The 133,612-nt window shown below is 36.5% G+C and overlaps 6 protein-coding genes and 2 pseudogenes across 6 annotated transcripts in view; 4 read left to right on the plus strand and 4 right to left on the minus strand.

The window, feature by feature from the left end:
* Positions 1-24,902: 24,902 nt before the first annotated feature.
* LOC115953609 lies at positions 24,903-30,383 on the minus strand (annotated as a pseudogene).
* Positions 30,384-31,883: 1,500 nt separating this feature from the next.
* On the minus strand, positions 31,884-37,616 carry LOC115952365 (beta-fructofuranosidase, insoluble isoenzyme 1-like). The gene is made up of 7 exons (XM_031069521.1): positions 37,365-37,616; positions 34,514-34,522; positions 33,534-34,390; positions 33,250-33,408; positions 32,690-32,931; positions 32,485-32,575; positions 31,884-32,261 (listed from the first exon to the last, which is right to left on the minus strand). Exons 1-7 carry the CDS (start codon positions 37,552-37,554, stop codon positions 32,082-32,084), a joined length of 1,728 nt encoding a protein of 575 aa, XP_030925381.1. The 5' UTR covers positions 37,555-37,616; the 3' UTR covers positions 31,884-32,081.
* A 25,818-nt stretch (positions 37,617-63,434) lies between these two features.
* LOC115952016 lies at positions 63,435-81,976 on the minus strand (annotated as a pseudogene).
* A 940-nt stretch (positions 81,977-82,916) lies between these two features.
* Positions 82,917-85,362, plus strand: LOC115952337 (transmembrane 9 superfamily member 4-like). The gene is made up of 3 exons (XM_031069496.1): positions 82,917-83,067; positions 83,169-83,626; positions 84,966-85,362. Exons 1-3 carry the CDS (start codon positions 82,972-82,974, stop codon positions 85,234-85,236), a joined length of 825 nt encoding a protein of 274 aa, XP_030925356.1. The 5' UTR covers positions 82,917-82,971; the 3' UTR covers positions 85,237-85,362.
* Positions 85,363-87,009: 1,647 nt separating this feature from the next.
* On the minus strand, positions 87,010-94,953 carry LOC115953446 (kinesin-like protein KIN-5C). The gene is made up of 23 exons (XM_031071089.1): positions 94,710-94,953; positions 94,482-94,611; positions 93,575-93,733; positions 93,115-93,464; positions 92,889-93,027; positions 92,670-92,767; positions 92,418-92,574; positions 92,111-92,180; positions 91,913-91,989; positions 91,479-91,532; positions 91,307-91,387; positions 91,115-91,226; positions 90,951-91,037; positions 90,690-90,865; positions 90,366-90,527; positions 90,099-90,206; positions 89,536-89,694; positions 89,375-89,458; positions 89,070-89,275; positions 88,883-88,984; positions 88,556-88,665; positions 87,766-87,917; positions 87,010-87,546 (listed from the first exon to the last, which is right to left on the minus strand). The coding sequence occupies exons 1-23, from the start codon at positions 94,766-94,768 to the stop codon at positions 87,349-87,351; spliced, it is 3,030 nt and encodes a 1,009-aa protein (XP_030926949.1). The 5' UTR covers positions 94,769-94,953; the 3' UTR covers positions 87,010-87,348.
* Positions 94,954-108,213: 13,260 nt separating this feature from the next.
* On the plus strand, positions 108,214-109,886 carry LOC115952017. The gene is made up of 3 exons (XM_031069117.1): positions 108,214-108,579; positions 108,759-108,927; positions 109,636-109,886. Exons 1-3 carry the CDS (start codon positions 108,214-108,216, stop codon positions 109,884-109,886), a joined length of 786 nt encoding a protein of 261 aa, XP_030924977.1.
* A 3,342-nt stretch (positions 109,887-113,228) lies between these two features.
* LOC115951339 (eukaryotic translation initiation factor 2 subunit beta-like) lies at positions 113,229-121,198 on the plus strand. The gene is made up of 10 exons (XM_031068548.1): positions 113,229-113,441; positions 116,808-116,869; positions 117,331-117,439; positions 117,547-117,602; positions 117,701-117,755; positions 117,847-117,938; positions 119,035-119,180; positions 119,670-119,812; positions 120,334-120,419; positions 120,914-121,198. Exons 2-10 carry the CDS (start codon positions 116,813-116,815, stop codon positions 120,989-120,991), a joined length of 822 nt encoding a protein of 273 aa, XP_030924408.1. The 5' UTR covers positions 113,229-113,441; positions 116,808-116,812; the 3' UTR covers positions 120,992-121,198.
* A 5,654-nt stretch (positions 121,199-126,852) lies between these two features.
* Positions 126,853-133,612, plus strand: part of LOC115953503 — a 16,335-nt gene continuing 9,575 nt past the window's right edge. The window contains exon 1 of the mRNA XM_031071189.1: positions 126,853-127,724. Coding sequence (XP_030927049.1) covers positions 126,900-127,724 — 825 coding nt within the window. The 5' untranslated portion in view covers positions 126,853-126,899. The remainder of the gene's footprint in view (positions 127,725-133,612) is intronic.

A 133,612-nucleotide genomic window follows, 5' to 3' on the forward strand; every position in this document is an offset into this window, starting at 1 on the left:
ATTGACAAAAATGCAAGAAATATAAGACTTGATTTCAATTCCTAAGCTAAAAACCAAAAAAAGAGAAAAAAGGATTAAATTCAGCCCCAATAAATCAATCAACAAAATTTTGACACCATTATTTACTTTCCTTCCTTTCCTAGCAACCAAACAGAGTTTATTAAAAAAAATAGAGATAAAAGAAAACCCTTTTACCGAGTGGTGGTCTCTCTTTGAAACAAGCCCAAATCGGCAAGGCTGGCTCATCACAACCACCACCTCCGATGGTGGCTTCTTCTCTCCTTCGACCAAACTCTCTTTCTTTCTCTCTCAATCTCATATCCCTCCATGGATCAAACCTGAAAAACCTTAACTAAATTAAAACACCTTTCACAAATGAACATAAACCCACCATTTGAATAAAGTATATATATAAATATATGAAACTTAGAAGGCCAAATGCACACAAGACCCAACGAAACTATTCTCAAGTTAAAACTCCATAGCACAAAGGTAATTGTACAAATCTGAAATCATTTTCTCACCCAAATTGAAAAAATGCCAAACACATCCAATATATGCCCAATAGAGCAAAAACTATAAACACACAACAATTTGATCAATTGATGGGAGGAGAGGAGGGCTTACCAGCGGTGATGGGTGGAGAGAGAATGCGATAGATCGATAGCGGAACACTTCAGACAAGCTGGGCGATAAGCACAAGACACCCTTATTTTCTCAAGCTTTTTTGAAAACAAGAAACGACAGACATCAAATTCTCAATTAAACACCCGATTCTCTCCAAACCCCAATCCTTACTCTCTCTAATCTGGGTCTACAAAGGTGCGAGTGTTTGGGGGTCGGGATCTCAGATGGTGAGACGCTGTTTTTTCTTTGTGGGTCTGGGTATGCGGGAAACGGCGACGACGAGATTGAGGGAGAGGTAGAGAGCAAGCATGGATGTTGAGAGAGTGGTGGAGGCGCAGTCGGGGTTGAGAGAGTGGAGCGTTAGGGAAAGTGACGAAGAGAGCTCGGAGGTATTGGGATTTGAGAGAGAGGAGAGAGAGTTTTTACGAAATTGAAAAATGGGAAGCTGAAATGAAATCTTAAATGGGCACACCGATTGCCAACGTGTTCTGGTGAGGTGTCAAAATAAGGAGCCATTAGATTAAATGGATGGCTGGGATTAGAGGTATTGCACAGGATTTTTTTTTTTTTTTTGAGAATCCCCCAATCCGGGGAACATGGGATGTGAATCCTAAGATTAGGTACTTTTTCCTACTATGCATGTATCTGCCCACAAGAATAAAGTGGAAGGGAATTCAGACTTTTGGTTGCTCTCTAGCTCCTTTCCTTTATAAGAGCATCCTAGTAAAGTTGAGTCAATTTAGCAATCAACACTCTCAAAATAAAAAGACACATTTTATGTTGGTTGGCTTGCGGGAAAAAAAAAAAACATTAATATTTCTTGCAATTTCGAATAATTACATTAAAAAAAACTTTGATTCATGAACACAAACCCCAAATGAAAAAAAAAAAAAAAAACTCTCTCAAAATGCATTGCACAATGAAGGAGGTAAACTCAAAAAAATTTGAATATCAGCTATAATGAGCTGCCGCAGATAGCAGCTCATTGTAACTTAAAACATTGATGTTGCCCAAGGAATGTTTACTGTTTTGGGAGGTAAGTGAAGATGAATGATAATCTTTTGACTTGAATTAAAGTATAAACTTTTGACTTGAAGTCATAGTTGAATTTCATTGTCGTTGAAAAAAATAACATCGGTTTTTATAATGCAATAATGTGGTTGAATTTTATTACAGATATGAAGACCTAATTGTAATCAAGATCCATACACTTGCCATAAAAATTAATGCCACATGAAATGCTTATACATTGTTTGCTTCTAAGGCCACCAGATGAGTCATATAATAACTGAGACGGTATCTCATGCGTCGGACATATGAGACTTATGTCTCACTAACATGTGGATCTCATACTGCTGGGCACATGAGACTTATGTCTCACAAACATGTGAACCCCATACATAAGTGCAAATCAAATACAATACTACAAATTTGATTAAATAGAGATTAAAATCCCCTTTTATTCTACCAAATTCAATATTCCCATATGCGCAATCTTATGGGTGCAATTCTTTGCATGGAATAATATGGATTTCTAATTTTGTATCTTAATTTTCTCTATCAAAGACTTGGTATCTATGCCCTTGCTATAAAAGTTCTCGATGAATTCTTGCCTAGTGAAATTTAGAAAAATAGCTGGCTTTTCGAGTGATAGCACTTCTAGCAAAGGTCCATGGTATCCATCTCCTTTCCATTTGGCTAAGTTGAAAAATATGACAATTGAAATTCGTGCTTCCTTAGATGAATTAGCCAGTACTCGATGTTGTACACTTTTGTACTCTCCATTAGAGATTATCTAGAAATAAAATGTCAAAACGATAATATTGAAATTAAGAATTGACATATATGAGCAAATGTTACTAAATGTTAAATAAATTGAAGATAATAGACAGTAGAAGCATGAAAGAATAATAAAAGAGAGAACAAAGAAAATTATGTGGTTTGGGAATTACATCTTTGATATATGAGTAAAGTACAAATTAATCTAGGCGAAAACACCATTTTGGTCCTTACATTTTGGATTCATGGTCAATTTGGTCCTTACATTTTAGAAACAGTCAATTTGGTCCTTGTTATTTTGAACTTGCTATCAATTTAATCCATACCATTAACTCATTAACGAAAAATGCTTACGTGGCACACGGCGTGCATAGTTAGCGCACTTAACACCTACATGGCTATTAAATTAATAATAAAAAAATTATTTATCATTTAAAAATGCAATGATGGCATTAACTAAAAAAAAAATCCACATCAGACCAAAAAAAAGGACGAGTCCCTTTTTGTTCTTGCTCTTTCTTGGCAGCCAAACACAACAACCTAGAAAGACAAAAATCAACCCAGAAAATTCCTAATAACCAAATCCATGTCAACGAAGGCATTATCGAAATTAATCTTTTTCCTCTTGAGAAACTTCTCGAGAGAGAATGGTGGCGGTGGTTGCTATTTGTTGGGGTTGAATCCAATGGCTCAAAAACTCTACAGTTTGATTGGGCCACGTTGTGTACTTGTTTGGGTTGAATCCAAGAAAGCCAAGGAGCATAAAGCCATCAAGCCTTATGCTTTTAGAAGACCACCTTCTCACCCTTCTAAGGAAGAGGCATTGTTGTATAGTATTGTGTAAATATTTACTTGAATCCAAGTTTTATCAAATTTTGAGACAGATTTATGTGTGTTGTTTTGTGTTAATATTGCAGATGGTTAAGGAGGAGAAGATTAGTTCGAGTTAGTATGCAAACGCCAAGTTCATTTTCTTGAAACAAAATTTGGTTATTGTGAATTTTCTGGATTGAGTTTGGATTTTGTGTATTTGGGTTTCTATATTTGGGTGCCAAGAAAAACTGGGAAATTTTTTAAAATCATCCGTTCAAAAAATTATTTTTTCTGCTTTGGATTTTTTGTTTACTGCTAACATGGAATTTTTTAAATGATAAATAATTTTATTATTATTATTTTTAGTAGCCACATAGGCGTTAAGTGTGCCAACTGTGCATGCCATGTGCTACGTGAGCATTTTCTGTTAATGAGTTAATGATAGGAACCAAATTACCTATGAGTTCAAAATAATAAGGACCAAATTGACTGCTATTAAAACGTAGGAACCAAATGGACCGTGACTTCAAAATGTAGGAATCAAATAGTGTGATGAGGCTAGTATAAAAAAAAATGACTCATTGCCCACGCAAAGTGCGTTCAATGATACTAGTATATATACTAGCCTCTAAGCACAAGTGTTGCGCATGCTTAGAGGCTCTTTTATTTTTTTGAGTAAAGCTTAATAATTTACATCTATTATAATTTTAAATATATATTTTTTGTGACTTAATTAAAAAAGATTTACTTGGATTGTGCTGTATCATTTTCAGACACCGTCGAGAGTTAGATGGGTTGAATTTGTAATATGACTTCAAGTTTTATAGAAGGAATTATTGATTTATGTAATTGTTTGTTAAAAGTGAATCATTTTGTCTTAACTCTCAAGACAACTATGGTATAGTTTTAAAAATCGAACCGTACTAGCCTATTCAATCGGGAATCAGACCCTAATTCAGTCAGGTAAAAATCGTAAAAATAGCATTTCAATGTTAATAACCTCCGTTTCAACCGGTAAAAATGGGGAACCAAATCTTTTATCTTTTTTTCCAATTCTTTGACCAGTCCAGTTTTTAAAACCATTGAATCTTATTCATTTGCCTGGTAACTAACTTGCAAGTGAAAAATGCCAGTCCTCATGCAATCTCACTCACTTGATTGGTAACTAACTAGAATTCAATTCCTTCCCTCCCATTAAAGTTTGAATGCCCTCTCTATCTTTAGTCACTAAGATTGGTTTGAAACTACAACAACATTCCAATTTGTGTCAAGAAGTCTGAAATTTGTCAACTGAATTCTAGTCATTGTTATTTATTTAGTCTTTTAATTTTTCCTTCTTCTATGGTGCTTACAGATTGTATTTGGACTAGAATTTTTATTTTAAATCCCCATCCCCTAACTAAGAGCATTTTACGAAAACTATTGGCTCTACGGTTATAAGGACTTTAGTGATTATTTGAAGGCTTCTTAATTGTTTGTCTTGTCTCCATCCCATTTCCTCCATATCCATTAAGGCTGTTTTTTTGTTTTGGATTACAAGGAAGCAGTTATCATAAAGTTGAAGGTTGTCATATCTATAAAATAATAAAAAAAAAAAATTATGCATTGTAAATAATAATAATAATTGTAGTCAATTTTTTTTTCTTCCTTTTATAATATATAATTGTAAATAAATTGTCTAAGATCAAATCATATATTATTCTTAATACATTTCCCATGCATTGCATGAGTTAGCGAATAGTTAATATAAAAACAAAACCCAACCCAAAAAACAAAACAAAACAAAACCTTAAATAAAAAAGTGCCTATAGTGGCATTTATTAAATTCTGCTATAGGTCTTTCTTTTTCTTTTTTCTTTTTTATAAGTTCTTATTAAAAAAAAAACTGAAATAAGAAGTGCCTATAGTGGCGTTTGTTAAATGTTGCTATAGGACCCTTAATTTTTTTATAGGGCTGGGCTATAGTAGCATTTTACAAATGCCACTATAGGCCCATGTAAGACAATGACCTATAGTGTTGTTTATTAAACGTTGCTACAGGTCCTTTTTTTCTTCTTATAGTCCTTATTAAAATAAAATAAAAAAAACCAACCCAAAAAACAAAAAAAAAGTGCCTATAGTGGCGTTTGCTAAACGCTACTATAGGACACTTCAATTTTTTTTAGGACTGGGCTATAGCAGTGTGTTTATTAAATGCTACTATAGGTCTTCTTTAATTTTTTTTTTTTTTTAAATCCTTATTAAAATTAACCAAAAAAAAAAAAAAAAAAACTCAACAAAAAAAAATCCAAAATAAAAAGTGTCTCTAGTGGTGTTTGTTAAACGCTGCTATAGGGCCCTCAATTTTTTTTATAAGGTTGGGCTATAGTAGTGTTTTACAAATGCCAATATAGGCCCTTTTAAGACCAAAACCTATAGTGGCGTTTATAAAACACCACTATAGGTTCTTTTATTTATTTATTTGGTATTTTTTTTTTGAAAAACCTATAGCTACGTTTTACAAACACCACTATAGTGGTGTTTATGAAACGCTGCTATAGGTCATTTTTAAATTTTTTCCGGTAATTTTTTAAAGACCTATAACAACATTTCACAAACACCACTATAGGACCCCCTGAACGTGGCTATAGATGTGTCTATAGCAGAGTTTTTAGAAAACGCCACCAAAAAAAAAAAAAAACGCTGCTATAGACAGCCTTTTTTTGTAGTGTCAACAACTTGTCTTACCACTCATGGCCAATGAGGTTCGATAAAATTGCACCACCCAAAGTTAGCATGGCTAACAATATTTGCTACCAGCAAATTGTTTCCAAGCAAGTTCTCAAAATTTATAAAAATGAAATATGGAGACTAGATTCCTTTTTGTTTACTCAAAAAAATCTTAGGAATTCAGCTCAAAAACCTTTAGGCATTTCAAAAACAATGCAAATAATAAACAACTTGCTAACATGAGTATAGTACAAAAGCACAATAATTTTCACCACAACTATTTAAAGAACTTATAATAGCATTGCAACATAGAAAAATGCTAAACAAATTCCAAGCCATTACAATCAACCAAGTTTAACACACAAGATAGTTCCTCACCTAAACTACCCAAAAGAAACAACCTTGCATGGATTGCTAAAATAAAACTTAATGCTCTAACTCAGATCATGATAATCTCCTAACTTCAAAAGTCTACAAAATCATAACCTGATACCATAATTGTCACACCCTAAACTCAAAAAGGTTCAAAGCATGAGAAACGAAACCTTCATGAGAAACTACATTTTTTTCCTGCTTACATAGCAACTATTTTTTTACCGTGATTAGATTTTAAAATAATGGCAACATAAAAAAATAATTGAATCAATAATAAAAAGAAAATAATTGATTCATAACATCGAAACCCTAGAATAATAAAAAGACTTTGAATCATTGATTCTATCAAACCCTAGAATGAAAAAAAAGTCTTGGAATCATTGATTCCATCTAACCCTAGAATAATGAAAAGAGTGTAGAGAAAAAGAACATACCCAAGAGTGTGAAGAGAGTAGAGAAAAAGAACTTACCCAAGAGTGTGAGAGAGCAGAGAGTACAGAGAAGAAGCAGCAATTAACCTCGACACTAATGAGAGAGAGAGAGAGAGAGAGAGAGAGAGAGTTAGGATCAAAGAAACTAAATTCTTGATATGTGCATAAACCCTAATTAATTAGTATAAATAAAAATTGAAACTTCACGTACCTGAAAAGATTTATGATCTTATTGCTATTTCAAAATTTTGGGAGTTAGGGTTTGGGTTGGATTCAGACATGCAATGACTGAAATAGAGAGAGAATGGAACGTGTTTGGACAAAAGGATTGCTTGCTTGCTTAGTACTGGTACCCAATGAGGGTTTTAATACTTTTTTTTTTAGTTTTTATTACAAGTTTTGGTTTGAGGAATTAATTTTTTTTTTTTAGTGCAGAAATAAAAATAAAAATTAAGACATCAATATTAATTTCTAAATTATTTGTATTTTTTTTCTTTTAAAAAAATAAAAAAATACTAAAGTTGAATTTTGCATTATCCTATTGGAAAATAAAGTCATATTAATTATAGGAATTTATTGAGACATTTTTTTTTTGAATTTTCAGTTTCCTTAATTCCTTATCTCATGTACACTAGATAAAAAAGAATTTTTAAAAAATGTGCCTCATCGCACAAGCAAAGCACATGTGACAAGGCTAGTAGATAGTATAGATAGTTTATAAAATTACTAATACAGAAGTTTTTTTCATTTTTCTTAATTTTAAATTAAAAACTAAGTTCAAGTCAGTTCTGAATATCCATGGATACAAAATCCAGGTTACAATTAGGTATGGGTGCTAATAGGGTATTAGGATCTATATTCATTGGTAAAATTTTTTGAAACCCAGTCAATGCCCATCCTTACTCACGATTACCATTCAAAAATAAATTGTGTAGTATTACACACAACAAGACATGAAAAAATAATCCGAGATTCATTGACTTGACCCAAACCCAAAGGAAAATACTCGATTAAACCCGATTCTTTTGACCCAACGTAAAAACAGGTTGATTAGTGACCCGACCATTTTTATGGGTCAACTTGGCTTGACATGACTAACCCAAGACTCGACCTGACCTTTTCTTTTCTTTTTTTAAATTTCAGTAAAAACAAAATTTAAAACATTATCGATTTAATTGTTTGTTGTAAGCTTTACAGTGCACAAATCAAACTCAATTGACGAATATAACTACATGCAAACGAATTGAAAGGTGAATGATTGAGACATTCTCTTGCTTGAATAACTTGATAAGTAAAGATTTTTGAAAATATATTTTTGAAATTATGGACATTTATGAGAAGTATCCATAAGTGTGAAAAGAGTAAAGCTAAAATATATTAATGAAATTGACATAAATGATAGATGCTTAGGCTTATTTTTTAACAATCCATGGTCAAAATATACGGCTTTTCAAAACAAAAGATGATATGTTTTCAAACAAATGAAAAGAATAAACTTTAGAGATAAGTTAAAATAAGATGAACTTGAGGGGGAAAGAAGGCTAATTTTTTTTTTTTTTTTTTTTTATAATAAATTTGGGTGTTTTACTTTTGTTCGAATAAAAAAGGAATAAAAAAGGCTCAATTTTAGGGAATAAAAAGATGAATGTAAAGGGAAAAAAAAATCCTAAATTTTAGGAGTTCTCTTTTTGAATTCAAAATGAAATTTATTAATTGACATTTGTGACCCTATTTCTAAAAGAAATTACCATTCGTTAATGAGGGTATTTTTGAACCACATAAAAGTTCAGTTCAAAGAAAAGAATCCTTTTATATATAGTATAAATATATATTCACATGAATCCGATTTGATCGTTATGAGACCAAGAATATTACTCAACTTTTACCCTCTAAACATAATTATTGACTCCTCCCTATAGAAGTCAACCATATAAATAGCCCATATTTATGTAAAAGCTATTATCAGACCTACAAGATGCGTGAGGATAAATAATTATTTTGTATAATAATATAATGTATAATTTTTTCTCTAAAATTTTTTGAAGATAATTTCTTCCACCTTAAAATTAAACAATTTCTATTCGATCTAATTAAGTCTATTTTTGGTTCAATGTGGTCCACTTGGTCAATTTCAATCCCTTCAATCCATTTTAGATTAATTGGGCCTTAAATTGATTCTTTTTGTAGGTTTTGTTTTCAAGTTTAGCTCAAAAATTCTTTTTTTTTCCTTAATTTTTGGGTTGAAAATATGAAATTTTATTATATTTGGGCTAAACTCTATAATTTTGAGTTAAAAAATACAAAGAAAATAGACATTAGAAATTATAAATATAAGCCCCAAAAATGCAATAAAAATGATAAATATTCAAAAGTCTCATTTAGTCCACATTGGTTTTATTCGGTCCATTTTGTCCTCTTCAATCTATACAGTCCTAATCGGTCCATTCGGTCCTATTTAGTCCATTCTATCCACTAAAGTTCTATTCATTCCATTGGGTCTTATTCAGTCCACATTGGCTCTATTTGGTCCATATTGGTCCTATTTTGTCCACATTGGTTCTATTCAGTCAATTCTATCCATTTCAGTCCTATTCAGTCCACATTAGTCCTATTTGGTCCAGTTTTTCCATTTCAGTCCAATTGGGTCCCATTCAGTCTATTCTGTCCACTTCAGTCCTATCCAGTCCATTCGTTCTTATTCGGTCCACCTTGTTCCTATTCGGTCCATTTGGTCCTATTCTATCCATTTGGTCCACTTTGTTCCATTTGATCCAATTCGGTCCATTCAAACTACTTCAGTCCATTTTGGTCCACTTTTGTGCAATTACATAATGGGAAAGGACATATTTGGGCTGAAAGCACCTAATCTAAATCTAAATTTATTAAAAATATATAAATCTCATACTTATAATATCTAAAAACTTAAATATAGCATTTATTGTTACTATGCTTTTGTTGAGTTATATTAACATAGCTTTTTAGTCTACTTCGGTAATGCTAAATTTAAGTGAAAGTCTTTCTAAACATAAAGGTTATGAATATACAAGGGTAATCTTTAGGACAGTTATTCATTTGTTTTAATGTCGTTAATTTTAAATGAACAGCATGAGGATGATTATATATTTAAGCAAAATAAATAAATAAATACATATATGTATGTATGTATGTATAATTTTTATTTAAATAAATTATTCAAATTATTCATTCTCTTAAAAAATATTATCATAATTTTAAGGGCGGGTTTTGGTTTTTAAGTCCAAAAGTTGAATGGATTAAGGTCTAAAAAGCCCAATATAATAAATTTGTAGAGAGTGTGTTAAAAAGTTAGGCTTCAACGAAGTGGACAACGACCTCAATGGACTAAAGATGGTAAGACAGCAAGGAAAAACAATGAATGGACAAATACGGTGTACAGAAATTCTTCCTCGGCAACATCCGAGGAGAGTAGTTCTTGAATATATTTCTCTTAGATTTGATTACAGTTGTTGTTCTTAATGCTACAGTGTTTTCTCTACAAATTTTCCGTGCCTCTATCCCTGAGGGTCTCTTACATTATATAACTCCTTTTAGATAATCTTGACCCTCCATTTGTTGATCATTCAGGCCACTACTTGAGTGCTTATCCCATCAGACACCTTCCCAAGCCCCTGGTGAGTAGAGGCAGCCAAGGCAGCACAGTTCAAGGGTCTTCTCTACATAAATGCAGTCAAGAGGTTTGGTGAGATACATTAAATGTGGTGGCAGCTACCATCCCTCCAGTCATGTCAGGGCTAACCCCCTCCCCAAAGCTCTTTCTCCACTGTATGACCTCCTCTGGTAACATGTCACTGACGTGGCCTTACTGTCCGAGCATGTGGCCTCCTTGGCATGATAATGGGCTCCTCGGCCATGGATACGACACGCGACACAGGTACTTTATTTAAATTCTTATGCCCCACAATAGCCTCACAAAACTCCAGTTTTTTCCTCTTATTCGAGGAGAAAAATGGGTTTTGACTTTGGAATATTGATTCCACACGTTTCTTTGATTTCCACACATGAAAGCATCACTTCACGTGTCCTGTAACTGTTCTGGCGCTTCGGAGTCTGCAATGTCTCATTAAATGCTCTAGGCAGTGCCTTGTTTCCCACATCCTACGGTGGGGTGGAGATCTCACGGCTGGCGTTTCTCCTCAAATTTTGAGCGGGATAACACCCACCCAATTCTGCCCCCTATATAAGGCACTTGGGGGAATCATTTTCCCCACTTTACAAATCTTCGAGCTCTCCAGACTTTCCAAACTTTCAAACCTTCAGGACTTTCCAAATTTCTGAGTCTTCAAGATCTTTCAAATTTTTTAAACCTTTAAGAAGTTCTGGAAGCAACTCTTATGCTTATTCTTGTAAGTTCTTTCTTTGTTAGATTCTTTTCTCCTCGGCCAGTCTCTTCGACCTTTGGTTCTTTATTTCATTTCCTTGAAAACTTCTTTCACTTCACCTTAGTCTGTTTAAATGGGTACATTCGCTCACTTCGTAGATTCTCCCGCCGGTATGGAGGGTTTTAGGGCCAAATACCACATTCCCCAGGGAGTTTCCCTGCAGTTATATACTCCGGGTCAGTGGCTTACCCATAGGAATGAAGGGGAGGTCATCATTCCCAGAATTGCCTTTATAGAAGGAGGAATGACGCTTCCCATGGGTAGAGTAACAAGAGACTTCTTAATCGCCCATAGGCTATGTCCCCATTAATGCGCACCCAACCTCTTTAGGGTTTTGGGTAGCGTGGATGCTCTCAACAAGCAAATGGGGTTGAACCTTACCTGGCACGATGTAGTTTGGATGTACGAGTGCCACCTACTGGCAAACTCAGGCTACTACCTTAAGTTTAGGTCTTTAGTGGTTAGGCTTGTCTCATGTCTTCCCAAGTCCAATAAGGGCATGAAGGATGACTACTTGATCACCTCTGGCGAATGGCACGACAGTCTTCACAGCCCAACCTGGGAGGGAGAGCCAGGTGGGGTACCCTAGGTTTAGGTCCTTTAATACTGGCGCTAGTTCCTTAGTTTTTGCTGCTCTTTCCTTACCTTTAATATTTCGTTTCTTTCTGATGGTGGGTTTCATTTTTCTGACCGAGGTTTTGCTCCTCGGTTTTTTTTTGCAGATAAAAGGCACGTAGCGGCCAACCTTAACTTCATCAGCGTTGCAAACCTCAACAAAGTACTAAGGTCAGAGGTATTTGTGAGCGAGGACAAATAGTTAAGAGCCGTCTATCTCATCCTCGACTTCCAGCCCTTATCTGACAATTCCAGGATGTGGGCCATGCAATTAGGGTAAGTGATCTTTGGTTGGCGCGGATAGATGTCTTGGTGCCTGGGTTCCTTACCCAAGAAGATATTGTGCAAGTTGACTTGCTTGCTCGCCAATGTCCCCGTGAAATGGCGGTTCTAAGAAAAGAAACTGCTTCCTCGCAACTATCACTCAAGACCGAGATAAACCAGTTCCATCTCGAGGACGAGAGAGAGAGGAGCAAGGAGAATCGGTGGTTCAAGTCTCAGACTTAGAAGACAAGCCCGACAGATTTTCAGGTGTTCGCACCTTTAGTCTTGTCATCGCACGCCTATACAACGGCTCTGAGGAAGAAGAAGAAATGGCCCTGAACAGGAAAAAAGGCCTGAAGGAACTCCTCACCGAAAGGAATAAGGGGTCGGCATTTAAGGGCGCCCCAGGGTCCTAGCCCTTTCCTACTCTTCCCCTTCCCCCTTCTCCTCTTGTAGGTAACCTGCTCCTCATGCCCAACTTGAAAAAGAAAAGGAAGGAGAAGGAAGGAGCCAAGGAGGGGGAAGTGGTCCCTAAAAGGAGCCCAAGCAGTAGAAGATGGCCAAAGACAAAAGGCGGGCCTCCTTAGTTGAGAGTAAGGAGGCCGAGCACTCGGCCGACGTGCGCCATCCAACTTGGAACCCCCGGTTGGAGGTGGATGGCGCAGTGGTACCCTAGAATTCCTCTATCAGGAAGTTCCAAAAAGATTACGCCCATTACGTGGTTGAGGCTCTGAAGCGGCCTCTCCTGCTGCTCAAGGATATGGACACCTTGAAGAACATGAGACAGTAGGATCTCTTTATGTCCCTGAAGAGGGACTTAGCCTTGGTGAGTTTCTCAACTTAGTCCCACTGATCTCGTGTTTGTCTTTTTATCTACTTATCTCATGGAGTGTTTTTGTTGTCTTTACGCAGGCCATCTAGGAGGTTTTCACTATCGAGGAGTGGGTGAAGGACGCCCACAACGAGGTGAGGCTCACGGATAACATCCGCGCGGAGGCCAGCAAGTCCCTTGCCGTCGTCGAGGGCAAGAACAAGGAGCTAGCTTTGAGGCTAGCCATAGCGGACAGGGACCAAAGGAGCGCGGAGGCTAGTCTTTGGAGCACCAAGGTGTAAGTGGAGGAGCAGTGCCAGAGGCTCCACTACACCGAGATAAAGCTGGCCACAGCCAAGCAGCAAGTGTTGGAGCTGAAGACAGAGCTGTCCAAGGCCAATAAGGCTACCCGGGTGGCCCAGGCAATTGCTGACACTGCAAGGCAGAAGTTTTATGACCTTGGAATGTAGGAAACCAAGGCTTGGCTGATTGAAAAGTTGGCTGGGGTCTGTAGGCAGTATTGCCTCAAGGTCTGGATTGAGGCCCTTAATGTGGCTGGAGCTCCTACGGACTCAAAGTGGAGGAAAGCCGAGAACGTCTTCTATCCCGAGAACCTCTGACAAGTCCCTGAGGCAGCTTCTGAGGAAGTCGTACTTGCTCCCATTGCGACTGAGCAACCTTTTCACACCAAAGCCCTTCTTCCCCTTCCCAAGGCCACCAAAGAGCTCAATAAGGTTGGTGACCAAGGTAGGGGGTGAAGGTGGCCAAAGGTAAGGAGGCTGGCTAGAGCAGAGCCCGGCTAGAGGACAAAGGCAAGGGCAAGGAAGCTGCCTTCAAGGCAAAGGAGTCTGAGCTGGCCAAGCCTCAGGCCGTGTCCAAGGAGAAGAAGGTCGTTAATCCTCCCGTTCCTCCACCGGCCAGCAAAAAAGACCCTCCCCCAACGAAGGCTTAGCTCGGGATTTTTCTTTCTTCCTTTGTATTTTTAGCTTAGGATCTTTCTTTCTTTCTTTGTACTCTTTTTTTTTTTCTTTTGTTAGGGCAATCTGCCCCAGTCCATAATGTACTTTTCCTTTTGTTGAATGAAAATATATTACCTTTTGCCTTTGTGGAATTTTTGTTTTTCTTGCAATGTTTATCTCTGGTTGGCTGTAATCATTTTTTTTTTTTTTTTTTGCTGAGATTTTTAGATTGAGGGTGCTTTCAAGGGTGAACACCCATGCTTTAGCAAAAGTGAGTAGTAATAATATGTTTTTAGCTTAAATAAATTAAATCTACGTAAACGATGAGAAAGAAAAAAAAGAAATGACTATGTGCTGGTATTGAAAACTGTGTAATCAACATGGAGGCTTAAGTCTTTAGAGATCATCAAAATGCTTAGTAGGAAAAGGGATAAACAAGTGTTAATTTATCCAAGGAGTGTGATCCGAGGAACCAGACATAGCCCAGGTTCTGCTTAATATTTAGACAAGTAATAGAGAGTGTTAATTTACCCAAGACGTGTGGTTTAAGGAGCCAGGCATAACCATGGTTTTGTTTAACACATACAGAAATAATCAAGAATATTAATTTATATAAGGTATGTGGTCCGAGGAGCCAGGCATAACCAAGGTTCTGTTTAATATTCACACAAGTAGTAGAGAGTGTTAATTTACCCAAGGCATGTGGTCTGAAAAGCCAGGCATAACCAAGGTTCTATTTAACACTTAGAGAAATAAATGAAAAGTGTTAATTTACCCAAGGCATGTGGCCCGAGGAGCTAGGCATAACCAAGATTCTGTTTAACATTTAGAGAATTAACGTGAAGTATTAATTTATCCAAGGCATGTGATTCGAGGAGCGAGGAGCCAGGCATGACCAATGTTCTGTTTAATACTTACACAAGTAGTCAAAAATATTAATTTACCCAAGGTATGTGGTCGGAGAAACCAGACATGACCAATGTTCTGTTTAATATTCACATAGGTAGTTAATGCAACACATAAGGTTATAACTGAAAACTTGGCAGAGCTGCCTTTTATTAATAATAGTACCTTCGCAGGTTATTTACATTCCAAAGTCGTGGTACAACTTTTTCGTCTAGATCCTCTAGCTAGTATGCACTTATGCTTGCTACTGAGGTGATACGGTATAACCCTTTCCCAATTGGGCTTTAACTTTCCCCATGCTGGGTTTTTTGCAGTTCCCACAACCTTTCTCAATACCAATTCCCTAGGGGCTAATGATCTTAACTTTACACTTGAATCATACCCCTGTTTGAGCTTCTACTGATAGTATGATAATTGAACCATGGCATTCTCTCTCCGTTCTTTGACTAGGTCCAGGCTCTTTTCTAGTAGGTGGTCGTTGCTGTCTGGAGTGAATGAGCTAGTTCTCAGCGTTGGGAATATAGTCTCCAAAGGAATCACAGTCTCGGCCCCATAAGTCATTGAAAAGGGTGTCTCCCCTATCGACCTACGAAGGGTAGTCCGATATGTACAGAGGACATGTGGAAGCTCATCCACCCATTTGCCCTTTGCATCATCCAACCTCTTCTTGAGTCCGTTCAATATAACTTTATTGACAGCCTCGGTCTGCCCATTTCCCTAGGGGTAAGCTGGAATGGAATACCTATTTGTGATACCCATTTCACAGCAGTACCTTCTGAAAGCCTTGCTATCAAACTGAAGTCCGTTGTACGAGATGAGGAAACCAAGTGACAATGTTCTTCCACACAAACCTTTTGGCATCCACATCCCTGATGTTTGCCAGTGGCTCAGCTTCAACTCATTTGGTAAAGTAATCAGTACCGACCAAAAGCCACCTCCTGTTTCCTGTTACTTTGGGGAAAGGCCCCCATAATGTCCAAGCCCCACTAAGCAAAAGGCCATGGGCTAGACAGAGGGTTAAGGACACCCTCTGGCTGATGGATGTTAGGATCAAACCTCTAACATTGGTCACACTTCTTCACGTACTCTTGTGCCTCTCTTTGCATATTAAGCCACCAATATCCCTAAGTAAGGGCCCGGTGAGATAAGGATCTGCCTCCTTTATGGCTCCCACAAATTCCTTCATGCAACTCCTCTAGGAGTAGCTCCACTGCTTTGGGATGGATGCACATCAAATATGGCCCTAAAAAAGAGTGCTTGTACAGCTTTTGGTTTTTGGACAGCCAAAATTGAGGAGCCTTTCTTTGCACTTTGTTAGCCTCCCATCTTATTCAGCCATTGAAAGTATGGCTCATGCTTAATTTTCTCCAGGATTTGGTGTACTAGCTTTCGGAACACAATACTGACTACCTAAGTAGTAGTGGACCCTGAATGCCCTGCAAAATCTCTCCGATGCCAGTTGTTATTGTACCTATTCGACTTAAAATCCCTTCTATCCTGAGGAACCACCTTAGCTTTCCCCTTTCCCTATTGCTGGTCCTCCTGGACTTGCTTATACTCATCAATGCGGTCCATGAGCCGATGCATACTCCTAATGGGTTTCCTAGTCAAATATTTTCTTAGGTCGTGCTCAACGAGCAAGCCAACCTTGAAAGTCCTTATAGCTACGTCATCAAAATCCCCATCTATCTCGTTGAACGTCTCCTAGTATCTATCGGAGTACATTTTCAAGGTCTCCCCCTCCCACATTGCCATGGACAGCAAAGAGTCCAAAGGCCGAGGAACCTTACTGCAAGTCACAAAATGAGCCCCAAAGGCCTTGGTGAGCTCCTTAAAGGAGCTAATAGAATCTTCTCTCAGACCGTCGAACCATCTCATCGCCACGAACCCCAAACTAGATGGGAACACTTTGCACATCAAGACTTCATTTCGGGAGTGGACGACCATTCTCTGGTTGAAATGGCTGACATGCTCCACCAGGTCCGTTCTGCCATTATACATGGTGAATGTTGGCTAAGTAAAACGCTGGGGAAGCTTTCCCCCTTCAATTCTACGCGCAAATGGTGATTTGAAGATCTGGTCATAGCATCATTGCCCAAACTTTTGTGAGGTGGACTCTTACTCCTCCGTTTATAGTGACGGTCCTCATTATACAAAAAAGGGGTCCTGGACCTGGGCCTGTAGCTGCCATCTCCTTCATCATCAGAAGAAGGGTTAGAATCCGAAGGAGTCCCTCTTTGTCGCTCGCGGCATAGCCTCCTGCAAAGACGATTAATCTCCAACTACAAGCTTCTGGTATTCTCCTCGTGGGAGATGTGACTCCTGCCTCGAGACTGGCTCCTGCTGGTATGCGTGGTGTGCACATTAACCTTATGGTCCCTCCTCCGCTCAAGGTTGAGGAACTGATCCTGTCGTTGGGAACTACTAGACTCCTCCTGGTCTTGCCCTGATCCTGCCATGGTTGGATGTCGAACTCACTAAAGCTCAAGCCTTCCCCACAGACGGTGTCAATTGGAGGGGGCGGGCTTTGGTTCTTAAGTCCAAAAGTTGAATGGATTAAGGCCCAAAGAGCCCAATATAATAAATTTGTAGAGAGTGGGCTAAAAAACTAGGCTTCAACGAAGTGGACAACAACCTCAATGGACTAAAGATGGTAAGAGAACAAGGAAAAAAAATGAATGGACAAACACGGTGCACATAAATTCTTCCTCGGCAACATCCGAGGAGAGTAGTTCTTGAATATATTTCTCTTACAATTGATTACAGTTGCTGTTTTTAATGCTATAGTGTTTTCTCTACAGATTTTCCGCGCCTCTATCCCTGGAGGGTCTATTACATTATATAGCTCCTTTTAGATAATCTTAGCCCTCCATCTGTTGATTGTGCAAGCCACTACTTGAGTGCTTATCCCATCAGACACCTTCCCAAGTCCCTAGTGAGTTAGGGCAGTCAAGGCGGCACTGTTTAGGGGGTTTTCTCCACATAAATGCAGCCAGGAGGTTTGGTGAGATACATTAAATGTGATGGCAGCCACCATCCCTCTAGTCATGTTAGGGCTAGCCCCCTCCCTGAAACTCTTTCTCCACTGTATGACCTCCTTTGGTAATGTGCCACTGACGTGGCCTTATTGTCCGAGTGTGTGGCCTCCTCGACACAATAATGGGCTCCTCGGCCATGTGGCACATGTACTTTATTTAAATTCTTGTACCTCACAATAATAATCAAAACTCATATCAAACTTATACTGAATATGTATAATTTATTCTCTAAATTTTATTGTAGAGAGAGACTATTTGTAATGTGGAACTAAAAAATACAACACCATAATGTATAAACCCAAAATAAAGTTTTAAAAATTAAAATGACTCATCAATGTAAAGTAGAGTTGTAAGAAAGAATAAAAAGTAAAGGGAAAGAGAATAACCACTTTTTCAAGAGAGAATGTGAGAAAGAATAATAAGAAATTTATAGAAAATAATATAAGAAGAAAAAAAAAAGTAAAAATAAAAAATATTGTAATAAACACCAAATTATCCAAGTTATGTCATGTAATAAAACAACATTATATTTTTATATACTATCTTTATAATACAATATGATAACATCTATGAAATCAAATGAGAATAAAGTTTTCTCTCTTTGCTGAGAAGTTAGAAAGTAGAATCTACATTATCATCTTAGGAATGATACTTTGCTCCCTCTAATAACAAGGTTATTAGTAGGGCTTGTGGTCCTTTTTCATTGGGGTGGGGAAACACTTTTACTTTTTATACAGAAACTTTCTTTTTCCAACAATCCATTTGTGCCCAAACAAGTGTATTGTGTCTCCTAATTCTGAACCATGGACAAAGTCCTGAAAGATTGGAAGAAACTCTCCCTAACTACAACTGAAGATGTGAAACTCAATCTCAAGAAGTCGAAGCACTTTACCAATTAGGAATATGTACTTGTAGCAAAATTTATGATAAGAAGAGCACTCAATATTGAAGCTGTGGGAAGAACTTTCAAGCCATTGTGGAGGGCACGAAAAGATTTCAAGATCAGAGAGGCTGGTGATCATATTCTCCTCTTTGTGTTTGAACTAAAGACTGATGCGTAACGAGTATTAGCAACAGAGCCATGGTCATTTGATAAACATGTGGTCATTTTCCAGCGTTATGATTTTTCGATTCCTGCCAAACAGCTGGGGTTCACAAAATTAACTTTTTGGGTCCAATTGCATGGATTGCCAATGAGCATGCTCGATCTCGAGGTAGGAATGGAAATTGGAGAAACCATATGTACTGTAATTCCATCGGAACATAAACGCTGAAAATTCATTTGGGTTGCCTTTAAGTATGAAAAACTACCAAATTTCTGCTACTGGTGTGGTAGAGTCTCCCATGCAGACAAGGAATGCGAGATTTGGCTAGCCAGCAAAGGTAAACTCACACAGGAAAAGCAGGAGTATGGAGCTTGGCTTTGCGCTCTACCTCATAACCTGGTGAAGATATCAGTCACTACGGTCTCAGGCATAGGAGATGGTTTTGGACAATCTTCACCGGTGAATTCTACCTCAACAGACCCCTAATCTCAACCAAAAACGATGGAAGTCCAAAACGCCGGTGATAATTCAATGCAGGCCGATGACATTAATGAGGTCAGAGCTGTCATTTCAAAATTTGTAACTCCAAGGTCCTTGGATATAATGGCTAATGATGCGGATAGTAATTACAAAGGCCAAAACTCCACAATCCCGAAATTCTCGGAATTAAATGGGCAAGAAGTAACTGCAGGTGATACAAACTCTGAGGTGATTCACTCAATCTTAGAGGTCCAAACTTCCCAAAACAAGTCCAAGGAATTTGAAGCACAATTAAATGCTATTGATTCGGATTTAAAGAAATTTGACACCAACAATAATTACACCTCAGCAACGGATACCATCCCAATTACTACAGATCTTAATGAAGATATTTCCGAAAATAATTTTGACAGTTTACAAGGCAAATCACACACGGATCAGCAAGGCACACGTACATGGAAAAACCTGGCACGTGACCCCAATCATTCAGAGTCTCATATGCAAACTGTATATTTGGGGAAAAGAAATTGAGAAAGGGAGGAAACTATACCCACACAACCAACAAAAAAAATTCAGGTCACTACAGAATATGGCAAAGAAGAATCAATGGTGGAGGCTGCGATGCAACCCCGCCATCACAAATGAGTCTCATATTTTGGAACTGTCGTGGGCTTGGGAACCTACGTACAGGGAAGGAGCTGGAAGTAGTGGTTCAAGCAAAAGATCCCTCCGCCGTGTTCTTAGCCGAAACTTGGGCAAATGAAGCAAGGCTAAAGGAAATCAAACACAACTTGGATTTTGAAAATTTGTTTTTTGTAGAGGGAACCAACAGAGGGGGAGGTTTAGCATTATATTGGCGAAATTCAATTGATCTGAAAGTAGAGACTTTCTCCAAATACCACATTGATGCAATAATAAATAAAGGGAAGGCAAATGCATGGAGGATGACCGGCTTCTATGGGGAGCCAATGACAGAGGAGAACTGAATCATGGAGTATGCTTCACCAATTGAACAGTAGATTCAGCTTGCCATGGCTGTGCGCAAGAGATTTCAACGAACTATTACAAAGCTCCGAGAAATTAGGGGGAAACAATAGAAGCCAAAATCAAATGCAACTTTTCCGAGATGTAGTTAATGAATGCGGATTCATTGATCTTGGATATGTTGGACCACAATACACTTGGCAAAAACACTTTGCGGATGGACCCTCGATATGGGAGAGGCTGGATCGTGGTTTTGCTAACAATGAATGGCTACTGAATTTTGCAGGTACCAAAGTCCACCATCTTTCCTCAAATACATCTGATCATAGACCTCTGTGGATTGTACCAGAGGGTTTGGAGTTTCACCCTCACCCTACAACCAAACCTTTCGAGTTCGAAGAGATGTGGCTGTCCGACCCGGGGTGTGCTAAAATTGTAGAAGTTGTATGGTCCAACACACACAATTATGACCCAGTTGTGGAGGTGATGAGAAAAATAGCCAAGTCTGGAAAGGAATTACACAGATGGAACAGGGAGCATTTTGGAAACGTAAGAAAGGAACTAGAAAAAAAGACGGTAGTCTTGAAAAAAGACGGTAGCCTTGAAGAAAGCCGAGGAAGTTGCAATGAGGACAGGTGTGAATTTCGAAGTGAGGACGTTGAAACAAGAAATCATAGACCTGATGGACAAGGAAAATAGGATGTGGTTCCAGCGGGCAAAGGTCTTGTGGGCTTCAAACGGAGACAAAAACTCAAAATTCTTTTATTGTCGTGCAACACAGCGAAAGCGGAAAAATTCTATCTTAAAAATTCGAGACACGTCAGGCTAGTGAAGGAAAAATCTGAATGAAGTCAATCACTGCTTGGTCGAATACTTTTAGAAGCTCTTTACCTCCACCAACAATTTGAACCCACATGAAGCTGTCAATTCTATCAATACCATTATCAGTGAAGATATGAGGTCCCAACTCTCAGCAACGTTCACAACTGGTGAAGTTCAAACAGCACTAAAACAGATGGCCCCCCCTAAAAGCCCCAAGTCCAAATGGTATGCCCCCTCTCTTTTACCAAAAATTTTGGAATTTAACTGGTAATGATGTAATTGAATTAGTTCTGAAATTCCTCAATTCTGCCTCATTGCCTAAACAACTAAATCACACTTTCATAACCCTTATTCCTAAAAAAAAGAACCCTGAATGTGCATCTGACTTTAGACCCATAAGTTTGTGAAATGTCCTATATAAATTTTTTTTCTAAAGTTCTGGCAAATAGATTAAAAAAGATCCTACCAAAAATTATTACGGAACACCAAAGTGCTTTCACGAAAAGTCGCTTAATTTCTGATAATATCTTGGTAGCCTTTGAATCTTTCCACAGTATGCAGAAACACAAAGGAAAAGAGAATTTTATGGCTATAAAGCTCGACATGAGCAAAGTTTATGATAGAGTTGAATGGCCGTACCTCAAAGCAGTAATGGTGAAAATGGGTTTTGATGAAAAATGGATCAATCTTATCATGTTATGTATTACAACTGTTTCTTACTCAGTTCTTGTCAATGGGGAGCCCAAAGGCATGATCCATCCAACCAAGGATATCAGACAAGGCGATCCATTATCTCCCTTTCTCTTCCTATTATGTACTAAAGGCTTGAATGGCCTAATTAATAATGCAGCGGACAAGGGAGACATTAAGGGTTATTCCTTATGTAGAAATGGCCCTAGCTTGACTCACGTCCTTTTTGCAGATGACAACTTATTGTTTTGCAGGGCTACTATATAGGAGTGCCAAAAAATCCTTGATATCTTGGATACCTATGCAAAATGTTCAGGCCAACAAATAAACAAAAGCAAAACTACAATCTTTTTCAGCAAGTGCACTATAGAAGAGATAAGAAATCATATCAAGATTGCCTTGGGGGTACCGGAGATTAAGCAATATGAGCAATATCTGGGGCTGCCATCCCTAGTTGGAAAGAACAAGAAAGCCAGCTTTAACTACATTAAGGAGAGGCTATGGAAGAAAATTCAGGGGTGGAAAGAGAAATTGTTGTCACAAGCAGGAAGAGAAATATTAATTAAAGTGGTAGTCCAAGCCATTCCAACATATACAATGAGTTGCTTCAAATTGCCGGTGGGTCTATGTACGGAGATTGAAAGCCTTATTAGAAAGTTTTGGGGGGGACAAAAGGGAGACCGGCAAAAAGTCCATTAGGTCAAATGGGAAACACTTTGCAAACCCAAATCTGTTGGTGGTATGGGGTTCAAAGACTTAGCTCTTTTCAACGACGTGTTATTAGCCAAACAAGCTTGGAGACTAGTGCATCATAAAGAGTCCTTGTTCTACGGTATCTTCAAAGCAAAGTTCTTTCCTCATTGCTCTATAATGGAAGCCTCAGATACCACATTAGGCTCTTATGCTTGGAGCAGCATACTAAAGGGTTGGGATGTATTAATGAGAGCTGCAAGGTGGAGGGTGGGTTATGGAGAATCGATTGGAGTTTGGAATGATGCTTGGCTGCCCTCCTTGGAATATCCAAGAGTGTTATTAAATCCGGTGACAAGCTTTGAGGATATGAAAGTTAATGATCTTATAGACCCGGTTTCAAAGCAATGGGATGAAGATTTATTGCAAGGATTATTTAGCTCTCAAGAGGTCGAATTGATAATGAGTATACCTTTATGTTGCACCTATTCTGAGGACAAGCTGATATGGCCATACACATCATCAGGTAACTACACTGTAAAGTCTGGTTATAATTTTCTTGCAGTAGTAGAAACGGGCCAAACCACCACAGCCTATCCGAGACAAGATGGAGGGATTTGGAAGCTTGTTTGGAGCCTCTCGGTTCCAAATAAGGTGAAGAATTTCTTATGGCGAGTCTGCAAAGAAGCACTGCCAGTGAAGATAAATTTGAGTTGAGGAAAAATCATTGAGGAGGACACATGTGACCATTGTAAATCAAGTGCAAAAAGTGAATTCCATGCACTGTGGGAATGCTCAGCACTCATAACAATTTGGAACTCAGTCCCAGAGCTACAGCTTCAACATGATCAAAATGTACACACGGTTTCAGAACTCATCAAACTCACTCATAAAGAAGGAAAAGACGTCAATCTACTTGCCATGATCCTTTGGACAGTGTGGTTTCACTGGAACAAACTTAGAACCACAAATGAAGAATACCCAGTCAGTCAAGTCTCCACGAATGCAAAGCAAGCACTCACCAAGTATCACCAAGCAAACCAGGTCACAACGCTCCAATCTACTGTTTGCACTCGCCCTAGGGTCAAATAGAGCCCACCCCCTGCAGAAAACTTCAAGGTGAACTTTGACGAAACCACATTCAAAGAGATACATAAAGCTGGACTTGGTGTCGTGATCCAGAACTCCCTAGGACAACCAATTGCTTCCTTATCAAAATTGGTGAATCTACCATACTCATCTGATATTGTTGAAGTAATGGCTACATCTTGAGCCATTTACTTTGCTCAGGAAATTGGCTTAAATTCCTTTATCCTTGAAGGCGATTCTAAAGCTATAATTAAGTGCCTTAGAAGTGACGACGACTCCTTTTCTCCTTTTGGTCATATCCTAGTAGCAGTTAAAGCAACCACAAAGACCAGCTATTGTATTTCATTTTCCCATATTCGTAGACTTGGTAACTCTGTTGCTTACAACCTAACTAAACATGCAAGACATGTTAGAGGTTTTTGGTATGGATGGAGGATGTTCCTCCACACCTTCAAGCTGTACTTTCAACCGATAATGGCTAGTTTTCTTTTTAATAAAAGTTACTGATGTTCTTTCTCCAAAAAAAAAATGAGAATAAAAAAAATATAACAACTTAAAAACACAAAACTTAATCACATCAACACAAAGTAGAGTTCCAAATAATACAAAATTCATCAACCTAAAGTAGAGATGCAAGAAAAAATATATAAACAAATCCACCAAAAGTGGAGAGAGAGAGAGAGAGAGAGAGAGAGAGAGAGAGAGAGAAAACCTTTTGTGTGTAGGAGAACTATGTACAAAATGAGGAATAGAATTGTAAATTTGCAGTAAGACGAGGGGAATAAGAAAAGCAATAAAATAAAGAAAGATAAAGGGATAAAGGAAAAATGATATTAAAGCAAATAGTAGTGGGAAGATGAAAAGGTAAAAGAAATGGGAAAAATTGGAGAAAGTATACTAATAAGTTGGGAAATTAATAAGAAAAAAATTAAAAATAAGAGAGAGATTTTTGAAAATGGGTGGATGATATGGCTGTTGATGTAGCTCAATAGAAGAGCAGCAATAATAAATGCTATACTTCAACGTTTAGTTTAGTTATAAATATAGATGTTTATAAAAAATGATTTTGATTAGTATCACGGTAACAACATACCCTCCAAAAAAAGAAAAAAACCAACAACATAAATTAAGAATAAGTACATTAATAAATTTATTACACACCAAAGGTTTTGGCACATTACTTACATAAACAACATCTGGCATCGATCTGCAATATTAAATTAATTGCAATGTCCAACCATAACATGTGATAATGCTTATTTCAATGGCTTCTACCATGATTATTTAAATACTACTTGCTGATTAGATTTTCAGCATATTGGACTTAATTAAGAAACTACTAGTTATTCTCTCCTTTCAGTTCACTTGAGGACTATTCATGCTCCATGCATTGAGATTCTCTATGGTAACACTCTCTGTCCCGTTGTTAAATGCATATAAGTGAGCGTTATTGAAGACTGCAAGTGTAGGATAAACCCTTGATAAGATGCATGTTTTTCCTCCAGCTCCGAAACTTTCCACAACGGAATGATCAATCTGTAGCACATTTACAACTCAAACATTCAAAGAGAGAGAGAGAGAAACAAAGATTTTAATTAACCCTTATCATGTTTATGAGAGGGCTTACCAAACTCCTTAGAGAAAGCTTCCTGTCCGTTAAATCCACATTTACAAAGCCTGCAAATGATGGTTTATATAGTCCATCCATCAAAGAGGAACTATATATACACGAAAACAAAAACAAAAAAAAAAAAAACAAATAGAAACCATGTCAAAAGGGTAAAATATTTATTTTATACATTAAATATATGTATAATCTTTCTTACAATATATAGATCCCACAATTGTGTCAAGTCTATATACTATGAGGGGAGAATGTATATATCTACATACTAAAAAGCAGCTTAAACCATTAATCACACAAACCTTCTAGCATCAGAGCACATGAGAACTACGTGCTTCTTTGGAGCTTTGAAAAGTCTAAAGAAGACAGGAGTGTATTCCTCTAGATGACTTGAAGCTAATGTCAACAACCCAAATGGCCCAACCCCACCTTGAACTTTTGAACCCTTTAGGCCACAGAGATCTTGTGACCCAACTAGCATCAAATTCCTCAGCGTTGTCCAAACTCTTCGGCAACAAGAAGGTAACCTCAACATCGACCTGTGGAAACATCAATAACAATAATCACTATAAATGAATTGTGTTTGACGCTTAATGAAGTAATCAATTTGTACCATAATAATGTAATGATTTTGTCATCATATTATAAACAAAAAATGCGAATGACACAATTTTTTCACAATCTTCACCACAACTTGTTATGGTGACAAATTATGAAGCAACAATAGTGCAATTACTTTTATTATAGATCAATCACAATTGATTAAATCAATAATTATGAAAAAAAGTCATGATAAAATTTGTGTCACTAAACTTGTCTGAGCAAAAATACAATGTAAGTAACAAACCTGTGCAGCAGTTATTCCTTTAATTTCAACATGTTCTCCCTTTTTGATCTGTTGATTGTTTATATGAACTTTATTTCCTCTAAGAGTTTCTAATTCTTCGACAGACCATTGTAACACTTGTTTCCCACTATTGTCAAGCCACACTATCCTCGGAATGGCCTGCAACAATTCCAGTAAAATATCAATTTTGTAAGTAAAAATTGGGCCTATCAACAACAAAGTCTTAATCCCGAATCCCAAAATAGAATCAAGTTACTAAAATTCTACATTATTATTACCTGAATTCCGGCCCATCCTTTTTCAACATCATTTTTAATTGAGTCGGACTCATTAGCCCAACCCGACAAAATCCTTCTCTTCTTCCCAGCATCAAAGAATGACTTTGAGGCATAAAATTTTCCATAATCATATCGCAGACCATCCCAACCATCAACCGAAGTGTTATCTGGTACATACCTATCTATTTGTGTATGGTATTTTCCAACAGTGTAGTAATCATACCTAGTAACATCAAGGCTCACCTTGAAAACATGCTTTAAATTTGGCCCAACCAAAGAAGTGTCCAACCCATTTTTACCAGACAATGACACGATAAAAATCTGGGCATTCCCACATACCAGTCTTAGCTTTTGAATGTAGAGGATGCTTGGCCTTGACCCAATTCACAAAATCCTTACTCTTATACAAATGGGCTATGCCTCTATTTTTCCTTCTGCTACCCACTACAATCCTCCAATGCCCATCTTTTCCAAACCAAGCTGTTGTTGGGTCACGGAAAGCACTTCCATTGACAATCTCATCAGCTACCACTATTGGGTTGTTCTTGTTGGGCTTAACCCATTCACGGAGATATGGATCAGAGTAGTTTTTTGGGATTGCATAGTTGTGGACTTGTTGATTTTGGGTGTCAATGCCAGTGTAAAGGATAATGGGCTTGTTGCCTGGGAGAATAGTGGCTGAACCAGACCAACACCCATTTTTATTAAAGGGCTTAGTGGGATAAATGATAGGTTCAAGTGCTTCCCAGTTGATCAAGTCCTTTGATACAGAATGGGCCCAAACAATATTGCCCCACACTGCTCCTTTTGGGTTGTATTGGTAGAAGAAATGGTAGAGTCCATTGAAATACATAGGTCCTGTTTGCATTTATATGAGAAAACCACATGAAGCAAGAAAAAAGTTAAGGAGAATACAAATCATTTAAAATGTGAGAAAAGAAAGTTCCTTTGCAAAAACTCACCATTTGGATCTGTTGTTGGTTCATTGTTATGCGCATTTGAACACCCAAGAAAGGGAAAAGACGGGAAGTCAGTGAGTGTGATTAATTATAGTACTTAAAAAACAATTAACAACAGATTTAAGGATAAACACTTGTGTTAATAACCAGGAAAATTGTTGGTAACTAGCAAATTAACAAAACATCAATGTCATGTGTAGAGTCTGCATTGCAATCTGAGTTGGGATTGTGTCTAGTGCATAGATGCATTGGACCCAAGCCATGTCATTGCAATCTATGCACAAAATAAAAAATAAGTATCCATTTAAGAGAAAGCATATGCTATGTAATACTCAATCCAACATTTAAAAATTTTATTTCATTGGTGCACTATATTTTAAATAAAAAAAAATTATCATATTCTAAAACTATCCTCTTAGTATAAACTCAAAAAAAAAAAAAAAAAATGAGTATTAACACCTCAAATAAAATAAATAGTAAGATTTGAAGTTAAAATTTCTATGGTATTGAATTTTTTTAAGTAAAATATATTTTGGAATATATATCAGAATGTAAAGTAGGACAAACAAAAATTTTAAGTTTTTTCGTAATGAAATAAATTGTTCAGATTTTATCGTATCATAAACATTTATACAAAAAATTAATGACACTACTTTATAAGATATGAAAAATTTGAAAGCTTTGTTTAATCATGATTTGAAACCGTTTATAACAAAAAAAAAAATTATAACCAATCTTGAAAATAATTTTTAACATTTTTAAAATACTAACATGGCATTTTTTAAATGTCAAATAAATATTTTTAATATTATTATAATGGTCACGTCAGCTTCATGTCTGGCAGCGGTGCAATTTGTCTGACATGTAGGTTATTTCCATTAGTGAGGTAGGGACTGAAATAAAAAACTATTTTTTAGTTTTGTGGACCAAATAGGAAGAGAAAAATACAGACCAAAATAAAAATTGGCCAAAAATAGAGGGATCAAAATGATATATTTTTTCTTTTATAACAAAAATTTTTTTATAAATAATCTTGAAAATAATTTTTAGTGTTTTTTGAACATTTTTAAAGTTGGTACCAAACAAGTTGTATTGTCTAAGGACTCTAGATTTTTTCCCATAAGCATTAGTATTATAGGGTGTAAAACTCCCCAAATTGCTATTTTAGATCCACACACCCCCTAAAACCACAATTACTCGGTTGGCTAGTGCTAAAATAATTTAGCAACTATGAACAATAGCTTCTTAAAAATATAGGAATTACTGTAGCTTGATGGTAAAACTAAAATATCATATTTTATTTTTGGGTAGAAGAGAGAGATGGGAGGGAAGAGAAAGAAATAGATTTTTTTAAAATATTATTTGGTAGTGTAGTTTATATTTTTTTTATTAGGTTGTATGTAAAAATAAAAAATCAGATGTTTAGTATGTTGTAAAGTGAGTTACTAAAATAGATAAAGTAGCTTTTTAGAGTGTAAATTTTTTTTTATAAAATGAATGCTTTAAAAGAAAGAAAAACTAAAAACAATTGTTTGATTTCATATTATGTCTCACATGCTAAAATGGAAAGGAATTACTGTAGCTTGATGGTAAAACTAAAATATCATATTTTATTGTTGGGTAGAAGAGAGAGATGGGAGGGAAGAGAAAGAAATAGATTTTTATTATTATTATTTGATAGTGTAGTTTATATTATTTTATTAGGTTGTATGTAAAAATAAAAAATGAGATGTTTAGTATGTTTTAAAGTGAGTTGTTAAAACAAATACAGTAGTTTTTTAGAGTGTAAAATAAATATATATTTTTTTCAAAACTGAATGCCCTTAAAGAAAGAAAAACTAAAAACAAAAACTTCGATTTCATATTATGTATCATGTGTTAATTTTGAGAAGGACAGGGTACACCTAAAATTTTGATAGGATTCTCATCTCCATCATCAATAACCACTCAAAAGTCAAAAGAGCACTGAGCTTGCACGAATAATAGATGTGATATTATGTAGTACACATAAGGGAGAGGGAAATGAGTTTTAACACAAAGACATATCACAAGTACTCTACTCAAAAGTTATAATAACTTTTAGGAGAGGATGTGACAAGTTATACTACACACAATACACTCTCTTAAGCAATATGAGACAAATACCCATTCTTTTTTTTCATTTTCTTTTTGAGAAACAAAAATACACACACAAGGGAAAGGGAAATGAGTTTTAACACAAAGGTATACCATAACTTTACTCAAAAGTCATTATATTTAGGTCAAATTTTCTAAAACACCCTTATTAATGAAATTATATTTATACTTTTTGTGGATCTAGCTTAACATCTTTTTTACCTTTTTACAGCAAGTGGAAGAGTATGTAGCTTAACATTTTATTACGTTAAATTTAAAAAAAAAAAAATTAATAATGAATATATTCTTCAAAATTAATAACTTCATAAACATTAAAAAAGGGAAAAAAAATGATAAAATCTTCTGTGAAAGAAAAGAAAGAAGAAAATTAAATAGAAAGAGAAAAAGGCAAAACTTAACATGAAAAAGATGATGATATCGATCACAACAGTAAACAGCTATGGGTTGAAATTGATAAATCAATACTTGGTCTATTTAATGTGTAAAATAGAGCTCGGCAAATCAACTATCAATTGATATAATAGGCACCAAAGGAGAGAGACAGCAACATTTTTTTTTTCTTTTCCCTTGAGAGGTTTCTAATAGGTTTTTAACAAATTTTTAAATAAAAACTATTACCATAAGTAAAGAAATAAATATCAGTTATTTCTTGTTTTAAAAATCAATTGAATAATTATTATATTACAGTATTTTTGTATCAAAAGTACATACTCTTATCATATTCCAAAAGCGGCAGTATTCCAAAAATTGCATGATGAAAACATAGCGAAAGTTTTATAGTTTCTTTCGAAAATATGAAAAGAAGTTACCGTTCATCCAGTGCTTAGGAGGTTGAAAGTGGAACCTAGTTCTGTGAATTTGTTTCACTTCCACAGCACTAAGAGACTGAAACTCTGGGTAAACCTTGTGAGACGCCTTGACTACAACATTGTTGCATTCCAAGCAAAGAGAGCAAAGAAAGAATAAAACAGAAAGAAACTTGGAAATATCCATTATCAAAGAAGAACAGAAGAAAGAATAAGAATTGTGTGAGTAGAAAGAGGCTAGCGAAGAGTTCTATATATAGATTATAGAGGGCTAGAGAGAGAAGGCGATGCATGGTAGATGTAGAAAATAACAAGGATTTTTTTATTTTTTGTGGATCCCAAGAAGGATTGGTTTTTGGCTAAGGAGTTTTATCTTGTTTTCCGTGCCAAAAACAAAAATACAATCGTAGTAGAAGATAGTAATAATATTGTATATATAGTTATATACATTAATACGTTGTAATAATGGTATTTAAATTTGGAGAATATTATTTTATAAAGTAAAAATTTAAGTTTTGGAATTTTCTAAGTGAAATTTGAAATTCAGTATTTTCGATCGGTCGAAACTTTTGCTCAATTAATCAAAATTATGAAGAAAATAATCCTGAAATCACTTGATGGTTCGATCACTATTCAATTCCTATTCGATTGATCAAAAAGAACATTCGATCGATGCTCAATTCCTCTCAACTGATCAAAACTTGAAAAATTGAATTTTCTGTAGAATTTTCTAGTAACTGTTCTGAACGTTTGAAAATGTTTCAAGCATTGTGAACGGTTTTATGAAACATTTTAACTCTCCATAGATGTCTTTTGGTGAAAAAAAAACCCTATGGCTATAAATAGAGACTTATGTTCACTTGAAAAATAACACAAAAAACACAACAACTTTGTTATATCCTGTGGTCATTCTCCAAAATTGCTATCTGTAAAACCTAACAACTTGGTTGTATCCTAGGGACAAGTTTGCGATAACCCTTTAGTAACAATTGTGCCTCCAAGTTATTGTCTAAGGAATTAAAATCATATTGTGCCTTCAAGTTATCTATTTTTTGTTTGTCTTTTGTGTTAACATTGTTCTTCCATTATTACTTTCTGTATTATCCCCAACAAATAATAATAAGGATAAATTTTGGTTTAAACATATTTAGAGTTAACTTTTCTACCCACTACATGACAAAGTGTATGTTTAGATTAGTTGTTTTAAAAAGTGTTTTTTTTAAACATTGCGATATAGGTGAGCATTTGGATAGAGTTGATCTCAAATTTTTGTTTTGGTTGTAAATTACCAAAGGGTTTAATTTGTTTCACACAATTTTATACACACTCACAAAAACAATTGAAATAGTGACTTAAAATCACGATCTCCAATTATAAACACTACTTGTTGCCAAAAAGGATACAACTATATTGTTAGGCTTCTTTTGTCATCTTCTAAGACATAATAATAATATTTTTTATTTAATAGTGTAATGGCTTCTTATAAATAATAAGGTACACTCACATTCTTTTTTTTTTTTTAATAGAAGGGTAAAATTTTATTGAGGAAAATTACGAGTGTAATAGGACGGGCATCGCAACAAAATAACAATTAAATGATTCGTATAAAATCTAGCTGACCACATTAAGCCTCCTAATGGAGAAAATTGTACAATGAAGAGATGGAACCCATTGTACCATGACAAACTTATATCATGTGAATCATGTGCATTAATTAAACACCAAAGGTTCTGCCATAGTAGTATATTACATAAATAAACATCATCATGCATCTACAATGTTAATTGGAATTCCCAACTATCATCAACGAGAAAATTCTTATTCAATTGGCTTCTACTGATTTTTTTTTTCAGCATAATTAAGAAACTACTAGTTCTTCTCTCTTTCAGTTAATTTGAGGTCTCTTCATGCTCCATGCACTGAGACTCTCTATGGTAATACTCTCTTTCCCGTAATTAAATGCGAACAAGTGAGCATCATTGAGGCTTGTGAATGTAGGATAAACCCTTGATGTGATGCATGTTTTTCCTCCAGCTCCGAAACTTTCCACAACAGAATGATCAATCTGCAGTAGAACATTTACAACTCAATCATTTAGAGAGAAAAACAAAGATTTAACCCTTACCATGTTTAGACTAAATAACACACCCTTAAAGTTCTAGATTGTTTTCATTTTAGTTCATAAAGTTTGATTGTGTATTCGGAATGTTCATTTTTACAAAATTAAAGGATCAAAAATGAAAACTACTTAAGGTTGAATTTATTCTTATGTCTATGAGAGGGCTTACCAAACTCCTAAGAGAGAGCTTCCTATCTGTTAAATCCACATCTACAAAGCCTGCAAATGATGGTTTATATAGTCCACTCCTCACAGAGGAACTATATACAAGCAAACATATAGAAACCAAGTCAAAAAGGGTGACAAGAGGAGATGCAAAAAATTACTATACTACTCTAAAAGGCAGCTAAATTAACCAATAATCACACAATTACCTTCTTGCATCAGAGCACATGAGAACTACATGTTTCTGTGGAGCTTTGAAAATTCTAAAAAAGACAGGAGTATATTCCTTTAGATTTTCTGAAGCTAATGTGAACAACCCAAATGGCCCAACCCCGCCTTCAACTTTTAAGCCCTTTAGAGCACAGACATCTTGTGCATTTACCCAGCTAGGATCAAATTGCTCGGCGCTGTCCAAGCTCGACGGCAACAAGAAGGTAACATCAACATCAGCCTGTAAAAACATCAATTACAATGATCACTAAAATGAATCGTGTTCAGTGTTGATTGAAAGGAATTGATTTGTACCATAATAATGTAATGATTTGCTTGTAAAAGAAAAATGCCGACTGTTTTTTTTACAATCTTATCCAAAACTTATTAAGGTGATAAATTATGAAGCAACATCAGTACTATATGGTTCAATCAATAATATCACTTTTATAATATATCGATCACAATAAGTTAAATCAACCGATGTAAAAATAAATAAATAATAAATAAAAATAAAAAAGACGAGAGAAAAATATTGTGTCACATTTAAGTAGCAAACCTGGATAGCAGTTATTCCTTTAATTTCAATTTTCTCTCCCATTTTGAGCTTTTGATTTTTTATTTGAACTTTATCTCCTCTAAGAGTTTCTAATTCTTCGATAGGCCATTGTATCAATTGTTTCCCACTACTGTCAAGCCACAACTCCCTTGGAATAGTCTGAAACAATTCCAATAAAACATCACATTTGTAAGTAACTTGTTAGCAACTGTTTATATATATAAGTATTTGTCACAACAACAACATAATCTTAATCCCAAAATAATATAAAATATTAGTGTTACCTGAATTCCGGCCCATCCTTTTGCAACATCATGTTTAGCTGTGTCGGATTCATTGGCCCAACCCCACAAAATCCTTCGGTTCTTGTCAACATCAAAGAATGTCTTTGAGGCATAAAAGTTTCCATAGTCATATCTCAGCCCACTCCAACCATCTACTGAAGTATTATCAGGTACATACCTATCTATACCTTGATGATATTGTCCAACAGTGTAGTACTCATACCTTGTAAGGTCAAGGCTCACCTTCAAAACATACTTTATATCTGGCCCATCAAAGGAAGTGTCTACTCCATTTTTACCATTCAATGAAACTGGGAAAAAATCTGGGCATTCCCACATACCTGTTTTATCTTTTGAATGTAGAGGGTGTTTGGCTTTAACCCAATGCACAAAATCCCTACTCCTGTACAAGTATGCTATGCCTCTATGTTTCCTTTTGCTACCCACTACAATTCTCCAAAGCCCATCTTTTCCATACCAAGCTGTTGTTGGGTCACGGAAAGCACTTGCATTGACACTTCTACCAGGATCAACTATGGGGTTGTCTTTGGGCTTAACCCATTCACGGAGATATGGATCAGAGTAGTTTTTTGGGATAGCATAGTTTTGGACTTGGCGATTTTTGGGGTCAATTCCAGTGTAAAGAATAACAGGCTTGTTGCCTGGGAGAATTGTGGCTGACCCAGACCAACACCCATTTATATCAAAGTGATCAGTGGGATAGATGGCAGGCTCAAGTGGCTCCCAGTTGATCAAGTCCTTTGATACTGAATGGGCCCAAACAATGTTGCCCCACACTGCACCTTTTGGGTTGTATTGATAGAACAGATGGTAGAGTCCATTGTAATACATAGGCCCTGTTTGCATTCAAATGAAAAACACATAAAGCCAAGAAAAAAAAGAAGAAGTTAAAAGGGGGTGAATAAGAATACAATGATTTATAGGATATGAAAGAAGAAAGTTCATTAGCAAAGACTCACCATTAGGATCTGTTGTTGGTTCATTGTTATGCGAATTTGAACACCCAAGAAAAAGAAAAGAAGTCAGTGACTGTGAGTAATTATAATACTTAATAAGCAATTAGAGACAGAGTTAAGGGTAAAACACTTGTTAATGACCAGAAAAAAGTTATTGGTAACTAGCAGATTAACAGGACATCAATGTCATGGAGAATATGAATTTTAATCTTTCACAAAATAACAATTAAGTTTCCACAATTATTGAAATCTACATAAACAAAATTTTCAGAATCAGTTGTGGATCTATGTGATAATAAATAACTATTTATTACCTTATCATTTGTTAAAAAATGTTGAATAGGTAACAATCTGATTAGATAAAAATCTTCAGTACCTAACACAATCTGACCATTTATTGTATCTTAATCATGGTTAATGCATTCTTTTTGGCCACCATAGCAGCAAAGTGATTAGAATGTTCATGTAGAGAGCACTGTACCAATATTACCCGTAAACAATTATATTAACATGCATTCAGACAAAGGAAGAATATTGCCTTTCGAATTCGAGCTAAGGCCACAAATTGTGTCAAAACTTATAAAGGTTTCCACTAGCTTATAGATGGGATAAATTATACCCAAGTGTGCCCCAACCAAACCAAACCAAAGAGAATATAATAGTACCAACTAATGTTGAATAGGTACAATACAACAACAAAATAACAAAGTGACCCAGACCATTAAATGTTATGGAACAGTCCAAAATGAAAAGGAATCAATAAAATAACATCTGCGGGTCCAATGAAGCCACTTTATTAAAAGGGTCCAGTTAATGTGTACCATAAGGGTACATATTAAACCATCTATTTAGGAAACATTTTCTCGAAAATTGAAAAATTTGTCAATACCTTTTCAATTCTCGAGAAAAAATTTTCTAAAAATGAAAATTATTATATACTCTTAGGGCACACATTAGTAAAATCCTTATTAAAAATATAGAATGACATTGGAATGTGCTTCATCCTTCAAGAACGTACATGAGGAAGGGTAGGTTTGAACTAAAAACTTAAATTCTCTGAAGGAAGGGAACTACTTTGAACCATAAGGTTATTCACAAATGCAATGCATGTTAAATTTTTCCTCCAAAATATGTTCTGAAATTTTAAAAAACTGTACATAAAAGGTAAAAACTAAAAATTTAACAAGAAAATTGGTCTCAATCACATTCTAAATTAGAGAAACATATAAATATCTTCATTCCATATTCGTATATAAATTCAAATGTTTCAATCAAAACTTTTATATATAAATTCAAAATTTTCAGTCAAAAAATTTTATATAAATTCAAATGTTTCTATCAAAAACTTCTAAAAATAGTAGGTTATATTCCAAAGAGTAAAAAGCAATGTCAGAGGCACAAAATTTCATAACTTTTTTTATATACAACTCATTGAGTCAATAAAACTAATTAAAATTCACTACTAACATTATTTTTATTGTATACCTATCAAAACCTCTCAACTCAATTTAGAAAAAAAAAAATTTGTAAAATTTATTGTGTAATTAAGTAGAGACTTGTGTTGTATTCCAAACGTTGCTTGATATAAATATAAAACCAATTCAAAAAATTCTAGACTAATCCAATGTAATATAAGCATAAACACATAGGCATTAGCAGGGGTGGAACTACCCTTGGACACTAAATTTTTTAAAAAAAAATATTATTATATATATGTATATTAATTTTAGCAATTTTATTCTATAAAATTACATTTTATTTTCCTTTAACAATATCATTGATTCTTTTAAGAATAAGGCTATATTCACAAACTTTTTTATAACATTTTTACAAACCTTTCTGGTAGCAAATTCTTATTAGTTCCTATATAGGTACACCACTCACATCATTTTTTTAGTTACTAGTAACCCCTTATTACATAAGTAATTTATAAAAAAAACTTGCAGTTCTAGCATTTTCCTCATTTTAGTGACCATAAAAAAATTTATAGATCTAATATCTAAAACAAAATATACAAGGCCCCCCCCCACAAAAAAAAAAAAAAAAAAAAGCACAGCAACAAAAATTACTAGTAAAACTTAAAACAAAATTAAGCTCAATTAACTAATTTTATCCAAAATAAATAATCCTGCCCTTTAGAAAATTCTAAACAAAAATAATTTTGTTCTTACCTACAAAAGTAAGAGAATCAAAAATCACTGCACACAACAACCAACAGTAAAATTGCCCCCCTAACTCAAAGTTCTGACTCTGTCCCTGGGCATTAGCCCAATGTAATATAAGCATAAACATTGATGAAACGACATATAAAAAAGCAGGACCCCTTGACTTCTCAAAAATACTTTCCCTCTTATATTTTGGGTTTAAAAAATGAATTTAAATGATCTAATTATTCTTATACCACAATAGCATGCATATTCTAGAAATATATAAGTAAATCTTGTTAATAAAATTCTTTTTAATTTTTTAGAAAATTAGAGATACTGTTAGGAAAAAAAAAAAAAAAGGTTAAATGTGGTTTGTTATAGGTAAGAAAATAGCATTGTTTAAATTATGTTACAAATATGTGTATAAAGGTTATTCTTTGGATTTAATTTTTTTTGTATATATTTATTTTGACCCTTAAAGAAATTTTCTGGCTTGCCATTCCAGCACAATTATACAAACGTAAGACAAACAAAGGGGTAAAACAAAACAAAACCATTCTTCTGGAATTCAGAAACTGAAACACTTGGCATGCAAACAAAGAAACCGAGATAGAAAAGAAAAAGGAATCGAAAGTTGAAACCATAAACAAAAAACCATAGCAAAAGCTTTGTACTTTCTTTCTAGAATATGAAAAGAGAGTACATACCGTTAATCCAGTGCTTAGGAGGCTGAAAGTGGTACCCAGTTCTCTGAATTAGATTCAGAGTCTCAATACTTTGACTCGTTTTCTCAGAATGCAGAGACTGAAACTCTGGATAAACCTTGTGCGATGCTTGGACAGCAACACAAAGAGAGAAAAGGAATAGCAAAACTGGAAGAAACTTCGCCATGTCCATTATCAAAGGAAACAGAGAGAATAGAGACGCTTGGAAAGGTCACTAACTATATATATACATTAGATAGAAGAGAGAGAAAGAGAGAGATAAGGCGGTGGTAGATGTTGAAAATAACAAGGATTGGTTTTGGATTATTGTTGGGATAAGCACTTTTAATTAGCCTAGCGGTTTATTTTTATCCTAGTACTACTAGGAAAAAACTTCTTCTCCTGTTTATGTGGGATTTTTATCTTGTTGGTTTTCCACGTACCAAAAACAAAAAAAAAAACTACAATTATAGTTGCAGTAGAAAACTAGATTTTTTTTTTTTATAGATCTAAAATATTTTCATAATAAAATTCAAAATAAGAGTCTGTTTAGGGATTTTAATTTGAATCCACCATTGAAATTAATTTCTTATCCACCAATAACAGTAACAAGTAACAACTTGTCACCACTGAAAATATTGTAGACATAGTATTTCTTCAAAAATAATAATATAAACAATTTATCAAAAAAATAAGATAAATGTTACGTTTACAACATTTTTACAATATTTTCATAACAAATCTTAAATGGTAAGTTATTACTAATTCTAATATAAACTTAATACTAAAATTACTTTTTTTTTTTATTCATAACCGTTAAAAATAATTTACTATTTATGATCATTGTGTACGTTATATTTCTCACAATAAAATAATAATAGTGAAAACTTTTCTAATAAAATATTAGTGACAACTAGTGCAAGACTATAAAAAAGTCACGAAATAATGAGGATTTTTTTAAGGTAAAATCTAAAATGAAGAGAAAACTATTTTGATTTGTGGGATTTACTATCTTCGTGATTATCGAGGAAATATTATTACGGACTTGATCTGTATTATTATAAGATTTAACGTTGACGTATTCAAGGTCAGAGTCAAAAGACAGATATCATAATTCATATACACGTTTAACCAAAAAATAAAAAATCATATACACGTAGAATTGGGTACAATTATTATCTTGTGTTTATAATTTATCTGCTGGCAGCCTAGGACTTTTTCAAGATAAGCATATTGGATTATCTTTTTATAATTTGACAAGAAAAAAAATTTAGTTATAAAATTGGATGTAGTCTAAAGTTACAACCTTATTCAATATCTTTTTATTAGAGATAGAATTTTGACAAATCCACCATTGGATTACATTTTTTTCTTATATCTTCCATGCTTGTAAAATTTCTAAAAAATTAAAGATCAATAGATATGTCATTAACAAATTGTTTAAATTGCAAGTTTTTATAATTTAAAATTATGTATAAAATATAATCTTATAAATTATATAGTAAATAATATCCGATTGACACAAAATTTGACATGTGTCTTAAGAGCATAGAAAACATATAATTCAATGGTTAGATTTTTGAAATATATAGTGTGGAAGGACTTTCGTCTCGGCCTCTAATCAGGTATTATTCGCTTTGGGATGGGCAAGGATCGACCTACGTCCCACCCGCACGAATTTGCTCAATCTCACATCGGGGAGAGACACCTTCCACCCTTGCCTTATAAGCCTTTGGCCTAAGGAAGGATGTACCGTAGTGTGTGATCAAATTCGTGCCAAAGGCTTATAAGGCAAGGGTGGGAGGCGTCTCTCTCCGATGTGGGGTTGAGCAAATTCGTGTGGGTGGAACGTAAGTCGATCATTGCCCATCTCAAAGCGAACAATACCTGATTGGGGGCTGAGACGAAAGTCCTCCCACATATAGTAATGTTAATTTTTGTAGCTAAACTTTGTAGCTACGGTGCAATATCTTATACCCGATATTGATTTGGATATTTAAACCCTAAAATGTCTTGAAAATATCAAGATATATGTGCTAATCAAAGTACAAGATTCTTAACGATATATGCTTTCTCAAAAAAAAAAAAAGTTCTTAGTAGTATATGAGATTTTTATTTAAGCCCACTATTGATATCTTTTTTTTATTCACAAATAACAATTTGACACCTAGAATTTATTGTAAAAATAATGTAAGTATAGCATTACTAGTGAATAATAGTAGTTATTAATATTTAATTGAAATTTATTATGTTTGTACTTATATATAAAACTATCTCTTCTACTGTTTAATGAATATATAATGTGATTTCAGAAATAATAAGCTATAACAAACCAAAAAAAAACCACATAATTAACTACTTTAATTAAAAAACTTACGATACAAACCTAACATGTGTGAAGTCCAGAACCAACATTTGATATTATGTTAAGCATAGACTACAGTACTTGCTTGACACATATATTCAATCGATGTAGGATTCCCAAACTGAGACTAGCATTTAATGCACCATTTGGTTTTGATCAATAGGAAAAACTGGTACAAAGCTAGGCATGCAAGGGCAAGAATTAAAGTATGAGCCCTAGGGGCGTTTGGATTGAGTTTTTTGATAACTCAATTCTCAGTTTCCATAACTCATAACTCAAAAATGGTGGGACCCATAACAAAAAGGTTGTTTGGTCAAACGATAACTCTGTTTCCATAACTCTGTTTCCATCACTCAATTCTCTGATTTTTGAGTTATGAGTTATGGAAACTGAAAACAACAAAAGGCTGTTTTCAGTTTCCATAACTCATAACTCAATGGCATTTCCGTAAATAAACACACATGAGGGACCCACAGCCGCAACTTTTGACCACCTTTTGACTTTTTTCTTTTTTTTTTTTTTCTGGGTTGGCGTTGGCTTTTTTTTTTTTTTTGGTTGGCATTGGCTGTCTCTTTTTTTCTTTTTTTTTCTGGGTTGGCGTTGGCCTTTTTTTTTTTTTTTTTTCCTGGGTTGGTGTTGGCTTTTTTTTTTTTTTTTTTTTTTTAAGTACCTAGACTCACCAAACTTAGGTGAAAAAAAAAAAAAAAAAAAAAAAAAAAAAACCCAGACCGAACAGCTAACCCAGGAGGGGAAAAAAAAAAAAAAAAAAAAAAAGAAAAAAAAAAAAAAACACTGTACCGTGACAGGTGTGGGCCCTCCAAATAGTGTGAAAAATAGTGAGTGATGAAAACTGAGTGATGAAGGCAAACGGATGTGAAAAATTGAGTGATGAGTGATGGAAATTGAGTGACGAAAATTCCTTACCCAAACAGACCCCTAATCTTTTTGTTATAATGAGACATATATGAGACATGACTACATAGGTCGACTAGTCCAAGGCTTTTGCAATCGGTGCCACACAACACAATTGTGAAATTGAATGACAAGTCAGATGATGTTGGGTAAGGTAGTTTCAAGTTCGTATTTTTTTTACCACATTTCAAGACTTACACGGAAAAAATTCATCACACGAACAAAGACAGGACTGAGGAGTAATTGTACGTAGTAATAGATTTCAGTGATTTTACCATGCACTATGTCTATGGATCAGTGAAACTATTTTCAATTAATGGCTATGATGGCAGTAGGGGTGGCAAAATCAACCCAAACCCATTTGTCCATTCAAACCCACCCACTTAAATGAGACCTAAACCCACCCAATTATTAATTGGGTTAAATGGGTATTAACCCAATTGACCCAATTATGATCCAACTATCATTTCTACAAATCACCCAACTCTAAAATGCCCCAAAACCACTAAAATTACCAAAATACCCCCTCAACCTAAAAAATGACCAAAACAACACATAAACCTAAAAATGACCAAAATACCCCTAAAACCTAAAAAATGACCAAAATACCCCCAAAAAATAAATAAGACCAAAATAACCTCAAAACCTAAAAAATGACCAAAATACCCCCCCGAAACCCAAAAAATGACCAAAATACCCCCGAACCCCAAAAAATGACCAAAATACCCCCGAACCCCAAAAAATGACCAAAATACCATTAAAACCTAAAAATTACAAAAATACCCCCAAAACCCAAAAAATGACCAAATTACCCCCCAAAACCTAAAAAATTACCAAAAATACCCCCAAAACCTAAAAATGACCAAATACCCCCCAAAACCTAAAAATTACCAAAAATACCCCCAAAACCTAAAAAATACCAAAATACCCCTGAAACCCAAAAAATGACCAAAATACCCCCGACACCCAAAAAATTACCAAAATACCCCCGAAACTTAAAAATTACCAAAATACCCCTGAAATCCAAAAAAATTACCAAAATACCCCCGAAACCTAAAAATTACCAAAATACTTTTGAAACCTAAGCAAAATAACCCCAAAGCCTAAAAAATGAACAAAATACCCTCGAAACCTAAAAAATGACAAAAATACCCTCGAAACCTAAAAAATGGCCAAAATAACCCCGAAGCCTAAAAATTGATCAAAATAATCTAGAAACCTAAAAATGACCAAAATACCCCCTAAAATTGTAAAACGACCAAAATACCCCCTAAACCTAAAAAATTACCAGAATACCCATGAAACCTAAAAAATTACTAAAATACCCTCAAACCACTAAAGTGACGAAAATACCCCTAAACCTTTGAAATGATCCAAATAAACCCAAAACCTCTAAAATGGTCACAAACAACCTGAAACCTCTAAAATTACCAAAAATACCCTGAAACCCCTAAAACGACCAAAATACCTCTAAATCTTTAAAAACGATCAAAATACCCCTTAAAATATCTAAAATGACCAACATACCACTAATCCTATAAGAAGAACAAAATACACCCGAAGCCTCTAAAAATACCAAAATAGGGGTTTGGGGTATTTTGGATGTTTCGAGGGTATTTTCGTTAAATTAAAGGTTCTAAGAGTATTTCAGTCATTTTTTAGGTTTTGAGGGAATGTCACTAATTTTTTAGGTTTTAGGGGTGTTTCGTTAACTTTTAGATTTTGGGGCCATTTTTTGTAATTTTCTAGGTTTTGGAGGTCGTTTAATAACTTTTTAGGTTGTGGGGATATTTCAATCATTCTTTAAGTTTCCGAGTCATCTTAGTCATTTTTAGGTTTAGGGGGTATTTTGATCATTTTTTTTTATTTTTAGGGAGTATTTTGGTCATTTTTTTTAGTTTTAGTTGGGATTTGGGTAATTTTTTAGGTTTAGGGTGTATTTTTATCGACTTATAGGTTTAATGGGCATTTTTTGTCATTTTATATGTTTCGGGGTATTTTGGTCATTTTTTAGGTTTCGAGGATATTTTGGTCATTTTAAGGTTTAAGGGTTATTTTGGTCATATTTAGGTTTCAGGGGTACTTTAGTCATATTTTAGGTTTCAGGGGGTATTTCAGTTAATTTTTGGGTTTCGAGGGTATTTCGATCATTTTTTAGGATTCAAGGGTATTTTGATCATTTTTTGGTTTCTAGGTTATTTTGGTCAATTTGAAGGCTTCGGGCTTATTTTGGTCATTTTTAAGGTTTCGGGGGTATTTTGGTCATTTTTAGGTTTTGGCATTATTTTGGTTAATTTTTAGGCTTTGAGATTATTTTGGTAATTTTTTAGGTTTCAGGGGTATTTTGGTCATTTTTTGGGTTTTGGGGGTATTTTGGTCATTTTTAGGTTTCGAGGGTATTTGGGTCATTTTTTGGATTTTAGCGGTATTTTGATCATTTTTTATGTTTCAAGGGGTATTTTGGTAATTTTTTGGTTTTGGGTGTATTTTGGTAATTTTTTGGTTTCGGGCGTAATTTGGTCATTTTATGGATTTTGGAGGTATTTTGGTAATTTTTAGGTTTTAGGGATATTTTGGTCAGTTTTTGGATTCCTGGGGGTATTTGGTCATTTTGTAGGTTTTGTGATTATTTTGGTAATTTTTAGGTTTCAAGGGTATTTTGGTAATTTTTTAAGTTTTGGGGGTATTTTGGTAATTTTTTGGGTTTCGGGGATATTTTGGTCATTTTCTAGGTTTCGGGAGTATTTTGGTCATTTTTTGTGTTTCGGGGGTATTTTGGTAATTTTTAGGTTGCGGAGGTATTTTAGTAATTTTTTAAGTTTCAGGGGTATTTTGGTCATTTTTGGGTTTCTTGGATATTTTGGTCATTTTTAGGTTTTGGGGGTATTTTTGTAATTTTTGGGTTTTGGGGTATTTTGGTCACTTTTTGAAGATTTTAGAGTACTTGGTCATTTTCACTTTAGTTACATTTTGGTAATTTTGATAATTGGGTAATTGGGTGGGTTGGGGTTTACCCATAATAATTGGGTTGCGTTAGATTTGGGTTAAAAACAATTAGTTAAATAGGTTTTAATGGGTAAATGGGTTTTATATACCCAACCCAATTATGCCCACCCTAAACCCACCCAAACCCGCCCATTTGCTATCTTTAAATGGCAGTGAAGAAGGTCATAAATGACACTTCTGCAAAGTTCAGTTTTAACCAATTTACCATATATGCAATACACTAAAATAATTTAAATAAATCTATTGCATCAAATATTAATACAATAACATTGGTATAGTAGTAGTATTAGACATAAGATCACATCTACAAGTTAAAAGTCATTGCAATAGTAACTTAAAAGTTGTAAATTATTATATTAATAATAAGTAGTTGCAATAACTTAAATTAAAGAAGATCAAAGATTAATTGCTATGTCATCAATCAAATATTTAAATTTCAAATTTTTGTAGTCTAAAATTATACATAAAAAATAATTTTATGGATTGAATAGTAAATAACATCCGATTGGCATGAAATTAGACATGTGTTTTAAGAACGTAAAGAACATACAATTCAACGGTTAGATTTTCAAAATATATAGTCATGTTAATTTGTTTAGTGAGAGTTGTAGTCTTAGGCTACAACTAAGTTTATAGTCAAAACTTTGTCCTTCAACTTTAGTTCTCTTAAGTCTTAAGAATATATTAGGCCATTATAAACAAAAATAAAAATCCAAGAAAAATTTTATTTAACTAAAATTTTGAAGGAGATATAGATTGTAGTATTGATAATGAAATTATCATGCAACGATTTCAAAATAAGAAAACTTTGTAAAAACAAATTGTAAGATTTTATGCATTTGCATTTTTTTTTTTTTGTCAATATATGAAATTATCTTTTTATTAGATTTTTTATAATTTAAATTTTTTAATAACCATCCTAGAAAAAATTTCTGGAGCTACCACTATTACCTAACACTAGAAATAAATGTGTAATTAAACAGCCTACCACATGCTATATTTTAGACAAAATCATCCACATGACAATACTACAAAATCATATTTTGTATTAGACAAAATCATCCACTTTGTATATATTGATGAGACAATACTACAAAATCATCCATTTTGTATATATTGAAGAGACAAGTATTGATGTAACAATACGGTCTATCTCTTATTCCAGCTGAGTTTAGTACCATCATTACCTGCTCTATAGTTAAATGTACTAGTAAAAAATTAATGTTATACATATACTAATTTGAAAAACATTACATCATGAAATTTCCTATTTCTTGCATTAATTTGTTTGCATTGAGAAGAATGTCGTAGTGAGACTTAAAATGTCCAATCTTGGTTGCTTTCTTAGGGTGTGTTTGGATACCGCTTATTTTGTTGAAACTAAAAAATTATTACTGAACGTACTGTAGATAAAGGTAAAAATTAATTGAAATAGTATAGTGGAACCATGAATAATGCCAAAAAGTGCAGTGGGACCTATAAATAGTAGCAAAAATAAGTTGAATAGTGAAATAATTTTAATTTTTAATCCTAACCCAAACGCACACTTTGCCCAAAGACCACATATGTAATATGTTAGAAATACTGAATCATTATATTGTATTTCACTAATCAAAGAATATACATCAGTGTCTTTATATAGGAGACATATGTGTGCGGTACAAGTAAAGTGTAGTACAAGTACAAATGTGCTATACAAGTAACCTAGTTGGGCCTAAAGCCCATAACATAATATACGTTAACAGCCCCCCTCAAACTCAAGGTGCATGTGAGACCAACTTGAGGTTGCCAACCAAATCACGAATGCGTTCCTTGGTGAAGATATCTGCAAGTTGATCTTTGGAGGAGACGGAGAAAAGCTTAAGGGCACCATGGACAAGATGATAACGAATAAAATGACAATCAATCTCGATGTGTTTAGTTCGTTCATGGAAGACATCATTGTGAGTAATATGAATGGCACTCTGGTTGTCACAATAAAGGGGAGTAGCAAAGGAGGTGGACACACCCAAATCCTTAAGAAGCCATCGTAGCCAAAGGAATTCAGATGTGGTATCAGCAAGGGCACGATATTCTACTTCAGTATTAGAGCGGGCCACAAAAGTATGTTTTCTACTTCGCCAAGAAATCAAAGAAGAACCAATGAGAAAGCAATAACCTGTAGTGGACCTGCGATCAGTGGGATCTCCTGCCCAATCAGCATCAGAGAATGCACGGAGTACAAGAGGAGACTGAGCTGAGTAGAAAAGACCATGGAAGAGGGTGCCCTTCAGGTATCGAAGAATGCGCAGAACAGAAGCATAATGAGTTGATCGTGGAGCAGACAGATACTGGCTCACCTGATGAACAGCATAGGAGATGTCTGGACGAGTAACTGTGAGATAAACTAGGCTGCCAACCAATCGTCTGTAAAGAGAAGGATTAGACAATGGTTCCCCCCCCCCCCTCGAGGGTGTCAGATGTGCATTAAGTTCAACTGGAGTGTCAACAGTCTTGCTGTCAGTGAGTCCAACTCGAGACAAAAGGTCAGAAGCATACTTGGTTTAAGTAATATAAAGACCATCTGTGAAATTAGTAATTTCAAGACCCAAGAAATAGCTGAGATGTTCAAGATCTTTCATCTCAAACTGCTGACTGAGAAAATCCTTGAGTTCTTGAATGCCACTGAGGTCATCTCCAGTTATGATCATATCATCCACATATAGAAGAAGCAAAATGGTGCCTTTATCAGTACAACGAAGAAATAAAACAGAATCATACGGACTAGCAGTGTAACCCAAGTGAAAGATAGTGGAGCTGAACTTGGCAAACCAAGCTCGTGGGGCTTGTTTAAGACCATAAAGTGCATGTTAAAGATGACAAATCTTGTTTGATTCAACAAAGAGACTAGGAGGAGGTTGCATATAGACTTCTTCACTCAGATCCCTATTAAGGAAAGCATTTTTAACATTCATCTGAAAAAGACTCCATTTACTAGCAGCAGCAACAGCTAAGAGGGTACAAACAGATGAGATACGAGCAACTAAAGCAAAGGTCTCTTCATAATCAATCCCATACTCTTGTGTAAAACCTTTTGCAACAAGACGAGCCTTGTAGCACTCAACGGACCCATCAGAGCAAGTCTTGATCTTATAGATCCACTTACAACCAACCACAGACTGTCCAGGTGGGAGAGTAACCAGATCCCAAGTATGGTTTTTGGTTAATACATCAAGTTCCTCTTTCATTGCAATCTACCATAAAGGGTCAGTAGAGGCCTCACGATAGGTTTGAGGCTCGTGAAGTGTAGCAAGGACAGTATAATAATGATAGTCAAGTAAATGTGTAGGAATGGATCTTACCCGGGTTGAGTGGCGAGGTGGAATGTCTTGTGGAGGATCTTCAGGCAGAGCAAGAGCAGGGGACCCAGGCTCAAGGTGGGGTAGCTCGTCATCAACTTGTTCATCTTCAACCTGTCTAGGAGAAGCATCAAAAATATCTGAAGAGAAGTCCAAAGGAGGATCAAAAGTATTTGTAGAAGGAACAAGAGACTCATTTGGAAAGATTTCTAAAACAGAGGAGTTAGTTAAGGAAGAACGAAAGTGAGAGAGTTCAACAAACAATCGGTGTTCCCAAAAGACAATATTACGAGAAACACGAAGACGATGAGAGACAGGATCATAACACCTATACCCTTTTTGAGTTTCGCCATAACTAAGGAAACAACAAAGTCTAGATCGAGGCTCAAGTTTGTTGTGCTCATTAAACTGAAGAAGAACGAAACAAGCAGATCCAAAGGAGCGAAGGTAATGATAGTCAGGGGGTAACCCAAAGAGACACTCATACGAAGTCTGATTATGGATGATAGTGCTTGGAATGCGATTAATCGCATGAACAGCATGAAGAGCAGCTTCACCCCAAAATGGGGCAAGAACTTTGGCAGAAAGAAGAAGAGTACGAACAGTGTCAAGAATATGACGAAGTTTTCTTTCGACTTGACCATTTTGCTGAGAGGTACCTAGGCAAGTTAGATGATGTACAGTGTCATAGGAATGTAACAGAGCTTGAAACGCATATTGAGTATATTCAAGAGCATTATCAGATCGAAAAGTTTTGATACGTTTGGAGAATTGTGTTTCAACCATTTTTGCAAAGTTACTGTATATTGGTAAAATTTCAGAACGAGATTTTATAGGAAATATCCAACTATAAGGAGAATAATCATCAATAAAAATAACAAAATATCGAGATCTACCAATACTAGCAACAGGGGAAGGTCCCCAAACATCAGAATGAATTAACTCAAAAATACTATTAGAAATGGATTCACTGTTATTAAAAGGCAAAGCTGGCTATTTTCCTAACTGACATGAAGTATAATCGAAATTGTCTTTGAATACAGAACCCAACAGACCCTTAGAAGCTAACTGTTGTACCCGAGAAGATGGTGCATAACCAAGACGAGAATGCCAAAGTGCGAGAAAAGGTAAGGAAGAAACTGCAGCAGCAACAGAAACAAGAGCAACAGGTAGAAGATGAAGATTGTCCACGGGAAACATACGCCCAACTCTAGGACCGGTCCCAAGCTCCTGCCCCGTCCTCGGATCCTACACAATACACCCAGAATAGTCAAAAATAAGGCGATAACCTAGTTCAGCTAATTGTCCCACAGAGCACAAATTATAGGATAGGTCAGGTACATGGAAGACTCCAGGAACAGAGAGGTTGGAGGTTGAAACAAAACCTAGACTATTCCCATGCATGGTGGAACCATCAGTTATATGAATATTTAGAGGATGTGGTGCAAGGTCAAGTTTGGAGAATAAGGACGAGTGAGGTGTCATGTGATTACAGCAGTCAGAATCAAAAAGCCAAGTTTGAGACTTACCAGGTAGAACAGATAGAGCAGTGGAAAGAGATGCATTACCAACCATACGAACAACCTGAGCTATGATCTCCTGTAGTTCAGTAGGGGAGAGGTTGATAGTGGATCCAGAAGACTGGGACTCAGCTGAGATGAAAGCCATTGGCGGAGTAGGCTCAGTATTAACAACAGTAGCAGTAGATTTGTTGCGACGGTAACAAGTCTCAATGGTGTGGCCAGGACGCTTGCAATAGTTGCAGAACTTTTTGTTGGTCTGCTTGTGACGATTGCTAGAGCCAGAGGAATCACCTGATTGCTGAGGTTGCTCTATGAGTGGAGCAGAAGGAGTAATAGCCAAAACATTGAGTTTATTTTGGGCTTAAAGGGTTGCAAGACGAGCTTCTTCTCTAACCAACTCGTTCACAGCAGTATCAAGAGAAGGAGCAGGACTGTGATTCAGAAGCTAACCTCGAATGGGCTCAAAGTCCTTGTGAAGTGACATCAAGAATTCATAGAGGCGAAATTCATCTCTAATGGAAGCATATTGCTGAGCATCCTTTGAGCATGCCCAAGTTGGATCAAAAAGGTCAATTTGGTCCCAAATGAAGCGAAGCTAATCATAATAATCATTGATGGATTGCCCTGGTTCTTGTCTGAGTTGATGCAATTCAACCACTAACTGATATTTCATGGATCCGTGAGTAGTGGAGTATCTTTTGGCCAACATATCCCATGCAGATTTTGCATCATCAAAGCTGCCTAACAGATTGGAAATGGAGGGAATGGAAGTGTTCCGAATCCATGTGAGGATCATGTGGTTGTGACTATCCCATTCAATCATGCGACCAAGAAAGGCAGTATCTTCTTCACTTGCTCCCTTGACAGGAATAGTGATTGCACAAGTACAATAATGCCAAAGCATGCGACCCTTAAGAAAACTGCGCATAGCTTAAGACCAAAATAAGTAATTTTTATTCCCCTCCAATACAGTATTGATGGGGCGAGGAACAAAAATATCCTTTTTATCCATTTAGAGACACAATATACAAAAACAAACTGCAAAAATGAAATCTACGCGAAAAACTGAGTAAGGAGAACCTGGATCGCAAAAGTCAACCCTGGAGAAAAGTCAACGACCAACGGCCAGGTCAAAGTCAACGGTCAAACCTGAAAAGTCAACAGTCAACCCCCAGAGTCAAAAGATGACGTCAGCGGCTGACGCAAGCAAGTGACATCAGCAACGGCGCAACGAGGGCTGACGTCAGCGAGAGTGGTTAAGGCGCGTGAGGGCGCGTGAGGCGCGTGATCAGCGGAACTGAAACTTTGAACTACGCGTGGTGGCACGTGCAGTCTCCGATGGCGTCGAGGCTTCCACGAGTGTGTAGATCGGCGCAAGACGATCTCAGTGGTACCTTCACAAACGTAATCGGAGCAAGATTTGCAGCGGTAATGCAAAGGGCAATGGTTTGTGCAGTGTGAAACTCCTTAACGACGGCGGCTGCAAGTCCAGAACCCAAGGACGACGGCTGGATGACGTTGGAGGTTCAACGGCAAGAGGCTGCAGCGGCTGTTGTGATGGTGGAAGCATTGTTGAAAAGGAAGTCACACTAATAAAGACAAGACTGCTAAGAAAAGGTCAGAGCAGTGGCTTTGATACCATGTTAGAAATACTGAATCATTATATTGTCTTTCACTAATCAAAGAATATACATCAATGCCTTTATATAGGAGGCATATGTGTGCGGTACAAGTAAAGTGTAGTACAAATACAAATGTGCTGTACAAGTAACCTAGTTGGGCCTAAAGCCCATAACATAATATATGTTAACATAATAAAATCAATGTTGAAGTGTCTGTGTCCTGTTCATATGCAGGTTTTGTTGCTCAATTTCATGGAATATCTTTAAACACTTTGCCTCTATATGGTGGAAATTTGGGTGTGATGTTTGATATATAATGTCGTTTAATTGTACTTTTGCCACATCCTTATTAGCAAGAATCAATTAAGTTATTTTCTATTATACATTTATGCTAAAAGAAAAATGTTGTGATAAAACTTTGCAAGCAAAAATGCTACAGTCAACACTTTTGTTTCATACTACTATGCATGTTACGTTCTTTCACATTGCTAGCACAAGGGGGTTCATGACTGATAACTAACTACTTTATTTGATCCGAAGGTGATTTCATTCTAATTTGAGTTGAAAAACTACATAGAATATGTACAGCAAGATTTACCATATATTGACATTATGATTCGCAAAGCTCTTATATATGACACTTGACTCTTATCTTATGGTCCTACTCCTACTCTTCCTATATTTATGTGGCTCTACCATAAAGGATCGCATCGTTCGTTCTTATTTTCTAATTGTTATTAAAAATAAAAATGTACCAAAAGTAGAAGTACAAATTGCAATATATATATAATTTCAAGTTACTTGAAACAACATCTACATTTTTTTTCCCTAAAAAATTGACAAGGACAAATTCCACGGCCAAAATGGGCATTTGCCCCTTTCACCAAAACTTTTCAGCAAGCCCATGTTCTGAAACTATCTAGCAAAATGCCCATGTTTTAAACTCGATTTTTAGAAAATCGAGTTATGTGAAATCAAACTTAAAAAAAAAAAAACATGGAACTCGAGTTCCATGTAAAATTTCTCATATTACTCAATTTTCGTCAAATCGAGTTTTTCTTTGAAACTCGATTTTCTAAAAATCAAGTTTCAAAACAGGGGTATTTTGCTACATCTTTTGGGCGAAAGGGACAAATGCCCATTTTGGCCCAAATTCCACACTTGATCTTAACCAAAAGGTCAAGAAATTTATTCTAAATAGATTTGAGAGAGAGATTTAACCAAAAACAAAACAGTAACACCAAACTAAAAGGGAGAGGAAAGAAGAAAGAAAATTTGGGGAGGTGGGGGGGGGGGGGGGTGAAAGGGGAGGAAGAGGTGTTGGAATAGGAATTCACTAACAAAGAAGCATACCAAACAAAACCAACTTAAACATGCTCAAACAAAGGTATCTTTTTTTAATATTTAGTGAATTAGAACCCAGCTTCCCCTACTCATCAGCAAAAAGTATGGAAGAGACATTGAACTAGTTTGGTTCCTCAATTATTCCTTGTATTATAATACCCATAAGGACAAAAAGGGTACACCAAGCTCATACCACATTCAGCAAAATAATCTTTAATAAAATATGAGAACTGTAGCTCAAAAGTTGGACCTGAATAGATTTTTTTTTTTTTTTTGAGAAGGAACCTGAATAGAGTAGGTTGCTTATAGTTCCAAATACTACTCAAAAGTCATGATGAATGCATATTACATAAATGACAAAATTCATGATAAATGCATATTACTTAAATGCCCTATGTCAATTAGATGATGATTTTCAATACATAACCTGGGGCAACTTTGCAGAAAAATCAATAATCTCAAATCAGTAAATTTCACTTATTACAAGACCAACTGATCTAATCCAAAAACAGTGTTAAAATTGGTTGAAAAACAGCCACTCTAGCTTTGCTTCAATGGTGCAAAAGATAGCAGATCCAATGTTAAATACTTAATGCAAGACCAACTGATCTTCATGACAGTGGCTACATCATTCTTGAATAATTAAGTGCCCAGAATGGCTACACCGATATCAGAGCTGAAAACCATTGTGGCAGTTGACACTGTTCTGCAATTGGCACAAACAATGCAGAATTGCTGTCCCTTGCCAATGTGAAGCAAGATTTCCTTGGAAGTAACAAGCCCCTTGGGAATATAAACAAGTCTCCATCCTTTTGGTTTGTTACCACAATAACAACAACCAAACCTTAATCACAATTTTTTGGGTTCTACTATGGATACATCCTTTGGTTTGTTACTGTATCATATATTATTTGTGTTCACAAACTTTACTTGAAGGGTTCTGGCAATAAAAAATAGCAGTGCAAGCATGGATTAAAGTATGAGTTTTTGAATTGAGAGGGAAGTCTATCACTTAATGCCGGTTAATGGTGGTCCACAGTGCACACCCAAGTGAAAGTAACCTTCAGAGGAGAGGAGAAGCTAAATGGCCTTTTAAGACTTAAGACCAACATTGCAGCCAAATAAAAGATTACTTCTGGTCTTCTTACAAACAAGAGCTGGACTTGACCTACTCTAGAATATTTTTGGCTTGATAATCTTTTAAGGGTTACATATACTTTTGGATCCCCTAGCTTCTAGAGGGTTCAATTTGGTCGCTGTGTTTTTTTTTTTTTTTTTTTTAATTGAATTCTTTGATTTTTTTTTTAACAATGAAATCCAATTGCTAGACAAGAGTCCAATTGAGATCATGAGATTTTCCCAGTTAGAACTTTTTTCTGATGTAGCAAATTCACCAGTCAATGTGATATAACGGAAGGCCGACATGGAAATGCATTTGTAGGAAAAAATGCCGTGTGTTGCGATCTAGTGTCATGTCAGCCTCTCGCTAATGGATTGACTAGTAAGTGAGCCACATCATGTAGGAAAGTTTTGTGACCTCCAACGGTCTCCAATGAAGAAATTAAAAAATAGGGTCCAAAAGCATATATTTGAACCACCTTTTCCCAGTAATTTATATTTTCAATAAAACAAGAATAGCATCGCAAGCCATGTCAAGAGAACAGTTCAATTGATCTAAGACAAAACTAATCAAGATAAATTGATCTTTGATCACAGACTTATTTTGAATCATATAACTGATTTGAATTACTCTCATCAAGCTCAGTAGTCAGCTAATCACTAGATGTGTGGAGCAGCAGAGAAGACCATAAGGATAGGTCCTCATATGACTTCTGCCTCTGAATACAATACAAGTGAATCAGTATTATCTGTCTAAATTATGATGTGAAGTGATGAAGTGCAAATTCGTCAGTCAGAGACAGCAGATGGAACAGACCTTTAGCCCGGGTGATAGTGTCCTCAAAGTGGTCACCGGTGTGGTGCCTACCACAAAGTCTCCAATGCCAAAGTAAATAAGAATAATAATGCAATATCATAGAGTGAGAAATATATCTGAAGAAAAATATTCAAGTACCTTTTGTTGGTGATGTGGGAGCCTTATATATAGGTTCCCTTGGATTCTGACCGTTGTGGTTAATAATGGGATGTTAATGCCCTTCTCGGTAATGCCTCCTACTTAATATGGGGGTCTTAATGTGCTTTCAATGGTCTGCATGGCTGTTATTGTAACCGTCTGAGGTGTTATTGGTGGCATTGAATGGGCCTAATTCCTTCGTCAGTGACGGAGGCATTTCTTTCAGTTCATCCATGGGGGTGATTTCATCTGTAACGTTATGTTCGTCTGTAGTTGATTTCGTCAATCCCATCAGCTGCCTCCGGATATCGTGGTCGTCTTGACATGTCATGACAATCATGGAAGGTGAAGAGTTTTTTTTTTTTTTTTTAGACCTGTAGGCTACTCTTTTTGGGACTTCGTGCCGCATTAAATGCGTAGTGGCGGCTCTTCATAGGAAGCGGCCACGTGGCGCTTTTGTTTGGTGGGGTTAATGCTCTGTTTTGTGGGACTATTAGGCTTCCCGCTGGTTTTTCAATCGTTTTTGAGCCTTGATTTAAAACTTCTCCTCTTCTAGTTTCCTTTACTTTTCAGAAAACAAAACAAAAACTTCCAAACACTGTTCTGAGCGATTTTTTCGAACCTTCATTTTGCCAATCTTCTCAAAACCAGTGTGCTGCGCCTTGGTGCTTCGCCGTTTGTTGAGGTATGTTTTTACCTTTTCCTTCTATCTTACTGTAATATAGCTTCTGATTCTCTTTTTCTTTTCTTCTTTTGCTTTTGTTGGTCTTTGATTTTCTTGGGGATTCAGCTTGTGTTGTCTCCCTTTGCCCCTTTTTCTGTATTTCCATGGTTAATAGTTCTGAGGTTAGGATAGCTTGCCCATCAATTTCCTTTCTTTTTGCGCGCCTAGGAGGGTCTTTAGGTGTTTTCCCACATTTAGAGAATTTTGTTTTTGAGGGCAATTGTCTGAGTGTTGTTTTGGGCGACTTGCTGCCTTTGCTTCGCCAATCGCTTAGTTGGTTCGAGGGTCTAGTGAGAGGGAGAGAGGTGATGTTTGAGGTTAGGTCTAGCGACCTCGAGACTGGGTTATCGTCTAATGGCGACCCAGTGGAAGGAGATACAGCCGTCTCTGTCCCTCGAGAGGTTAGGGCTTTTTATGCCCTCGGGGAGGTGGGTGGTTTGGATGCCAACACTGTGAGTAGATTCAAGGATAGGTTTCAGTTTCCAGAGCGGGTTCGTGTTCATCGACCTAACGACGAGGATAGGGCCTGTCACTTTTTTCCAGGTGAGGTATGTTTTTACGAGTCGGCCTTCACCTGCGAGCTTAGGCTCCCCGTCCACCCGTTCCTGATGGAACTCCTGGCCCATTTTGGTATTGCTCCCCAGCAATTTATGCCCAACTCGTGGAGAATTGTGGTCAACTGTATGCAAATATGGTTGGCTTCCAACGGAGACATGATTAAGGTAGGTGAACTCACCTACCTATACCGTTTGAAAGAGTCGAAGGAGTATGGATACTATAAGTTAGTCCCTTGGGAGAGAAGAACAAGGATTGTCAAGGGTTTACCTTCGTCCTTTAGATATTAAAAATCGCAATTTTTCTGTGTCCGGGGATGATTTCGAGACTCAATCCAGCAGGGATTAGGGCAATATCCCGAGGTTGCTTCGTCAGTGGGAAACCTCGACTTTAGGTGCGTCAGTATTTCTCCCCATCGTTTCAGTTTTGCCGCTTTTGATGTTTATTATCACTAACTCCTTTATCTTCTATTTGGCACAGTTAAGAGACGGCCTAAGCTTAAGAGCGGGCATAAGAAGCATATTGAAACCGCGATAGGATACGCAGAGATGATTGAAAGTTGGGACGATCTGGTTGATCCCCGGACCCTTGCCTTCTACAACCTTGGACCTGACCCGTCCTCTTACGTTCTTCGTAACATCGGTATTGAAGGGAAAAAAAGTAAGTATTGTCGTCGTCAGTGTTGACTCTTCTCATGTACACTTTGGGTTTTCTGTTAAGTGTTTTTTTTCTCTTGTAGAAATGACGACTAAGTTCAACAAGGATATGTACGCGAAGATGAGGTCCAAGAAGGATGAGCCATTGTCAAACATAGGGAAAAAGGCAATGCGCGTAACCAAGAAGGGCCCTTCCGTCACTCCCCTTGGCTCCGTCACTCCCATAGTTTTTGTTACTGAGACGACGAGGACGGCTTCTCCAGCCACGTCGGTAGAGGAGATCCCTACCCCAGGTTCCAAAAGGCCACGCGTGACTGGTAAGGAGAAGGAGAAGGTTGATTCCCGGTCGTCCACTATATGGGATGACGAGAGACTGGCAGTGGACAAGGCTCATGAGGTCGTGACTGCAGCAGACTGGAGGACCCTCTCTGACATGCCTCTTAACGAGGTTGCGTCTGGTCACGTCCACAGGCTCGTTCAGGTATGGTGTAAACCCTCCCTCTTTTTTTCTTTTTTTTTTTTACTGACGACTTAAAAACTTCTTTCCAGGTGTTGGGGGAGAGTTTTCACATCACCTCTGAGTATTTTACTCAGGAGCCTAAAGTGGCATCCTTAACATCTAGGATGGAGGCCTTGGAGAGGGAGAATTCTGAGCTGAAGAAGAATTTGATCATTTCAATGGACGAGACTACCTCTTTAAAGGCAAAGGTCAAGACCCTAGATGACGACCTCAGAGTTGAGCGCAAATTGACTCTGGAGAAGGACGAGCAGCTCCTTTCTGCCAAGGAAAAACTTAAAACAATTGCTGCCAGATCAGTTGAGGCCTTCCAGACAACTGACGAGTACAACACAGTACTTTTTAGTTGGTACTTCAAAGGCTTCGAGCTTCTCAGGAGATATCTGGTCAAGCATCCTACTGGGGTCGACATGGAGAGTCTGGACCTGGAGGAGGTTGATAAAGAGATGGCGACAGACGAAGCTGCTCAATCCTCTGTTCCAGAAGGTGATGCCCCTGAGACTGCTACTGACACCCCGGCCGGTGAAAATTCTAATGCTAATACCTGACCTGGTTACTTAGAAAAAAAATTTTATTTTTGTGGATGCCCGTCATGTTTTGGGCCCTTTTTTTTTATTGTAAATCTAATTTCAGAACAATTACTTGTTATCCCGTTTTGAAGACAATGTTTGTGGCCCAACGTTTATGAGTCTTTTTTGGGTATAACGATAATGGTAATTGCCCTTGGTTTTTGGGCTTTTAATTAATTTGCTACACGCTTACTTGTTCATCAAATGTTTGAGTTGTTTTACATTTTTCCATATCTTGTACTTTAGCATGGACCTTTAGCTGCGATCTTTCCCTTCCATTCGTCATTGATTTACTGCTTAGTCTGCAACTCACCATCCTTCAAAGGGGCTTGAGCACGGCCTAAGTTTTGTTTTGATTTGTTGCAAGGTTCTTGTCCCTTTTTCTTTCTTCTTCTTCTTCTTCTTTTTTTTTTTTTTTTTTTTTTTTTTGCTTGGATTCGTCGGTACTTGCGCCCATTAAAGGATTATGCCTGCGTCAGTGGCTTACATCCGTCAAGGCGGAGTCTTGTTGCTTGATTTATACCCATTTAAGGGGTTTGGTTAGATTTATGAATTCATCAGTAACTTACATCCGTTAAGGCATAATCTTGTTACTTAGCCTTTTGCCTTACACCCTTTTCAGGAGATTTCGTTATACCTGTGGCTTCATTAGTAACTTACATCCGTCAAGGCGGAATCTTGTTACTTGGCCTTTTGACGTACACCCTTTCAAGGGATTTCGTCATGCTTGTGGCTTCGCTAGTAACTTACATCCGTCAAGGCAGAATCTTGTTACTTAGCCATTCTGTGGCCTACAACCGTTTGAAGGATCGTCAGTAACTTACATCCGTCAAGACGGAATCTTGCTACTTAGTCATTGTATACCTGCTTACACAAAGATATTAGATGAATAATTCTTTTATATATTTCAAGAATGAATATATTCGTTTGTTACATCTATTGGTGGTACTTTTTTAAGTGCTCAATGTTCCATAGTCAAGGGAGTCTTATTCCGTCCATAGTTTTCAGGTGGTAACTGCCTTGTCTTGAGTAGTGAACGACTCGGTAAGGTCCTTCCCATGTGGGACCCAGCTTTCCTTGGGTAGGGTCTTTAGTTGCTGTGGTGATCTTACGCAAGACGAGGTCACCAATGTCCAGTCGTCTGAGTTTAACCCTCTTATTGTAGTATTCGGCCATCTTCAGCTGGTACTTTGTCATCTTGCTGGAGACTTTGTCTCTTACTTCATCCAGACAGTCCAGGTTGAGTCGCAATTCGTCATCATTGCACTCTTCGCTGAACGTCTCTCGTCTGATGCTTATTACTCCTACTTCGACCGGGATTACTGCTTCAATGCCATAGGTAAGCCTGAAGGGGGTCTCTCATGTTGGGGTTCTCACCGTGGTTCTGTAAGCCCATAGGACATTAGGTAATTCTTCTGGCCAGGCACCCTTCACGTCGTCCAGCTTGGCTTTGATAATCTTGAGCAACGTTCGATTCGTCACTTCCGTCTGTCCATTTGCCTGGGGATGCCCTGGGGACGAGAACTGATTCCTAATTCCAAGGTTTGAACAGAAGTCTCTAAAACCTTGGCTGTCAAACTGCCTCCCGTTATCTGATATAATCGTCAAGGGAATCCCAAACCTGCAGATTATATTCTTCCACACAAAGCTCCGAATTCTTGCCTCAGTGATTGTTGCTAGAGCCTCTGCCTCAACCCATTTTGTGAAGTAATCAATAGCAACTAGTAGAAATTTCACCTGACCTTTACCTTGGGGTAGTGGGCCAACGATGTCGATTCTCCATTGTGCGAATGGCCACGGGAGGCTATCGTCGTCAGTCTCTCTGCTGGAAGCCGTTGTACATTCCCGTGTTGCTGGCACTTGTCGCATTTCTTGACGATTTCAACAGCGTCCGCCTGCATAGTTGGCCAGAAATAACCTGTTCGTATTACCTTGTTTACCAGGGACCTGGGGCTGGCGTGGTCGCCGCAAACTCCTCTATGGATTTCTTCCAGTATGTATCTAGCTTCTTCTTCGTCGACACACTTCAAGTAAGGCATGGAGAAGCCTCTCTTGTATAAGGCGTCATTGAGGATTGTGAACCTGGCCGCCCTCTTCTTGATCTTTTTAGCTTCTTCTGTATTCTGAGGGAGGTGCCCGTCCTAGAGGAAAGACATTATCGGTGTCATCCAGCTGTTTGCGCTCTGGATGGCAAACGTTGGGACCTCTTCAATGCTGGGGTGTTTTTGGACTTTCATCGCCAAGTCCATGCTAATCTCTCCTTTTTCTGACGATGCTAGCTTCGAGACTTCATCTGCCCCCATATTCTGACTTCTTGGGATCTGTACGAACTCCACTGTATCGAACTCATGAGTCAGATGTCTCGTCAACCTGAGGTATTTCTGCATCCTCTCTTCCTTTGCTTCGTACTCCCCCCTAATCTGCCCGATCACTAGCTTTGAATCATTTTGGACTAACAGGTTTTTAGCTCCAAGCTCCTTTCCAAGCCTCAATCCCGTCAGTATCCCTTCATATTCAGCTTCGTTGTTGGTAGCCGAAAATTTCAGTTGGACTCCATACTTAAGCATCTCTCTATCGGGGGTGGTTATGACGACCCCTACTCCCTCTCTCCTTTAGGCTAACGAACCATCAGTTTGTATCGTTCATCGCTAATCTTCGTCAGTGAGGTTGTCTTAATCCAGAAAGGTGAACTCTGCAACGAAGTCCGCCAAAGCTTGTGCCTTGATTACTGTTCTGGGATGGTACTTAATGTCAAATTGGCTAAGTTCAATCGCCCACTGGACCATTCTTCCGGCTGCCTCAGGTTTGTTCATCGATTTCTTGATCGGTTGGTCCGTCATCACAAGGATGGGATTTGCCTGGAAGTATTGCCTTAGCTTGCGCGAGGCTACTATTAATGCAAACGCGATTTTTTCAATTCGCGGATACCTAGACTCAGCCCCTTGGAAGGCTTGGCTGACGTGGTAAACTGAGAGCTGCTTCTTACCTTCTTCTCTAATCAAGGCCGTACTCACTGCTGAAGCTGACACTGCCAGGTATAAGTATAAATCTTCCCCTTCTTTGGACAGGCTTAAGAGGGGTGGACTACTCAGGTAACGCTTTAGTTCTTGGAACGTTGCTTCACATTCGTCAGTGGCGAAAGCCTGCTTCAAGGTCTTGAAAAAGGGTAGGCACTTGTCCGTAGCTCTGGAGACGAACTTGTTTAAAGCTGCTATCCTTCCTGTGAGCTTCTGGACTTCCTTGACGGTTCTGGACGATGCCATGTTGATTATGGCTTGCACTTTCTTTGAGTTTGCTTCTATTCCTCTTTGGGACACCATGAATCCCAGGAATTTCCCTGAAACTACCCCAAAAACACACTTACTAGGATTCAGCCTCATCTGGTATTTTTTAAGGGTGGCAAACGTCTCCTTCAGGTCGTCCAGATGTGTGAGCTCTTCCTTACTCTTGACGAGCATATCGTCCACGTATACTTCCATGTTCCTGCCAATCTGTTGATTGAACATTTTGTTTACCAGCCTCTGATACGTAGCTCCAACATTCTTTAATCCAAAAGGCATTACCTTGTAACAATAGAGTCCTTGACTCGTGATGAAAGCAATCTTCTCCTGGTCTTCCTTAGCCATCATTATCTGGTTATATCCCGAGAAAACATCCATAAATGTCAATAACTTGTGCCCGGCTGTAGAGTCCACGAGCTGGTCTATTCTCGATAGAGGGAAGCTGTCCTTCGGGCATGCCTTGTTCAGGTCTGTGAAGTCTACACACATCCTCCATTTTCCATTTGCTTTCTTCACTAGGACGACATTTGCGAGCCATTCAGGATAGTACACTTCTCGGATGAACCCTGCCGTCAAGAGTTTGGTAACTTCATCTGCTACTGCTTGATCTCGTTCTGGGGCGAAGACTCTTCGTCTTTGCTGGACGGGTTTCCACTTCAGGTTCAGATTCAACTTATGCTAGATGACTTCTGGAACTATGCCTGGCATGTCCTCGTGGCTCCATGCGAAGACATCTAGATTTTCTTTAAGGAATTGGATGAGTCTTGTTCTCATCTCCGGGCTTAGCGTCTTCCCTATCTTCGTCGTCTTATTCACTTCTCCTTCAGCCAATTCCACTGTTTTCAGGGCTTCCATTTTGTCTTCTTCCTTCTCTTCAATCATCCACGTGTGGTTCTCCTTTGCAGCCAGGACGGCATGATAACATTCTCTGGCCAGGACTTGATCTCCTTTTACTTCGCCGACACCATTATCTGTTGGGAATTTCACCTTCAAACAGTAGGTGGACGTGGCCGCTTTCCATTTGTTGAGCGTGGGCCTCCCAATGATGACATTGTAGGATGAGGGACAGTCCACCACTAGGAAGTCTAACTGACGGGTCAACTACACCGGGTAGGTCCCTACTGTCACTGTCAACGTCACTATGCCCCTAGGGTATACCCTGTCTCCGCTGAAGCTGACGAGGGGAGAGTCAAATGGGCGCAGTCTTCTTGGATCTAGCTTCAGCTGTTGGAAGGCACGGAGGTAGATGATGTCTACAGAGCTACCGTTGTCCACGAGGATCTTCTTGGTATTGAATCCCTCTATATTCAGCATTATGACCAAAGGATCATTGTGGGGCTGCTTCACTCCCCTGGCGTCCCCTTCATTGAAGGACATGTCCCAGTCTGTTCGTTGTTGCTTAGACAGAGGTATCGTGTGGACACTATTTACCTACCTCTGGTATGCTTTCTTAAGGGATTTAAATGATCCTCCTAAGAATGGCCCTCCTGTAATCGTCTTTATCTCCCCGATCACATCCTGCGAAGGTTGGGACGGGCGGTCGTCATCCCGGGAAGAAGACCTATGCTGGTTCTTATTACCGTCCCTGAACTTACTATATTCTCCCTTCTTCACATATTTCTATAATTTCCCTTTCCGTATCAACTCCTCTATTTGCTCCTTTATGTCCCTACAATCTTCTGTGTTGTGGCCGTGATTTTTGTGGAATCGGCAGTACTTGTTCTTATCACGGACGTTAGGGGATGAGTGTAATGGTCTTGGCCATTTGAGGTAGTGCTCGTCCTTAATCTGCGTTAAAATTTTGTCAACAGGCATAATCAGAGGAGTAAATCTTACCGTCCGAGGACCTTTATCATCTTTTCTCCTATTCCCGTCATTATTCCGACGATCTGGGCGTTCCCTCTTTTGACCCCTACAATCGTCTTCCTTCTTTGCCTTGTCTCCTGGCTTCTCTACATCCTTTATGGCTGCTAAAGCATCTTCAGCATTCATGTAGTTCTATGCCTTCAGGAGCATTTTTGCCATTGTCTTTGGTGGATTCTTTGCGAAGGAGGTCACGAGATCTCTAGATCTCAGTCCCGCTTTGAAGGTCGTCAGCTGCACCTTGTCATCAGTTTCGTCCACCTCCAGAGTCTCCCAAGTAAAGCGTTTCACGTATGACCTCAGAGTTTCCTTCTCTCCCTGTCTAATGGTGAGTAAGTAGTCCGCTGGCCTCTTTGGACGCTGCCCCCCTATGAAGTGACACAAGAAGGCATTGCTTAACTGCTCGAAGTTGTCCACAGACGAAGTCGGCAACTTTGTGAACCATTCCCTTGCAGCTCCTTTGAGAGTGGTGGGAAAGGAACGACACAGTATCTCGTCAGGTGACTATTGAAGACCTAGAGTCGTCTTGAAGGTATTAAGGTGATCCTGAGGGTCTCTGAGTTCGTCGAACAGCTCAAGTTAAGGTAAACGAAACTTCGACGGTACAGGGCATTCAAGCACAACTGAGGTGAAAGTTGAATCCGTGGCCCTTACCATTCTGCTTACGCTTCGATCTGTCTTCTCTTTAATGGCATTTCTCAGTTCGTCCATCTCCTTCCTCATTTCTCAAAGGAGATCTGAATTCTGCTCATCCGGAGTAGTTAACCTTTAATGGATACTCCTCCTATGGCTATCCTTTTCTCCCTCCATGTTATCTCTGGACCAGTTCTCTTCCTGTTGAGCCTGTTGGACCTGTTGAAGCCGTAACTTCATTTCTTGATTTTGCTTGGTGAGTTCTTCAATGGTGGCCGCAAAAGCTTGAACTTGCTGGGCCAAGGCTGCGGAATTTGGATTGGGTTCATCTGAATGTAGAGGTTTGATGGAAACTACGTTCTCAAATATGAATCTGAAAATGTCATTCCCACAGACGGCGCCAAACTGATGAAGTGCAAATTCATCAGTCAGAGACAGCAGATGGAACAGACCTTTAGCCCGGGTGATAGTGTCCTCAAAGTGGTCACCGGTGTGGTGTCTGCCACAAAGTCTCCGATGCCAAAGTCAATAAGAAGAATAATACAATATCACAGAGGGAGAAATATATCTGAAGAAAAATATTCAAGTACCTTTTGTTGGTGATGTGGGAGCCTTATATATAGGTTCCCTTGGATTCTGACCGTTGTGGTTAATAATGGGATGTTAATGCCCTTCTTAGTAACGCCTCCTGCTTAATATGGGGGTCTTAATGTGCTTTCAACGGTCTGCATGGCTGTTGTTGTAACCGTCTGAGGTGTTATTGGTGGCATTGAATGGGCCTGATTCCTTCTTCGTCAGTGACGGAGGCATTTCTTTCAGTTCGTCCATGGGGGTGATTTCATCTGTAACATTATGTTCATCTGTAGTTGATTTCGTCAGTCCCATCATGAAGCTAACACAGAATCAACAAGTGATATTTTTACTGCAAGTCCCTGATGGCTTCTAAAGCATTAGGTTATAGTTCACAAATAAGTGGTGGACAATCTCATTCCATAAATTTGAGATTAAATGAATCAACTAACTATACAATGCATGCTTTGGCTGTATATGGCAAGAGAGGAAAACTAAGATTACCAGTATCAATAAGCCAACTACCAATAATCCCCGCATGAGCACACCCCCTCCTTGAAGTGGTGAAACCGATTGGAATCTCGGACAGTGATATCCCTCTTTTTAATGGCTGACACCAACTTAATGAATGTGTGGCAGTCACCACAAACCCTAAGATTTTTTGAATCCTAATTGGAGCTCCCTTAGATGTTGCAATAAGGCCAAATGCAATTGCCAACTTCTCACTATGTGTGTACAAAATTCCTAGCTTAACTTCCTCGTCAACATCATGCAACACAAAATTTGTATCGGGGTCATAACCAGCCAACTCCAACTTCTTCCTCAAACTTTTCAGCATGCCATAGATCTCCTTTGACCAAGCATGAGTCTTATCACCAACAATGAATTGATAAATTTTTTCATCCACATCAATCCGAGTCCAACAAGGAAACTTTTTTTAATCTCCTTTGCATCATCAGATCCCTGATCTTTGCCACATCTTTCCACTTACCTGCTTTTGAATGAATTTTTGAAAGCAATACATAGTGCCCTGGGTTCTGAGGCTGGAGCTCAAGAAGTGATTTTGCAACCTTTTTCAGCCAGGTCTATACGCCCATGGATTCTACATGCCCCTAGCAAAGCACCCAAAGCCCTTCATGTCACGCCCCAAACCCGATACCCGGATTTGTGACCATGACCGGCATGCTAATATCAAGTTTAAACCTGATATTAACAAGAACCAACTTAACTTTTACAAAACTTTTCCAAAAGCTTCTCTTTTTATTTTCAGAACAATTTTGTTGTTTCTTTACTTCTTGATATCACTTTTCACTTGAAAGTCAGAGCATCTATACTGTACTCAAAATATAACTTAAACCACCAATCATTTAATTTCCACACTTTTACATAATACATAGCTTGATACTTTAAGGTATACACAACTTTCATTTGATCCTAAGATACACAATAACTATAAAGCTAAACGTCAGAATGCTAATTTAGGATCTATACATATCAAACTAAAACCAGCTCCTTTCAAAACTCGACTAAGGCTCCCTCTGCTCCAAAATAAAACCTGCTAACTGAAAGAGTGGAAGGGGTGAGCTACACAGCTCAGTAAAGGTAAGATATATGAGAATTTAATAAGGATGCATGTAAATCAAATCATTTCATTCTATGCATAATCAAATAGGAGAACAGCTTTCCATGCATAGTATTTTATACTATTCAGAATAATAACTTATACGCTTTTCATAGGAAAATAATTGTTCTCCCTTTTCTTATCAGCTTGATATTACCAAAACCTTTCGGATTAAACTTCTATCATTTTCTACAAAGTCACCACATACATTCTCATTACAAAATAATCATTTTAACGTAAATCAATTTTTCGGCAACTTTGTATTAAACTAGAAACATCTTGATCCAATAAGAAAACCTTTCTTTATAAACCTCTTCTCATAGAATACTATAACTTTCATGATCAGAAAACTTAACGTTTCATAAAAACAGATATCTGATACTTTTAAACATAAACTTGTACTTTTATCAGAAACTTTACTTTTATAGCGTAACAGAACTTCAGAAACTTTTATCTTTAATGAACAGCTTTTCTTTTCATTAGAAACTTCTTCTTGCCATGAGAGCTTTCACTTTTCACAATGCATTTAAACAAAATAATTCTCTCATGATTAATAACATAACATAGCTGTTCATAACATATTGGTTAGTCCATGTCTGATAAGCTGTACAGAGAAGGCCTCATCACATTTGGAAAACCTCATGTGCATGATATTGTCCCCTTTGAGAGGCCTGATGGCACATCTCCTCCAGGTTTCGTTCCTCCCCGCCGTCCGTACACATTGGGGAGAAGGCCTTAGTCAGATTAGAGTTACGGGCAACCCCATTTCCTCTACTTTAAATGGCCTAGAGTTACGGGCAGCCGCATTTCCTCTACTTTAAATGGCCAAACAGATAACATATTTCCATGGAAAGCCAATAATTAACCCCTACTGGCTGAGTTCAAATTATCAGAGGACATAACCCGAAAACATTTCATACTTTACATCATATTGAAATTTCTTCTTTTGCATAACATTTCATAATCATAGCACTTCCATTCTTTTCATTAACATCATGTTCGTGAAATCAATAATAGCATCAATATGCTTAAATCATATACATAAGTTTTTCGAAAGCTCACGAACATATCATTGTCAGAATAATGATTACATGCCATATCTCTAATCAAAAACATTTTAATGCATAACATACTTTAAAATAACCTCATGACTTACCAAATGCTCATATAACTTATCCCTTACCTGAAAGCAGAGGAACCGAGAGCCTAAAGTCGAAGGAGCTCAGATTTGGATACTGATAACACCTAAACCATAATTCAAAACTTATTACTATCCATAATTCCTTATCATAAACTTCACATTCATCTCAAAGCCTATCTCTTAGAATCAAGGAAGTCCTAATCCCACCTCAACGAGGTTCCCACAAACAAAATACATTCATTAACAACAAGTACAAAATCCTAGAGAAACCAACATTCTTATATTAATCCCATATCTCTAAAAGAGCCAACTTTGTTTCAAAAGGTGCTTTAAGGTCAGGGCAATAATGTATGCATAAATATAAAATCTTTTAAGCATGATCATGTAACTATATACATTCATATGATAGCATACAACACGTCAGGCAAAACAGCTTCATACATACAACCGTCTCATGGTTTAGAACCCCTTCCTTTGAGTAATAAGCCTCAAAAAAAGTTATAAAAAATTAATCTATGATCGAGACATACTAAAAGACAAGCATATTAAATTATAGCTCAAAACATTCACCCTAACTTGATAATTAAATCCACAAATTTAGACATGTCCCTTACTACTCACTGTTCTGTTCCAGCAGCATAGGCTCCATTTGTAAAATACAAACGGGCTGCTCAAACACATCCAATTGTCATGAAAATTTACAGAACTACTCTCCTGTATGTTCAGTATATACTATAAAAATTTTGGAGTCAAAACATAAACCCATGATTTATTAAAAATCACGCAAGACAGCATACTCAAATCTGTCCTGTCAGAAATTCATGCAACTTATAAATTAAACCATTATTTTTATGTTAATCAAAATTCTGTGAGACCACTTCCATAACAACCATAATTGTCTTAGGTTTCATAGGAATTATCCCAAGCATTCAAATTCACTATATACAATTTAATACATAATTTTCTTGTAGTAAACATCAAATCTGTCACAGAGACAGCTTCAGTACATAATCTTACAAAATCATCAACAAATAGCAATAGGTCTTAATTTAATTTGGGTATTTTTATACCTTAGTATACATATTAAAATACCCTAATAAGCATTCAACTGATCAAAATATCATCAAACCTTCAATCACTAAAACAGAATCATAATTCAGCCTATAAAATCAGGATAGAAGATAAAGAAATAGAAATAAACAAATGAAGGTTTGATTACTTACCCACAAACTCGGAAGCTGAAATTTTAGTGTTAACCCTTTAATTTATTCTTTAGAGAGGAATATATTGTGTTGGTGAGAAAGGGAGGGCTGCCGTGTAGAAGCAACAGAAGAAGAGAGAAAGAAGAACAAAGAAAGAGGAAAAGGAGTAGAGAGAGAGGGGCTGGACTTCTGATCTGATGCAGCCAAGAAAAAGAAAGAAAAGTGTGATGACTTTTGGGGCAGAAAAAATCAGATAAGAGAAGTGGAAATTGGGGTGGATACGTGTATGGCTAGAAAAATCCCACCCACTTTTTATCTTTCTTGCATTCACACAACTTTCTTGCATTCACACTCATATATATATATATATATATATAATCTTTGCATTCACACTTACTTTTCTACCAAAATAATATCACTTTGCATATATATATATATATGTAAGGACGCGATTCATGACGGACCGTAACAGTGTCGGGTTCGCACGTGAAAAGGCCCCTAACAATATCATTTGTAGAGCGTGGATTTGAAAGGCTAGGCCCTGGTTGACAGGCGGTGGGTTTTCGCGGTGTTCGTGCGAGCTTAAGTTTCCCTACACCCCTGGAGTCTTTCTCCTGGAGGTGGGCTGGGAGGCTCTGGTTTCTGGCCATTTTTCCCAACCCCCCTTTTAGGTTACTTCTTTTTCCTTTTATATTCGCCTGCGTTCATTGTCCTTCGTCCACGTATAGGGTCAATCTTTCCAAAATTGATACTTGTCCCATCAGTCTATCCCCCAAAGTCGTTGGGGATGGTTGTAAAAGCCAAAGAATGCGGCTCTGTCAGGTTCAGAGCATTAAATGGCAATAATAGCAGCTTTCCCTGGATATTTTAGATCTTTTGTCCTGGTTTCGGTCCTATACCGTTTCTGCCCTCCTTTCAGGGGGGGAACTTTGGGTCTGCCGAGGACTGAGCCGTCCTCGGCGATGTCCATAGGCTATTTGGTCGAGTTTTTGGGCCATAGCCCTCCTCGGCTTGGGCCTTCGGATTTTCCCCAGGTAGATGGGCCCGGCCCGTAAATCGTTTGGGCCCCACAATAGCCCCTCAAAACCCGGCTGTCCAACCTCTTGGTTGGAAAGGGGGGTTTTGGTAATGCCAAACCTCTCCTGTGGCCCAATCTATTCGGCCTATTAAACATGCTGGCGGTTCCTCATATGCCCAAGAGATTCACCGGTCTACGAGATAGTTTTTAATTTCGCGCTTGAGGCGTTCTTATCGCTTGGGATATCCAAAACGCGCTTTGAATAATCACTATTTACGAGACTACTTTAATTCGACGGTTTATTTTGATGGGATGGAGAAGCGGAACCGGCGTGTTTGGGTTTGCTGATTCCTTTGGAGATCTGAACCTATTAAATGCCCTCCGCTCCGCCCTCTGTATAAGTAGGACAGGAGGAGGTGATTGTTTTTACCAAAAATCCATTTTCATCCTCCTGCGACTCTGGAATACTTAGCCTCCCTTAAGATTCGGTTTACTCGCTAGTTTATACACTTAATCGTAAAATACTTTACCATAACAACAAGGGATGCAAAAGCCCCACCCCTCCCAAAAACGCCACGTTCCGATAAAACTTATCATGGCTCGATCGGGACAAGGATGGCGAAGACTCAAAATCAACCTCATCCTTCTTTCAGTCAAAATCCGAAGCAGGGACTCGTCACGTCAAACTTTCGACGTGACTGAGTCGAGAACACCCAAGATCGTTACCATCCGGCTCCTCACAAGCGTACCTAATATGGCACCGGCGTGTTAGGAGTCAGGGTGGAGGCAGGGGCTAAGTGCTTCTGCTTCTCCCTCTTTTGCTCCTTGGTGCCCTCCCCCTCCCTCTTCTTATTGTCTTCCTAGCACCAGTTCCGCCCTGGTGCTGTTTCTTTTCTATCTTTTGTTCCTCTTTTTGTCTCTTCATCTCTCTCTCTTCTTCTCCTCCTTCTTTACTCATGTCCTCCATTTTCTTTATTCATCCCCTTCATCTTCGTCATTGATTTCTTCCTTACTATTTCCTTCTTCTTCATTCATTTTCTTTTTTAAAGTGAGTTCCTCTCTCAGTATGAGCAGCAATAAGGCGGAGATTGGAGAAACTTTGAAGACGAGTTTAAAAGACGCTTGACAGTTTACTTTTCTGTACTACAGATGTAATGGTTGCTTAGGCAGTTCACATTTTGTATAGGCTCGTTTGAGCCCCTTTTTGTATGTTGTAGCAATTTTTCATATTAATAAAGATTGTTATCTACCTTATTTCGCATATTATGTCTTTACGTTTTCATAAATTTGCAAGCACTGCTCGGCACAATGATATAGCATCTAAATCAATGACGACTGAAACCAAAAGACTTGATAAAAAAAAAAGACGTCGCCATAACTTTAATAGAAATGCTTGGCCTAACAGGCCGATCAATGAAGAGTAATACTTACCCAATGTCAGCCGAGGTGAAAAACGAAGGCTTGATGTCATGTAAGGAATAACTATTTGAAGATATAGCACCCACCAAATGAGTGGCCTTCTTATATGACTAAGCGCTGGGGCGTTCCACTCCCTTCCTTACACCTTTATTGGCCTTAACATTTTATGGCGTTTAAGCCGTGGATGAAGCGACCTGGCATTTTTACCAAGTAACCTTTCTTATGGGATTCAAACCTTTTCTTATCCAGGTATTTGGTTTTCCCATAGGCTTGAGTCCGAGGACCATACAAGGCCTTGGTTCTGTCCAATAACTTGTAATTTTTATAATTTTTCGTGCTTGGCTTCCCCATAGGCTTGAGTCCGAGGACCATACAAGGCCTTGGTTCTGCCCAAAAACTTGTAATTTTTATAATAGGCTTGAGTCCGAGGACCATACAAGGCCTTGGTTCTGCCCAAAAACTTGTAATTTTTATAATTTTTCGTACTTGGTTTCCCCATAGGCTTGAGTCCGAGGACCATACAAGGCCTTGGTTCTGTCCCTGGGCCCATATGCCGAACGGGCCTGGGCCGCGAATTTACTGGGCCCACAAATTAAGAGGTGTTTCCATAACTTCTGATCACACGGTACCTTTTGGCGTCCCAGTGTTCGAGGTGCACCTTCTCGAGACTCCTTTAACCTCAGGGTTGCAGACGACGTTGGAAGTCGAGCCAGAGACGTTTTGTCTGTAGCGTTCCTTGGGACGCTGCGCGAATTAAATGCCACCACCTTATCTTTTAACATAAATAGGAGAGAAAGTTGCTCTATCCACACACAAATCCTTCAGATTCCTCCCTTAGTTCATCATGCTTGAGGCAGGGCTTGGGAAAAAGGAGCTCCCTCCGCCACAAAGGCGTCATGTCCCTCCGAGACTCAGAGTAGGGAGGTACGGGCCAAGGAGGTGCAAGTTCAAGGGAGCATTCCATTTCGTCATAGGGGAGAGGGTCTTTTTCCCTCTTTTAGTCAAAATCCGAAGCAGGTTCTGGTCATGCCAGTTTTTCGGTATGTCCAGAGAAAGAATTTCCACCATCAGCACTGTCTGCCTTGTAACAGGCAAATTCCTGCGGGGGCTTCCCAACTTCCGGCTCCCTGCGCCTTTTCTGTAGATGGTGTTAGCCTGAGGTCAGGTTCTTTGGCTGCCTGAGTTATGGGCATGCAGAAGTGTCGAGGAATAGTTTCCTTAGACAACGACTTGGCGCAGTAGCCAACCTCTCGTCTGAGCTGTCCCCACGGCTTTCTCTCCACTCGCCTGTATTTCCCTTTACTTATGTAGTCAGCTTTAGTGTAAGCTTGTTTCAGCCTTTCATTGTACACTGTACTGTTCCTTTGTCTTAATAGAACATGAGTCCATTTCTCTATACATATCTTTCTTCTCCGTAACAACTACTGTATGCATGAATATTAAATGCAAGCTTGCTCTTAAGGATATTCCGAGCAGAAAAAATGCTTTAATACAGGTTCTTACTAATTCAAACTCACAAATATTATCAACTATAACAATGATAACTCTCAATAAATTAAATTCTTGGGACTAACCGGGATAAGCGCTGAGTACTACGCGACGCATGCTAGACCAATGTCCGAGAACGATAATCTCTAAATAATTCGTCTGAAAGGGTAGCTAAGTAGCGAGGGACTTTGATTGTGTTTTTGGGTAATGAATTGCGTCGTACCGGATCAACCCCTTTGACACTAGGGACTTGAGGGCAGATTGTGGAATCTATGCATTCAAGGTACTAACCCATTTGTGAACTAGGAGTCCTCTTCGGATGGATTTTGAGGTTTACGTGCCATAGTTGGTTCCACATCCAGGTAGTTGGTTTTCCCATAGGCTTGAGTCCGAGGACTATGCAATGCCTTGGTTCTGTCCAAAACCTAGTTTTCATTACATCCAGGTAGTTGGTTTCCCCTGAGGCTTGGGTCCGAGGACCATGCAATGCCTTAGTTCTGTCCAAAACCTAGTTTTCCGCATCCAGGTAGTTGGTTTCCCCTGAGGCTTGGGTCCGAGGACCATGCAATGCCTTGGTTCTGTCCAAAACCTAGTTTTCCCCATCCAGGTAGTTGGTTTCCCCTGAGGCTTGGGTCCAAGGACCATGCAATGCCTTGGTTCTGTCCAAAACCTAGTTTTCCACATCCAGGTAGTTGGTTTCCCCTGAGGCTTGGGTCCGAGGACCATATGCAATGCCTTCTTCCAAAACCTAAGTTTTTTTCCGCATCCAGGTAAGTTTTGGTTTCCTGAGGCTTGGGGTCCGAGGACCAGATGAATGCCTTAGTTTCTGTACAAAACCTAGTTTTTCCACATCCAGGTAGTTGGTTTCCCCTGAGGCTTTGGGTCCGTGGACCATGCAATGCCTTGTCTGTCCAAACCTAGTTTTCCACTCCAGGTAGTTTTGGTTTCCCACTGAGGCTTGGGTCCGAGGACCATGCAATGCCTTGATTCTGTCCAAACCTAGTTTTCACATCCAGGTAAGTGGTTTCCCCTGAGGCTTGGGCCGTGGACCATGCAATGCTGGTCTGTCGCAAAACCTAGTTTTCACACAGGTAGTTTGGTTTCCCCTGCAGGGCTTGGGTTCCGAGATCCATACAATGCCCTGGTTCTGTCCAAAACCTAGTTTTCCATCATCTAGGTAGTTGGTTTCCCCATAGGCTTGTGTCCGAGGACTTTGCAATGCCCTGGTTCTGTCCAAAAACCTAGTTTTCATTACATCCAGGTAGTTGGTTTCCCCTGAGGCTTGGGTCCGAGGACCATGCAATGCCTTGGTTCTGTCCAAAACCTAGTTTTCCACATCCAGGTAGTTGGTTTCCCCAGAGGCTTGAGTCCGGTGGACCATGCAATGCCTTGGTTCTGTCCAAAAACCTAGTTTTCATTACATCCAGGTAGTTGGTTTCCCCTGAGGCTTTGGGTCCGTGGACCAATGCAAATGCTTGGTTCTGTCCAAAACCTAGTTTTCCACATCCAGGTAGTTGGTTTCCCCTGAGGCTTGGGTCCGAGGACCATGCAATGCCTTGGTTCTGTCCAAAACCTAGTTTTCTCTTTGTGTGGGATCTTGGCTTTAGGGGAGTTAGCTCCTCAGCCAAGCCCCTAGAGTTTATCCATACGGTTAACGCTACCAAGTGCCTAGTTTGCTCTTTACAGGGGACCTTGGCTTTAAGGGAGTTAGCTCCTCAACCCAGCCCCTAGTCAAGAAACGGAGTCCCTAACAGAACTTTATACTAGAACTCTATAACCAACGGTTAGATATAACGAAGAAACTCTATCGACCCACTTCCTATACCAACACACAAGCCTTCCCACAGACGGCGCCAATTGTAAGGACGCGATTCGTGACGGACCGTAACAGTGTCGGGTTCGCACGTGAAAAGGCCCCTAACAATATCATTTGTAGAGCGTGGGTTTGAAAGGCTAGGCCCTGGTTGACAGGCGGTGGGTTTTCGCGGTGTTCGTGCGAGCTTAAGTTTCCCTACACCCCTGGAGTCTTTCTCCTGGAGGTGGGCTGGGAGGCTCTGGTTTCTGGCCATTTTTCCCAACCCCCCTTTTAGGTTACTTCTTTTTCCTTTTATATTCGCCTGCGTTCATTGTCCTTCGTCCACGTATAGGGTCAATCTTTCCAAAATTGATACTTGTCCCATCAGCCTATCCCCCAAAGTCGTTGGGGATGGTTGTAAAAGCCAAAGAATGCGGCTCTGTCAGGTTCAAAGCATTAAATGGCAATAATAGCAGCTTTCCCTGGATATTTTAGATCTTTTGTCCTGGTTTCGGTCCTATACCGTTTCTGCCCTCCTTTCAGGGGGGGAACTTTGGGTCTGCCGAGGACTGAGCCGTCCTCGGCGATGTCCATAGGCTATTTGGTCGAGTTTTTGGGCCATAGCCCTCCTCGGCTTGGGCCTTCGGATTTTCCCCAGGTAGATGGGCCCGGCCCGTAAATCGTTTGGGCCCCACAATATATATATATATCTCACAACTTAACCACCTAATATAGTTTTGTACATGCTCAATATATTTTTATAATACAAATAGTCATTTCAATTATTTATAATCTTTACAAATTCTTATTCAATGACATTATAAAATAATGTGTTCATTAAATACTTTGTAAGTAAGTGGCTTAAAATATTAATCATACTTAACCACTTAAACATATAGTTTAATTATAAAAATTGGATCGGGGTGTTACACTTCATGTTTCTTAACTGTCATATTTTCAATCAGTTTCAGGGCCTCATCAACTCTCCCAGCACGGCCCAAGAGATCAACCATACAAGTATAATGTTTCACATCCGGTCTCACAGCATAATCCTCTATCATCAACGAGAATAATTGAAGACCCTCTTCAACCAAACCTGCATGACTACAAGCATATAATAGTGAAACAAAAGTGATCCTATTTGAAAATATCCCACTGCCCAACATCATAGGAAATAAAGAGCTTTCCATGGGCACTCCATGAAATAACATTCTTTTCTTGCATTCTATCAAAGATTTCCTTGCAGAATCAAAATTCCCACACTTAGCATACATATCAACCAGTGCCCAAGATGACATCCAAGGAAAACTTATTCCTACATATATAGTCATGAATAACTCTAGCCTCATGAATAGCCCCTAATTTTGCACAAGCATGAACAACAGTCACCACAGCAACTTTATCTAGTACTAGCCTTTGAGCACGCACTCACGTGCATGCTCAGAGGCTCTTTTATTATAATTTAGGATTACTACATTTTCCAATCACAAAAAAAACCTAGGGGTGTGATGAGTGTCATGTGTGGAGAAATAATTTTTCATCACAGTAATTTTTCATCACAAAAAAATCTAGGGGTGTGATTGGAAAATTATTTCCCCACACATGACACTCATCACAACCCTAGAGTTTTTTTTGTAATTGGAAAATGTAGTAATCCCAAATTATAATAAATGCTCTAAATTAACTCTTACCCAAAAAATAGATGAGTCTCTAAGCACGCACTTGAGCGCGTGCTCAGAGGTTATAGATAAAGCTTAATTGGTTTTTTAGGCAATGGGTTATTGAATTCTGATGGCAAATTTGTGTTTTTGGTTATGTTGGTACTAAACATAGGCTCATGTGTATTTCACGTTTTCCTCTTCTTCTTTTTTCTTTTTTTATTTAAATCTCTTCCATATTTTGGAAAAAAAAGACTCCTACAATAAAACTACTACTATAATTTCTCTATCCATATCCTTATATTTAGGCACTAACATATCTGATTTTGAAAGAAAATAAAATGCTAAATTTTAGGGAAATTTAAAAGATTAAGGTGAGGAATTGGTGTGACCCTATCCTTATTTATTTAAAAGTTTATCAAAAAAAGGAAAACTACATGTTTAAAAATATCCCATGTTCTATCTATGTACTATTTTAAAAAAATCCCACTTTCTATCCCACGTTAAACATCTCAAGTTTTCCTTCTTCTTCTTCTTTTTTTTTTTTTTACCTTTTTGGTGTTGTTGATGTTGTTGTTTTTTTTCAAATTTTATGTATGACGGTTATCATTTTTTGTCTATTCCTAAAATGTAGTTTTTTTAATCCTAAAATTTAGTCATTTACTATACATCCATAACATAAGTAAATAAAAGCTTAAATTGAAAATTTTATGGCAAGAGATACACGTTAATTGTATAAAAGAAATATTGTTTCTATTACAAAAGAAATTTTTTTACAACAATTTCTTAGATAGCAACCACTTTATGTGAGGTTTAATACATATAATAATTCTTGTAAAGTCTCTCACCCAAACTTATCTAATATTCCATTCCAATGACTCCTCAATACAATCCAAAAAATTTGTGCGTACGTGAACCTGAGAGAGACAAAAGAATTAGGGTTAAAGCAAGTATTTTTTTTTTTTTAATTTAATTAACAAACCAACGTTAGCGTGCATGTTATTAAAGATAATAGCTTAAGTTTGTTAGAGTTTGTGTTTGTTTTAAATTTTGATGAGATCATTTTTCCTGAAAATCCTATTAAAATTATTCGAAATAAAGATACATACCTAACTCCCATCGGCGGCGCCATGTATAGTTCAGGGGGTTCAAATGAACCCCCTGAGCTAGCAAATTTTTTAAAAAAATATATATAATATATTTTGTTTTTTTATTTGACCCTCTTAAATAAAAATTTGAACACTCTGACCCTAAATTTTTTTAGAACCTACTTGAAATAAGTTTAATTATGATCATCTTAACAAAATTTTGATCCTTTTAAATACAAAAAAAATGCCTAACAACAATCTAATTTTATCTAAAATCTGGAAAAAATAGTAAGCCCAACAACAAAGTAAAAATTTTTTTTTTCATCTAAAATCATTTTAAAAAGCCCATTTAGATCTTAATAATTTTGAAATAAAGTAATGGAAAATTCATAGTTTACATTCTACTATCATTCTAAACAAATATGTATAATATTGTATAGTTTTTGCAAATGTATGTAGTATAATTATTTATAATATAAATCTAACATTGATAGTACAATGTAAACATATAATCGTCATAAACTAATAAATAAAAGTATTTTAAGTAGTAATAATTAAAATTCACTTAACAACAACAATTAACATGTGGGCTGTGAGAAAAGTACGAAACTTCATCAAAAAAGAAAATAAGTATGAAATATTGGTGAATTGATCAAATTGTGTATTCTCACCTTTTAATAGAAAACTGAAAAGTGAAAATACTTGGGACCATCACAACACATATTAATATAGAAAAACTTAATAAAAGAGGTAAAAAAAGGTTAAATGCAAAGTTAGAGCGCCACTTGACAAGACCATATACACTCCCGCATGAGGTCTTTGCTTTTATATATATATATATATATATATATATATTGATTGATTTGAAACAGCGTCATTTCTGAATGATGTGTCAGTTTGGCTAGATTATATTGCAATTTACAACTTTAAGTTTGGGTAATTTTGATTTTCCCCTCTAACATTGCATTGCACACATGAGCTTACCGTTAAATAGAATGCCACATTAGCTCAAAGTGATGTTGTTGTGAATAAATCAATTGAATCTTGAAATTATGGTTTATTGAGTCACCATCATATTTAAGTTTAATTAAATCTTTCACAGTATTTCCATCAATCTATGATTTTTTATGTTTATATCTCTCTATGATTTTCCATATTTCTCTCAATCAATTCAATCTTCTTTGCTTTTGGGTGTTTTTTTTTTATATAATATATATAAATCTATGAATATAAGGTTCTTTTGATTAATAATTCAGAAGGCCGTTTTGATTGAGTGGAATCAGTTTATGCAATAGAAAAGTAGCTGCCTTGATCGGGAAACGATGCACTATGAATAATTAAAAAAATCCTCGAGATGCACAGGCGTGCAATATTTATTTATTTGACAGTGATAGGGTCATGACTTGAAGTTTCTTAGAGTTAACCCATGATTGGGGCTAGGTGAATTTGGTCCCCTTCTTTGCAATTGCATGGGTGGCTCCCCTTCTTTGCAAGTCGCCATTAAGGAATTGTCTTCACTGAAATATCAAAGGGCCATGACTTCTCTGAAGCTTTTTTGCATAGACTCACAAAAGTCAATACGGCCATCAGTCTATTCTTAATCCTAAGTGAATTCTATTCTTGAATGAACATAACACTATATAAGTAATCAAGAGACTATTACAAAGTCCTAGTCAAAGTAAGATGGATGGTGGTGGTAATGAGTTTAATACTTTCACAGGTTGCCCCTGTAACTTATAGTCAAACATTAGCTTTAGTTTGTTTATTATTTATGAAATTTTGTTTATTTTAGTTTTTGAAGGACTTCTTTAGATTATGTGATTTTTTAATTTGGCCAGACTAAATAAAAAGTTACACACTTAAGTTGATTTGTCAATTTGGTTAGACTAAATTGTAAATTACACTCTTAAATTTGAAAATTTTGAATTTTATCATCTAAAGTTTCAAAATTTTGGATTTGCACCCCTAACATTGCATAGTATTTGGAATAAGACCCCTCTGCCTCTATTCATGAATGAGGCAACCATTAAATGTCACATTATCAAAGAAAGATATGGTTTTGAATAAATCAATTAAATCTTGGAATTGTAGTTATGGAGTCACCATCATATTTAACTTCAATCAAATCTTGATTAGTATATCCAACAACCTTGATTATATAATTTTTGACATTCTTAATCAATTCAGTATTCTTTGCTTTTGACCAATCAGCCCCAAACTTGGGTTAGCCACTGTTTAATTTCGATAGGAAAAAAACCAATGTATTCCACACGTAATTTCCAATAACCACAAAAATGCAGGAATGGAGGCAAGCAAGCATGAATCCAGACTTTGTACAGTAAATAGACTAATGACCGTATTGACTGGAGTCAGTCAATGCAATAAGGGACCCCTACAATGGAAAATTAGCTTGCTTTGATCGGGAGATGATGACACAATGAAAAAAAAATCCAAAATTTTCCAGAGAGCAATATTTCTTTGAGAGTAACAGGATCTTGACTTGAAGTTTATAAGAGCAAAGTAGCTAACCCATGATTGGGGCTAGGAGAGTTTGGTCCACATTGCATTTGCAGCTAATGCTTTTGCTATATGAGAGCACCAATAATGCTACTCGATCACCTATCAGATTTTTATTACTCAACCGAATTTTAATTTTCAACTATATATCCTCTAATATATAAGGATAAAACTAAAAAGTTTATACCTATGGATTTTGACCCATTTTTATTTTCTAATCGACTCAATCTTGTGGTAATTATCCAATGTGGGTTTTCTAACACTTAACTAACCATATTACTTCCACGTGAATTTTCCAACAAAATGTGCTAGATGCCGCTGCATTAGGAGGAAAATCCAACAAAGAAAAAAAATCCAGGATGCTTTTACACTGAACTAATCTTCTTCAGCTTTTTATTACTCATAGCTTATTATCCTACTCCTTGCAACTTCCATTGTTATTGTATCCTTGGTTCCAATGTGACAAAATTAAATTTTATCATCCACTCTTTCTTGTGGTAATTATCCAATGTGAGTTTTTTAAGAGTTAACAAACAGAATTACTCACACGTCCCTTTCAAAAAAAAAAAAGAATTACTCCCACACGAATATTCCAGCAAAATGTGCTAGATGCTGCTGTTGAAATAGTCATCCAACTTCAGTGCCATGTGACAATGTTTCACCTCAGTTGCATTAGGAGGAAAGAAAAAACAAAAAAACAAAAATTCAAAGATGCATTTACACTGGACAAATCTTCTACAGTTTTTAACTCGTAGCTTGATTTATAATATCCTTAATCCTTGCAGACTTCCATTGTTTATTGTGGCCTTGGTTCCCTTTGAAGCATTATTTCTAATTTACGGTTGACTAGTATCAGTTTCATATGGCAGGAACCAACTTTAGCCGTGGTGGCTCCAGGATAGTTTTCTAGGAGAGTCAGCAATGACAGAACTAGAAATTTGTCATGGAGGCAAGTAAAAAATAAAATGATAATTTTTTTTTCCTGTATATACAATTTTCGTATTATATACAATAATCTAAAATACAATATAATTATATTGTACAATATTAATAGTCTAAAAAATTTATTAATAGTTTAAAGATCGGTAAGATAACAACCATTAAATTCATAAACAAATATAATTAAATAATTAATACTACATTTTTTTTTCAAATTAATAATAACTTATTATATTTATATGTAATATCAATTAAATAAAAATATATGATAAAGAATAATAATAACAAACCTAGGTGTAGGACTAGGAGTAAATGTGAAACTACAAAAAAATAATAGTAACTAATATAAGTTTTTTTCTTTTGAAGTGTATGGCTTTTTAATCATACACATGGTTGCTCTCTTAGAATTTAAGCAAGCACTAAAAGACTTCTTGGACTTGGAAATCTATAGAGCATATATCAAACTACTTGATCAAATGAAGAGAAACTAAGAAAATATAGAAGTGAAAGAGAGATAAGGAGAATGAGAAGAGAATCACATATGTAGATAGAGATTTGTTGATTGTAATGATAGTGTAATTTTTTGCTTATGAAGAAGAAAAGTGTAGGGAAAAATAGCTTCATTTCGCTATCAACAGCAAAGTAAGCCACAGTCCGACCTGGATATAAGATTTTTTTTTTTTTTAACAAATAAGCAAAAATTTGGAACATTTTTTTTTATAAAATTAAATACTATAAGTGTAGTGCTACTGGCACAATACTTTTACAAAAATTTTACAACAAAATCTAGATGGCAAGTTGTTAAAGATATGTAAAAAAATAATGTCAATTACGGGTCCAAATAAAAACTAGTAACAACTTGCCACATATGTGAAGATATTGTGAAAGTAGCATTAAGATGATCATATTAAAATTTATTTTAGTTGGGTTTAAATAAAATTTAGGGTTAGATGTTCAAATTTTTATTTTAGGGAGTCAAAACAAAATTTTAAAAAAATATTTATATATTAAAAAAAGGGACAGGCCTTTGAACCCCCTGGCTTGAACATGGAATATCTAATAATAATTAGTTAATTACAATGCTAAAATGGAGGCTTACTTGAATCGCCACCGAAGCATATAGTAATTGGACTTGTACAATTCCACAAAAAGTAATGTTACAGACACAAACTATTTTACAATATTTTTACAAACCGCTAATGTGGCAAATTTTTACTAGTTCTAATATGGGTCCATCACTAACATCACATTTTTACTTACAATAACTATTTGGAAAATACTAAAGTCATATCAGCAATTTGTAAAAATGTTGTAAAATAATTTGTATCTGTAGTATTACTTTTCCACAAATAAGGTTATTGCAGCTAGATCTGTGTCACTATCTAAATCACCAGCACTAGAATTAGAAGCAAAGGAAACCTTTAATGAAGTGTTAGAAATAAATCATGACCATTACATCATTTACTTATTCCACTAATCTAAGGACCTCATATAGGGAAAATTATTAAATATTCCGAGAATACCATAAATCTGTACTCCTCCTTTTACATAAATTGTAGGTCTCATTATAAATTTAATTAGTAGAACCCACAATTATGTGAGAGAAAGGAGTACGCATTTATAATATTCTGGGAGTACTCAATAATTACCCCATATATAGAGATACAAACTATTTTACAATATTTTTACAAACCGCTGATGTGGCAAATTCTTACTAGTTCTAATATGGGTCCATCACTAACATCACATTTTTACTTACAATAACTATTTGGAAAATACTAAAGTCATATCAGCAGTTTGTAAAAATGTTGTAAAATAATTTGTATCTGTAGTATTACTTTTCCACAAATAAGGTTATTGCAGCTAGATCTGTGTCACTATCTAAATCACCAGCTCTAGAACTAGAAGCAAAGGAAACCTTCAATGAAGTGTTGGAAATAAATCATGACCATTACATCATTTACTTATTCCACTAATCTAAGGACCTCATATAGGGAAAATTATTAAATATTCCGAGAATATCATAAATCTGTACTCCTCCTTTTACATAAATTGTGGGTCCCATTATAAATTTAATTAGTGGAACCCACAGTTATGTGAGAGAAAGGAGTACGCATTTATAATATTCTGGGAGTACTCAATAATTACCCCATTTATAGAACCTTTGATAAAGTGTAAGAAATAAATCGCGGCTGTTAAACCATTTGCCAATTACACTATTCAAATTCTTAAAAAAGGAAAAATAAAAAAAATTGCAAACTTCTCAGCAATTCCACTATCAATAATCTAACAAGGGTGCAATTGCATTATGAGTTTCTATTCAAAAAGAAATTTCCAAGATGATTTCGTGGAAATCACGCCAGTAGATTCATGTAAACTTCTGCACTTCAATAGGGAAGAAGAGAAAGTTGTACATAGAAGGATTGCATTAAACAATTTCTTCAAAAGAAAAGTCTTCTTTGAAAAACAATGAGACCGTTTGAAGGATTGTGATAAGAAAATTTCTAAAACACAAACTTTTCTCAAAATTATGGGTTGTGAGAAAAGTATGAAACTTCATCAAAAAAGAAAATAAGTATGAAATATTGGTGAATTTATCAAATTGTGTATTCTCACCTTTTAATAGAAAACTGAAAAGTAGAAATGCTTAGGACCATCACAACACGTATTAATATAAAAAAAAAACTTAATGAAAGAGGTAAAAAAAAGTTAAATGTAAAGTTAGAGCGCCACTTGACAAGACCTCACACACACTCTCGCATAAAGTCTCTACTTTTATATTTATATATATATATATATATATATATTGATTCCGTGAATTAACTCCTACCACAAGTCAATATTTTACCGTCCAAAATTTCGGATTAACTCCATCAAAAAGATAAACGGCCTAGATTAAAAGAAACCAGCATAACGAACGGTATATAAGCAAGCAACACTGTCAGCTTTTCCCTCCCAAATATTCAAGCTCTTCAAAACATCTTTCTCTCTTTGAGAATCACAGAGAATCCATGGCTCGTAGAGAAACAACAAGTTTCTTGGTTCTGATACTGGTTGCTCTTCCAGCTCTGGTATTCGCAATTCAAACTCTGAGAACTGAGCCTTCAAGGAAGGAGTACAAGGAAGGCGATTACATTCCTCTCTTCGCCAACACAGCTTATTCTGATCGAGGTCCATGGTAATTTCCTCATTTCTCTTTGAAATCTCATCTTTTCAACATTTTCTTACGATCTTCTATGTGAACTTGAGTACTTGTACTTGTACACTGTTTACAGGTCCCACAAATTCCACTTTTTATCAATTTTTTCATTAAAAATGGGTCCTACAGCACTATTCACACATTTAAAAATTATTTTGCTACAGTGTTTTCAGTTTTCAGTTTTCAATTTCAGCAAAATAAGTTCTATCCAAACAAACTCTAAGTTTCTATCTCTCTCGTGGGGCTAGGGTGAGGTCTACAATCACTCCTAACTACAATAATTATGACTCAATCCAACATTTTCTAACGAGGTGCCCCTATGGTCACACTGAGAGATGAATCACAATGGTCGCCCTCCTACCCCTTGTTTAAAAAAAAAAAAAAGTGAAGTTGTATACACTTGACTAAGTAATGGCAGTCAGATTGGTGATAAGTTGGGAACGAACAGCTTGATATTTGAGGATGTACAGCTTCTTCACAGATTTATGTGACATTTTTTCTTGTGGGTTGTTTTGACAATTTGTTTTTAAATACAAAGATGAATACTTGTACCAAAACATGTGTGACACAAACAATTGTCTTTTTCTAAGTCCACCAAAACTCTAGCATAACATGGTTAACTGATGGGCCATCCAATGGTTTCAAAAGACAGCAAACACAATATGTTTATAATGATTTATTAGTGTCCCTAGAGGAGCCATCCAAAGGTTTCTTTCAGCCTTAATAACTTTTTTTACTTTTAATAATGGAGTTCACTTATGAATTCCATTAAATTTCATTTTCATTTATACTTTTAATAGCTTTTTTTTTTTTCAATTACATAACAATTTCAAATTTCTTAACTTTTCATGGGCATTAATTTTTTGAAAGCCATATTATCATAACTAGTTCACTTATGAATTCCATTTGCAGAATTTGTGTTCTCTTTGTTTTGGTATATACAGGTCACCTATATGCCTGCAATAATGAGAGCATGTATATTTTGTTCATCGTGACATATGGTATCACGTCATGGTTTTCTGGGTACAAAGCTACTTCATTCCACTCTGGCTTCACAACACGAGGATGGGTAAGAGTAATAATCAACGTGTACAGTATCTCGTATTTCCTGTATTATAATTATGGCTTCAATCCTAGTTTTTAATATGTGGTTTATGATTTTTCTTGCAGATAGAATGTGTTATTCAAACTGGGGCCCTGTACCCTGTTCCAGTGATCTTATTAGTTCTTGCCATAGCAATAAGATCACTTCTTACCACTACAACCTTCTATTTTATCATTTCTTTTTTCGTTGCTATCAGACTCCTTACTTGGGGTGGTAAATTCGGGCAGACTTCCATAAATGAATCTAAAATAACTTGTTCCACCATACACTTTCAAAGTGAGATTCCAGATCAGGCTTGGTACACGAGGACACCTGCTCAAATGTTCCTTGGGGGTCTTCTACCTTTCAGCATAATCTACTCCATGATGGATGATATCTATGCAAGCTTGTACAGTTTGAAAGTCTGTGGTGCATTTAGTACTATGTTTACCGCCTTCATTTCTGTCATCGCACTAACTGTGTTGATGGGAATCATCTGTACATGCTATCAGCTTTACAAGCAAGATCACCAATGGTGGTGGAGGTAATTCTCTCACAACAATGTCATAGACACTATAAATTTCACAACTTATTCCCATTTGAGGTGCAAGAATATGATTAGCGCAACATGAATTTCACATAAGACTACTATTGACATTACTTTTATTATACACCAATCACAATCTACAACCTAGTAGTTGTGATAAAAGAAAAAATGTGAAATTTGTTGTGCATATAGACAAGGCCGGCTGAACCATATAAGCAATTGATGCAATTGCCTAAGGCCCCCAAATAGAAAAAGGCCCCCACTTGTAAATATATATATATATATATATATTTATCTATATATTTTAATTACAAAAAAAAAATATTTTAGATACTTTTATTGGTCAATAAAATTCATTAAAAAAGTCACATTATATCTTAAAATGCAGAATAGTGCACACAACTTGATAGGAAAAGATTGCACAGTGCACATAGCATTGTGCAGTCTTGTCCACAAGCCCCAACACATCACAAGGCTTAAACTAAGCTGGCCCCCACACGACCCCACACTAATTAATAAGTTATCACATTTTTTTTTAATGCAAACTCTTACTTTATCAATTATTATAAATTATCACACCAATTAATTATTTGATGTATATTATATCAACTCATTTGTATTATAGTGATACTAATTTATTGAACCATGTAATAAATTAATTTTTATTTGTACAAATTTAGACTTTAAAGTTAAAAAAAGAGTCCACTTAAAATTTTCACCTAAGGTCCCCAAAATTGTTGAGCCGGCCTGCATATAGACTTACTGAATCTCTTAACAAATTATAGGAACAACCATCATGATGGAGTCCACCTAATTTCAAGGGTACTTTCATTTATTAATTCTAGGGAATTAAAACTCTCACTGGAAAATTACCAGTCCTAAAATGATTTAGACTTGTGTGTTTTACCTAAAATGATTTCCATTAGTTGTTACTTAAGCATGCTGATGCAAATTTGTAAGTCATTCAAGTCTTATGCTGCATACGTTTACGTAGTAGTGAACTAAGTGAAGACCACAACTCTTATACCAGAGAAGTTTTATTCACTATAATAAAGAACCCATCTCCAATATGGCACCTCATTGCAACATCTGAAATACAGTTTTAAGCTCAAATCATATTTAAATTCAGTAAGAAGAAAGGTTGCAACATTTGAAAGTACAGTTTGAATCCAAAATTATGTCTATATTCATTCCGTTTTAAGCTCGAATCATGCTTTTCAAGATTTTGTTTCTAATTTGATGAAAAATCAAATCTTTTATTTTCATGAAGCAATATACTAATGTCTTCTCATCCAATATCTATCTATTGATCTTTCTAAGTCTATCTACAATGCAGATCTGTGCTTCGTGGGGGATCACTTGCGATTTTCATGTTTGCGTATGGTCTCTATTTCTATGCTAGAGCAAGTGCCAGAATTTCAATGAACCTGCTAGAGTTCCTGGGCTACAATGCCTGCATATTCTATACTGTCTTCTTGATACTTGGAACCATTGGCTTCTATGCTTCATCAATTGGTTTCCATTACATGCGCCGAGTCCTAAAGAGGAGAGAGACGAAAAAGCTCAATTCTTTCTCTCATGTTGACTCAAAGAGAGATAGCACATAATTTTGGTTATTTTCTTGATTGACAGGCTTGAGGAGGCCTTAGTAATTGTATTGCAATATTTTTCTCTTTTTGGTAGAAGAAGTCAACACCATGGATTCAAAATCCTTGACCTCACCCATACCTACACTGTTATTCATGGTCCAACTCCATTAATGATCACCTTATAGGTATCCTTGAAGTCCTAATTGCAAGGAAAACTGACACACCGCTCAGGAACTCCAACAATTGGGGTCGGCATATATATAATAATTAAGGTGATATGTTGTTGCTACATTAATCATAAATTGTCATATATAAAATCTAGAACTCTCTCTCTCTCTCTCTCTCTCTCTAAATAGAAGATCAGAGATTTTATTGAATCAGAAAAGAATGATACAAGCAACTGATCTTAATAAATAAGAGCTATCCTATATATACACGTCTCAAAATAACTTAGTCCCTAAAATCAGGAAATCACCTTTCAAAAAAAAAAAAAGGAAATCAGTTACTAACTATGTTAACTGTACAGTGTTTCATTATATACATGACAGCCTAATTATTACAAAAAAAGACACGTGTATCATAGTCTCCAAAAAAAAAGATAGTCTAATTATTACAAGCCACGTGTATCGTAGTCTCCAAAGCTATGTATAAAGACTTCGTGATAAGGTATTGCCTCAATAGTCTCTAGCACATCCCTGCAAGCCTATTGGTGCTCTGTATCTAATGCTTCTACTGCATCAGTTTTAACATCATATTAATAAATTGGGAAAAAAATTGGTAAATTTTTTTTTTCTCTAAAACTCTAACCTTACCATTTATTTTTATTTTTTAATTAGACAAACAATTTGGATATCACAAAATGAAAGAAACAGTTTACAGAATTCCGTTAGAGCTAAAAGAAAGCTTCAATGGACAATCGATCTCAGGTGGCTTAATTGAGAGAGTCTTGAACTTAATTACCACAAGAGCCCCGAACTCAGCGTTGAACTTTGAAAGATCGCGAGGCTTAAGAGACAGCAATTTGTTGCCCCACAAAAACAGGCCGCAAGGTACTTATTACAGGAGTTTAAACGTGGTGAACAAATGATGACGTATGGAAGACTATACTTCATTCGGCCCATTTTGTGATATCCAAAATGTTTGTCTAATTTAAAAGAAAAGAAAAAGTAATGTTAAGAGTTTTAGAGAAACAAAAATTAAAAAATATATATATATTATTTTCACAATTTTTTAAGATGACAATTTCTGATTAATGCAACATCAACATATCACCTTAATTGTGAAAAAAGTTATTGAAAGATCAATAAAAACATTTTTTTTAACTTACATTAAATGAAAAAAAAAATTAAGAGTTTAAATTCAAGAGGGTAATTTTAAAAAAGTAATAATATTTTATTTAAGAGACATTACATTAAATGAAATTTACATAAATTTTTAAGATGAACAAACAAACAGGGATGGGAAATATAAGACAATTTTTGTTTCTGCATTTTTTTTCCCTATAGAAGGAGAAACCTGAACCCCAAATACCCATGCCAGATGGTCCGAAAATTTACCAAGTGCTTGAATTTTGTCAAGATCTCTAGCCGTTAGGTACCTTACAAGATTGAATTTTTTCAGGGGAACGGTCAATTTAGGATTAATGGAGTACATGGTGCACGACTTGCTCCTATCAAGGTCGGCTACTAGATCAAGCTATTTCAGCAAATAAAGAGAATGAACAAAATCATCTCATTTAGAATTGTACTTGGACAATATTGTTTACATTCAAGAGAGAAAAAAAAAAACGAGTGGATAACAAATATTCAATTTTCACTATCAAGTAAACAAAAATGGTCTTACATTACACAGCAAATTGCTGAGCAGTACGGTACCTTGGGAATAAATTCTAATCATGTACCGATCATTGCATCAATATACATTCCTTTTTTTTTGAGCTACAAGTTGCTAAATCCCAAGATAGGATTTACTCTTACTCTTTACCGGACTTGGCCATTACACCCTCCTACCACCCTCTGCTGATTGCTGCATTCTTACAATTATCATATTCGTACGACAACAATGTGTACAAGAATAATACAAATACATATTTCATTCCATAACGCATACAAATAAGCTAAAACTGCATTTTTAATTCAGTTGGGTAAGGGGTGAGCGTGGTATAAGCGAAGGTTTCAATTCCTTCACATCAAATGAGTCATATGAATGGTTTTCCCTGAATTCCTCAAGAAGGGTTTCCATTGGCATGGCTCGAAGTGACTCAATGGTTACCTTGCTGGGAACATCTGACTCACTTCTTATTGGTGTTGTGCCACTAGGCTCATAGTCCTGCACATTATTTAAACATCATTAGTCAACTGTATCATGTAGAGGCCAACAACTAATTTACGTTTATCACATCAGTTTTAAAATAATGATTTGTGGACATTCACGAGGCAATTTCAATGCTAACAACTCAACATTATTTAACATAACTTATGAAACATGCCTAACCTATGGCAGAAATACAATTCAACACCCCCAGCAGTGATATATTAATCAACCTACCATATATTGCTGCTGGAAAGTCTCCCGAGCCTTCTCTTCAATAGATACCGCTTGGCCAGAGTGATCCTCCCTAAAACTTTGAAGGCTATTTGTGTGGGCTTTCACAATCTCAAAGATTCCAGATATAGATCCTTGCTCCTGCTCAGATACACCTGTTGCAACATCCACGAAGAAAACATCAATTTCTAGTCTCAAGACAAAATATAACAGCAATAATAATTACAATAGCCACCAAGAATTACCAATGCTTATTATCCATAAGAAAATCTGCATACAAATATCCTAAGCCAATTCAAACATGCTAAAAATTAACTATATTTTGTTATTTTTAGACCAAAAATGTGTTTATCAATTTCAACACTGTTCAATTTCCCAACTTTTCACACATTCAAGTTTCAAGATCAAGATATCCCAGATTCCCAACAGGAATGAAAAGTTAGCCAGTTAGAGAACCATAATAACACAAATATGTTTAAAAAAGAACACCATAAAATACATAATATAACATTAGCTCAATAACTATGACACATTGAAGAAAGTGCAACTCATTCAATTTATCCACTTGTCTCAACCAGATTCAAACTATATTGATGCAGTGCAAAATATTTTGCTCAGTGAATTTCTCACACATTTATTCATACGATTTAACAGGAAATCCTACATGAATTGCAAATGTGCGCGTGTGTGTCTATATAAAGCTTCACTTAAACTAATTTAAAGCACCTCAAAATGATTCAGTGGACATGTAGGACCAGAAGTGTCATAATTAAGTTGAGTGCATAATACTCACTATTGAGATGCTGAAGAAGATCCTCGCTATTCTTTGACACATCTTGCTCAGCTGCAACCCGTGCAGAACTAATCTCAACATCATGCTGCTCATTGCTATTGGAAGCATTCCTGTATTAAAGCATTATAAATTAAATTCATAAAGTAGAAAATGAGACAGTTCAAAGTTATAACACCACAAAATGCAACCATTTGATTTATTTAGAAATAGTTGTCAAAAATAAACATTAATAAAGTAATATATCAAAAGGAAATGCTTTTCTTTCCCATGATCCCATTAATATACAAGGGAGAAAAAGGTGTTCAATAAAACTTATTAACCACTGACCTGATAATTGACTCCATAGTTGAAACATGTTCATTGCCCATCTTATTCACAGACTCGTGTGTCCTTTTTAAGTGCTTGAAAGCCGATTCAGCAGTATTTACACTAAGCCAAATAGAGAATGATAAAATCAAAGAACAGATACATAACATTAATCAAGAGTAAGAGCAACAAATTGATCCAAACTTACCATTGCTGAATGAGTTCCTCCATATGGCAATGTTTTGCAGCAGAGTAATCAGCACTATCTTTGGCATCACTTTCCGCTTGTGTAGAAAATGCCTGCCATTTCCTTTTTGCATCTGTTGTAATGCCTTCCATCGATGAAACATGTCCATCCAAGAATGCCTTGTTTGCCATAGCACTTTCTCTAAGATCAACCAGTCTTGTGTCGACCTGTCAGCTTGACTATTAATAAATTTTGAAAAATTACATAAAAACAGATGTGTCAATAAAAAATTAGAAAAAAAGTGTGCACATTCGCACAATACAGACCAGATCTTTCTGACGACGAATGTGATCAGAGACTAAATTGGTTACATCAGCTATAAGCTTCTCTGCATCAGATTTTGACTGCTCCTGAAAAAGATCAGCTCAACATGTCAGATAATTACACAAAAAAACAACATATCTGTGCAATAAAATCTTTTTCATACCTCATAAGCCTTCTGAAACTCAGCAATGCTCTTCATTTGAACTTCATCAGCTTCTAGTGCATAATTTTCAAGCCTTGTTGATTCTTCCACAAGTTTTTGCAGAACTCCTTGAGTGTAATTAGAAATTTCCATTGTTTGCTCAATACTAACATTAAATCTCTTTTCAATTCAAAAACAACAAAAGAAAAGAATATATTAAGTAAACAAGCTGAATAATTCAATCCAAAAATAGAAGAGGAATAATAAAACAGTCTTCCAATTTATCCATTAATCCAAAACCTATAATAAGATTCAAAAGCAAAACACTTAAATTAAATTACTACTTGTCCCAAAAGGTTAAGTTATTAGAAAATTGTGAATTTAATAATTTAACCATTATTCTAACAAAGCGCCAATGAACTCTAGTTCAAATGGCACTTCCTACCCTTGTAAGTGCAAAGCGAAGGGTGAGGTCATGGGTCTGGGTGCATGTATAAGTATAATTTTAAATTTAAAAAAATTATATATATATAAATAAAATAAAAAGAAGATACATCATAGACTGTAAATATCAAGAGACAAACCTGCCGCAGTTCCCTAGCAAAAAGTGCCAATTCTCCCTGGTTATTTGATAGAGTACTCTGAACATCATTGAATATCGAATCTGCTTTACCAGACTCTGATGCTAGAAACTGATTAACAAACAGAAAAATTCAGCAAAACCCATAATATAAAAATTAAAAGGAGTAAAAGCCACACACACACAAGAGACTAAACTAAAATAAAAGCCCACAAATGAGGTAGAATAGTGGATAATAAAACACAAGGAAACTCAATTTGTTGCTACCTACTTGTTCAATAGAATGTGCATTAGAAGCAGTCAGAGATGAAATTTCCTCTAGTCCAGCATTAGAGCTTGCCTTGTGCAAACGCACAACATTTTGCAATGCCTCAATATGAGATATATACAAAGTCCTTAAACCTGTCACTTTCTTCCTGACATCCATAAAACCCTGAAGGCAAGGACAAGGTGACTAAATCAAAGATGAAAGGAACTCAATAATGTGACTAGCCAATACTACCATACTAAAACAAAAATAACATAATTTTAAAAACAGAGAAACAATCAGGTAAAAACAATAAAATTTAATGATGATGCATTTATCATTCAATACCTTATCATGTGTTCCTGTAAAAGACTGACAAAGCTTCTCAACACAATGAAGGTGTTCTTGCTGCTTAGACATTGAAGTTGCCACCAAGTTGCAAAGAGAACCAATTTTTTGGGCAAGCTCAGCTTGGAAATTGGTCACCACCAATCTGTTATCAGCATTCAGTCTGTCTTCTCTTCCTATATAGTAAGTATCACATCAGAAAGCAGGTTTCAGTTGCAAAAAATACAATTCAAAGCTTATAACTAACATTGGACTCCATACCAATTTTTGAAAACAATGAAGCATTATCCTCAATAGCTTTCTCCAAGTCAGATCTTAAGACACAAGCTTGATGAGCCAGTGCATTTTCTGTTTCACACATCAAGCAACAATATGAATACACAAGATATAATCAAAACACTACAAAGAGATAAATTTGAGAATACCTGCTTTTCTCTGTTCAGAGATAATAAAATCCTTCTCCCTCAGAGTATACCGACATTTCTTGAGTTCTTCCTCAGTGTTGACAAGCAATGTGCTGGTTTGATTCAAGGTTTTCTGTGTGGTTTTTTACTTGTCATAATAAAATCAATTCAAAAATTCAAAAGCATCTACAACAACATAAGAAGACAACTGACCTCAGTGGCATCCAGTTTATTACTCAAATCAGAGCATTGCCGAATTTGGACATTATATTTATCTTGCAAGTCCTCAAGATGCTGTTTGTGACATGACAAATATGTAATAATTGAATAGAAACGTCACAAAATATGTAAACATACTCTAGAAAAAATTGTCACATGAACAAACCTTTTGATGGGTTTCTAGCATAATCCCCATTTGTTCAATCTGATCTGCCATAGCCTAAGCACAAGGAAAAAACACATTAATGAAAGGCAACATAAGAGACCCCATTGGCATTGGGAAATTCATGAAAAGAGAATAAATAAGGTGAACATCTTAAACAGAATATGTATCCAGTGCTTGCTTCAGAGGTCAAATACGGACAATCAATCTCAACCACCCCCCCCCCAACTCCCAAGCTGCCTCCAAAAAACCCCTTTTTAGGCAAAAAAACAAAATTGAAATTGACCAAACATCAATACCATATTCACAACAGCATTAAATGAATACCACTTTCAAAAAATGGAATCAAAAGCCAAATGATTCATAGGAATCTTGGTCATAAGGTATGTGAATTAGTAAAAGCACAAAGAAAAAAAAATTGGGGGAGATTACTATACCTTCTTTTCACTCTCCTCCTGATAGTATCGGTCCTTTGGAATATAGACACCATTTTTTTCACGGGTTGCATAGACCTCTGAATAAAAATCAAATGTTGAAAAACAGGAAGCATACAAGCCACCATAGATTTCACATGGCACATATAATTGCCTGCAAATACATTAATTCACCAACTAAAAACATCCAAACTATCTCACCTGCCTTCAGGCGTTCAATTTCACCATAAAGATCCTTGATTAAAGTTGACTTCATCATCTTTTGGTTAATCTGAAAGTAACATAAACAAAGAATGAACGCCCTATACAGATTGACTGCGCAGCAAAAGGGAGGGGAAAAGAATCCCCACAAAGAAAAGAATTCATGCACTAAATATCCTAACCAAACACTAAAAAGACATCTAATTCGTGAAAATCAGAAAACAAAAAATTTCATGAAATTCTAAACCATCCCAAAAAGACATCTTAATGTGTCAACGGTCAAAAAACTAAAAATCAAATAACTAACCTCAGGCTTGTTTTTAATATTTTTTGCCCTATGTGCATAATCCAGTGTACTTAATGTTTCCTCCAGACAATGGACAGCAGGTGAAACTGTGGCTATAATGCACGTCTTGGTTCTTCCTCCCAATGAATCACGAAGTAAACGTGTAAGCTTGCTATCCCTAAATTCCAGTTCAAAATGTAACAAGAATTCGTCAGAAATGAGATAGGGGCACTGGTTATATAACTTTTAAAATGATAATAACAAAGACCAAACCTGTATGGGATATGGCCAAGATGCTCTACTAGAGCATTAATGACTCTTCCCAAAGTCAGTAAACTTTTGTTGATTTCTCCAGCTTCTCTAGCACGACCCTGATAAATTATGACAACAAATAAAATTTTAAAAATGTCAACAGAAAATTTAATTAGGTAACCCCAGATGTGAATACAAAAGCAGCAAATAAAATAGTGTCATAAATCTAAGTGTGCCTACCTCCCGAGCACCAGAACGAGATATATTTTCCGACCCTGCTAAATCAACCAAGTTCAGCTTGCCACATTTAATTAGTTCTTCACCTTCCGGTGTTGCTTCCTTGATGTGTATAGTGATTGAAAACAGAGAATGTGACCGACTGAAATTAAAAACAGATATTGAATTACATGGGGAAACTTCAAAACCATTCTAAGCATGAAAATTACCATTTAAAAAGGAAAATTACCTTGACTGCTTGTTTAGTAATGTTTCTGCAGTGCGACGTTTGGCAGACCCTCTTTCTAGAAGAGTGAAAATCTCACTCGCACTAGTCACAATTTCCTCCTCCAAACCTCTTACAAGAACTCCACCTTTCCCATCCTCCATCAGAGGCAACTGCTTTTTTTGCTTTTCCTCCAAAACAACTCTTGAAAGTTCCTCAGGGGCAAGCAAATCAGTGATCTCCTCATTGTACAGTTCCAAGAAAGTAACTTTTACACTGTATTCTGCATTCTGGCCCTCAAGAGTATCAAATATCTGCTTAACAGCCCTAGGTATAACTCCAGCTTCTGGAGGCAATTCTCCTTTCGGTCCACTCTGTCACAATGTCACATGACATCATCAGATTCTTGTTTTCTGATTTATACATGAACAGCTATACAAACATCAACACAAACCCTAATAATTTAGTACCACAAGTATTATACCTTTGACCTCTTGCATTCACCTTCCATCGTGTATGTTTTCCCAGTACCAGTTTGACCGTATGCAAATATGGTACAATTGAAGCCTTCTAAAACTTCATGTACTATTGGAATCACTGCTTGATCATAAAGATCTCTTTGCTGAGCTGAGGGACCAAAAACCTACATATTACCACAAACAAAATCTTAGCATCTACCACCAAATATGAAACTAGATTCTCAAAAATAACATTTTTTTAATACTTTTGACATATATGTTCAAATTATAGGACTCCCATGTCCTTTCCATTTCAGTGTTCGGATGTAAAGGTGTACATAGTGGCACATCATTTAAAATTCCATCCCAACTAAGCCAAGGAATGAATACTAATTTTAGATGACGAGACACGATGCACACCATTAAAATCCTAAAAACTAAATCTCGACCATTAAATGGACATTTTCCATTTCAAAGACAAATGAAGAGGACCCTTTTTCTGGAAAAAAAGTGTACTTAACAAGAGAATACCTCTTTACCTACACATTTTACCCTATTCTATCAAAGTTTTATGTATATAGCCCTTACATTGGATTACCTTGAAATAATGTGAAACCAAAGAACCCCTCATAAACAACTAATTAATCTTCAAACCTTAAATCTTGAAAGTAACAACCAAAAGTAAATATTGCACCACACTTTGAACAAACACCCAAATGCCAAAACATCAAAGTCTTAAGTAAAACCCAATACCCCATTTGTGGGAAAAAAAAAAAAAAAATCTACGTATAACACTTTACCCTCCTCAATAACTTCACCAAACAAAGCATCAAGTACAAAAAGTTCATAAAATTTTCAAAAATCCACATCCCATATCATATATACACAAACTAATTAAAAAGACAATCTCATTGAAAGTGAATGAAGTAGTACCTTATCGAAAGTGAAAATCCTATCGATATGTTTGCCGGCAATGCTTTGAGACACGGACACTTCCCTACTGTACTCATTGCAACTAACAACCTGCGGCGCATTACTCCGTAACTCTTCGTCGCTAAACGGCCTGTCACAAATCAAACAAACAAACGAAAAAATCCAAATCAAAATCCTGATTCAATGGATTCAGAAATAAACAAAAAAAAAAAACACAAGCCCTAGTACCTGCAACGAAGAAGGACCTGAACGTTAACGCCTTTCTCTTTCTCGTGGCGACCGGACATTTTTGGATCCGCGACGAGAAAGTAAAGAGAGAGAAAGAGAGATCGGACAGTGAAAATCACAGAGATGCGAAATGGTTCTTCGCTATTGTCTCTTTGGTTTTTTTTAATTTATTTGTTTTTTTGAATGTATTTGTGTGTGTGTCTCTCTCTCTATCTGTCTTTGTTTCACTCGCTCTCTGAAATATTTGGGAATAGAGCGGGCTTGACAACTTTTGAGATTTGAATTTTCGTGAGCCGCTCTCTCTCTCTCTCTCTGTTTGGTGAATATCGACGGCTCTACGTTCAGGATTGCGGATCTGGACGGTCTCGATACTGTTTAAACGTTTTTACTATATTACCCCTGTGTGATTCGTTTGATATGGGCTGTGAAACTGGGCTGGGGTCGTTTTAAAAAATTATGTTGGATAGAAACCCAATCTACTAATCGACCCAGCTTTAAAAAAGACCCAACCCTTCACGAGTCACCAACCAAGTTTTTCTTGTTTTAAGATAAATTACAACTTTGACCGAAATTTAAATTGCTTATATATAGTTTAAAATTTGACATTTTACCTACTTGAGATTTGACTAAAATTTACGTTGTTTATCTGTGATTTGAAATCCTGTGATGCAAGTATTCCACTAACTTCTTTTTTATCTTATTTGATTTTATATTTTTATGTTTTTTGTGTTTTTTGAGGAAAGATACATAAAAGTGGTGTAAAATTACATATTTAGTCATGTTTTTAACAGAAGTAGGTTACAAAACTCTAACTAAGTTAATCTTAGGTGGGTAAAGTGTTAAATTTCAAACCACATTAATAAGTATAATTCCTAAAGCCTGAGTAATAACTGACTATCCTGAAGTAGCTAACAACTTTGCTTATATTCTCGTGGCTGACCCCAAAAGGTTGACGATCCATATTGGGGATGACAGGAGCAATTGAGGGTCATCAATGCATGGGTTAGAGATGGCCAGAATGACGTTTCAAGGAAGGATAAGTTGACGAGATGAAGCTGACGGGTCCAATGTGTCTCTTGTGTGATTCGCACACACAGGTATATAAGGAAATATCTTACGCCCTACACTTAACCTTAATCAATAAAACTTCTACAAGGAAATGATTCCCCAAGATACGCAAAATAAAAAGTTTCTCTCATACAAGGAAACGTCTTCTTAATCAAGGCACGGATGCCAGTCCCACACTATTATAAAAGCCTCAAGACCCTCACAAATCAAAGTACACATAATTCATCCCAATTCTGGCACTCTAGAATTATGAGAATATCAAACTTAACTTCCGGAGGATATTTGGGCGGCACCACACCGGTGCTCTCTATTAGGTCTTCTCTTTTTGTGTTGTACAGGTATTATTTTGAGCACGTGAAGACCGTGTGACTTACTGATGATTTTTTGACATCATCACACATGTAAGGCAACTTAAATTTCAATCAGACTACAAATGGGTAAATTGTAATTTGTCTTGTTTTTTAAGATATTGCTTAATCGATAATCATAGCCTAAGTCCTAACCATAAGATGAAAAATTATCTATTGCAACAAATGCAAGTTCCAATTAGCTTTTTGATTCCCGCCTATACCAAAAAATCAATTAGTATTTTGGTCTGATAATAAAATACAATCATTACACACCATAAATTAAAATTATCTCTAATTAATATATATATATATATATATATATATAACACAACAAATGTATGCATCCGAGCTTTCTATGTATGTTAACCTACCAACTATGACACGTAAATATTTGCAATAAGTGATACCATTCTCTTTGAGAGAATATATTCAAATATGATAGCCAAATTCATCAATTCTGTATGATTGTCTAATGAACATCAATTAAATGCTTTGATCTTTGATCTGTCAAAACTTGGTGAAGGCAAAAAATTATAGAGAGAGAGTGAATGAGAAGGAAAGACACATATCATTGCTTGAATCAAGATAAGATAATCGCATAATTAAGCAAAAGGATATTTTAGTTAACTTCTATTTGCAAATCTTGTATGTAAAAGGCAGTTTTTTTTTTTTTTTTTTTTTTTTTTTTTGGAGAAGAAAAAGGCAGTGATATCGCTTCTGAGAGCATAATAGTTTGGAATTACTTCGAAATTTAATTAGATCAAACCTTTTCTTTTAAGTGGAATATCCAGTCTTGTTAATTTATAGAATTAATACATGTTATTTTGTTTTTCTTAGTACAATTTGTTGTAGTTATCTACCTTTTTTATGGTCAGTTTGAGCATGTCCAATTTATGATCAACAATTTGTGGGTTCACCTTTTGCATTTTCTAATCCTTAAAAGGCTTTGTATGTGTAGCTTATTGGTAGGTATTAATAATATTAATATTATGTTTTTTTTTTTTTTTATCATATCTATATATAATACTTTTCAGTTTTCACACACAATTTATAAGTTTTTGGGACTTTGAAAATATATATATATGACCAATAATATGCAAAGATTGATTAGTAAAATTGTTTTGTTCAATAAGGCTAACAATAGGGGTTTGATCATCAGCAATTTTGAAAGGAGAGGCCTTTACTTCCTCTTTTGTCACTTCATCTTTCTTAGTAGTTATCAAAATTGAATCAAGAGGAGGATGACTAGACCTGACAATGGTTTTATCAATCTTAACAAAATTTGATTTCTTTATCACATATAAATGTTGTTTTGAAACCTCATTATTTGGAACATAATGGTTTTCAAGAAAATCAAAAAACAAAATATGTTTTTTCAATTGATTCATCATTTCCAACCATTTTCTTTTAACACGGTCTTTATCAGACTGAGCAAAATTATTTTGGAAATATTTTCTCTTGGTTTTGTTTGATGCAAGCATAAACTCATTGTACAAAGAATCCCAATCAATTTCAAAATCATCATTTAAAACAGTCAGAACCCTTAATTGATTTTGGTAAACAGGAGGAGTTTCAATAGGAGAATCAAAATCAGATGGAGTAACAGAAACAATGTCTTCCTCATCTTCATTAGCAGTTTTACTAAATGGAGTGGAAGTTTCAGGTTTAGTTGAATAATAAACAGAGCTAATTTGGGATTTATCACTTGAAATACCTTTTAACTTTAAATCAGAGGATGTTTCTAAATTCTTTTTCAAAAATTCATTGATCTCACGATCTCTTTTTGAAATACTTTCAGATCCAGCAAAGGAATGTCTTCCTTCGTTGATTCTCAAAGGCGTATTATTTTGAAAACTTATTTTGACAGTACCATCAAGATATTGTTGAATATGGGTGAGATCAAGCTCATCAAAAATGGGTTTAGCAGGAGGGGTTTCTTGTTCTAACAACCAATCATTAGGAAGTTTAACATCTTGCCATTGAATCATTTTTGGAACTTGGATTTTAGCATCAAGAGTTGAACATTGAATTAACATGGTTTTACCTGAAGGTTCTCTAGGCATTATAGCACAAGGATTCATTTGAGTACCCATTAGTTTGTAATAAATGTGATAGATCAAAGCAAAAGGCTTACTACCCTCTTCCATGTGATAGCCAGATGAAGCAATATTCAAAGTCAAAACTTTAACAATATTAGGATCCTCCAAAGCAAGAGTAAGATCAGGATAACAGTTAAAATAAACAGGACCATCATACAAAGAAGCAGTGATCATACCAAGAATGCTATCTTTAAAAATCTTAAATCTAGCATCTCTTAAGCACATGAGAACAGAAGCATTAATACCCTTTCGGGTAAGCGGTTTAATAGCAACTTGAACCATACCAATATGTAAATAATAGAATTTTTTAGCAGCAATGAAATCATTAATATTCTTTTTAGTGAATAAACAACATTTTTCATGAATTCTCAAAATAGAGAAAATTTGTTCAACAGTTCTAGCTTTGTAAGCAGAATGAAAAGTACTTTCAACAAAACTAGTTTTATAAATAGTTTTAGTATCAACTTTAGGAATAGTCCATTTACAAAAATCAGGGATCAACTCATTATCATCAATAGTGTGATCTTCTTCATTTATAATATCAGGAGGACAACTAGTCCTGGAGCTGATAGAGGAGTTAGTTCTCCACAACTTATCCCTACTAACCTAGGTTTAACACTCAGTTATCATGTTTTTCTCACAACCGTTGCATTTCGTTACACATACCCTAACCAACCTTATACCTCTCATGCCCTACACGCCCTCTCTTGGCTCAAACGGGCCTTACAGCTAGGTTCTAGGACTTCACTTTACGACTAGGGTGGCGCCAACGACGATAAGAAGGGAACACAACAACGGAATATCAAGCATTCGGGTAGACACGGACAAGAGACAAAGAACACAACCACACTACCGCCGGCCAGAAAAGAGTGGTTCTGATACCATAAAGGGGGAAAGGGACGCACTGCTGAAGAGAAGGAGACGGAAGCACAGTAATATTGTAAATGGAAATAATGTAAAGAACTTGAAAGTAAATAGCTTGAAAATAAATAACTTGAATGTAAGAACAATAGTAAGGCGGTAGAACCAGCCAAGCAGTATATACCAAAATAATTCAAAGTAAATAAGAACAATAGTTCAAAATAAATGAAAGCAATTTAAAACCATCCGGTATGGCGGTAATCCGTCCAAGATGGTGGTAGCAACAAGTAAAGTAATGAACATAGAACTGAAAATACTTCTTATTGAAAGTAGGATAAACACTTACAGTAGTAGTAGTGAATACAAGATCTCAACAGTTACAGGTTAACAGTTACAAAACTTGAACTAGTCCTAGTTACAAGGTTTGTAGGATTACAATGCTTGTAGTGAACAAGGATGAACAAGGTAGTAGTAGAACAATAGTAGTAGTGGAAGCAAGTGGGTTCTCTCTCTAAGAAGGCTAGTTCTAAGGGAAGAGAAATCAGAACTAAAACTTTGCTTCTAACTTTGCTTGGAAAAAAACCCCTAAGGGACATCCCCCTTAAATAGGCAAGGCTTTGAGTAAACAGTACTCGTGAACAGTAAAAGATAAATAGCTGAAAGCAATCTTGGTGTGACTAAAAGTCACGGGTAACACGGAGAATCAACTTTTCAGAACATTATCATCAGGAGTGGAAATTAACAGTGAAAGTCTACTAGTAAACAGTGTAGCATTTGGCCTTTATGCAGGCTAGACAAATAAGCTCAATCTTCTCGAAGATCTGGAGTGTTATCTTCATCATGTCCAAACAACTCTTGGTCATATGGGAAATAGGGATTGTGAGCAACAAATTCTTCTAAGGAAGCTTTGGATTCTTCTTGATCAGCAACAGCTTCTTCTGCCCATTTGAGTAAAGCTCGAAGAGCATCAGGATTCTTTCTCAAATTGTCAATAGAGGAGCTTTTATTCTGAACATTTTTGCCAGAAGAGGAAGAGGGAGCATCAGTAGGAGCAGGGGTTTGAACAAAGGAATGATTTTTTGCCATGGGCAAAGCAGCAGCAGATGAAGATTCTCTGGAAATAGAGGCAACAACGGTAATGATCTTTTGAGTGTGAGGGAATTTTCCCCACCATTTTACATACCAATGCCTAGAGAGAACATCACCATCTTTCTCATATTGCCATTTCAATATCCAAGGTATTTTATATTTTTTAACAAAATGAAGCAAAGCAGGAAATTTGGCTCCATAAGCATCACACCTATAACATTTCTTGAAACAGTTGAAAGTATCAAGCAATGGTGCAGGAAATAATTCAGTAACAGGACCAAATTGGGCCTACCAGCGGTTGAACCAAAGGGGCAAATCACTAGTGAATTCTTTGTCAAAGTTAACAAACCAGGAATGAGACATGTTTTCATTCAGGTGCAGCATGAATCTTGTCTAGGCCATGATATAATCATAATATGAATAGGGAATGGGGGAACTTGGCATTGTTCTGGTAGATGTAAGAGAAGAGCCCCATTGTTCTTCAGAAATGAAATTGGCCAAGTAAACACTGTGGTAAATAATTTTGGAAGTGTCTTTATGATCAGAAATGGTGTTAATAATAATAGATCTTTCATGGCGCAGAAGATCAGAATAATAATTTAAATTCTTTTCCCTATGCTCCGGAATCCAATGAAACTTCGGAGGGAAATAACTCTTAGCAAGTTTGAGAGGATCAGAAATAGAGGCTCTGTTGGGTTCAACATAAAACAGGTGTTGGTAATATTGTTTTTTGATGTATTGAGGGGAACTTTTTGGAAAAACAGTTTTAATGGGCCGGTTAACAGGGGTTAAGGCATAAGGATCATAAGATGAAGCAAGAACAGTGGGGTAATTAATCCTAGGGATGGTTCCTAGGGTGGTGAAACGGTTGGTTATGTCAAGGGGAGAAGCAGGTTCTTTTTTAACAATTTGTTTAGGGGTTTCAACAGGAGGATTATCTTTTGGTCTTCTACTTGCCATTGTGACACCGCAGAAATTCACGGGTAAGGAAATCAGGGATAGAATTTTGAGATCCTTTAATATATTCAATATCAAAATAAAAAACGCTTAAAATAGCTTGCCATCTAGCAAAAATATGTTTTGAAGCAATATTTTCAACATCTTTTTCAATAACATATTTAGCACTTTTGCAATCAATTCGTAATAAAAATTTTTGGTTTAACAAATCACTTTGAAATTTTGAAATACATAGTACTATAGATAAAATCTCTTTTTTAATAGTACTATAATTTAACTGTGCATTGTTTCAAATGCCTTAATAGAAACGAACAATTTGTTCAGATGACTCAGGAGAAACTTTTTGTTTTAGAATACCACCATAACCAACATCAGAGGCATCGGTCTCAACAATTTTGAAAGCACCAACAGTAGGAATACCAAGACAAGGCAATGTCTTAACATGAGTTTTGATTTGTTTAACAATAGAAGTATGAACATTAGACCAAGGAGGAGGATTACTTTTTAACCGATCAAACAAAGGTTTGCATTGTTTCCTCATATCTTTGTAAAAATCTGCAACATAGTTTAATGACCCAAGAAATCTTTGGAGTTGTGTTTTGTCAATGATAACATCAGGAAACTTATCGGCAAACTGGATGGCTCTATCTATAGGACGAATCTGTCCTTCAGAGATATCATAGCCAAGAAAACGAACTTTGGTTTGGAATAGTTTAACCTTCTTGGCTGAGACAACAAGACCATTTCTTTTGAGAGTATCTAGAAACGAATTCAAATGTTTCCAGTGGTCGTCAATAGAGCTAGAGTAAACAAGAACATCATCAATATAAACAATGGTGAAATGACTGAAGAAGTTAAAAATATCATTCATGATATTTTGAAACTCACTTGGGGCATTTTTAAGACCAAATGGCATAACATTCCACTCATAATGTCCAAAAGGAGTGGTGAAAGCAGTTTTGTACCTATCATTCTCATTAATTTGAATTTGTCAAAACCCAGATTTCATATCAAACTTGGAGAACACAACAGCTTCATTCAGCCTATGGACCAGGTCATTCTTGTTGGGAATGGGATACCGAATCCATTCTAAAACCTTATTCAAGGGTTTGTAGTTAATGACTAATCTTGGGGTTCCTCTTTCAATCTCAGCATTTTTTTGGACATAAAAGGCTGAACAAGACCAGGGAGACTTGCTATTCCTAATCAATTTTTTCTGCAACAAATCATGGATTTCTTTTTTGCAAAATTCAACAGCTTCAATATTCATTTGGATAGGACGAGCTTTAGTGGGAATATTTTTCTCATCAAAATCTTTGACATATGGCAAATCAACAACATGTTTCTTCCTATGCTAGAAAGCATTAGGAACATCGGAGCAAACATCATCAATCAACATTTTCTGAAAATTATCAATTTTGGATTGCAACAATTTATCAGAAATTTGTTCAGCAATTTTCTTATATCTAACTTCTTTCTGAAGAAATTTAAGATGTTCAATTTTAGCATGAATCATGTTTGAAGTAGTATTAGTATCAATATCAAACTTCGAAGCAAATTTGAACTTTACTCTTTATCCAAAAGGATCAGTAGTAATTCCATCATGTTCAACAAGAAAATGATATAAAGCTGTGAGAGACCACACCCCCGGCCCGTTTTTATGAGATGTTGGGCCAAACCCACGTGAATGGGTGGAGTCGTGTTATTGCCTCTCAAAATGGAGGTTCGACTAGTTATATTTTTCCCTTTAGATTAAGGATTTTACAATGGAGTCGCCACTTATTTAATTATTGGAAAAATAAGAAAACCATGAATGAAAATTCCTCATTTTATTAATTTGAAATTGAATTTGTATTGATCATAGGAAAATTACATGGCTTTGGTCCTAGATATAATCTAAGATAAAGTACATGACTTTATTTCCTAGTTACAATCTAAAAATAAAAAATTACATGTATAAGTATTTGATCTACTAACCCTTGATCTAAGTTCGAAGGCTATGTTACAAGATGGGAAGGTGTTAGGCACCCACCTTGCCCGGTGAAACCGGTCTTCTAGACTATGGTGGCCAACATTCATATCACATCATCCAATATGTCAATCAATTTGTATGTTGAATTTAATGTGTGTACATGTGATAAACCCTAATTCAATTTATTAAGCATGACGTTTGGATTAAAAAAAATGAACTTTAGTGAATGTGTGTGGATAGTGATAACCTAGATTCAAGGATTTGAAAGAATTACTAAACAAACATGTTTTTCATATTTTTGATGTGGATTTAAGATTAAATCTAGTGATATGCATGAACATGTGATGAACAACTAAGAACATGTGAAGAATACATAAGAACAATTAAGAACATTCAAGCATATTCAAGAGAATTATCATACTTTAATCTTAAATTCTCATCATGACAATATAAACAAACAGTTAGGGAAGAGGATCATACCTTCATGCAAGATCCATGTAATGGAGGAGGAGATTCTTGATGGAGGTCCTAAGGGTGGAGGAAAAGAAGAACTAGGAGAGGGAGAGTGAGTCTCACTCAATACCTTGAGTCTCAGGAAGACCAAGATATGACAAGACTACTCAACTTCACTAGAACTCAAGAGAAGAGACGAGAGGGAGATTTTTTGTGTGCTTTGGAATGAAGGAGAGGAGGGTTTATATAGTAGTGGTGGAGGAAATATGAATGGAAGGCCATTTAATGAGAGTTGACAAGGAATCATGAACCTAGACCTCATTTTAGCCTTTGGGGAAATCTGGTGCATTAAATGGAAAGATTGGTGGGAGTGAGGAGCAAGCCAAAATTCGGTTTTCCCGTAGCTGCTATCACAGCCTATGGAGCCAACTTTGAAAAATCATATCTGCCTCAATTCTGATCGGAATTGTCTCATTGTCGTGCTCAAATTGAAGCCCCGGATGTCTAGTTTCTGGGAAAAATAACCTCATTCACAGATTCAAAATATTCTGAGAGATATCAATGAAATGGTAAGCAGAGGTCATTTATTAGAAGATGGTTTCAGCACAATTAACATTAACAGATCCCCAAATTAGCTCCTAATTAACATTAAATGGCTCCAATCACTCCCATTTCAGACTTAATTGGCTCTAAATTTACTCTAATTAAAAGATAATTGCACGAATTACTCATTGAATAATTAATGTTTAACTATCTACTTAATTAGGTGTATGCAACTCTACCATAAAATGTAGTCCTAACCAATCAAATTATGACACATCATCGATCTCAAATTGATTATGTTTATAATCAATTGAAATCAATTGTTCATAATCACATATAGTCAGACTCAATTTGTAATAGTGTATCTCAGCCATTAAAACTTGATTTGATGATAACTTTCGATCTAATGGTCCGATTAGGGCTCATGACCAGTCGATTTGATCGTTACAACATCAAGATCATTTTGGTGAAATGAGATTAAGGATCTAATGACCAGAATCAAGATGCATATTTCCAATATGAAATCACCCTTTTACCCTCCATGTGAGGTTAAATACGGGTTGCAAAATAAGGTGTCAACAAAAACATTTATAAAAGGCAAACCAAGAATCACTTTATCAGTCATATTTTTAACAAGAATAGAAGGAATCTTGAAGCAAACATTAGCATGGCACACATGAGCATTATTCAATTCATACTTTATTTTCATCTGAGAACTATTAGCAGAAACCAATCTTTCAGTAGATTTTTCAAAGTATTTTGAAGGAACCAGTCCTTCTTGGATACAGTTCATGTCTGCCCTTGAATCTATCATAGCAATAACAGTGAGATGATAATCAAGAGAAACAACAATTTTAACTTTTGTAAACCATTTTGGAGGAATTATTTTGTTAACAAGAGCAAGTTGAGAAATAGTGACATCATCAGGAATACCTTTACCAGAAAGAAGAGCTTGTTGATAGGATTCATCTCCATCATTATGCTCAAGTCCTTGTTTAAGATTATTTTTATCATTTTTAATATCTTTAAGATCATGTTTTAATTTGTTTATTTCTTGTTTAACAATATTAATTTCATGTTGTAAATCATTAGCAGTTAGTTCCTTAGATTTCTTTTTATTAAATTTTTCCAAAGTTTTATCCTCTTTACTCTTGGTGAGAACATTGGTTTTAATAACATTGCAGCAAGAACCTCTACTACCAATTTTAATATCAGAAGAATTATCAATATTTAGTATGTTAAATATGTTTTTTAATTTACTAGGTTTTCTCTTACAATTTTTAAAAGATTTTCCACAGTTAACACGTCTCTTCTTAGCATAGAAATAATTAGGTTTAACAAAGTTATTTCTGTACCTTAATTGGTGTTTTAACAATTTCCTATTGGTACTAAGTTTTTTAATAGTACTGAAAATATATTCATAGGTCAAATCAATAGAATCATTTTTACCCATTAATTCTTGTTTTACCTTATGAGCAAAGATAGGAGGTAGACCGTCAATAAACTTTTCTTTCCAATAAAACTTATGACAATCTTTCTGGAGCATCACTCTGGAAGTAAATACATCTTGATACCATCTGTATTCAGACATAGTTGGACAACTCAAATCATTTAAATAATCATGAGATGAAATATTGGATGGAGTACCAACAAAGTGTTTGAGAGTAGTATAGATCAAGGTATTGACACCATTACAAACAATACTTTCATCAAAAATAGGCAAACATTCATCATTCTTTTTAACAGCATGTTTAATAGACTCTCTGGATTCTTCAGTGATATATGAATCCTACCATCCACGAAGAGCACCAGAAAAACCAGTAACAAGCAAGTTAATAATCTAGGTTGATCAAGATCATGGTAATTTTGGTAAGCAATACTAACCATAGACATGTGAATTATTTTAGTAACGATTTCCAGTTCAGACAAACCATCAATATTCCATTCATAAAGTTTATCAGTAGAAACAGAAGATACAGTATCAGAATCTGTATTTTCTTCAGAAACAAGTTCTTTTTTGGAAATAATTCGAGCAGTTGGAGTACTTGTAGAAGTACCCTCAGTTTTAACTTTTAAATCAAAAAGCATTTGTTCAACAATTTCAAGAGTCTTAGACTGAGAAGTTTTAAACATAACTTTTTCTCTTTGACTGGGTAAATCAATCAAAGGTTTCTCAGTTTTAACAGGAACAGATTTTTCAGAAACAGAAATAGATTTTTCAACAAATTAAGGGGGGTTGTCCTGATTACCTTGTGCATAATCAGGAAATACTACCATTTATAGTGCGAGTCATTATTTACTTTATCAAGAAGCCATGAACTAAATAGCACATGATGCACACAGCCTGCGTTCGATTAATTTGGTCAGTATGGGTCAATGTTCAAACTGTGAAACTTTATACTATATAGTAGCCCATGGATTGTGACATAAGTCACATAACTCCATTTTTATTGCACAATTCTAGAATATATAGTACCACATATAGTGATGACCATATATTTCAAATTTATCTATTACACACACTTACACATATAATATGTATCACTCTTCAAAAGCAAGGAAAACTGACTTCAAGTCACGGTTTTGAACTTCAAAGAAGTCACAATTTTCCTTATTTTTAGAGAGTATGTGTACTATGTGTGCATTAAGTGATGTGCATTAGGCATTTCCCTATTTAAAACGACACAATCAATGGTAGAGATTAGAAAAAGACCCCAATATTTCTTTCATTGCCTCATTCAAGGTCTTGTTTATATTTTTGTTTTGTTTTCTCTTGACAACATCAATTATACTTAAGAAGAAATCAAAATCGACTCAGCATTTCTTTTTATTATTTAGATAAACAGATGTATCAATATCAAATATGAGGACTCACTGAAAAAACATAGAAATAAACAAAAGAAACTTTTTTTTTTTTGAGAATGTAAACAAAAGAAACTTACTGGCATGAAAGATATTTCATTTTTTAACATCTCAAGGAACAAATTTTATGAGGTTGGTTGGAAAGTTGGAAAGTTGGAAAATGAATGAGTGTGTCACACAGAGTCACATTTTCAGGAAAAGAAAAAAGAACTGAAAGTGTGTCACAGAGATGGGCTGTCTACTGTCACAATGCCGCTTCTTAATTGTATAAACTATAGTTTAAGACTTGATGTTGGTAGGAACTGAAAGTGAAAATCTCAAATTTTAGACATCTACATCAGCCATGAAGTTTCTTTTTTTTCGAGTAACCAACAATGAATAGGCTATACACTAATAAAATGGAAATCAGAGTCATTCAATGAATGTCAATATCTCTTCCCAAAAATAGATAGACGGAAGGAAATACAGAACTCATTATTGCCATGAGGCCATGTATCATGGCTGTGTAGCATTTTGACATTTTATAACTCTTAATACCCAGATTAGTGTTAGGGACACAATACTTTTTACAATAGTTATATGTTGACATGATTTATTGTGTTTGTAAACAACACCACTTTTACTAGTATCAACTGTACCCTTTTTATTTATGCGTCATCCCAACAAACTAAATTAATAATTGCGAGAAAAGTTTGTAAAAAAATGTTGTATCCTAAGCTTGTTATAACCTCTACAATTGCCTATATGTTCCACTTGGAGAGGCAACACAAAGACTTTACTCGCCGACACTTATTTTTCCCTGCTAACATGTCTATTGAGAGGCTCAATACCCAAAGTGTCGAGCCCAAGGGCAGACCAGTTGGTGGCACCGAGTATAGCTGGTGCCAAGTGGTGCCTGGTGGCACAGGCATAGCCGTACTTGCTCTCCTTTCCTCCAAAGCCCCAAACATTTCACATCTCCAAACTGCAATCCACAAACTCCAAAACTCACACCCAATTCTCAAGTCTAGACTCAATTCCAACACTACTACAAACACAATCTCTTTCATCACATCTCCTACTCCATTTAATTTGTTCAAGTAAAATCATTCACTATCCCATCAACTTTTAGTATCATAGAAGGCCTTTCCATTCCTACCAACCACTCTATCTCACCCTTCCATTTAATCCTAGAACATGAACTAAACCAAAACACTTGGTCTAGTACTAGTAGTCCTAATAATAACCATACATGTACTAACACAAATGACATGTTCTTTGCAACCACATATGCTCTTCCTAGTACAAAGTATATTGTGGTGTTCCGGCTTCACGTTTCAGCTTGTGACCACACCACCGCAGTGTCACTGCTGAGAGAGTTGCTGGAGTTGATGAGTGAAGAAGTTGGAGGAGGGTTAATGGGAAATAATAAAGGGGAGGTTAGTTTGAAAATTGAGGATCTTATTCCTAATGGGAAGGCTAAGAAGCCTTTGTGGTCACGTGGGGTGGACATGCTTAGTTACTCTGTTAGTTCTCTAAGGCTCACAAATCTGAAATTTAAAGATACAAGGTCACCTAGATCGTCTCAAGTGGTGAGGCTACAAATGAACCAAAATGAGACTGAGAAAATTCTTGCTGTAAGTTGATTATGCATGCACATAACTCTTAAAAAGCTTGAACTAGAAGAACAAAATGTATTGCTATTATTAGATAAGTAATAAGACTACTGGGCCATTTATTTAGAAGAAGTGCTTAATCACTTAGATGGGATTATTAATCTTGGTATTTAAAATAGGGCTAAAATTATTTTTTGCAGGGATGCAAATCAAGAGGGATCAAGCTATGTGGGGCATTGGTAGTTGCTGGATTGATTGCTGCATATAGCTCTAAACGTCGACTTGATAATCAACGAAAGAAGTATGGGGTGGTGACTCTCACTGATTGTCGTTCCATTCTTGATCCAGCTCTTTCCAATCGCCGTTTTGGTAAGCCCCCCATCACAAGTCAGTCAATATCTACAAATCTAGTGTGTATATACATTGCCTATTCCTTATTCAAACTGCAAAAGTAGTCAACAGTTTGATGGTTTAGTGGCATTGAGTCATTTATATTTGGAAAAAAACTCATTTATAATTTTTTTTGCTTCTAAATCCATCATCTAATAGCCTTTATCCGGATGATAGACAATGAATTTGCTATAATGTGGTTCTAGATAGCCAAAATGAACATTAATTTCCTTGATGTATATTGAGATGTTATTATATATTGAGTTCTAATTCTTGGAAAAAGATCGTTTCAATTTAAAATGAATCAATTTCATGATTCAAATTAAATAATTTAAATCTCAATATGTTTCTAATACCCTGTCACTTAAAATAATTTACTGCATAATTGAATCTCCCTACTTTCATTTGAAATGGCTAGCATCCAAATCCCCCTGAATATGATTCATGATCTTTGTATGTTGGACATAACTAGTAGAATAACCATTAAATTTCCAGGATTCTACCACTTTATCAAAGGAGGAGAAAAGCTATGGGAGCTGGCTCAAAAAACCTATATGGCATTTGCAAACTCTTAGAACAACAACAAACACTTCTCAGACATGGCTGACCTCAACTTCCTCATGTGCAAGGCCATTTAAAACCCTAGCTTGACAGCATCATCTTCACTGAGAACATCCTTCATGTCAGTCTTTGAGGACCCTGTGATTGATCAATCCAATGACATGCAACATGAGGTTGGACTAGAGGACTACATGGGGTGTGCCTCGGTTCATGGTGTTGGCCCATCCATTGCCATGTTTGACACAGTTAGGGATGGAAAATTGGATTGTGTGTGCGTGTATCCGGCACCATTGCATTCAAGAGAACAAATGCAAGAGCTAATTGATAATATGAAGCCTGTTCTTGTGAATGGTATTGTAGCTAACCCTGTGGGGTGAGAGATACTTGCATGACTTGGTTGGTTTCGGATGAAACATATATAATTTGATGAACTATTAAGGGATGATTAACAATTTTAAATTATAATTTGTAATATTTAATTCAAACCATGAAATATATTTATTTTGAATGAAAGGGGATATTTTTCATTTAATATTCACATTAATAGGGGGGTGTTTTATGATTTGTACCTCTTTCATAATTTGATTTTAAATTATCATTAGTAATATTTAATTCGAACCATGAAATATGTTTATATCGAATGAAAGGGGATATTTTTCATTCAATATTCACATTAATAGGTGTTTTATGATTTGTATCTCCCCCCATAGCTCCATCAAGAGAGAGAGAGAGAGAGAGAGAGAGAGAGAGCCACAGTGAGCTTGCATGAACCAAATCGAAGCTCCACACCACCACCACCACCACCACCATGCCACCAATATATGTGAACAAGTTTTTGAGTGTGAAATTTGAAAATATAACCATTGTTTTACATGTTCTTATTATATCCTTTATTCTTGCAAAATTTCAAGAAAATCAAAAATCAATTGCTAAGTCATCAAAAAAATGTCAAAATTTCAAGTTTTTGTAATTTAAAATTTTGTATAAAAAATAAGTTTATTGATCGGATAGTAAATAAAATCCGATTTGAAAGAAATTTGATATATATGTTAAGAACATAAGGAATAGGAAATTCAACGGTTACATTTTCAAATTTCACACCAAAAAAAGAGATATATAAGAAGTTTAAAGAGTTTCTCACCAAATTAGTTTGAAGAGAAACTTTGTTCATTACACCCTATTTTGTTTGCTCTTTTAGCTTACACTATGTGTGGGAGATCTTTTTTTTGCCAATTTGTGAATTCAAAGGCAAAAGAGTATATAGTTTGAACTTTAAACTTTTATGGGTTGGGGGAATAGTTAGTTGAGATGTTGCTTGTAAAAATAAGAGATAATTTTCAAATATAGGTTATACACCCGTACGACTCAACAATCCAACAAGAGATAATTTTCAAATATTTTAGGATATATCCATTTAGAGCATCAGCAATGGGCTTCTCAAATGCCAAATTGTAAATTTCATTTGGCATTTGGGCCCAAATTGCTCCAACAACTGGATGGCTAACTTGGGACCGACCAAATTTTTTTGGCATAGCGCTACAGTGCGATCTCATATGTGAGATTGCACTGTAGCGCTATGCCATCCAAAAAAAAAGTATTTTAATGATAAAGTAGAATAGGAAAATATTATTTTAATGATAAAGTGTATTTTATTGTGTAGAAATATTATTTTAATGAGTAGAATAGGAAAATAAAAGTTGGGATGCTAGGTGTATTGTAAAATGGTATGGTATAATTGATAAAGTAATTTTTTAGGATGGTAAAATAAGATGAAATATGAAAACCGGTTGTGGATGCTCTTAGAAGTGGTATTATAATTACTCGCATCAAATGCATGTATTCACCCTCTCACGGGGTCCACCCCATGCAAGGGTGGATACATACATCTTATGCACGATAGATGGACTCCATGTAAGTGAGTAGTAGATATATGTATCCATGAGTGATAAATCTTTTCTAAAAAAAGGGAATTATGTATGGTTTATACTAAAATTTTGATATTTTAAATCCAATTCAACTTATTTTGGGTTAAGTAATTTCCAACTTAACTCAATCCATGACGTGTTTAATAATCAACACAGTCTACTATGCAATAATTAGAAACAGCCAGTGGGGAAGGAGACGATGCTGCTAGAATGGAAATTGTGTTGAGTTAAGCAGGGGAGGATTTACTAGATGACATGGAGAGAGGGACTTGTTTGGATAGATGAATAACTATCCCAATCCATGTCGTGTTTAATAATCAACACAATCTACTATGCAATAATTAGAAACAGCCAATGGGGAAGGAGGCGATGCTGCTAGAATGGAAATTGTGTTGAGTTGAGCAGGGGAGGATTTACTAGATGACATGGAGAGAGGGACTTGTTTGGATAGATGAATAACTATCCATTTAGAATATATTTATCATACTGTTTGGATCATGTTTTTTTGTTTTTGTTTTTTTATATAAGATATAAATTTCACTCTAACTTAATTTAAGTATATATATGTGTAAAGTTCTATCTTGAAATCTTGAATTTCCATCCTTACTCCTTACCTCACAAGAATTTTGTTCCTATGAATTGGTCATGTTTTGAACCTTTTGATATTATTGTTTTGAGTAAAGTACTCTTTTTGCTTTTAAATTTTATTTTGACCTTTATGTTTGATTGTGTTGATTCGGTTAGTGATTATTGGTTATTGGTAAATAAATAAAAATGATATTAGTGGTAGGTTGAGTAATGCTAGAGAATACAAATTATTTTACAAAAAAAATTTATAATGTTGATGTGATAAGTGATTATTAGTAAATGAAAAAGTGATGTTAATGATGGGTTTAGATAAAAACCAATAAGAAGTTGTCACATCATTAGTTTGTAAAAATGTTGTAAAATTGTTTGTGGTTGTAGCATTACTCGTGGTGGGTCTAAATGAAAACCAGTATTATAAGATGTTGGTGATAACAACAATATGTAAAAATGTTGTAAAATAGTTTGTGGCCATAGCATTACTCATAATCCTTCAAGAATAAGGAAAATATTAGAGATACAAACTTTTTTATGAAAACTTTTACAAATTGCTGATGTAGTGACTGATTATTAGTAAATAAAAAAGTGATATTATTGGTAGATCCAATAAGAAATTTGTTACAACAACAATTTGTAAAAATGTTATAAAAATAATTTTGTGACGGTGACATTACTCAAAGAATAATAATATAGATACAAAGTATTTTACAAAGATGTAACGTGCTTTTTAAAAACTAAAAAGTCATGTGAGATATTAATATAACTCAAATAAAACGATAAGTTCAACCCATTTAGAAAAAAAAAAAAAAAACAAAACAAAAAAAAAACAAAAAAAGAGGTTCAATCCCTCTTAAACCCAACAACCTCAAACTTGGGCCCAAAGTAAAAAATAATATTAACATAACTCAAATAAATAAATAAAATCAATTTTCAAATTTCAATACGTGCACGTTCGGATAACTCGCTCGGTTGACTTTTTACCGTTCAGCGTTTTTAACGGGTCTTGTACACTATTCATAAAACTTGTAAATATTTTTTTATTTTAGTAAAAATAACTTTAAAATAAACTCTCATAATTTTATTTATATATTTAAAAATTATTTTATCCTACTATTTTCTGTTTTTTTTCTCTCAACAATAAATGATATCCATTCAGACCTTAACTTCAAACCTGGGCCAAAAAGAATAAAATATCAAAACACTGTGTAGAAAAATTCAAAAATATATTATATATAGCAGCCCAAACAAGTCTAGTTCCTCGTTCCGTCGGTTAAAAAATCTCTGCTTTCTCAACTAGTCATCACAAATTTCTCCCTTACTTGAACGCCACTCTTAAAACCATCACCACCACCACCAGCCGCCACGAACTCACCGGAAAACAAAGGATTTTCTCGCTTTTTTCAGCTACTACAACAAACAAAGGTAAAAAAAAAAACTAAAATTCTAAGTTTGTTTCAATTACAACTTTGGATTAAGTTATTGTCTATGAATTATATCGAGTTTTTATTGATATATATATATATATATATATATAAAGGTTTGTTTGGATGTCTTGTTTTTGTGTGTGGGTTTTGTTTACGTTCGAAATTGACAAATAAAGATATGGGGTTTTGAGAGTTTTGAAAGCACGGTTTAGTTGGGGCCAAGTTGTTGTGTGTTTGATGATATATTTAGAAGGGGAAGATGGGTTTTGTTTTGAATTCCAGACTAGGGTTTTAATCTGTGAAAATAAATAAGCTAATGTTATTAAGCTTGGCTTTTATGGATGTGTTTAGACATTTTAGACTTGGGATTTTTTGTTGTTTAGATATGGGCTTTGCGATGTTGTTGTAATCGTAGTTTGTAAAATACGGTATGTGTATGGTACGATGTATAATATAGTAAATTTACGGACGGACATAATTAGGTACCTTTCAAGAAAAGACGTTTCAAAATTTCGGCAGAAAAATACGGAAATATTAGCTATATACTTTTTTGGAGATAAAAAAATAAAAAAATAAAAAATTAATAATCATGAATATATTAACTCAATAATATCCATCCCAAAAATAATAATCAAATTAAGTTGTATCAACTATTACATATTATCGCTTTCAAAAAGAAAAAAAAAACTATTAAATATTATCACCGCTCACCTTTGGTGCGATGGTCACTCCACTCCACTAGTATAAGTACTTGTGCGGTGTGGGGTGTAAGGGCCGGGATTCAAGTCTTCAAAAGGAAGTTTCACACACATATATACTTAGATTATGTTATAATAGAATTTTTATTTTGTAAAAAAAAAAAAAATCAAATATTGTTTTACTAATTCAAAGATCCAAAATATATGATATCAAATAAATAAAAATAATATGATAAACTCATTCAATTATTTGCTAAGGATTTGTCTGGATAATACTTATTTTATTTTGCTAAAATTGAAAACTTATTACTGAGAGTACTGTAAATAAAGGTAAAAGTTAGTTGAAATAGTACAGCGGAGCCCATAAATAGTACTAAAAAGTGCAATAAGGCTCATAAATAGTAGCAAAAATAAGCTGAATAGTAAATTAATTTTAATTTTTCATTGGTATCCAAACACACACTAATTGTCTATTTTAGTTAAGCTTACTTTTGCTCTAAAAAAAATAAAAGTTGAGCTTACTTATTATTTGTCTCTAATATATTAATTCTAATTTCTATACAAAAAAATCACTACTCATTCCATTGGTGTAAAATGTACAAAGAAATTACAAGTAAATATACTTTATAATAATAAATATAATAGACTTAATGAGGAGGATGTAAATAGGGGATGTTAATTTGGTATAAAGTAAATGAGATTTGGCAGCTTTAGTTTTTGCTTTTTGTTTGTAGTTATGAACTACAGTTTTTGACTATTCCTATATTGAAGTGGTTCACTTTAATCTTTTGTTCCCGTGGTATATCCAAATCTTTCAGTGCCGTGTATCTTGCAAAGTTCAAATGTGTATTCAAATTGCCGATTATAACGTTAGCAGTAATAAATGCTAATGATACTTTAGCTTTCAAATAGTTGTGAATATTACTGTTCATTTGAAAACTGAATGGCAAACGCAAGTTTCTTTCCAAATTACGTACATACGAGTACTATATGCGTTATTATTACTAACTGAGGTTGAAATTGAATATTGGGTAAAGGGGCTATGGAGGCCATGGCACTTATAAACACTATTTGAAACATGTGCTATGTTGGGGTTGGAAACTCTGAGGAAAGATAAGGGTTGTTATCGAATCAGGTTTTAGATTCAATCGGGAGGTTGAAGATTTGAGTTTAAAAAGACTTGGGTGTGTATTAGTTTTTATTGATGTTATTGAGTTTTGTTATGATGATTAGAGTGTAATTTTTGTCCATTGACTAAGGGTCATCAAACCGCACCAAAAAGGGGGGAGGGGGAGGGGGGTTATCTGAGGGACCAAAATTTGTGATTTGAATCTTTGAAAAAAAAAAAAAAAAAAAAACTATTTTAATGGCATGTTTTGTGGATACAACTATGATGCTTAACAATGGGCTTGATAGTTTTGTGTTTAAGTTTCATGGGTTTATTGAAGTGGGGTCTATACCTTACAATCATGAGTATTCGGTAACATTGGAAAATGGTATTGGAATTTGGATCTTGAGGTTTTGGAATCTTCCATGGAACTCCTAAAATGAGATTTATAGTAATTAGGACGGAACTATAAGCTGGACATAAAATTGGTCAAGGCCAAAGGCTTGGTTGAAACTTGGAAATCGAGACCGTACTTGCTTGTTTGGCTTTGTAATTTAGAAATTCAACTTGGGGCTGGTTGTATATGATTTAGGCCAAGGATTTTAGTATTGTGAGATGGTTTTGTGGAGACCTTTAAGTTTGAGACTGCTCTAATCAGGCCATAAGCCCATAAGTTTGGGTGATTATTCCCTGGTTGTGGGCTTTGGAACTCTGTGCACTAATGGCATGCTGAGAAATATGAGATTTTGTAGGGTGCACATTGGAGCATTGTAGGAATTGGAATTTGAGCATAAATTAGAGTTTAGGCTGGATAGTTCATGGTTGTGTTGTTTTATTTATAGCATTATTATCTTATCTGCTTTCTTTTTGAATGGAAGATTGTGTAAAAATTTAAGAATATAAAGAGGTTTTCCATTTTTTTTTTTGGGTATATTCTGAGAAATTTTTGTTAAGTAAAATTACATTAATTATTTTTGAATAAAAATCTGATTGTTGAGAATTGGGAGAATATGATGGAAATGTCATATCAAGAACTTTTTCATTCTGGTTAATATACTTCATGTAATATAAAATTCACTGAACACTTGACATTGCTCAGGTCCCAAGTGAAAATACTATAATTAAAATAGTAGATTGTTATCTGAATTGCTATAACTCATGAAAATTGCTCTAAAGCAAATCAATACACATGACATTACTTAAACCAAGTCACTTATGCTCTTCTCTCCTTTTCCCTCCAAACTCCCAAACATGGTGTAAGTTTTTGATAAACAAGTTTCATGATTTGATTTTATCATGGTTTTCTTTTTTTCTTTTTTTGCTCTTTGAGGTCGTATGGGGATTAGGTATGCATATCATACCGAGCAAAAAAAAAAAAGAAAAAGAAATTATGTATGCAATGTTATACTGAAACTGGATTTTGATGATACAACTTTATAACAGGGATTGAGTCCATCTCTCTTTTGTAGCATCTTGAATGGGCTTTGTGCCGTTGTTTTTGTTTCCCTTATTTTGTTTTGGTGCATTATATACTAATTTAGTTTTTCTTGCTCTATAGAAATCATGGCAGATGATGTTCCCAATGTTGTTCCCAATGATGTAAAGGACAAAGTGGCAGATGTAAGTTTATTCTTTACTTTTACATGCCCATACCTTCTCCCCCTTAATTTCTGTGGTGTAGGAATTAGACTATTAGTTAAAAGTTAAAACAAATTGTTTGAGGTGATTAAATTGTTGTCTGGTTAGATTTTAGTGTTAAACTGTCTTCTCTTGTATTCTTCCCTTGTTAATTTTTGCGACTTTTTTTAAAGAGAAATTAATTACTAACCAAAAAAGTTAAAGGTGGTGTTTGTTTACTGAGACTTATAGAATCTTCATCTGATGTCAATGCAGCATTTAGCTGAGGTCAAGTTTAGTAAATAGTCATTTTTCTTATATTCAGATGTTAAAAAAGATATACATATATGGATAAACCTTATATAGGCAACATCTTGATGCATTTATTGACATTTAGGACTACCTGAGATGTTTTCTTGACTACAGCGTCACATTATATTTCTTAATGAATTCATTGATAGCAGATTGCCCCATTTGATCCTACTAAAAAGAAGAAGAAGAAGAAGGTTGTGATTCAGGATCCTGCTGATGATCCTGTTGACAATTTGGCTGTGAAGACTGAAAACTTGGAAGGTATTTAAATTCATTAACTGTTAATTTTTAAATGTTGTCTATTTAATTTTATGTGAGTTCGCTATTACATGCGTTACGTAGCTAGAGGCTTAATCCTTTCCTTGCAGTTTCTGATGGACTTGAAAGTACTTTCTCTGGTTTGAAAAAGAAGAAGAAGAAGCCAGTAAGCAGTCTTGATATCTATAGTGAACAAATATGTCTTTCTGTGTTTATTTGTACATTGCCAGCAGCAATAACTTCAGATGCTTGGTATCTTTGTAGGTGGAAACCAGTTCCTTGAATGATGAGAGTGGGGATGCAGGGGAAGATTTGGATGGTAATATGCTGTTGTTGGTTTTTTTTAAATGTAATTTTTTAATATGATTTACCTGTTAGAACCATTGAGATTTTATGTTTTCCCCATTTAGATCATGTTGGTGAGGATGAAGAACGAGAAGGAAGTGAACTACATGCACGTTATCCTTGGGAAGGAACTGACCGTGATTATGAATACGAGGAGGTATACTATTTATTTTTATGTTGCTCGAGTTCTCTTTTGAAGTTAATATTATCATAGCTGTGTTTTCTGAGTTTTATATTCAGTGGATGATTAATTTATTTTACTTGTTACTTCTTCATTTTTATTCATTAACTCTATGGATGCCTGATATAGGACCATTTGTACCCAATCACATTGTGTTAATCATTGTTAGTTTTTGAGGTTTGTACTTGTGGTTTAGAGAGACCTCTCCTTAGAATATATACCTTAGAAAGCTTACTTCAGAATATGAGTAATTTTTTTCCTAGTGCCTTTGAGAATATGGTAGCATGCACATGATTGAAACTCAAGGAGTTGTGTGTCTTTTCGGCTATTGACTTTAATGTGATTGCCTATTGTTTGGTAGAGAGCGGGGTGTAAGGAGCTCTCTATCCTCTTAGCTTTTGTTGACCTGCACAGCAGGGCCACTGGTTTATGGATCCTTTGAGGTGTCACTGATGGTGTTGGGATAGCTGTATCTCAATGGTTCCCTTTTTTTGGGGGGGTTGGGGGTTGTGTTGTTAGTACAGTGCCTAAGTTTTGTTGTGGCTTGTTCTTGAATTTTATCAACATGGCTAGTTTCATGCATGCCTTTTGGTTAATGCCCTTCGATTTACTTCACTGTTGGTGCTTAGGACTCATCTTCTTGAGGCTAAAAGTCTTTTGCTATATTTTTTCATTCTCCCATGGGTTGCTAACAGGGCGAGGCATCACGAGCTCTTGGGTCTTCTATCTATTTGCTCCAATAAAACATGTGCTTAGAACTTATCACAACTATGGCTGTCGTGACCCCCTACATAATTGACCTAGATCATGTGTCCAACCTAATAACATTTATCATATTAGGTTATCTGATGATGAGAGGGTCAGTTTAGCAGGTGTGTGTGAATCAAGAATTGATCTCAGCTTATTACTAGGAATGTGGTTTTAACATCATGTGTAGATGTGTCGTATCTTTTCTCCCCTGTATCATTGGTGAATTGGAAAAGGATACTGAGGTTTGCAGATGATCTTGAGCCTACGGTTTGTATTATCATGCGTTGTTAGTAATGGGGTTTTTCTCTGATATTGTGTACAGCTTCTTGGTAGGGTGTTTAACATTCTTCGGGAGAACAATCCAGAGCTGGCAGGAGATAGGCGTAGGACAGTTATGAGGCCTCCACAAGTTCTTCGTGAAGGCACGAAGAAAACTGTTTTTGTGAATTTCATGGATCTCTGCAGGACGTATGTTTGATTTCTTTTGCTTTCTAGACTCCCTCTATTGTGAGCTCTTAATTATTTGTAGTTACTATTTTCTTGCTTTTTGTTGTATTACAGGCATGCTTCTTGTTGATTGCATTCGAACCTTTTCCTTATACATCCTCTTAACAATCTGTTTCATTCATTCTGTTTTCATTGATGTTCATGTTTTTCTGCCTGGTGTATGTGAAGGTCATGTTCTGGAAAAGATCTTATTGTAATTGTATATATCCATTTTACCGTGCCCACATGCACAATATGCTGTCTTCCAAGTACAGAGATTGCTCAAGTATTCTTTGCTCATAGGTTATATTTGGAACATTTTTCTGGTGCTGGTAATTGTTCAACTGAGATTGTGGCTTGAGTTTATCAAATGACATGTTCTTTACTGGTGGTGGTGTTTTATATTGCTTTCAAAAAAAAAAAAAAAAAATACTAATTCTTTGCTTTTTTTCTCTCCCTTAAAAAAATAAGGATGCATCGACCGCACGAGCATGTCATGGCTTTCTTGCTGGCTGAACTGGGGACAAGTGGATCAACTGATGGGCAGAACAGATTAGTTGTGAAGGGAAGATTTGCACCTAAGAATTTTGAAGGAATCCTGCGACGATATGTCAGTGAGTATCTCATCTCATTCACTTTTTCTGTGATGAACCATTGATACCACAGTTGGTTGAACCTAGATAGTATTGCTTTCTAAGTTGGTACGTATATGGATTGCAGTGACTGTGAGTCCAAAAAATTTATTTGAAATAATCTGTCCTCTATGCATCTGCTTCTTGTGTTTCATATTAGTCTTGGTGCTCAAATGTAGCTGCACTCCTGCCACCCCTTTCCTTTCTCAAAAAAAAAGACAAAGAAACACTCCCTCCACCAATCTTGCATTGACTAAAGGGAAGGCACTGTATGTATCGGGCAATACTATCCTTTTCTTTGAACTGCCATACTCTGGTTCTATATGGAAGTGCTTGAAATGTTAACTAGGAGCCTAACACAACCCATATCTTTTGTTTAATGATAATCCGATTGGTCTAGTTGTCAAACATTTTGTGGCTGAGTGTCTCTTGTTCTACTTCCATTACCAATTGTTGTATATTATAGCTTCTTGAACTCTTGTTGATTGCTACTTTGTTTTCAGACGAGTATGTCATTTGCCTTGGGTGCAAAAGTCCAGATACTATACTTTCAAAGGAGAATCGTCTCTTCTTTGTTCGATGTGAGAAGGTAACTGTCTAATATGTTCGTTCTTTCCCCTCCCCCTCTGCATAGTAGGTGATAGACCAGGCTTTGGTTTCACTAATGTCATTAATTTAATTATTTCATTAACTATTGTTGTCACTGTTTTTTAGCTTTAAGGTTATTTTCATAGAAGTAAAGAAGATTTTTCCCCCCTTGGCAAGTGCTCTTTGTGATGAGGCCTTTCTGAAGAATTGCCTACATTGTCTGATTGTCTTATACATGATTGAGTATGGAACACTGGATTATTCTTATGATCTGGTGTTATTAAGTTTGGGTTCAACTTTCAGGATTTTTTTTTTTTTTTTAATTGCAAATGTACAACATTTCTTAAATATCCTGTCTTATTGGCTGTTGGGAAAATCTTTAACCAGATCACCATAATCGTTTGATCTGATATTTTTTATTCTGGGTATTACTTTTTGAATACTATTTTATTATTCTCCTTTTTAGCTTATTCTTTTGATATTTTATTTTTGCAGTGCGGTTCTAATAGATCAGTTGCTCCAATCAAAGCTGGTTTTGTTGCTCGTGTTGGCCGTAGGAATGCAGGGACATGATCTGGCCTGTTGCCCTTATCCTAGTTGGAGACTCATAGTTCAGCGGGTCATGAACCTTAGAGAGCTTTGTTACTGTTTAGTGTTTACTAATCTATACTTTGTTTTGAGTATAAAAGTCAATAAATTTTTTATAAATAGTATAAGTCAATAATTATATCTTTTTGCATGGGAGTTTGAATGTGGCAATGAGTTCTTCGGCTCGTTTCATATCGTATAGTCTTTGTCACTTATCTCATTGCTTGAAGTCCTTTGGAGGCATTGAAAGGAATAGTGTACTCCAACCCAACTGCCTTTCCCTTTTTTTCCACATTATAGTTTGTAAAGGCTGTGCTTCAAACGAATCTTTGGCTGCGTTCTTACCTCATTTCCCTTGGAATAGATCCCAAATTTTATTTTTATTTTGATGATTTGGGGAAGGAAGGAAGGTAGAATTTAAATCCTGAATGTTTCATTTGTAAATAATCAAAATATCAAGAGATGTCAATTAGTAAAGTTACAAGCTCTTGGCAAAATGGATCCCAATTAATATTGAGTCAATGTGCAATTGGTTTAGGATTTTCATGATTTTTTTTGTTTGTGAAGAATTTGGATGAAAAAGAGGAGAGTAGTTCATTTATAAATGTGACAGTAATGTTCTATTCTTTTTAGTAATAAGGATTTTATTAATGTGTGTCTTTAGAACATACATTAATTTTCATTTTTGAAAAAAAAAAATTTTAAAAAATTGAAAAATTAATGACAGTTTTTTCAATTTTCGAAAAAATATTTTCAAAACTAAAAAGTTTAATGTGTGTCCTAAGAACACACATTAATCGGACCCTAGTAATAAAGTAACCTCATTCTTTTTGGTAACAAAGCAAGGGTCCTGTTAACGTTAAGTAGGAATTTAATAATAATATTTTTACATGTGGAGCAACTTTTATTGAGGAAAGAGAAACCATTAAATTTGTTATTTATAAGACAAAAATACCCTTCATCTTTTAACTTTCCCTACCTTTTACGCTCAAAACCAGTTTAGCCTTGTTAAAAATTCCAAACCAGAACAAACAACAGTTTCAAACCTCTCAAAAAACTACAAAATCACACTCTTTCACAAAAATAAGAACAATTTGATCTGAAATTAAAAACTTCATATGGGTTTTGGGTGTGAATGAGGGAGGAGATGGTCTGTATAAAATTGGACCCGACGAAATGCTTGCTAAGCGGCCGTCAGTTATGGCGAGTCCGACTAGGCTGAAACGACGCTCTTTGCAAGCAAATCAATCTCATCTAGATCTTGACTACCAAAATTGTTGGGTGCACGTAACACTCTCAGATTCCATCACATATATTTGTCAAAGCTCATTGAGCTTGTTCCAAAAAGTCTTCATAGCCACCTTTTCCATTTATTGAGAAATGACCAAAGCTTGGGAGGTGTGACTTCTCTTAATGAAAAGTGATCCAAAGCGTGTTGGACACGCTGAAGAAAAAGAAAAGAAAGAAGCGAAAGGTCATTCGGCCTTGAGTGAAGAGCTGAAGCAAGAGAGCCATTCGGCCATTGTGAGAAAAAGAAAAAGAGTCTTTTTTTTTTCTTTGCCCATATTACATACAAAGAAGATAAATGGGTGAAGTTGTTATAGAATTTTTGAGTGCTATAGTCATAGAGAATTAGAATATTTAGAGGAAGATTTTGTTATTGGTTTTGTGGTGAGGTTATATTTACTCTTTGAAATTTATTTGTTGTATATCCAATTTATTGTGAGTCAAGTTTAACCTAAATTTAATAGTTGTAATCTCTATTTCATAGTAGATATTTTTCGGAGTTGCCATGTGATTTTTCCCTCTACACTAAAAGATTTTTCACATAAAATTTGGTGTTCTTGTGTGGTTATGTTTATGTGGTGCTTGCTGGAATTTTTTTTTTTCTATAATATTGCTATTATTTGGTAGTTATATATCTTAATTCACACGTAGACACATAGGGGATTAGGATTTTTCCCCAATAAAAACTCCTCCGTAATTTGAGTTCCATGGCAGTGCCACGATGGCAAATGTGAGTGGGAAGTTGATCTGGTTCTCTATGAACACGAGTGAAAGGGGAACATAAATAAGAGGAAAAATAAACTGAAGATTTGTTGGGGAAAATTTGGGTGGGTTCAAAGTTCAAAAGGTCCCTGGCTCCCACCATAAGGAAAGAAACGGAAAAAAAAAAAAAAAATCAAAATCAAAAGATAAGAATAAACAATGAAGTCATACGATTGGAAAGAAATCACAAGGAGAAAATGCTAAAAAATTATGGAGATGGTAAAAATTGTTGAGAGGGTATTTAAGTAAAATAATGCAACATTTGATGTTTCATATGCTGTCTGACACGTGTTGACGTCTTTCTCCATTTTCCCATTAAAGTAGGGTTATTTCAGTAAAAGCATGCAGTCTAAAAAAGTATTAATGTAAACTTAGCGGGTGCTGTACAGCAACCATTAACTAAAGCCATTAAATTCCTACAAATGCATTATGGCATGACAGTGGCAGCGGTTAAGATATATTTAATGTTTTTTTTTTTTTTAAACTAAAGTCAAAATGGTAAATATATATTTAAATAATACACATTATCACAATAAATTTGTGTGTAAACTAATAAATTATTAACAAGTGTATTTTATTTTAAAAAAAGTTGCATTATATTTCATAATTAAATATTTATTAATTTTTACTGTTTACAAGCATATTGGTACATATCCGGGCCCAATTCCCATGAGATTGGCCTTTGAGTCTTTGACTTTCTTGGTAAAGTTTTTTTTTTTTTTTTTTGATTGGAAGTACTCATACTTCTTAAAATGAACTTTGCAATAAAGATACATCTTTTGCACACGCATGTGCCACTTGACTGGGACACTCCTCCAGCCAAACTGCCAGGCCCTCAACCTTCTGGGCCTGTTGGGCTAACAAATGGGCAGGGGCATTCCCCTGCCTTTTAGTATGTAGAAAATCAAAAGTTCTGAAGCTTTGGGCTTTCTGAAGTACCCCTTGAATAATGTTCAGCACCGACGACACTGCCTCACACGTGCCATGAATAGCGTTAATTAACACCTGCGAGTCGACCTCAAACACCACGTCCCTCAGCCCCACCTCCTCAGCAAAAACCACCCCCATCTCAAGGGCCTTTGCTTCTGTTTCTAGCACACCGAGAGGCAGGTCCAGCTTCCTGCACATGGCTGCTACCACGTTACCATCCCCGTCCCGCACGATCACCCCCACGCCGGAATGATTAGATTTTGCAAATATCGCCCCGTCCACATTTACTTTAAAGTAACCCGGCGGAGGGGGCCTCCAGCGCGTTGTGTCATGGGTGCACGATCTCGACTGGCTCGGCACCCTAATGGCCGCCTGGAAATCATCCACCAAACGCAGAGCGTTTCTCACGATAACCTGCCCTGGGCGTTTCGCACCTCCATGCGGAACCTCGTTTCGGTTTTTCCAGATGCCCCAACAAATGGCTACCCACCTCTCCAGCTTCTCTTGCTGAGTATCCCAGACAAACCGCAGCCTACTGAAGGTATCCAGGAAGCCCCACGACTCCTGGATGTTGAAAGGCAGAGAGAGCTTGCAGGACTTCCAGACCTCTGTACTATGGTTACAAAAACAGAGCATGTGCAGGGAAGTTTCGACTTGACTCCCACAAGCTTCGCAGATGTCGTCAGCCGTAATCTTTCTTTTAAACAGGGACTCTTTTGTGGCCAGGATACCGTTACAGGCCTTCCAGGTAAAATGTTTGAGTTTATTTGGCAAATTCATCCTCCACACCCCTTTCCAAGCACCGTGCAATTTTGTTGGGTCCGAGCAGCTAGCCTTCCCCTCCTTTGCCTCAGTTTCCCTAGCAAGCCTATAGACACTCTTCACAGAAAATCTGCCTTTCTTATCCTCTGCCCATACCATTCTGTCAGCTGCAGCCGAGACACTGAGGGGGGTGCTTAGAATTGCCTCTACGTCCTGGGGCAAGAAGAGTCGTTTAACTAGCTCTGTGTCCCACTCCATGCACCCCTCCCTCAGAAGTTCACTCACCATTCTGATTTGGTTCCCAGGCCGTTCCGGAGAGACCACCTTGTAAGTGCTTCTAGTAGAGAGCCACGGGTCTTGCCACACCCGAATGTGACGACCGTCTCCCACCTGCCACCGTAAGCCCCGTTTAACCAAATGCTGTGTAGCCAAAATACTCCTCCAGGCGTAGGAAGCATTCTTGGTAAAGTTTCATGCAATAGATGCACGTACACTCCCCATAAGGTAATAGTACAACTTAGCATGGTAAGAAAAAAAAAGATCTAATTATGAACATCTAAGGTGGGAGTCCAATCTGGAAAGAAAAAAAAAAATTAAAGGGTAAAACATAAAAAAGTTTAATGTTCCATTTCACCTTAAATCTTAGGAGGTAAAAAGCAAACTTTTGTATGATCTGAATCCAAGTAAAACATAATAGCCGTGTAAAGAGTAATCTTTCTTATGATTGCCAAACAATTATAATGCAGATTGCAATTATAGCGTTTTTGGTTTAATCGTGAAAAACACAGACAACTATAATGAAATGATGTCACAGACAATTATCATAAGTGCCGAACTAAACTTAGGATGTGGACAGTGATGCTACAACAAATGTGTTGTAGCTCACGATTAGGCCTGTCCACGGGTCGGTCCGGGTCGGGTTTGTGCCCAACCCGGAACCGACCCGATCACTTCGGGTCTCCTAAACCTGGACCCGCCGCCAACCCACCGAATTTAGCGGATCGGGTGGTCGGATGTCATCGGTTTCCGGTCGGGTATCGGTCGGTTTCGAACTCTGTGAATCATCGCCGGATTTTGCAGAAATCGTCGCCGAATTTTGCCAAAATCTCTGGTTTTTGCTGGATCTGACCGGATCTCATAGAGATCTTGGCGGATCTCAACGAGATTAGGCCGGATCTCAACGAGATCAGGCCAGATCTCGAAGAGATTCGGCGAGATCTCAACGAGATCAGGCCGATTCTCAGTGTAAGTCGAAGAGATCGGGCGAGATCTCGGCAGATCTCGACTAGATCAGGCCAGATCTCAACAAGATCTCACCGAATCTCGACAGATCGGACAAAATGAGGCCGGCTACCCACTCCAATCGGCGGAGAACTGAAATTCCGATGTGTTTTCCGGTCGGGTCGGTTGAAAATCGGTTTTTCATGTTCAAACCCGTCAACCGACCCGCCGGTCTCGGGTTTTCTGGGCGGAGACCCGCTGCCGACCGTCGCCGGCGACGGGTCGGACGGTTTTCAGGCCGGGTCGGCCGGGTTGGGCGGGTTGATCGGGTTTCGGGTCTGGCTGGACACCCCTACTCACGATTATTTATTATCATCCTATGGCGTGGGCCTATGAGTTCACACAAGAAACTTCAATAGATGTGTTGTGCTCACAGTTATCTATTATCATCACATAACGTGGGGTTTATAAATTCACACAGGAGATTTGGAGAAATTATATAGTCCTCATAGTGGTCTACGTCATTTGTCCACTATTTCATTATACTTTATCATCAGATCAAGATATCAAATAATTTTTAGTATAGGCGGAGATTGAACCCTCTATACAACCATTAAAGACTTTAGTACTTTACCAATTGAACTAACTGAAATCCACAAAAAACTCCAAACTATTTATTTAAAATTCCATAATTTTAAACAAATGGAAATCTTTTACTATAATGTTAAACCACATCACTTATCTACCATTAGAACCTTATAATTTTTCGGAAATTGGAAGAAATATATATATATATATATATATATAAAATAAAATCCTTGTAAACTTATGGAATATTCCACTATAGTAAAAATTCTATTACCATTTCTCTGTCTCTCTAAATATATAAATAAAGATCTGATATAATTGTCCAAGTGTGTCGCCAACCAACATGTCTGATCATGACATCCCAAACTCAGAACCACCAGCAGCTCAACCACCGGAGCCAAAGTGTCGAGCCGTGGGCGGCACCGAGTACAGCTGGTGCAAAGCAGTACCACTTGGCACCGGCGTCACAGTCCTAGGCCTCCTCCTCTCAAAACCGCCGGACCTCCCACTTCTCCAAAATGCCCTCCATAATCTCCAAAATTCCCACCCTATCCTCCGCTCCAAGCTCCGCTACGACCCCACCGCCACCACCTTCTCATTCCTCACCCCCACGAATCCCCAACCCCTCCTCCAAATCCAGCCGTTCGATCTCCAATCAACGTCCCGGATCCTCCAAACCCACCCGAACCAATCGAGCTCCGTCACCCCCTTCCGCCTCATCGTCGAGCACGAGATCAACAACAACACCACGTGGCGCAATCCTGAGCATCCGTTGTATGCCGACAAGGACATCATGTACGCCAGCGTGTACACTCTGAGCGAAGCCCAGTGGGCCCTCACTCTGAGACTGCACACGTCAGCATGCGACCGCACGGCGGCGGCGTCGCTGTTGAGGGAGTTGTTGGAGTTTGTGACTGCGATGAGCGGATATGGAGAAGGGGCAGAAAGGGAAATTGGGGATAATGTGGAGGTTAATTTGGGAATTGAGCAAATGATTCCTGCTGGGAAGGCTAACAAGCCGTTTTGGGCGCGTGGGGTTGACCTGCTTGGTTACTCTTTGAATTCGTTTCGGCTCTCTAATCTGGATTTCATTGACGTCGATTCGCCTAAGCGTTCTCAGCTTGTGAGGCTTCAGATGACTCCACTCGATACTCAGAAGCTTCTTGCAGTAAGTAATTTTTCACTATGCCTTCTTACTTTAATTTCTTTGCTTTTTACCGTGGCCAAGTGCTTCAAACATATCACAATTTGTCACGTTATAAGGCGTAACCATAATAATAGCCTAATCGCTTTCAAGTCCAATCCCGTCCTGTATGCAATACAAGTACCAAAAGTAACAATGAGTTACTTCGTGCCTAAGGAAAACTTGGACCGACTACCTAAGTCTAGTTAGCCCAAGTGCCTTACCACTAGGCAACCAACCCTTGGTAGTAATGTTATGATTGGTAGTGTACTAGATGATTTTTGCTGGTTGAATCAACCTTGTTGATTCCATTTCACATGGTTACCATTTTATATCGTGTATCATTCAGATTCATTTATTTTGTTGAAATTGAAAATTTTTTGCTAATAGTACCGTAGATAAAGGTAAAAGTTAGTTGAAATAGTACCGTAAGGTGCATGAATAGTATCAAAAATTGTAATGAGATCTATGAATAGTAGTATAAATAAGTTGGTTTTTTAATTTGGAGCCAAACGCACACTAAGTCTAAATTATTGAAGTGGCAAGTCCTGATTAGTGTACGATCAAGATGATGTAAGTTAAAGTGATATTGTACTAATCCTAATGTAGTATCTCATTAGATGTTATGAAAAAAAATTATATAGTCTACTGTATCTCAACCTGTCTTTTTAACTCCATGACAATATCTTCCAAATCGTGTAATTATTTATCTATATCACCATATGGAAAAGTTAAATACAATATTTTATTTCATTTTAAAAAAAATATTAATATAGGTTTTATCGCATTAGTAAGTGTTTGGATCTGGCTTATTTGTGCGTTTGCGTTTTACATCACGTTTCGTTCCTTTTTTTTATTATTTAAGCCGTAATTTTTAACTATTCTCCTGTGAACAATGCATGTGGGGCCCAACAATTCGTGGATCAGGCCCATTTGCCCTTAGAGAGTCCGAGGGCCCAATCCGAGGAGAACTGTGGCCCAAGTTCCATGACGCAGAGCACAGACCAATTTTGGGAGGCAGCCGAGGACAGTCTAGTCCTCGGCAGGCCCATAATTCGCCCAGAATAAAGGGATAAATTCGTAAGGAAATCCAAAATACCTTGGGGCGATTACCCTAAATACCCTTCTGGATAAGGCCCAATGCCTGACAGAACCGTACTTTGCAGCTTTATCAAGTCATCCCCAACAATTCCGGGATTAGACTGATGGGACCAATGTCAGTATTTGTAAAGACTGACCCTACACGTGGACGAAGGACATCGAATGCACGCTAGTATAAAAGGAGAAGTAAGTGAATCCAGTGGGAGGAGGGAGAAAAAAGAAAGACTTCATGAATAAGATCGCTGGAACGATCCATGCACAGAACAGAGAAGGTCCTCCGTTGGACAGCCGGAAAGGACACAAGGGTCCTCGGATCAAGTCCGAGGAGCCCATTCTCAGAAGTGGCAGCATGGCGGGGCTTTAAACGTTTAGGCCCAGTCCATTTTCCACAGGGATCTTTCTGAAATCCAGACCGGACCATCGCCCCGTGACCAAGCCCAAACTTTTCAAGCCCACTCTCTACAAATCGTATTGTGAGGGATCTCTCCCGCGTGAACCCAAAAATGTCACTGGGCCGCGCAGGAATCGTGTCCTTACAATTGGCGCCGTCTGTGGGAAAGCATGCGCGCTTGGCGCAGGTGGCGGTGGAGTCAACTCTCTACTAAGCAAAAATTCACGGAGCTTCCTCCGTCTCATTTGACGTGCAGCTGTTGTTCCGACATAAACTTCTGCTAGGGGCTACGCCTTGCAGCGCCCATGGCGTAGGCAGCCCTAGGGGCTCTTGGCCTCAAGCCGGCTCTCCCCGCCCTGATCTAGGGGCTTACATCCGAAAAACAAATAAATACAAAAAACAAATCTCAAAAGTTTTGGACAAAACCAAGGTCTTGCATGGTCCTCGGACTCAAACCTATGGGGAAACCAAGCACAAGAGATCAAAATCAAAAGTTTTGGACAGAACCAAGGCCTTGCATGGTCCACGGACTCAAGCCTGTGGGGAAACCAAACACAAAAAATAAATCTCGTAAGCTTTGGACAGAACCAAGGTCTTGCATGGTCCTCGGACTCAAACCTATGGGGAAACCAAGCACAAGAGATCAAAATCAAAAGTTTTTGACAGAACCAAGGCCTTGCATGGTCCACAGACTCAAGCCTGTGGGGAAACCAAACACAAAAAATAAATCTCGTAAGTTTTGGACAGAACCAAGGTCTTGCATGGTCCTCGGACTCAAACCTATGGGGAAACCAAGTACAAGAGATGAAAATCAAAAGTTTTTGGACAGAACCAAGGCCTTGCATGGTCCACAGGACTCAGCTGTGGGAAACCAAACACAAAAAATAAATCTCGTAAGTTTTGGACAGAACCAAGGTCCTTGCAATGGTCCCTCGGACTCAAACCTATGGGGAAACAAGTACAAGAGATGAAAATCAAAAGTTTTGGACAGAACCAAGGCCTTGCATAGTCCACGGACTCAAGCCTGTGGGGAAACCAAACACAAAAAATAAATCTCGTAAGTTTTGGACAGAACCAAGGTCTTGCATGGTCCTCGGACTCAAACCTATGGGGAAACCAAGTACAAGAGATGAAAATCAAAAGCTTTGGACAGAACCGAGGTCTTGCATGGTCCACGGACTCAAGCCTGTGGGGAAACCAAGCACAAAAACAAATCTTACAAGCTTTGGACAGAACCAAGGTCTTGCATGGTCCTCGGACTCAAGCCTTGGGGAAACCAAGCACAAAAACAAATCTCACAAACTTTGGACTGAACCAAGGTCTTGCATGGTCCTCGGACTTCAACCTATGGGGAAACCAAGTACAAGAGATAAAAATCAAAAGCTTTGGACAGAACCAAGGTCTTGCATGGTCCACGGACTCAAGCCTGTTGCATGGTCCTCGGACTCAAACCTTATGGGAAACCAATTACAAAGAGATGAAAATCATAAGTTTTGGACAGAACCAAGGCCTTGCATGGTCCCCGGACTCAAGCCTGTGGGGAAACCAAGTACACAAAACAAATCTCATAAGTTTTGGACAGAACCAAGGTTTTGTATGGTCCTTGGACTCAAGCCTATGGGGAAACCAAGTACAGAAGAGAAAAATCAAAAGTTTTGGACAGAACCAAGGCCTTGCATGGTCCCCGGACTCAAGCCTGTGGGGAAACCAAGTACACAAAACAAATCTCATAAGTTTTGGACAGAACCAAGGTTTTGTATGGTCCCACGGACTCAAGCCTGTTGGCGGAAACCAAACACAAAAAAAAAACTCGTAAGGTTTTGGACAGAACAAGGTTTGCATGGTCCTCGGATCAAACCTATGGTGAACCAAGTACAAGAGATGAAAATCAAAGTTTTGGACAGGAACCAAGCTTGCATGGTCCACGGACTCAAGCCTGTGGGGCGTAAAACCAAACACAAAAAATAAAATCTCGAAGTTTTGGACAGAACCAAGGTCTGCATGGTCCCGGACTAAACCTATGGGGAAAACCAAGTACAAGAGATGAAAATTAAAAGTTTTGGACAGAAACAATCTTGCATGGTCCACGGACTCAAGCCTGGTGGGGAAACAAGCACAAAAAACAAATTCTTACAAGTTTTGGACAGAACCAAGGTCTTGCTTGGTCCTTCGGAGCTCAAGCCTGTGGGAAACCAAAGCACAAAAAAACCAAATCTCACAAGCTTTGACAGAACCAAGGTCTTGCATGCGTCCTCGGACTCAAACCTATGGGGAAACCAAGTACAAGAGATAAATATCATAAGTTTTGGACAGAACCAAGGTCTTGCATGGTCCTCGGACTCAAACCTATGGGGAAACCAAGTACAAGAGATGAAAATCAAAAGTTTTGGACAGAATCAAGGTCTTGCATGGTCCACGGACTCAAGCCTGTGGGGAAACCAAGCACAAAAAACAAATCTCACAAGCTTTGACAGAACCAAGGTCTTGCATGGTCCTCGGACTCAAGCCTGTGGGGAAACCAAGCACAAAAAACAAATCTCACAAGTTTTGGACAGAACCAAGGTCTTGCATGGTCCTCGGACTCAAACCTATGGGGAAACCAAGTACAAGAGATAAATATCACAAGTTTTGGACAGAACCAAGGTCTTGTATGGTCCTCGGACTCAAACCTATGGGAAAACCAACTACTCGTAAGGAAAAACTACATTACGTAGAATTTGGATTCATCTGAGGAAAACTCTCCACTCGCCATTGGGTCAGTTCCCAAATTGCGGGGATTCGCAAGTCTGCTCTTAGATCTACAGCACCAAGGGAATCGATGCGACGTAGGGCAATACGTCACCTGAGAAACGATTTGAGTTCTTTACCCTCCGTCAACTCCTCGGACGGTACTCTCATACTTATCACAGAATATTCAATTGTTATTTTTGCTAGTTTCCTGAGTTAAACTTGCTATGAATTATCGCCGTAATGTTTGGTAGTGTTGGTACATTAGAATTGATTGGATTATGTTTCAAAACTTCCTGCTCTAAGTATCATTGAAGAAACAAACACAGGGAGCACACCCTTCCACAAAATAATGTTGCAAAAAGAGTAGTATTCAAAATAAGTAGGCAAAATTTCCTTTTTTATTAAAACAAAGAAACAGTACAGCATACAACAAAAAGCTGAAATCAACTTGTGATAAAACTTGCTACATGATAGAAAGGAAAGTTACAAGAAAGCAAGAGAAGGCCGAGGAGGTAGCACAGACGAGAGGTTGGCTACTGCTTCGAGGCCTTGTCCCTTCCCCCATGCTTTCGCATGCCCATAGCTCCGGCAGCAAAGGAGCCCAACTTGAGCCTCACGCCGCAGTGGGGAGGATGCAAGTAGCACAGAGGAGAGGTTGGCTACTGCCTCAAGACCTCGTTTCATCCTCAACGCTTTCACGTGCCCGAAACTCAGGCAGCAAAAGAACCTGACCTCAGGCTAACACCATCTACAAAGAAGATGCAGGGAGCCGGAAGTTGGGAAGCCCCCGCAGAAATTTGCCGGCTACAAGGTAGACAGTGCTGATGGTGGAAATTCCTTCTTCGGACATACCAAAAATCTGGCATGACCAGAACCTGCTTCGGATTTTGACTAAAAGCGTGGGAAACACCCTCTCCCCTCTGTCATAAGGGAATATGTCTTTGAATCTATGCCTTCGTCGCCCGTATATCACTCTTCTGAGCCTGAGGAGAACGTGGCGCCTTTGCGGCGGAGAGAGTTTTTCTTCCCCGACCCTCGTCTCAAACATGACTTACTGCGGGAGGAAGCTGAAGAAGGAGACTAAGGAGCTGGTGCCTAGGCAAAGAAACTTGCTCTCTTATTTATTTGAGGAGATAGGGTGGTGGCATTTAATTAGCGCAGCTTCCCAAGGAACGCTACAGACAAAACGTCTCCAGCTCAACTTCCAACAAACCTCTGCAACGATAAGACTAAAGGAGCCTCGTGGAGGTGCACCTCGAATATCGGGACACCCAAAAGCACCGCGTGGCCAAAGACTATGGAAATATCTCCTGATCTGTGGGCCTAGTAAATTCGCGGCCCATGCCCTTGCTACATGATGGCCCACGGACTACGGCCCACGCCGGGTAATAACTAATGCCGAGGACAACCTCCTGCCCGGCCGCGTACGGGATACCTAAGGAGAGGGAATAAAACAGAACCAAGGCCTTGCATGGTCCTCGGACTCAAGCCTATGGGGAAACCAAGTATAAAAACTATTATTATTACAAGTTATGGACTGAACCAAGGCCTTGCATGGTCCTCGGACTCAAGCCTATGGGGAAACCAAGTATAAAACTATTATTATTACAAGTTATGGACAGAACCAAGGCCTTACATGGTCCTCGGACTC

Source organism: Quercus lobata, chromosome 7 (assembly GCF_001633185.2).
Source record: "Quercus lobata isolate SW786 chromosome 7, ValleyOak3.0 Primary Assembly, whole genome shotgun sequence".
NCBI classification, from domain to species: Eukaryota; Viridiplantae; Streptophyta; class Magnoliopsida; order Fagales; family Fagaceae; genus Quercus; species Quercus lobata.

What these genes read in the sequence shown, in the direction of transcription:
- LOC115952365 (XM_031069521.1), bottom strand. Translation starts at nt 37,554, where the DNA reads ATGGACATGGCGAAGTTTCTTCCAGTTTTGCTATTCCTTTTCTCTCTT. An exon ending in AAGGAATAACTGCTATCCAG is followed by an intron (nt 32,932 to 33,249) that starts GTTTGCTACTTA and finishes ATGTTTTTACAG; the next exon opens with GCTGATGTTGATGTTACCTT. An exon ending in ATGTGCTCTGATGCAAGAAG is followed by an intron (nt 32,576 to 32,689) that starts GTAATTGTGTGA and finishes GCTTGTATATAG; the next exon opens with TTCCTCTGTGAGGAGTGGAC.
- LOC115952337 (XM_031069496.1), top strand. Translation starts at nt 82,972, where the DNA reads ATGTATATTTTGTTCATCGTGACATATGGTATCACGTCATGGTTTTCT. An exon ending in GCTTCACAACACGAGGATGG is followed by an intron (nt 83,068 to 83,168) that starts GTAAGAGTAATA and finishes TTTTTCTTGCAG; the next exon opens with ATAGAATGTGTTATTCAAAC. An exon ending in GATCACCAATGGTGGTGGAG is followed by an intron (nt 83,627 to 84,965) that starts GTAATTCTCTCA and finishes TCTACAATGCAG; the next exon opens with ATCTGTGCTTCGTGGGGGAT.
- LOC115953446 (XM_031071089.1), bottom strand. Translation starts at nt 94,768, where the DNA reads ATGTCCGGTCGCCACGAGAAAGAGAAAGGCGTTAACGTTCAGGTCCTT. An exon ending in ATAAACTGGATGCCACTGAG is followed by an intron (nt 91,227 to 91,306) that starts GTCAGTTGTCTT and finishes AAAACCACACAG; the next exon opens with AAAACCTTGAATCAAACCAG. An exon ending in ACTATGGAGTCAATTATCAG is followed by an intron (nt 88,666 to 88,882) that starts GTCAGTGGTTAA and finishes GCTTTAATACAG; the next exon opens with GAATGCTTCCAATAGCAATG.
- LOC115952017 (XM_031069117.1), top strand. Translation starts at nt 108,214, where the DNA reads ATGTTCTTTGCAACCACATATGCTCTTCCTAGTACAAAGTATATTGTG. An exon ending in AGACTGAGAAAATTCTTGCT is followed by an intron (nt 108,580 to 108,758) that starts GTAAGTTGATTA and finishes TATTTTTTGCAG; the next exon opens with GGATGCAAATCAAGAGGGAT. An exon ending in TCTTTCCAATCGCCGTTTTG is followed by an intron (nt 108,928 to 109,635) that starts GTAAGCCCCCCA and finishes CCTTCATGTCAG; the next exon opens with TCTTTGAGGACCCTGTGATT.
- LOC115951339 (XM_031068548.1), top strand. Translation starts at nt 116,813, where the DNA reads ATGGCAGATGATGTTCCCAATGTTGTTCCCAATGATGTAAAGGACAAA. An exon ending in TGCAGGGGAAGATTTGGATG is followed by an intron (nt 117,756 to 117,846) that starts GTAATATGCTGT and finishes TTCCCCATTTAG; the next exon opens with ATCATGTTGGTGAGGATGAA. An exon ending in TCTTTGTTCGATGTGAGAAG is followed by an intron (nt 120,420 to 120,913) that starts GTAACTGTCTAA and finishes TTATTTTTGCAG; the next exon opens with TGCGGTTCTAATAGATCAGT.